This window comes from Protopterus annectens, chromosome 1.part2 (genome assembly GCF_019279795.1).
Source record: "Protopterus annectens isolate FY-2018-M chromosome 1.part2, PAN1.0, whole genome shotgun sequence".
In the NCBI taxonomy this organism is placed as follows: Eukaryota; Metazoa; Chordata; order Ceratodontiformes; family Protopteridae; genus Protopterus; species Protopterus annectens.
The window spans coordinates 792,129,998-792,274,176 of NC_056727.1; positions in this window are offsets into that span (position 1 = coordinate 792,129,998).

Consider the following 144,179-nt stretch of genomic DNA (forward strand, 5'->3'; position numbering starts at 1 on the left):
ACAACCATTGCTTAAAGGTGTATGTGCTGAGACCTGCTTAGCAGTGCTCAAATCTGCTTAGCTATGCTAAATCTTGCTTAAACTTTAAATTTCACTGACACCTCATATTTGGGGCTGCTACACTACCCTGGTTAACATATACATTATAATATTCACTATCCATTTATGTAAAATACATTTTAGTTGTGTTTCACATATGGAAATGCATGGACTGCTGTGGGGCTCAAACTGTGACTAATTACATAGCAGGCAAACACTAACTACTACACTATTCCAATGTCACTGTTTGCATTGTGTATATTTCTATTTAAAATCTTTTAATGTTTAAACCCTGATATGCATAGCTGCACAGTCCCGCTCAGCTACGGTTAAACTTTATTGGTTTAATAAAAAAAAGATTTTGAGGATTTAAATGAAATTTAACTTTTTCTCACTTTAGGAGTATGCCTGCCATAATGGGGGAGCAAGGGCACAACACTAGGGACAATTTTAGCACTTTAAAAGTGAATGGGATAACGGGTTTTGTGTTAGCATGTATTTGTGCAGTGTATGGAAACTCAGGCATGTCAGTGTTGCGTATATACTCTGTTATTTTATTTCTTCATTTAACATTTGTCAACCGGGTAAGTCTGATTAGGGCGGGAAGCCTATTTTCAGCAGATGCCCATGATGACACACTTCAGATGCATGTCTGTGGCATGCATTCTGTGGATATACTGTACAATTGTGCAGTTTATCCACAGACAACTGACTTTTTGCTTTTAAAAGTGCCATAATGGCACTTTCTGAGTGAAGGGGGCGTGTTACACTTTCGGGCACTGCTGTAACATGCCCCCTGCACTTGTTTATGGATCGTGTTCGTGTAGGTGTTATAGTGCCTTTGTGAATATGCAAGGTGTGCTGCTGTGCTGCGTGGACATGATCCATTCCGTGCAAGAATAGTTTATTCTTGCACGGAACTTTACTGAATCCTGGGGAAAAATTGAATGTGAAAAATGTTTAATTGGAAATAGATGGGTCCAAGAGACAGAAGTCCAAACCAGCTTTCCAGTGAAATAAAATGAGCACATTCTGGAGACAGTAAGTGGCCAGGAGAACAGATCAAGGCACAGTAACAGATGGGCAGATAGATAGACAGACAGACAGATCAATATAGTTCGGAATACCTGATGGGAAGGCTCAAAAGTTTTTAACTAAACAAATCCTAATTAAGTTGTCTTTACCTCATTCTCTTTTTTTCTTTGAAATAATTATGTTATATATTTTAATCAGAAGTATTATAATATCAAAACCATAATAGTGAAATGTATTCCTTACATTATAGAAATATTATAGGTACCTAGTTTCATAAGCAGCCCATGTTAAAGCAACAGCACAGCATAATAATAGAATGAGATGGGAAGTTATTTCTGAGTAATATTTTTAAATAAAGAAAGAGCATGTTGGACAGTTGTGAAACACCAAGAACACAAAATGATTAAATCTACAATTCCATTGTCAGCAAAAGTTAAAAATAATCCATTAAAGTAATGCTTTCATCTTTGATTCTACAGCCAGTCATACAAAAGTTTGAAAATAAAATATTACTTCGGATCAAATAATGGACTTGAGATTCCTGAATGGCCTTACAGGAATGACTACTGGCAGAATTTTACTGGAAAAAATAAAAATAAATGCATTTTTCACTGCAGTTCTGTATTCAAAAGCCAAACACTTCATTTCTAAAATATACTGTTTTCTTGAAGAAAGGCATGCTCGGCAAGTAATGAAAGGAAAAGGAAAAGTATTTAAAGAAGGAGAGAAGAACTTAAAGGCTACATGTCCATGAGCAGCATTAACAAACGATTCCTATTTAATGTCAGACATCACTTTTCTAAATATGTATAGTGTATTTCTTCATTAATTGTTTGATATCTAGTGTGAAGTAATGTGTTGCTGCTAACATGACAATGTACTTGTATACATCTATTATTAAAATTTGTTGTAATGTCTTCCACTAGTTCAAAACTGTTCTCACAAAGGTATTACAGAGGTATACCACTATAAAACTAACTTTGCTTCTTATATTGAAGAAGTTCATCATTTGGCATTCTAAGCTGATTGATGTTCTCCACACCACTACCTTCCTATCATTTCACTTGTGTTCATAGATAAGTTCTAGGGTAGCTTATCTTGCAGGACATGTTTTGCCTAGCTAATTTCCCTTCAAGACTGAGAACCAAACCTTGGACCCTGTGTCTGTGAGGTAAACTATTATAAGAGCCTCCAGCCCCATGTGATTAAGTACCTGCTTGTAAGTAACTTATTTTCAACTAAATACAGAGAAATGTGAAAGACTGATATATCCTATCACCACTCTTCTGTTTTGCTTATCGTCCTGAACATACTAAATGGAGCAATCAAGGATTAGTGGTTTCTTCATGTCTAGAATAATCATTGATGGTAAAAAAATTACTTACAAAGTTTTTAGCTGTCGGTGTGAAGCAAATATCAAACTTTCATTCTTGAAGAGAGAGAGAGGGGTGGGGGGGGGCGGGAATCTCCCAATGATATGTAATACATTAACGAATGATGTAGTTTTACAGTAATTTTGAAATATACAGTTTAGTGTACACAGCCATGCAGTTGTTTACCTTAGCATTCATAACAGAAAAATATGAATGAAGTGGGTGACTACATAGGGAGGAAGGAGAAATATACCTACTTCAATTCTGGAGAATGAAATTACATGCACAATTCTCATTATAAATGTACCTTCCCTATCACTGATATAAGAGCACTTCTTTGTCAGATGAGGTATTTGGCTTCTTGTTTCTTGTTTCTTGTTCCCCATTTTATTTGCCAGTAACGTGATGATAAAGCTGGATCACAATGAAGGTAATAGTTAGGCCGCAAGCAGCAGCAGACTCACATAATGTTCCTGATTCCTGGCGAAGGAGTATAATGTATCTCCTTGTTGTCACAGGGTGATGAGATATCACGACACTGCAGCACTGGAGGGACCTTCTCCGGCATACTTGCACTTTGCTGTTGGATATGGTCTAACTAAATCGAGGTAAAGTGTTGTCGCAGGGTATTGTTGGCCTATTAAGAACCACCAATATATTAAATAACTAAATACAACAAACAAAAAGACCAGAGATGTTTAACAAACTTTAACACTGTCTTTAGTGCCTTAGCTAACAAGCCTTCAAGGAGATAAAAAATGTTGCACAAAGTCACACTTTATGCATCCAGTTATTAACATACCAATAAAACAATTACATTTTCAGCAAGAAAAAACATCTAGTCAATTAATTTGTAATAACACTTTCCAATTGCATTCAAGATTTAAACCTGCAGGTGCCAAAGTATCAAACTTCAAAATATACATTGTCTCTTTATATATAATCTTTTTTCATCTCAACACCATTATAACTGTCTACCTTTTCCAAAACAGTACCCCTTAAACACCTGCCATCCCCTGCATGACATAATGCATAAAGAGCTGCTCCAGGGCTTTAAACTTTATAATTTTTAGTGTCTCTGAGGTTCTCCTATAGTCTAACTCTAAAAGACCTTTTGGTCTCTCCAATATAAAACAGTTCACAGGAGCACCTCAGGGCATAAATAACACCCTCACTACTACAATTAAAACCCTTCCTAGAGACATAACCTATATTATTAATTTAGTAAAAAGATGAGACTACATAACTACAAAATGAACATTATTATTGTTGGCCTATTGTCATGGAATAAAGAGGTGTGCAGGTAGAGGGGCAGATGGATGAACTGCATGTTGGGGCAAAAACTGATGTTTGCTGATAGAATAGATGATAAAGATGATCTGATTCTGCTGTAACAAATGATGATCATGTTGTTGGCCTGTTGCTCATTTGCTTGACTGATTGTGTTTATTAGAATTCAAACGCTAGACCTTTAGCAAAAGATCTTCCCCACCATTCCTTCAAAGACTCTGATTCTTTTCAATTGGAAACTTGAAAGTAGTTCTGTTCCTATTTATGAAGTGTGAGCATTTTGACTCATACAATTAAAAATACTAAGGGATTATCTACTTCACTAATTATTGGAACTAAGTATTTGAAATATTTAATTTTCTCATTTGGCTAATGACTAAAATATTGGGTCTCTATTATAACACTGAAGTTTCAAAACTTCAAATGTTCTAATATCGACCTCTATTCAGCGAAAGCTGAAAATATTGAAGCAACAGAAAACCAAATTTTTTCCTAGGGAAAGAATTTAGTTGTCCGTTTCTGTTGCTTCGGTATTTTCAGCCCTGTGGTGGAAAGTTACGGGTCAGGTTCAGGTAAGTGTGCATTCAAGAGACAGATTGAGTGTGGGTTAGGTTAGTTAGGGTTAGGGTGCAGGTTAGGTATGTGTGCAATTGTGTGGATGGGTGAGGGTTAGGGTGGGTTAGGGCGCGGGTTAGGTATGTGTGCAATTGTGTGGATGTGAGGGTTAGGGCAGGTTAGGTGAGTTAGGGTTAGGGTGCGGGTCAGATAAGTGTGTGATTGTGAGGGTTAGGTTGGGGTAGATGTGTTAGGGTTAGTGCACGGATGAGGCGAGTGTGCGATAGTGACGGACCTTAACGTTAGGGTTTGGGTTAAGGTAAGTGAATAGTTAGTGGCGTGTGTATAGTTCGGTGTAGGGTTAGGTGTAAGATTTTAGATGTATGTGTATGGATTGCTGTTTGTTTGGTGTGCCTGTGTTGTGTGTATGTGTTTTGGAGCAGCAAATTTTTTCCCTAGGAAAAAATTAGCTGTTCTGTATGTTTGATGTTTTCAGCTTTCGCTGAATAGGGGTCGATATTAGAACATTCAAAGTTTTGAAACTTCAATCTTCTAATATAGACCCAAAATATTATATATATATATTTTTCATTTGTTTACCTTATAAGTGGGAGGGGTTGTGTTCTAACCTTTTTGAGCTACGATCTTTTCCAAAAACATGGCAAACTAACAGCAATTGTAATCTTGTTATTCAGAGAAGTTATAAAGTAAGATGCACCACATGAAAGAACACCAATGAGAGGTGCATATTTACATGTAGTTAGAAATGCTTGCAGTTTAAAATTTATATACTTTTATGACAAAATAAGAGAGGTGTGTATGGGAAAGTGGAGAACACAAAGCTGGAATGGCTATAAATTGCTAGGTTTATAATACAATCATGATTGTAGTAAATGCCTATTTATATATTTACAGTTAAGTATTCTTGTGCTTTCTCATCTTCATAGGAATCATGGGAAGTCTGAGGCTCTCAGTCTTGGGACCATTAAGTCTTGCAAGTACCTACCCTTCCAGTTTTCATATGTATTCTAATGCTTATTTCCCAGGTACTTTGTACATGTAAAGTGAAGACAATGGCGGTGATAAAATGACCTTAACAAAAAAAAAACTGCAAACATAGCAGTAGGGTTGCCACCTTTTCAAATGGCCAAAGTGGGACATTTTCGGTACAAACATCAGATTTTACAGGCCGACGCATACGTACAAAGGATAGAACTTAACTTTGTTTGCCTAAATAAAAGCTTATTCTTGTAGCATTTTATTCTGTTCCTTAATACAGTTAGGTATTTTAGATACAGAATAACTGTTTTATGCAACTATTACATAAAATATAGGAAATAGTTTTGTCCTACAATCTCAGGACATTTGCCATTTTTAAGATTCTTTGTCAGGACACAACTGCCCAAAGAGGGACTGTCCCTCGCAAAGTGGGACAGGTGGTAACCCTACATAGCAGCAGTATTTAAAAAATATTAACCATCATTAGAATTCTGCAAAATTATGCCTACTAAAGATACATATAATGTCTTAAATATGTCCAAACTGGAGAAAATCTGCAGAATACACTATATAAAACAGTTCACAAATCTTTCCAGACCCACTCACCTGGAGTAAAGTTCAAATGAACATGCTTACAAAATTCCAAGAATACGTTAACAATAGCCAAAAAATAGATCAATATTAAAGTGAAAGTTCTCAGATAGGTTTTTTTTTTCATGTATTGAACAAGCAGACAAAATTCAGCATATCTCAAAAAGTAAAAATAGAGCCAATATGGTGTCTAGATGTTAAAGTAAAAACAGTAAAGCAAATCAAGTTATTATAGCCAAAGATATAATAAATTGTAATCATTTGTATAAACAGAATAAAATATCGGTAACAATATAGCAGACAAAAACAAACTATCAAAGCAGAATGGCAAAAATCATATGTACCAAATGCAAAATGCAAACCCCAAAGTAAAACAAAGTTCAGTGGTTTAGTGGCTTAGAAATACAAAACTACACACAATCACTCAGTGTTTCAGCAGCTCAGTGTTTAAAAACCAAGGACTACACATAAGATGCTGGCATTCTAGCACACCACCCTTAATGTCAGCAGCACCAGCGATTAAACTGGAAGCATTACAAAGCTGCAACACTTCAAAGGTGCTTGTAGTTGGCAGGTGACAATCAAGGATACTAAAAGTCCAGGAATATGTTACTTCCTCAAAAAGTAATTTCAGCAAGGCTGACTTCATTGACCCCAAATCAGTGAACTGAATTTCCATAAATTAACCCATCGAAAAAAAAAATCACCAGGAAAAGTAATCACCTGGCCAACACCACATCGGAACGCAAACCACAGTATATCAAACTCATCCAAGTGGGGGGCTTCGCCTCCCACACCCTCCTTAATATATACTACCAACTCCAAGATCACACTATGTGAAATAGTAGATGTATTGACCATTTCTTGGAAGAGTAAAGGTGGACAATAATTTAAGAACAGTGCTTTGAACATCACTGTGGTAAGTGGAAGTGCATGCAACCAGTGAGAGCTTTAAAGAAGTCTGAGATGAATTTATGTCTGTGGATAACTGAAGATTATACAATGACTGGCCATTAATGTTCTAAAATGAGCACGCTGATTGGCCAGCCCAACCAGCGTGCCAGTTGTAAATCTGCGAATATACCGAAGGAAAGAAGTCCGGTTGCCTGGACTTTTTTCTTTTGGTATATTCTGTAAGTTTTATTTTATTTTTTTTTAAGAAAAATAAAAAAAAAATCTGTAGTCCAGACTCTGGACGTACAGGAGAGACAGCATGGAGAAAATACTAGGAAAATCAGGTACGTTATTTAAAACTAAAGACACATACCTGGTTTTCTTTGTATTTCCCCCATTCTGTCTATTCCTCCATTCTATCTCCTACCCCTAAACTGTCTGAAACTTTTTTTTTTTTTTAAATAAAAAACAAAAGGAAACAATAATGAAGCAACAGAGACCTACTTTCCTCTGTTGCTTCCTTTCCAAAGCACTGATTTACTGGGAATCCATGGGAATGCAAGTCCCGTATGCATGCACAGCACATCAAAAAAAGGCACCAGGATATTACCAGCTGTGGAAGAACAGTACGGTGCCATTATACAAAGACATTATTTAAGAAAAGTAAGTATTTTTTTTCTTAAATAATGTCATTGTATAATAGCAATAATTCACTCTGTGATGTGGAATATTAACATTTACCCAAGTATGGCTTTATTTAATCAATCGAGCTTCATCCTCATGATTAAACCACACCATCCATGGGTAAATCTTAATATACCAAACCAACATCATCGGTTATTGCTCAAGTAATTTTCAGTAGAACATATTCAGGGCTAGGTGGAAGTACATCTTAGTGAGGACTTTTCTGGCTTCCATTGTTAATAAGTTTCAGACTTTATAGTAGCGCTTTAATTGGGCCAGTACCTTGCCTACTTCTGCTGCTATGTAGCAATTAAAAATAAAGTTTATTGTCAAAAAGAAGACCTAGATATATCCTGCTGAGAAATGTGGTTGATGGTGTTAAGAAGTATATACAATATGTATTATTGTAAATATTTGGATAATGTATAATGAATATATTTTACTTGACTTAATCTGGCATTGGACCAATTCAATTTTTTCCAGTTAAAACTATGTTAAATTGATATCCCACCTACTATTCCCTGCTTCACATAAAAATATAGTTATAAAGGTCCTATTTCAAAAACTAGAATCAGCCCTATATTCAGCATGAACTCATCCAGTAATTATCAAAAACTACTGTCCACTGAATTAAAGAAATGTACATTTGCATACATAGCTAAACAAAAGATGCATCATTGTGAAGTACTTTAGAAAATATACCAGCTCACAAAAACAGGTAGGGCTATTTCACTACTAGGAGCACTTATATTCAAAATTCTTATAATGCGATATTGTCCTCAACTTAACAACAACAAAAAAAACCTCCCTGAGACAGACCAAACTTATACACATAGAAGCAGCCAAGATGACATTCCAACACTTTCCAGGCACAGATTCAAACAAGTTATAGGATATAATGTCCTCTACAGAAAAGGCTTGCTGTTTGGAATCTCCTACCAAATGAAGGAAAGAGTAACCTCACTTTAGAGGCTTTCAAAAATTAATTAAAGGAAACTTTTTGAGGAAGCTAAATGCACATGTTTTATGTGATACTATCTAAGACATGGATTTTCAGAATAGAAACCTTAATCAAATTCTCTTGGTGTATAATGTGTTCCTAGAATAATGTGTATACATTTTATGAAAGTATATATTTTTTCATGGTATGTCTCTTATACATATGAGATAAATATATTATTTTGTTTGTATATAGTATACAGATTAAATTTAATAAGCATGCTTAATACTATTAATGTTTGTCACATTTAACATCTGACTATTTATATACACTGTAACTTGAAATACATACTGTCACCTATTTTCTCTTTACCCAGATTGTGGTTGAAAAAGATCAGTAGAATGGTCCACTTACCTAATAAGCAAATTGAAAAATAAAATTAAATAAATTGCAGTTGGGAATGCATTTATATTCATACTTATCTTAAATATCTATCTATCTATCTATCTATCTATCTATCTATCTATCTATCTATCTATCTGTCCATCTACACACACACACACACACACACACACACACACACACACACACACACACACACACATAGATAGATGATTTTATATATATATATATATATATATATATATATATATATATATATATATATATATATATATATATATATACATACATATATACAGTTTGCCTTTACAATATCTTGGTCCACTTGTGTGATGCTCAGTTGTGCGAAAGTCTGCTTTCAAAAGTACGTATTAGCGAACGACAAAATGCTGAACTCACAGCAGTGAATGCTAGTGTGCATTCTCTCTTGTGAATTTGGCATTTTGAGTGGATATCGCACTACAGAGGGGATCGGGACTTGCACCATTTCCCTCACTGTAGTCCGATCTTGGAGTTAGTATATATAATTAGCAGTGGATGTGGGGGTGCAGCAGGGGCTTGCCCTCCCACGCAAGGTCGTTGGAGACATCCGGAAGTGATGGCTGTTTCGCACAAAGTCGACATTCTTGAGTGTCAACTTTTTCTTAAGTACCAGGCTCGCTCTTCTGAGCATTCAACGTTGCTGTTTCCGATATTTCAAGTCAGTTAAGTAAACAGTCACACAAGTGTGTTGTGACATTTTAAAGGTAAACCTATATATCCATCTATCAATCCATCACAGACCATTTTGTGCTTTTACACATGGGGTTGAGGTGTTACTTCAACAGTGACAATCATCTATATGCATATAGATATATGTGTGTGTGTGTATATCTAGTACCTGACTAGAGTCAAGCTCAACAGGGTCTTCTTTCCCCACTGATTCTGCCAAGCCCATTTCCTTGGCTGTGGTTTCACTAGATAGTAGGTAGGTACAGTGGGAATCTCCTTCATCCATTCATGGGCATCACTAATTAGATGACGAGGCATTTGGCTACCTTTAGAGAGTTATAGTTACTCCCACCATTTGCCTGCACTTTACTGAATTTCTTCACTTTGACATTCAGAGCACCGGGCAGAAATCACATTGCGTCAACATGTGTCTTGGGCCTTCACAATGCTTTGTTTTAATTAAACAGTTGGATTCCCTCAGTCTGCGCCAGTTCTAAGTCAGCTGATAGCTTCTGGATGATGCAGGATGCCGGTTATGACTGGTGCTGCCATAGCCGGGGTGATCCACAGGAAGGGACGAGTGCACATCCAGAGTCACTGTTGCCATCCCCTCGGCTACCCCTGAGAGGGGAGTCGGAGTGAGGGGTTGATGCCTCTCCTGGCCACAACACCCACACAGCTCCGCTTCATGCCCAAGCCTGACCAACCCAGCCCTGAGATCCAGTCCTTATCACAAAGTTACGGATCTGGCTGTCTGACGTCTGATACCTACATCATTCTAACATTCAAGAGGCTGTTCACCTTGGAGATCTGATATGGATATGGGTAGGGCCTGGTGTGAGACTTATACCGTCTCCTCTGGATTCTCAAGGACCAGCGAGAGCTCACCGATGCCATCTGTTTTGGAACTGTTGTATATGACCAAACTTCCCTAATATCAAATGTAAAATAGGTTGCATCATGCACAATAAAACAAACAACAAAAAAATAAACATTAATATCTTCCATTATTAAAACTACCCCCCACAACACTAACCTCAAATTTGTCTAAATAGTGGCAGTGTTATGGGAAGGTTTTAAGGATGTTAAAGTGTAGCAGAGCCACCTACACCCTCTTTAATAATGAGTATTAACTCTAACCCTAATACTGCCCATTTCCTCAACCCTAACCCTATACCTTAACATCATTAAAACCTTCCCATAAAAGTGCCACTACACAAGACAGACTCAGACACACAAATATTCACAAACGCACACACAACATATAAGCCTTAACCTAGCCCTTACCCTTGCCCTAAAATACAGAAACTCGCACACAAACATACAACACCCATCTTTCACTCATCTGCAACCCTAACCCTAACTCACATAAAAAAACACACACATTCTCACCCCCCAGCCTCACTTAACTGTATTGACATTCCATATTTCCACCATACCGTTGACATTAAATCATATCCCTACATCTGTCAAACAAATGTACATTCAGTAAAATGCAGGGGAACCATATATATATATATATATATATATATATATATATACACACACACACACACACACACACACACACACACACACACACACACACACACACACACACACACATATAGTTTTGTCATGAAACATTGAAAACTCAAAAGAGGGATTAACAGATGGTAGAAGAAAAATCACAAAACACTGAATGACTAATAAGGGTGAATCACTAAGCACAGAATACTTCTTTCCTTCTAAAGAAAAAACTATGTCAGTAACCCACAGCTCCAAAGCTAACGTCAAGTGTTGTCTTGGTAGTGGTATTGTTAGGGATGGGGTTTTTAATATTGTAATGTGTAGTGTTAGGGTTAGGGCCAAAGGCAAGGATAGGGTTATGATTCAAGTCAGCACATATGAAAGGTGGGCAGGCAGTCATTGTCCCCTCTGAACCACCTTACTCATGTACTAGACTGAGTTGTATCCCTAACCCTACATATTACTTTACTAAAAATCTTTTCTCTAACAGTGCAGCTACATAAGACAACAAGATTGAGAACACAGACAACACTACACATGCACAATGCTGAATCTGCCCATTTATCTAACCCTTACTTTAGCTCTGACCTACAAAAACGTGCACATACACGTCATCTGCTATAAGACTTTTTTTATATCTACCCAACTAGTACCTCATCATTCAAACATTACTTACATTGTTCACTCCTACTTACCTACACTATATAAAACTAAATTCAACCACATATGATTCATCCAAATTAGCTTTCACTCATTTGTGCATTTTGTATTTTTTACACCCAAAAAACTTTTCAGCCAAATGAGTATTCAACTTTTTGAGTTATGATCATATATGAATCCAGCTTATATGCGGATTACCTGAAATTGGGTAAACTGATTACATGTGTTACAGATAAGGCATGTCTGCAAAATAACTTGACTAAATTGACCATTTGGGCACAGGAGAATAATATGCTAATTAATACATCAAAAACTAGAAATATGGTAGGCATAAATTGAAAGGTGAATATTTAATACAGCACACAGTGATTGAAACTGTAGACTCATTTAAGGATCTGGGTATATGGGTAGATTTAGCTATGAGTTTTTCTAATCATATCAACCAATTGGTTAATGATAGTTATAGAACTATAGGATGTATCAGAAGGTTTATAACGTCTAGGAAATTAAAAAAAATGAAGTCATTGTTTATTAGTTACATTAGACCCAAACTTGAGTTTGGAATAACAATATGGAAACCCTATAAGAAAACAGGCATGAGTAAACTGGAAAGAGTACAGTGGAAATATACCAAGGGTATCCATGGATGTGACAATTTATTACGAAAGACTAAAATATCTGAACTTGTACTGTGTCTCTTAAAGATATCCAAGAGATCTTATTCAGGTATATAGGGCATTTAGTGACAACTACCTCTGGAAATGTTTGGGGTTAACAAAAAGTACTAGAGAATCATCAGACAACATATGTAGGACATTCTATAAGAATGGGAAGTGTACTAATTAGTTTTCTGACAGAGCAGATGATGCATGGAATAGACTACCAAATTACATTAAAGAAAGTACTAGTTTAGATATTTTTAAGAACAGCCTGAATACTTATTATGGGAATAAGTGATGTGAAGTTGTTCTATCTCGCCCTCATTCTCACTGATGGGTGACCTCGAGGTCTTCAACCAGCTCATGGCCTACTCCCTATCCCATGATGCAATGGTGCTTCCCTCAGATCTCATTTGCCGCTGCAACAGATCGGGTGTTTCACCAGCTCTGGCCACTGAATATAAGCATTTTTTCTCAAGTTTAATATCTTGTTTCTAAATATTTCATCCATTATATAGTTGATAAAGGTTAGTTTAACCAAGTTAGTTAGTTTGGGGAATTATAGGTGGCATACCTTTCTTTCTCTCGCTTTTGTGGCCGTTTTAATTTGGCCTAGTTTAACTCCCTTTTCCCATTTATTCTAAACATTGATAATTATAGCTTTCACTTTTTATATATACATATATATATATATATATATATATATATATATATATATATATATGTGTGTATGGTGTGTTTATCGTTAGTAGTATAAAAGGCTTCAATATATATTTTTTATGAGCCCATTTTTTATTTAGGGCTATTTCTTCCTTAATATATAGCCTGTTTAAATTAGAAGGCTTTAAGGATTGTTTATAGTATTCTAGTGTGATTATTGTTTTTGTTGGATTGTTGATATGTCTCAGGAGAAATCTAAGTTGGGTTTTAACAAATGCCCTAAGTGTGGGCAGAAGATGTCTATCACTGATGGACACTTGAACTGTGTATATGGTTTAGGGGAAGTTCACCTCCAAGAAAATTGTTCCATATGCCACTCATTCAGTATTAGGATGCTGCATGAAAGAAAAAGTAAAGTGATAGCTAGAGGACTGGTTAAGTCTTCCTTTCAGGATTCATTAGATAAGGACAAGACCCAAGACAAGCATTCAAAGTCTTCCAAGTCTTCTTCTGGATCAGAGCCAAAGACAAGCTCATCAACTCCAAAAAGAAAAATCCTGGACATACCACCTAGTCACAGGGAACAAGCAATCATAAAGATTCAAAGGTTGCTAAAAAAAATAGTCATCCAACCAGTCCCAGCAGACCAGAGAGGATCCGGAACTTACTCAAGGTTCTTTTTAGTTCCAAAGAAAACAGGACTGGAGGCCAATTTTGGACCTCAGCAGACTAAACAAATCTGTCAAAAAGACAAAGTTTCAGATGGTCACACTACAGTTGTTACTTCCCTTTCTCAGGAAAGACAATTGGATGTGCTCGATAGATCTCCAGGATGCGTGCTATCACATCAAAATGGCCAGGCCATCCAGAGATCATCTGCGCTTTCGACTTGGAGCCAGTCACTACCAGTTTCTAGCTCTGCCCTTTGGTCTCACTACAGCCCCTAGAGTGTTCACCAAATGCATGGCAGTAGTCACAGCTCACCTGAGATGTTTAGGAATCCAGGTGTTTCCATACCTAGATGACTGGCTCCTCACCGTCAACACCACGCATCAATTCATACTAACAAAGGACACAACCTTAAACCTCTGCAGTCAGTTGGAGATTACCATAAACTCAGAAAAATCTGCCTTATCACCATCCAAACATACCATCTTTATAGGAGCAGATATAGATACCATTTCCATGATTGTAAAACTTCCACAGGAAAGGGTTTGTGTTTTACGAAAACAGGTCCTATTTCTTCTAGCAAAAGAAAAAGCCCCAACTTCAATGGTGCTCAAACTATTGGGAACAATGGCGGCAGCACTCATTGTGATTGCTTTAGGTTGAATACACATGCATATACTACAATGGCTTCTGTTGACACAATGGTCCTTTCAGGAACTTCCAATGTCTCATGAAATCCTAGTAACAAACTCATGCAAGAACGACCTTTGCTGGTGGCTGATATCTCATCAAGTAACAACAGTTCACCCCTTTTTTCTAGCTGCTCCCATTGCCACTGTGACCACGGACGCCTCCATGATAGGGTGGGGGGCATTATCAGGGAAGAACAGCCCATGGCACGTGGAAACAACATGAAGCTCATTTGCATATCAATCTCCTAGAGATGAGAGTGGTACTTCTAGCATTGCAGTCCTTTAAGAATCCCTTCCTCTAGGAACTATTGCAATTCAGATGGACAATATGTCAGTGGTCTGGTAAATAAACAAACAAAGAGACACCAGATCTTACCCCCTATGTCGAGAGGCCCTGAGAATATGGCAATGGACAACTTCCACCCAGCACTTTCTGACAGCAATGCACATCCCGGGGAAGTCCAATGTGATAGCAGACAAATTGAGCAGAGCAATTCTATTGCTTCACAAGTGGTCCCTGAAACAAGAAGTGGCAGAAAGGTTATTCTGCAGATGGGGCCAGCCTTGCTGCAACCTCTTTGCAACCCCAATGAACATGAAATGCAGCAGCTATTTTGCCCTAATCTTCCCTACGGGAGATTCCCCAAGGGACATGCTTGTATATAGTTGGCCCCAGGGTCTCCTTTATGCATTTCCACCTTTTCCACTGATACCCAAAGTTTTACAAAAAGCAAAGACTCCAGGAAGGACCATTATTCTAATAGCCCCTTACTGGCTTCATCATATTTGGTTTCCCTTACTTCAGCCTCATCTATTGGAAGAACCTTGGATCCTGGACCCAGTTCCATATCTTCTGACTTATTCATCAGGGGCTCTTCATCCTACACTTCACACCCTCAAGTTGACAGCTTGGTTGCTCCAGTTCCCAGAATAGCCAGGTTTCAAAATCTCTCAGCTGCAGCTCAGCACATTATAATATCCTCCTGTAAATCATCTACCAGGAAGTTATACCTTAGTATATGGAAGAAATCTTCTATATGGGCATCTCAAAACAATATTGTTCCATATCTAGCCTCAGATTCATCCATTTTAGAGTTTTTGACCAAGCTTTTTAATGAAGGACCAGCTGCTGAAACCATTAGGGTTCAGATAACGGAAATCTCTAACTTTCACCTTGGTGATCAGGGGTCTCATATCATGTCCCACAGACTCTCCAAAGCCTTTCTTAAGGGCACTTCTCATTTGAGACCCCCTATTCGATCCCCAGTTACACCATGGAATCTAAATTTTGTCCCCAGTTACACCATGGAATCTAAATTTTGTCCCCTCTCGTATCATTTTACCCCCATTCAAACTGGCCTTATCTTGTGACCTGAAATATCTATCATGGAAAACCATTTTTCTAGTAGCTATTTCATCAGTTCGGAGTGTTTCGGAGTTACACACCTTGTCCATAAAAACTCCATATTTAATATTTCATAATGACAGAGTTTCTCTTACAATAAATCCATCATTTTTACCTAAGGTATGTTCAGAGACAAATCTCAATCAGTCTACAGAATTACTTGTTTTTTTCCCTAATTATTCTAATAAGATGGAACATATGCTGGACAAGTTGGACGTCTACAGGCAGCTTTGATTCTATTTACACAGGACTAAGGACTTTAGAAAATCAGAACAGCTCTTTTTTTCATTTTCAGGCTCAATGAAAGGTGCACCAGTTGTAAAAAACACCTTGTCAAATATCAGATTGCATCTCTTTTACATACAGTTCTGGCCATTCACCATTACATAAAAAATAAAGGCCCATTCAACTAGAGCTGTTTCCACATGTTCAGCCTTTCTGCATAAACTATCAATAGATTCCATTTGTGCAGCAGCCACATGGTCTAGACCTCATACCTTTATCATTCATTACAAATTGGACAAGGCCTCCAGGGACAGGGCCTCCTTTGGTTCCATTGTTCTGAGGAATATACTCCTGTGAGCCACCCAAGAAAGATGGTGCTTTGAACACTAACTCATCAGTGAGGATGAAGACGAGCTAGAACAACTTCATACAAAGAAGTTATATACTCACCATAACATTCCATGTGAGTTGTTCATCTCGCCTTCATTCTTACGTCCCACCCTCTAACCCCCTACGAGTGTCTTGTGGACTGAGAAGTTGAAATAAGTTTGGGTTGTCTTTAGTCCTTACCTAGTGTATCCTTGGATACTAGATTTTTTTTTTGGCTGAACTTATTCAGTCTACTTAGTTGGCAGCAAACAAGATCTGAGGGAAGCACCACTGTATCATGGGATAGGAAATAGGCCACAAGCTGGTTGAAGACCTCAAGCTTTAGCATTTGGCTGAGTCGGAGCCGAAGATCGGCTCCGAACTTATCAGTGAGAATGAAGGTGAGATGAACAACTCACATGGAATGTTATAGTGAGAACATAACTTCTTTTTTTTTGATATATTGGCAAGCTAGAAGGGCATTATGTACATATGTGGGTCTACTTCATTTCACTGACAGTTCATTTCACTGACATTCATTTGGTCGACAGTTCATTTGGCTAACAAAAAGTATAGGTGGGGGGCTTCACCCCCCACACCCCCCCCCAACTATATATAACAACTCCACGGTTGCACAACAGTGGGGAGGGGGGCAAATCCCAGGTTTTTGCCTTGACTACTTTTTGTCAGCCAAATGAACTGTCGACCAAATGAATGTCAGTGAAATGAACTGTCAGTGAAATGAAGTAGACCCACATATGTATATAACTACATATGTACACATAAATATGGGCCTATTTTTAAATAATACTCAGATGATGTTGACATGCATAACTTTGCCAAAAAATGTTCTACATGCTCCTATGCATGCACTGAGCAATATGTACAAGCAGAAATAAAAAACCCACACAAATAATCATCACCCCTCGACTCCAAACCATTTGGGGGGCTGTGTCTCCACACCCCTGCTAATTATATTTACTAACACTGCAAGTGCACAATTTTTGGGAAAGGGCATATTGCCCAACTCCAAGAATCATCTGATCTCACACAGCTGCTGACAACTGTAAACCATCTGTTTCGTCAACCATATAGATATGGTAGAAATTTCAAGCAAGAGAGGCATTAACGTTTTTATAAAAACAGTATTTTTTTCTTTCATTTAAACACAACATTGGGATGAGTTTGATCAACAGGAACCAAAAGACTGACACCAGTAGGGAATAAAACCACAAATGAGTAGAAAAGTCTTATAAAAAAGAGCACTTCAGTCCATTGGCTGTCTAGGTGGTGGTTGCTTAGTAAATGTTCCTAACAAAAGTGTCAGGGCTCACAGTTGTAAATTCACCTTTTAAATCAATAATGCATCAACAAAATAACTCTCAGAATAGTACATTTCTAGAGCAGTAAAATAAGACTCTGGCATACAAATCCTTTTGACAATAGTTTAACAGAAAAATAGCTCCAGGTCTCAGGTACCAGGACTTCCACTGGCAGTACCATAATTCCAATATAGAGACCTGTCTCATACTATACCACTGTGGCCTTGGTGCATCTTATCTTTACAGAATATTCCAGACTTCTATGAACCCTTGAATTAGCTACATTTGCTATATTATAGTAGATATCTTACTTATAGCACACCACTATATGTTGCTTATATGCTTTTTACACAATACAAAGCATATTTTCCTTCCTACAGATACTCCATTTAAGTCTAACCATTGACTTACTACACACCTCTGCCTATGATTACCAACACACACGCACACACACACACACACATGCACGTATATAAATACATTTTACATATATGTATATATATATATATATATATATATATATATATATATATATATATATATATATATATATATATATATGGCTTGGAGAAGAAATACAACTGTAAGAACCTGTAGTTTATTTAGTGCTTTCATTCTTTCATCATGTAGAACTTCTTCAGAATACTATCAAAATTTAAGAAATACAAAGGTTTAAATAACACATCTAGGAACTGATTAACTTGTGTCATCCAATAAAACAAGCAGTATTCAGTGTCACAAATCATGTAATGGTAGTGAAACCTAATAGGCATATTTATATATAAATTAATTAATATATACATATTAAATGAATTAATATATATGTTCATATATATTTATATATAATTTAATTAATATATAAGTATTCCTGTCTCTCACATATCTGTTTTACCAGATCATCTTCTGCTTTCCTGCAGATGTGACTGTAACACTGCAATCTTTTCTCTGTGACCTTCTTTGCAAGTGGGGCCATGTTTGTTTCTGCTCTGATATCTTCATTTTTTCCTCTGTCCCACCAACTGCATCTTACTATTCATCTCAGGCATTCCATCTTCATCATGCTCTTGTCTTCACTGAGTGTACAGAAACATACAGAAGCATTGGTTGCATCACTGTTTTGAACACCTTACTTTTCAGTTTCTTTGGCATTCTTCTGTCACACACTACCCCTGACGCTCTGTGCCAGTTGATCTAGCTCTGAGCTCTACATTCACACTTACCTTCTGTTTAACCACGCATTCCAGATTCCTGAAGCTGCTAACCTGCTGCACTATTTCCATTTTATCTCAGTTTGCAACTTCTTATTTTCCCCCATTTGCTGACATAATCACAATCTAGTCTTTATTCAGTTTCATCCCATCATCCAATGTGCTGTTGATTTTGCATTCCCTTTCCCCGACCCTATCATTTGCTAAAATTCCTGTTCAAAGTCTGCCGCATTGTCTGCATACTGCACCTTTGCTGATGTATCCCTTCTGACTGTTTGCTAATGCAGTTCTTCACATGTATGAATAGAACTTGGCTCAGGCAAGAACCCTGATGCACAGCAGTTTTCACTGAGAACCCCACTGTGAGTCTGAATCCCACTTGGTTGTGTCTCATTTGGGTCCTTGCTCATAGCTCGTGCTAATTCTATCAGTATTCACTGGACCTCAGATCACTACAAGACTGCCAGTCAGCTTTCTTGGGTCATTATTATCTGCTTTCTTCAAGACTTGGAATGTTAAGTTGGACTCTTTCCTCATCTTCACCTTCTTCTCTACTCTCTATCACTACAAAAATCTGGTTGGTTGTACTGCATCCTGATCTGAATTCAAACTGCTCATCTCCCATCTTACTTTCTACTACTCTGCATATTCATTTACAGTTACACTTTCCATCACATTCATACAGTATGGGAGGAGACTGATACCTCTGTACTGCCAACAGCTGTGAATTACCATTTATTCTTGAACAATGGCGCCAGGATTGCTATTCTCTAGTCCCTGGGATATGCCTTTCTCTTTGTACTGCAATGATTATGCTCAACAGCCATTTATCCCCTTAACATACCCGACAACTTGAACATACCTGCCATGACAACATCCAAGACAGGCACTTTTTCTGATTTTGTTTTCCTTAGTGGTTTTTATAGATCTTCTTCTGTGTTGGTTTCTCCTTCCTCTTTCTTCATAGGTTGTGCATGGGGATGTATAACTTCTGTGCATTTTTCTTCATTCAAAGGATTCTTCAAGTACTCCTTCCAAGTTGCATATGCCTTTGATGTTCTCTGTGCTGGTGAGCATATTGTTGCTTCTTCATCTTTCTCTCTCTGCCTTGCAAATAGATAGGAGCTTTTTTGCACCATCTGCTGAACCACTTTCCAGAAGTTAGTGCAATTTCCCTGATGTCTTGTTCTTTGTCATTATGAGTGTTCTCTTAGTCATTTTGTTAGCCAACTAGTAGTTCTTATTTGCCTGGTCTTCCTTTTCTGCAGTCTTAACAAGAAACAACACTCCCTAGAAGCACTTCTCACCCTGGAAGATGCTGGTATCTGTGCAGTTGCCGAGACATCGTTCAAAGCTGCAGAAAGTACACTGGCCATTGAGGTCTACAATGCTTTCCATAAAGAACCAAAGGAGGAGGTGTATCCATATTCATTAAGGATAAGTAGACCTTGAGAATGGTCAAACAGTATGACTCTCTTGAGCTACTCTGTGCCCAAGTAACCACTGGCAAAATCCCCTACCACATCATCACCAGCTACAGGTCCAACACCATGAACCAGGAAAAGCATACCATACAACTGGAATTTCTGGAGTTACTTCCATACAGCCCAACACCTTACTCGTGGGTGATTTTAATTATCCTACCATTGACTGAGGATCCTACACAACCACTAACAGGGAGGCTCAGAGGTTCTGAGACTTTGTTATTGCAAACACCCTAGAACAGCTAGTCAGTACACCCACAAACAGCACAAATATCCTAGAAATACTGCTCACTAACATGGGGAACATTACAGCCCCCCCTCCCCTGCCACCATGTGAAGTCCTTTCTGGTACGATTGGACCATAAAACAGTCTCTTTTGGAATAATTATAAGGCCAGATACCCCATCAAGAACAAAAATCCCTAAAACTTTTTCCAAAACAAATTTCCCTTGTGAAGTGAGGCCAGAAAAAAAATTCAAAACCCCCTTGAATGCAGATAATGGAGTGGGTGACCCTCTTGCAATTTGATTTATGAATGTGTAAGATTTCCATCATGGCCAGGTCAAAGACTGCCCTGTAAGCCAGACAGACACAGATCACCTTTTAGTAAACTGTAGGAGATAGAATACAGTAATACGGCTTTCAGTCTTTCTGGACTCCTATGGAGAGGTGTAAAGCAATGCCATAAATAACCACTTAAGCAATTGTACAGAATCAACTTTACCTAAATTGATTAAAACCAGGTCTCTTTGGAAAAAGAAACCACCCTGGTGAACCCCCGGTTTAAACAGGCTATACAACAAAAGAAAGAAACTAATGGCTAAAAACAAAAGGGAATCAATTCAGCACAGCAAGAATTCCCTCACTAGCCTAAATAAACAAATTAGAGATCTAGGCAAATCATCCAAAATTAATTATAAAAAATATCCTTCCTAGCTAAACAAAGTCACAAGGCTTTTTTAACTACATCCGATATCGTAAAGGGAATGTCCACCTAAGTGCAGAGCTGGTGGTGGATACTCAGCTGGAGGAAACAGCCAACCTGTTAGCAGACAAATTTGGATCAGACTTCGCCACTCCTCCACACCACCTTATCCCACTGTAACTAGCCACCACTCCACTGCCTATTATCTCTAGAGAGCAAGTCATGGCTATGATCTCCAAGGCCAAAAACATGGCATCAGTGGGACCAGACAACATCCCAGGTTGCCTTCTAAATAACTTGAAACATGACCTAGCTGAACAACTTGGATCCTTATTTAACCACAGGCTCAAGACCAGGTACATTCTGCAAGAATGGAGGACAGCCGCAGTCATCCCTCTGCACAAGGGGTGGACTATCAACCAACCCTGAAAATTATAGACCTATGAGCCTGACTACTCTCATCTGCAAGGCCGTGGAAACAATTATTCTGGACCTAATTACCAAGGATATAGTTAACCTCCAGACTCTGGACTCAACTCAGGCAGATTTTTTAAGGGTAGATTACATCTGTTAAACCTGGTTGACGTCTTCAAGAAGGTCAACAAGGTCTGTCTACCTTGACCTGGCCAAGACATTTAACACTATCCCACTCTCAGGTATTATACAGTAATGCTAACGCACACAGCTGAGAATTAACCCCTATATCACTAGGGGGCTATCCAAATGGCTCAATGGCAAAACACATACTGCCAAAGTGGGAAAATTCACATCTAGCAAAAGTCCAGTCACCATTGGCATACCAAAAGACTCTGTGATGGGCCTGTTACTGTTTGGAATTTATTTCTCAGAAGTCCAGGCGAATGTGGATGACCTGTGGCTGACCAATTTGTAATGACTGCAAACTAGAAGCAATCATTGAGTCCCCCGGCAATACCAATATACTGCAGAAAAGATTAACACAGACAAATGATTCGTGCCAAAGACATGGATTGAGTCTAAATGCAAAAAAAAAAAAAAAAAAAAAAAAAAAACAAGAAAAAAACATAATTATTCCCTTTGGAAAGCTAACACCCAAGATAATTACAGTATAGATATAGAAATCATTCCCCCCCAGAGAAGACCTAGATGCTCTTGTTGATAGTGATCTGAACTTTGACCGACATGCATCCACAGTGTGAGGAAATCCTTCTACGTGGCACATCTCATAAGAAAAGGCATGGCATCTAGAATGAAGGGCAACATAATTCCATTGTACTTGGCACTAATCAGACCAATAATTGAATACATGCTGACTTTTATATGTACCTGACCAAGCACCTGCAACAGCTAGACAGACCCCAGAGGTTTTTCACCAAAAACATTCAGGGCACACAAAACAAATCCTACCCAGAAAGACTGAAAACCGTATTACTGTATTCTATCTCCTACAGTTTACTAAAAGGTGATCTGTGTCTGTCTTGCTTACATGGCAGTCTTTGACCTGGCCATGATGGAAATCTTACACATTCATAAATCAAATTGCAAGAGGGTCACCCACTCCATGCATCTTGACCTTGATTCTGACATGAAAAAATCAAGCTGGAACAAGCTTTGCATTCAAGTAAAATAGAGACACTCCTTGACCATCTTCAAGTACAACCTGGACCAGTGGATGGGTAATCACAAATTCACTCCAGGGGTGGCATCCATGTCCTTATGGACAGAGGCAGTTCGTATTAGTTACCCTACCATAGGCACATACCCTCATGAACTTAGCTCATCTAATTACTGATAATCAGGTAATTCAAAATAAATATGGCTAGGCATGTAAATGCCCTTGACCATTAGCCTAGTAACCTACTATGAACCTATGAAACTAACTCTGACTTCTTCCTGCAATCTTTTTTTTTTATAACTCCCTAGACTTCTACATTCTACCACTATCACTCCTTGTGCATTTCCATAGCGGGCTTAGCATCATATATGACATATATTCTTCATACATACTGGTTTGAGATACTGCTTTACTTTCTCCCCACCTATTTCCTCTTCTTCTTGAAGTACTAGAGTCCAATATCCCTTAATGCCTATGCTTTTGCACCACTCAACTACCAAGTGTCTGCTAACATTAGATCATTCAATAACCATTTATTGCAGTTGATTTTGGCTACCAGTGGCTTGTGAAGTATGCCAACTGTTTCACTGGAATGACTTTGTGATATCTTGTTTACCCCAAATCCATATTCTTGTTAGTAGGAAGTCTACCTAAGTTGCAGACTGACTACTCTTGTATGTAACTGCATGAGAGTTTCTCTTGTGAACCTTATGTTGGCCACCATTGAGTCACTAGCTAGGCAGCAGTCTAGCATTGTCTTTCCTATATTATTCTTGTTGTCCCCACCCATGTGGACCTAGGCAGTCTTAATATCCTGTTCTATCTGTCCCAGTATGAGTGTTTAGGTTGACCATTAACAAGGCCAATTAATTATTTCCCACCTGACTAAGGAGGTCTTGCAACTGTTACCTGAATACTGTCTTTCCTTCACCTCATTGCTAGCCCCTTTCCCAATGAGTAGTAGACACCAAGTGTTAGTGTGTATGTGTTTCATGAAATTCTTCTTTATTGGTCTTAGGCACATTTGCTATTACCCACGGCCTTTGTAGGACAGCAATTGGGTAGCTGGAATAGCTGATACTAACTTTATGAGACTTTATGAGTAAACCGGTCTGCTAGTCCTCTTTTAGTGATTAGTGGTAAGTGAAAGCTGCATTTAAGGAAATTAAAACATGGAATTCTTATTTAAGGGATCTAAAACTTTTCTGACCACATTGACTGCTCATATTCACTTTATTTTAATCAAGATAGCAATGAATTTGACAATCTGAAGCTTAGCAACTTCTGTTTTATGGCAACAAAAACTCAATTCAGAGTTTCTTGTATCAGGATATGTAATGCAATGTCATAGTCAAGTAATACAATCTTGCTATAATTTCATAGGTTCAAAGATACTTACGAGGCTTTTGATCTGTGAGGATCCCAAAAAGCCTAGCTTTACATTCCCTTGGCAGTTTTTTATCACTTGGGTATTGTGTATGAGTAACCGAGAGACAGGCAGAGCAAGGATATGTTGGGATATTTACTTGTTGCTCCTATCCATGAGAAACATGGGTGCTAATCTAAGGTTTCCTGTCCATTCATTAAAATTACATTTGAATACAATAAGAGACATAGTTCATTTTATGGTGAGTGGAAAACAATTTCATTGAAGCAGTATTCTCTGTGATACAAACCAATCCTTCCAACATGTTCTGTTTATCTTGCAAAAGAAATTGAGATCCCCTGAACAGGTATTCCCACTACCACTGGACTTGTGAATATATGATATGTCCAAATGAATAGGGTCTATCAAGGCTGTGTTCACAAGGCAGAGATCACCTCTTAGCCACCTGTATGATACTGAGAAGAGGGACAACGTTTTGAAAGTCTGCATTTTTTTTTTAAGATTTAGGCCCTTGATTTTTTTTTTTACTGAGATAATGTCGCTTTCTCTCCAGTTGTGGTGAGTGAGTGTTTGAGCAGAAACATATCAAAAGAGACATTATACTCCATGATCAGCCTATTGACAGCAGAGTACATTTTATCCTTTGACCGGGATGACAGACAAAGGACAGTTTATTGTCTTCATAGGATCTGAGATCCCTGACTACAGAATCAGCTGTCAGGGGTGTTTTGTTAGTGTGAATGTTATAAGGGAAATCATGATTGCCAAACATGACTATTATACTTTGATTGGCATTTAGTTTTACTACATGGTTTTGACACTAGACATTTGCTTGGGAAAGGCCTTCTTGCAGAATTTTGATGTCATCTTTGGAGTTAATGATGACATCAAGTTTACAGTTTGAGCAACCATAAACCCTTAATGTTTGCTTTGACCTCCAAGAAGTAGATGCCAAAGACGAGTGGCCCCAGGATTGAACCCGTTGGTTATACTGCTAGCGACAGGTCTTTTGAAGGATGTAGGCCCACCATTTTCATAGATATATGAGGAGAATCACTGCGGTTGTGGCAAACACATTTTGTAAATGTAATTGCTAAATGTTTCCCTAAGTCTTGAGCATGGATTTGTAGTCTCATAGTATACATTGTATACATTCTTATATTCTCATAGGTTATCTTGTAGTAAGGGTGAGGATGAACATCCCTATCACACTTCAAATGGTCACCAGAGGAAAATGCTTTTCTGCATTCATTAGGTAAATTAATGGCAACTCTATTAGACCTTATTAAAATAATATACAATGTACTGTGTAGTATGCAATAACTTTCACATCACCCTTGAAATGTGATTGCAAAATTTAAAGGTATTTTGATGCAGTTTCTTCATTTGGTGTATTAGGGTCTTTCCAACTATAATAATGGTCTGTTACTGTAGCAACAAGTAGGGTTGTCTTAGGTCAAACATATGTTGAACCAGCAAACTCAAACACATTATTAATTTGAGAATGCATGTCCTCATGGCCTTATAGACATAGTGTGACCAGGAGATGGGGGGGGGGGGTGAAGTGATCTACCTCCTGCCTCAAAAAAATAAATATTGATATAATCGTTAGCAAATTAGTGTATGTGGAGTGGTTTTCCGCTGGGTGATCATTCATAGTAGAGTATACAATAGAGTAAATTTCAGTGTCATTTCACACAGTGATAAGCCATTACCAGATATGATATTGTTTGATTTCATTACAATAGTTTTCAATTTTAGATATTTATTTCACATTAAGTGGGTGTGTGGTCTGTTATCCTGACTGTAACTGCCCTCCCTTTTCTGAGCAGTACTTTTTCCCCTCCTTATAGCTGACCATCATCTTCCATTAGCTCTTCTTATTCTCAAGGTCTATTGGGCCAGCCCTTCCCTAACTCAATCTGACCAATATCTGGGGCTGGTTAGAAGATTGAGAACATTGGTGCAATGACATATTGCAGCTCCAGAGAGCGCCCTAACTCCTACCACAGTACAGCAGCCTTACAAGCTCTGCAATTGCTGCCTTTAGTAGGTTCATGTACCCTTCTACGTATGCATAACCTCCTGACCTAGCAGAATACTGTTTGTAGTATGGAGCTCTTAATGCTGCAGTTACAGTGAGTATAATCTGCCTCCCTCTCCACAGCATGGCAAGCCAGTATTGACAACTCACTCCCATCCTTTCCCATGCAGCCCATCTAGCATTCATAGGATCATAAGGATCATAGGAGATTACTAGGCTAATGGCCCTAAGGCCCTTACAAGCCTAGCCAAGTACAATCCCTGTTCCCAAGAATATCAACATTGGTTAACGACTACTGCCCCTTTCCAAGAGGGACACAGATGAAACTCCTGGGGTGAATTTGGAGTTTCTAATTCAATCATCCAAATTACACTTAAATAGGGTCAGTGAGGGACTTTGCTTCACCTGAATTGGAAGCTTGTTCTAGAGAGGAGGTAACCCTTGTGAGACATATCTGTCTCTCTAACAAGTCCTGTTGATGTCACATACTAATTTCAGTTCCCTAGAGTGAGTGCAAGTTATACCATTTGATTTACGAATGTGCAGCATTTCCATTAGAGCAGGATCTGAGATTGCATTATATACAAGGCAGAGGTAATCTCTGAGTAGTCTGTAAGACACAGAGTATAGTGACAGTGATTTTAGTCTGTCAACATATGACATATGCTGAAGACCCTGAATTTTCTTTGTAAGAAACCTCTGAAGTCTTTCCAGTTGCTGCAGGTACCTGGTAGTATTGTACTCTATTATTGGCCTGATGAGAGAGGGGGACAGGGGGTTATAACCTCTTTTGTTCTGGATACAATGTCCTTACTTATGAGGTGGGTGACATAGAAAGCCTTTCTTACCACTGTGGAGATGTGGTGGTCAAAGGAAAGGCTGCTGTCAAACTCTGCCGAAATCTCTCACCACTGATTGCATGCTCAGGGTGTTGTTATTAATGTGGTAATCTGCAGGGAGATCACCCTTGCTGAAGAGGATGATAATAGATTTTTTTGCACTGAGTTCTAGCCCATGACTTTGAGACCAGTCATTTGTCTGTGTAAGTCCCTCTTGTAGGGTATTGACATCGTTTGGAGACTCGATGACTGCACCCAATTTGCAATCATCAGCAAACTTTGTCAGCCATAGGTGTTTTGTTTTAAGCTGTACATCCGAGAAGTAGATCCCAAACAATAGGGTCCCCAGCACAGATCCCTGTGGAATACCACTGGTTACGGGTGTGCTGATGGAGGCAGGGTTACCTATTTTGACTGTTGCATTCTTTCGATAAGCCACTTTACAACCCACCTGACAATATATGGGTTGATCTCCAGATGGGTGAGTTTATCAATGATGCCTGAGTGGGGAATAGTGTCAAGGCCCTTGGCAGGTGCAGGTAGTCCATATGCACAGATTTGCCTTAATACAGGGCTTTGGTCATTGCCTCAAAGAAGTCCACCAAGTTCAAGAGGCAGGATCTCCCTTTAACAAAGGCAAACTGGGGTGGGTTGAGCATTTGGAGGTCTCCTAGATCTTTGTAGATAAGGTCCATGACTATTCTTTCCATAGCCTTGCAGATTAAGCTGGTTAGGCTTATGGGTCTACAGTTCCCAGGGTCTGCAGAGGTGCCTCCTTTATGTAAGAGGATGATGGATGTTGTTTTCCATTCAGCAGGTACAAAACCAGTGATTACACTATGGTTAAAAGAGCAACCGGTGGTGTGGCTAGTTCCTGTTTTAATCCATTTAGAATGCAGCCTGGGAAATTATCAGGTCCCATAGAGGCTGTGTTTTTAGATTTGGAGACCTGCTTCTTCGAGATACTAGGTGGAAGGCAAGTGGTAGGGATGCTTTGGTGCATATATGGCAGGTACTGGGGGGAAATTAAGTTGTTTTTTAAGCAGAAAAACATTTTCATAGGTTCATAGGCTTATACTAGGCTAACTGCCCTTTTGGTCCATTTTAAGCCTTGCCAATTATCCCATGTCAGAATAAAACCCCACACCTTGTGTCTGTAAGGTAAACACCTTAACCATTATGTGCAATATATTCTTTCCCAAGTGGTAATCAACATGGGTGACCAAGAGCACAGTAAGGGCTTTACTGTCTGGTCCACTGGGCATTTATTTCTGAGCTAAGAATCCTAACATTTCATTTCCTCATTAAAAAAAAGCATCATGAAAATCAGCTAAATTGTAAATGCAAAAAAAAAAATATTTTATGAAGCATTCAGTTACTACCACCTCATATACAGTTCATTTTATGTTGGTTTGCACACATGTACAAGCAACACAATGCTATACTGAAGATATTTTGAGTGCATACTGTAAGATATTTGCTTAGAAGTCTGAATTATACCATCTTTGCTGCAACATCCGAGAAGACTGTGTAAAGGGGTTTCACAGAATAGCAGTACATTCAATTAGAATTTATGTTGAGCAAAGCAATTTTGCTGTCAGTGTAATATGAATGTACACTATCACAAATGCACTTATGAATCTATATTTTCCCATGTATTCTGCATTATCTCTCTTATGAAACCTTATATATTGTGCAAAGCAGTGCTACCATTAATGTGCAGTGGGCAAATGGATATTAAGGAATATCAGGGCATTCATTAATTACAGCATGTGTTGTACACAGTAATGGTAGTGACAATATAATATTAAAGCATATTGTATGTGTTGTGCAGATACTAGTGCTGCTTTCAATGTAATATAATCTTTCCCCTAATACTTCACTTGTTTCACCATTAATATGCTAAATATGTTAATGTGATCTGTGCAATCTGTACTAATGTGCTACTTAATTGACTTTTAATTAGTGCCACTTTCTGTTACTTACACAGATATTAACATACTTGTTTCATTTTTGTTACATGGTTTCAATAAAAATATAAATATTCACTATTTTGATTCATGGCAAGCTGCAGTACAGTTATTAGTGCAAACATATTGTACACTGTGTGGTGTTAATAATAGCAGTGAATGTTCTGTGTTGCCGATAGGCTATTGTACTGTGCTACTATGGCACAATTGTTGATTATGTTTTGTATTTTTCTTTTACTGACCTGCATAAATTTACAGTAGTGTTGCTTTCAAAGTTGTTGTTGATCAATTTTGGTTTATGTAATCAGTAAATGCCAGATGTCATTTAAACAAATTTTCCACAATGGTGCTGTTCTTTCAGTGATAAAAATAAGTATTTCAGTTTTGAAGAATGGTAATAGAATGCAATGCCACTATTTCCATTTGTTGCACATTATGTAGGTCTATTAAATATGCTACAGTCCTAGAACATCTTAGGAGTATTACAAAAAAAAAGAATAATATTGCACAGCTATTACAGCTCATACCGCAGAATTCATTAACATTGTATCCATCTCGAGCCAGAGCTAACACAATGGAAAGTGTTTGCATGATGGGCAGTATTGCTAATCAAATATCACACAGCCAAGACATGTAGCATGAAGAGGAGGCTTTCCTTGACCCTACAGCACAGGATTGTGGGCACACAGTGGTAAGGAACTGCACAGCCTTTAAGTAAATGATGTAAACAAATGAGTGCACACAGCAAAGCACAATCCAAAGCAATTGCAGGCATGCAAGTTTGTAGTGAGGATGTAATCAAGAGCATTAGATAAGTAAAATTAGAAACCACGAGGAGAAGAAAGCTTAACATCAGACAGAAAAGGAAATATGATGTTGAGTTCACTGACTGAAGCATGGAGACGGTGAACATTGCTAAAAAAGCTTCTGAGCCCCCCAAGCCTTTCTGTGATGGAGGGAAGCCTTCTAGCTTATCAGTGGGAGTGGTAAGCACTAGGTAGCCTATCTGCCACAAGAGGAGTGGTTTCTGGTTCAGAAATTGTAGTTTATTGGCTGTTTGGGCGGTTTTTCCATCTCTTTCAATCTTCTGGTTTAAAAGCCTATGTTTGCACTTGTTTCCCACCTTTCCTGTAACTAGTCTAGCCAGATGCAGATTTGCTGTATCCAGGACTGTTTGTAAGCTTCTGAATGGTACCAAAAAGTCTGCTCTTCAATTTTTCCTTAGATCTGTTAGTTCTCTCCTCTCCTGCACTTTTACTAGCTTATTAGTTTAGCACTTTACCAGACTTCTTGTAGCAGTTATTGTAACACACAAAAGTGCTACCAGCACTAAACATTCTACAAGGAAACAGCTCCAGTTCTTATTATTAATGCCAACCCCTCCAGGCATGTCTAAACGTCAGTTCCCTGTGCTTTCTCATATTAACCTGGTGAACTTCGACATCCTGAGGCAATGTAGCAACTGCCTCATGTACACTGACATCCCTCTTCTCTTACCTCCCAACACTCAGACTTGCAAGAGATGCATTTATATATCCAAATTGGAAGCCATGCACTCTCCAGCCAAGACCAGAATAGCTGGTCAAGAGGAGAAGGTTAACACTTGCACCATACCACATGGAACACATAGCCCTCCAGAAGACACACCAGCACTGCCTTCACATAAAAACACAAACCACACACCCACCTTTGCAGAGGCTCTCAATAAAAATCTACCCAAACAGCAGAGACCTCCAAGGCAGAAATGTACTCAACCACCACAACACAACACTAATCACAAGACACATAACTCTCATAAACAGTGTGACACTCAACCAAAGTCCCTATGGCAAAACACCATGCTCAGCACACTAGTCATAGGTGACTCGATAGTGAGGCAAACTGATGTCCCACTCACTAGACTGAATAAGGAGAATGTAACAGTCAGCTGCCTGTCAGGTGCCAGGATCTGCAACATAACGCATGCACTCAGGTTCCTCAACAACAGGTACAAATATGACTCTGTCATTGTGCATGTGGGTGTGAATGACCTAAGACATACCTCCCTGGACTACATGAAAGGAGACATGGAGAGCTCTCAGATTATGCAGCCCAGGTGGGTATGACCCTAGCCCTGAGCAGCCTCCTACCATCACCCAGAATGATACTACAGTACAAGCAGAAAATTATTGATTTCAACAACTGGCTAAGTTTCTGGTGTCATTCTAAGTGGATCCAGTATCTGTCTGCCTGGGATGACATGATTGATAGCTTTTCCAGAGATTGCCTGCATCTGTCACTGCTGGGCTTCCGGATACTGGCCAAGGCTCTTACCACCCCTATAGTGCCTTTTTTAGGCGGTGCTCCAAATACCAAATTACCACTGTAACAGCTACAAACAAATGTAATCTGAGGGTCATGCTGCTCAACATTAAAAGTCTAAATCTCAAAATGCTCTCGCTCGAAGCACTTCTTAAAATGGAGAACATCGACATTTGTGCTGTAAAAGAGAGCTGGTGCAAGGCAGCAGAAAGCACCCCTGCACTACCAGGCTATAACTCATTCCACAACTTTTGGCCCTAGAACTTGGACTGAAGCTCCAAAGGCGGTGGTGTTTCCATATTCATAAAGGATGCGCACATCTCCAGACTGGCAGCCCAACATAATGCATCAGAGACACTTCAGGTGCAGCTAACATTGGGTAAGACAGCGATTCAGGTTGTAGCCTGCTATAGGTACCCAACCATGTCTCAAGATTCACACTCCATCTTCCTAAGCACCCTGGAGAATATTAAGGTCCAACCTAACACTCTCATACTGGGCAACGTCCACTACCCCTCCATTAACTGGGAAAACTACTCATTTACCAATACACTTGCCCAACGTTTCCTGGAATTCATTAATTCCAATGCCCTGGACCAGCTTGTTCTTACCCCCACTAGAGATAGCAACATCCTTGACCTGGTTATTATTAATATGGGCAACCGTTGCTCTATACCAATAGTCAACTCCTCCCTGGTTTGATCTGACCACAAACTAATCACCTTGGAAATCCCCCCCCCCCCCCCCCGGCAAAGGTAACCACCACAAAAACTTCTCCAGAGCTAATTTTTGGCTCCTAAAAACAGAGGTGGCTAACCTCACTGTACCCATGCAAATGGAGAATTGTTGCATGACTGCTGAGTCATACACCTATGCACTGTACGGACACATACACAAATGCATGGATCTCACCATACCCAATAGAACCAAGATGCTATCCTCCTAAAAAAGGAAACAAATCTGGTGGTCCCCTACCATAAACAAACTCTACAACAGAAGGAGGAAACTGATGCAGAAGAAGGTGAAGTCCCAAGAATGGAAAAACTCCCTTATCAGCCTCAACAAAAAATTGAGATCCCTCACCAAATCCTCTAAAGCTAGCTATGAAAGCAGAATTGCAGCAGATAATAAAGTCAACCACAAGGCCTTCTATAGTTATGTAAAGAATCTCCACGGCAATACCTAGATTTGCTCTGAGCTAATGCACAATGGTACCTCCTATACCGAGCCAACAGATATTGCCAATATACTGGCTGACAGATTCAGCGTCAACTTTACTCCACTCTCCCCACCAAAGGACCAATCACAATACCAGTAGATTGCCAGGCAACCAGTATTACTGTTTCACAGGTTAAAACAGCACTGTCCAAGACCAAGAATACAGCTTCTATGGGACCTGTCAATATCCCTGGCTGTGTTCTACATGAATTACAGTGTGAACTGGCACCTCACCTGTGTGCCCTGTTCAGTCACAGCCTCACCTCAGGCTTTGTCCCTACCAAAAAGAAGGAGCGACTACAGACTCTGGAAACTATTGCCCCATTAGCCGGATGAGTCTGATATGTAAAGCTATGGAATGCATCATCATTTACCTAATAAACAAGGATATAGGGAATCTCCAAACTCTGGATCCCACACAGTTTGTTTTTTTTGAAGGGTAGATCATGCCTGCTCAATCTGGTTGACCTCTTTGAGTCAGTCACCAGAGATGTGGATGAAGGTTCATACAGCCTACATTGATCTTCCCAAGGCCTTTGATACCATTCCCCACTCAGGAATAATAGAAAAAACTCACTAAGCTAGGCATCAACCCCTATATCACTTGGTGGGTTGCAAACTGGCTCACAGATAGTACCCACAGTGTGAAAGTAGCTGACTCCAAGTCAGACTGCTGACCAGTCATGAGGAGAGTCCCACAGGGTTTGGTCCTTGGTCCTCTCCTGTTTGGTATCTACTTCGTTGACGTCCAGGCCAACACGATGAGACCCTGGTTGACAAAGTTCGCAGACAATTGCAAGTTGGGAGCTATTATTAACTCCCCAAGTGATGTTGACATCCTACATAAAGGCCTCACAGAGACCAACGACTGGTGTCAGAACCATGGCCTTAAGCTCAATGCCAAAAAATGTGTCATCATCCCCTTTGGGAAAAACCCAGTTCCCATGAGTTACCACATCGATGGTAGTCCACTAAACACAGAAGATGTTATAAGAGATCTGGGAACACAGGTTGGCAGCAACCTCTCTTTTGACCACCACATTGCCACTGTGGTCAGAAAGTCCTTCTATGTGACACATCTCATTAATAAGGGTTTTGCATCCAGGAAGAAAGAAGTCAATGTCTCCCTCTACTCTTCCCTCATTAGGCCAATCATTGAGTACAATACCCCATTTGGCATGTACCTCACTAGACACCTGCAACAACTGGAGAGACCACAAACGTACCTCACAAAGAGGATCCTAGGCCTTAAACACTTGTCCTATATGGACAAACGCAAATATCTCCAACTATTCTCTGTCTTTTATCGCCTACTTAGAGGCCATCTCTGCTTGACTTACAAAGCCATGTCTGACCCAGTTCTGTTAGAAATGCTGCATCTAAAGAAATCCCAATTCCTCCACACCACACACTCCAGAGACCTCAACCTCATTACCACAATCGACAGAACAAGGTTTAGGGACAGGTTCATAACCCAGAGACTGCCCATGCTATGGAAAAGACTTCCCATATATGTCAAATAGAGCACCTCCCTGGGCCTCTTCAAGAGCAATCTTAATGAGTGTATGGGAAATAGAAAATTGACCCCGGAGATCACTCCAGTGCCTCTACTTGACAGAGGCACTGGGAACTAAGGTCAGGTGTCATGATGCCAGGGTAATCCTATGGGCTAGGCTTATAAAGGCTCCAGAGCCATTAGCCTAGTACACACCTATGAACCTATGAACATTACTTGCAATATGATATGCATAAACAGTCAAGAATGTGTACATAATTAAAAATGTGTAGAACAATACAGCCATTTAAAACATTTTGAATTATACACTGGCATACCTCTCAACCTTCTAAAGCAAGATAGAGGCAGAAAGTGTAGGAACAAAGGCATAAAATTCAGGACAACTTGTAAATACTGCTTGTTTACATTATGAAAGTTGATAGAATAACAGATGTGGCATTTGCATGCATTTTCTGAACGGTATGCAGTCTGATACCCAATGTCTGTCATTAGTGACTACAATACCCTAGGATGTAAGGGTATGTCAGATGGAACAGCATATAACTATGATTCCAAAAATGAACAAGCCATGATACCCAGGATGGGTGAGAGGTATGTAAAGGAGAGATATAGGATATGTCAGTAAATCGGGTCTATATCAGTCCATCAAAACGGCTGACGATCGAACACCAGATGTTCGAACTATGAAGTTCAAACACTGATTATCGCAAAGCTGCGGATCACCAAATTCTTTCCCAGGGAAAGAATTTGGTGGGCTGTTTCTGTGGCTTTGTGATTATCAGGATTGTGTTGGGAAGTTACGGGTTGGGTTCAGGTAAGTGTGCGATTGTGTGGACGTTAGGGTTAGGGAGTGGGTTAGGTGAGTTAGGGTTAGGGCACGGGTGATGTGGGTGTGCGATAGTGACAGATTTTAGGGTTAGGGTGGGATAGGTGAGTTAGGGTTAGGGCATGGGTCAGATGAGTGTGCAATAGGGATGGATCTTAGGGTTAGGGTTTGGGTTAAGGTAAGTGGATAGATAGTAGTGTATGTACAGTTTAGTGTAGGGTAAGATGTAAGATTTTAAGTGTTTGTGTGTGGATTGCTGTTTTTGTGGTGTGCTTGTGTTGTGTGTGTGTTTCTTGGAACAGCGATTTTTTTCCCTGGGAAAAAAATCACTGTTCTAAGACTTCGATGTTTTTGTACTTCGTGGTTAGAAGTTTGAACATATGGTGTTGGAACTTCAGCCATTTCAATGAACTGATATAGACCCAATAAATCAATAATGTGATGAAGCTTATACATACCTCACAATATTGGAGTGTGAGTCATGTACCCATAATATTTCATAAAGGTGGATTAAAAATGGGTTAATGATTTGTCTTGAAGTGGGTCACTGCATCACTGCAGTCCACACACACACAAGTATATTCACAATGTAATTTTAATGTGAGATAACCACACAAGTTTGCAGTGAGGATATAATCAACAGCAGCAGATAAGCAAAATTAAAAGCCAATAGGAGGGGAAAAGCCTACCACAAGACAGAAAAGGAAAGGTGGTTTGGAGTTCAGTGACTGAATCAGGGAGATGTTGAAAAATTAGTTGCAATGTGCTATGCATAAACAGTCGAGAAAGTGTGCATAATTAAAAATTATTTACACTTTAAAAAAAATGCTCATCCATTTTTTTTATGAAGAAAAACTTTCCTAGAATTCAGATAATTAGAGCTTCTAGTATGACCACTGATTATACTAAATCTGATAAAGAATTAAGATTTATTATTAAGATGTTTGTAGATAGGGGTTATAGTAAGACCCCCGGATTCTCTAAAGCTTGCACAGCATGCAAGATCGGTGTAGGAGCTCAAGCAGGCAATATGTCTGCTATGCGATCCAGGAACAGAGTGCAGGGGCACGCACGAGTGCTCCTGCACTAATCCTGCATGTATGAAGCCCTTGTATGCAAGTCACCCCATTTGCAGGAGAAATCTATGCAAATGAGGTGATTTTGCAATCCAAGAAGCTTGCAACCGTCCGTGCAGGACTAGTGCTATCTGCAGAAATTAACTCTGTTAGTAACTGAGTACATTTCTGCAAAATACAAAATGGAGCTGTGACAGCGCCAGATAAAGGCTGCATATCATGTAGTAAGCATGCCAATAGCCAAGTATAAGGTCATTGGCATTGCAAACATAAAAACAAAATACAGAAATCAACTTTTATTTTTTTAGCCAATCTCAGCTGTTTAAGAGTAGGGCAGAGGCGCACAAACTGGATTGGGGGGGATAACAAATTTAACTTAAATTAAGCATCCTAACTAAAATCAGTATTTTGCCATGCAAGTTAATGACAGGCAGAAGACAACATGGTCAGTGAGTAGTGGTTGCAAAGGGGAGAGGCTCAGTGTGAGACATGTAACTATGCATTAGCAGGCAATCCTATACAAATGAGGGGAAGGATAGTGAATCCCAGTTTTCCCCAGCATGTGAGCCAGGTCCCAACAGTGTAAGAGTAGGAATAGCTTGGTGCAAGCCTAGGAGTTAGGTGACATCATGGGGGGGGGGTGTCAGGCATACTGTAAGTGGATTGGAGCCCAGTGGCTCAGGTTTGCTCCTAACATAGTGCAGCTAAGCTAGGGTGTGTGTCTAAACCTGCCTAGCACTCTTTACAAAGCCTAAGCGGGTGTGACGCCGCACACTTGGTTTTACAGGAAGAAAAACAAGTTAAGCCAGGAAATAGCAGCACTGTGAACATTTGAGCACTGTGTTTGTGTGGCGCGCCCCTGAGCTTAAACAGGAAGGCAATGAGAAAGCAGCAGCTGGTAGGTAATCAAGGAGAACTAATTTAGCTGGCAGGTGAAATGTATCAGAATCAGCCAATTACACAGGCAGCAGACCAGCCCAGCCCAGAACACTACTATAAACTATGCAAACACCTTCCCCTCTGTTTTTTCCCACACTCTACACCACTGGTGTAAACAAGCAGGGAACATTTAACACTCACAACAGCAAAACGATAGGGGCTGCAATAGCTATCATACAACAGCTGAGGGTGATGAGGATGTGAATGCTATCGACCAACCCACAGTGAGGAGATGGAAAAGAGTGTACAGACCCAGAGTAACCTACCAGGGGCTACATGAGCTGGAGATAGTGAAGCGCTATAGGGTGGACAGGGACCTCCTACAGGAAATTGTTGAGCTGTGCCGGTCACGCCTCACACACAAAATTAACAGAGGGGAACCCATCCAAATGGATACCAAGGTATATGTAGGCCTATGAATACTAGCTGCAGGTACCTTCCACAGGCCAAGTGGGGATATGATGGGTATTTCACAGGCATCAGCATCCAGGGTACTCCACCAGTTCCTGGATGCCATGTCAGCACATGTCGGTGAGCACATATATTTCCCCAAAACCCGTGAGGCATTGGCCAGCAATATGCAACTGTTTCACCAAATAGCAGAATACCCTGAGGTAGTGGGTGCTACAGACTGCATGCACATATGCATCAAAGCACCCCCTGGTGAGCAGGGTAGGGTCTACATCAACTGCAAGGGCTTCCCCTCCATAAACTGCCAGGTCATGTGCGATGCCCAGGGTATAATAATGAATGTGTGTGCTGGCTGCACTGGAAGCTATCACAATTCCCACATCTGGCATCTGACATAGCTGTACCAGAGATTTGCCAGTGGGGATATCCCTAACAGGCAACTAGTTGGGATGCTGGATACGCTCTGGATGACATCCATCAGAAATGCACACACCCAAACAAGAACTCCATAATGAGGCACATGCACAGACCAGAATTATAGCATAGCATGTGTTTGGGATGCTCAAGTCATGGTTACAGTGCCCGGACACATCCGGTGGAGCCTTGCAGTACTCACCAGCTACAGGTAACCAAATTGTCCTTGTATGTGCTATGCTACATAATATGATCCTGTGGAAACAGCTGCAGCAGGAACAGCACGGGGCAGGGCCACACAGCCCCCAACCATTGTCAAGGCCTGCAGAAGTACAGAGTGACTTGGAGGAGGAACAACCTGAGCCTGCCCTAGTAGGCAGAAGGAGGTGTGCCCAGTATGCCCTGGTCTTGGCAAAGAGGGAATGCGTAGCACATACACTGACACAGGAGGGACCCAGAGAATAACACCTATCTCTGACTCTCACATACAGTAAAAGGGATGCCAAACATTACACTACCTGTGCTTAACCATGTGTAAGGAGTGTACTATGTGCATCCAACATAGGCAGCCCTGCAGCACCACCCTCAATACTGGGACACCCACAAGGGAAGTGACTCACACATGCCAGTCAGGGGGGTTCACATGAACAACAACAGTCACAGCCAGCAGGACACACATGCATGTCAGTACTAGCACCCTGTGTGTCTGTGTGTGGGTTGTATGATGCGTATGATCACATCCACACTCACTACAACCCCCATTGGCATACTAAAGCATGCTGTCTAATGTCAGACATCTCCCCATACCCGTTGCCTATATAACCTCCATATGGCCCGTGTGGTGCATGTGATACCTGGACAGTGATGTGTTGTGGCAATCTCACTAGTGATGAGCTGTAATCCTGGCCCTGCCAAGTGTGTCAATGTGTGTGCATCCCAGTGAGAGTGTGGCTGTGTTGATGCTGGCACCTATTCATGCAGACAGGCACGTGTACTTCACCTACTGTATAGCTACCATATCCCTGTTGCAGATGTCACTCAACATCACATATGTGTTCTGAGGGCTCTACAACAGGTAACCTATGTAGTGCATTCAATAACTGCATAGAACTGTGAAAACATTACATAGTCGTCAGGGGTTTGATACCCTGTGCTGGTGGGTGTGTGATACAAACATGCTTATGTTTTACGCTCCCACCTCTCCCTGACTTGTCTTTGCTTCTGTCTGCATCTCTCACTCCCTCACTGGTGGATGTGCAGACCTATACCTGCTTTGCTTAGGCAGTAGCATGTGTATTTTAAGTAATGCTCATGATCAGCTGATGGCCTCTGCATGAATTGCAGACCTCCCCTAGCTGATTGCATGTGGAACAGCTGTGGTAACATTTCCATAGCCAATTGCATGGAAACACACTCCAGTATCTAGGAACATCATGTTGGTATTGGGCCTTTTCATTCACTGTGAGCAGGAACTCAATCTGTTGTTTGGCAAACAGCATCTCAGATGGATTGGGGATTTACCTTTGACAACATACAGTGTGGAGACAGGCCAACACACAGAAGAGGGATGTGCCTGACCTAACTACAGAGTGTAAGTGCTGCTATACTGCATTTGAAGTAATGTTGGCTTAATAGGGTGCATGCAGATATGACTGTCCTACATGTATTAATACCTGCCATGCAGTTCTATGTTTATGAGGACTCCCCATCTGTAGGGTCATCTGCAGACTGGGCAGTGTGTGGTGCCTTTAGTTTCATGTGTTACCCACAGAGCATGTATCTGTGAACTGCAGAAGGTAGTGTGAGTATTGCAGTCTGTAGATGGTGAAAGCCGTGACAGTTACTGATTTCATATCCCTCATAGGACATATGTTGTGACAAACCCTGTTACAACAGTAAATGCATGATGTTATCACAGCAACATGTCAATATTGGCCCTGTGTATGTGCTTCCAGCCACAACTCAGTCAACCTATGTACATATGTTATGCATTAAGAGGTGCATATGTGCTGTACACCATAATTAGTGTCATCATATCTGATAACAAGCCAGTGAGATATCAGACTGCTACACATGTTATGTACAGTAGGGGTTACATTTGATGACATAACCTGGACATTCTGTGGTTGTTTGTACAGTACTGAGGTCTGTGTACTTATGGTGAATGTCGACAGTGCATGTATTGTTAATATGTACCTTGGCCTGTGTACTGACTTGTAGATGTCATTGTCCTAGGTCCCGTCCTATCTGATGTTACATGCTGCTTCACTGTATGTTACCGTATTGGCTTACATGTTTGTAAGGCCATACACATACATGTCCCATACCACAGAAAGGCATCAGACCACACTTTGTAGTGGCCCAGTATATGTGGGGTTAGTGTAGTGTGTGAATGGCACATATGGGAATGGTGTTGAACAGATAGTCCATGTACTGTAATATTATGCTAGCTTACCATATGTGGCTGTGGCTGTGTTCACCCTGGTTGTGGTTATGCACTTTCGCACAGGTGTATCTTACCCTGTGCTGTGACATGCCTGTAGAGCCTGCTATACATGCAGGTACATGTGCATTCCCCCATAGAAGATGTAGGCCAATGTTGAGCCAGTCAGCCTGTAGCCTGCACAGTGCTTTATTACATGCCTAGCAGCTTAGTGTACTTACCTAGTTTGGTGTCATGTCCAGATACTTGCCAGATGTACTGCTGCCGGGCCTCCCTTAACAGTCATGTATGTCAGATGGAGCGATGGGGTGCTGTACAGATGTATGTCAATATCTAGTGAGTAGTATGTGTCCTTGGCACCTCTGTACCAGCAGTTATTATGTGTCAGGACAGACAGGGGTGTGCGAATGCATAAAGTATGGGGGCAACTGTATACCAGTCGTTATGTGTTATACCCATCTACATGACTGTTAACATCCATATTGTCAGGCATGGTCCACATGTTCTGCACTAAGGGGGTCTGTGTATACCTCTGGACTATACAGAGTGTGTCAGAATGTCCACATCTATTGGCCAATATATCTACTGTAGTCCACAGGAGCATTAGGTGCTTGCAGCAGTACTGTACTATGATGTCCATAGGATGTCTGCCAGTAGCCAATGGCCCACATGTGAAAAGCAGATGTGACCTCCCACACACACCATGTCTGTGAAGACAATTCCTATCACAGTAGTAATAGTCTGCTAATATACCTGCTATACATGCCTGACATCCCCTTGCACTATGCAGGTGGGACTATAGGGGATGAAATAGGGCTACACCCCATGTTCAGGACATATGGCGAGTATATATGTGCATATGATTATCCAGATATCTATATAGATAATTACACATGTACATGTCGACATATATAGATGGGTATGTATATGTGCATAGATATGCATATATACACCCACATATATATATATATATATATATATATATATATATATATATATATATATATATATACAGAGCAGTATATGTCTACACGTATGCACATTTACGTATACCATGCTGCCATGCCTGCCAGCAGTCCACTGCTGTTGTATCCCCCACACATACGGTGGGGATGGGGCCATATAGGTGCGGGCTTCACCTACACAATACACGTGTGCCCATATGCACTCCAGAGGCCAGTGTATGTAACAGTGGTATATGGGCCTGTATTATTGAGTCTAGGAGGGGGAATGCACCATACATAACCTAGGCTGTTACAAAATGTGGGGGGTATCAGGGGTGAGCTGCCTTAAGGTATCTGGATGTACAGTACCATACATGTCACCTATCTTGACATTACTTACATGAAGTGGGTTACTGCAGGCCTCCTGTCTCCTGTCATACAGACTGTTCTGTTTGCCAGTGTGCCTGTCATGGCGTCAGTTATGCCTTGTTATGTAACAGTTACATCCCATTTGGTCATCTGAAGTCTTTACCACCTAGTGATTGTGTACAGAGGGTAGACAGAGGCTGCTGGACTATACAACTGCATCACTTACTGTAGATTGTGTGGTGTCCTATGGCCCAGTCTGTCTTTACTATTGTACGATTTTAATGGTTTGGCCTGGACAGCAACAGTTGTGGACCTTTCTAGACTACTGTATTAGTATAACTGTTTCATAGCTGCATTACTCTGTTGATATGGATGTCAGTGTCTGAACAGCTATATGACATGGCATATAAATCTGTAATAGTACACAATAAAGGTATTCCATTTCTGCAAACCTGTGTGTGGTGTTTATCCTATGACCTCTCTGTGGGTATATGTTGCAGGCAACGAATGTCATTTGTATGGGGGGCTCATCCAGTGTCCAGTTGTTAGGCTGTTAACTGTAGGCATAGTGGCTGTACCATATTGTGTGCGCCTACTTCATAAGTATCTTATTGTACATATCTCTGTGTGTGTATGTGCAGTCATATGTATATCTATATATATGTATATATGTATATATACATACATATATATATATATATATATATATATATATATATATATATATGTCTGTATCTGCATATATGTGTCTGTGTATATGTATCCTGGGGATGTTGAAAGCTTCCACATTTTACATTTCCTATGGAAGCCAGACTGTACTGCATGATATGTTATTAATTCCAGCCTGACATCATACAGGTGGGATGTAGTACTGTTAACATCTTGTGCACATGTCGTGTCAGGTCCTGGTTATGGGATCTGTATTGCAGGATGGACATGTTTGGCTGTGGAGGGGGGGGTATGCCAATTCATACAAGACGTCTATTGTTTGGGGCCTCTCAACCCCATTAACGGTGCATGTGGATATATATGTTTCTGTTTATCTACCATTGCTATCTACAGATGTATGGCCATATATATATATATATATATATATATATATATATATATATATATATATATATACATTCATATATATCTATATCTATATATATATATATATATATATATATATATATATATATATATATCTGCTTACATATATATAACTATGTCCATATATACCTACAGATATATATCTGTGTACATATATATAACTTGCTGTGTATATGCATGCATATAGGTGTAGACATATATATGTGTCGATGTAGGCATTTGCATGCACATATGCTCTATAGATATATATTTATATACATGTATATATTTATATATATATATATATATATATATATATATATATATACTTATATAGATATGTTGTATCTGTTTAGATATTAATATATTTACACACACATATACATCTAAATGTTGGTATACATTCTCTGTACTGTTGCATGACTGGGCTGGATGATATATTTCTGAAAACATCAGGTTTATTTATATCTGGCATGGCTTTGTGGTAAATCTCTTTGTCTATGTTGTACAGGGTCCTGGCTTTGATCCCTGCAGAGGCTGTTTATTTTGTTGCCGGGCAGAACTCGGGCCATTGGATACCGAGTGATTAAGGCAGTTTAAAGCAGTTGTAATGTTTGCATGGAAGTAAGCACTGCTAGCTTCCGGTTACAGTTTCTTATACTCAGTTAGCTTCTAAATTGTTTAATGTGTGTAGGCATTGCTTGCCCTTGTGCAAACAGGTTTAAACCCACTTACTTCTGCTTAAAAGTGCTTACTCCCATGCTAATTTCTTTAAAAGAAAAGAAAAAAGGTTTGAATAGAAAAATGGTGAAAAAATGGGCACAAAGAGGGAAAGACAGTAGGGGAAAATAGCTAGGGTTGTGCAGGAAGGGTGTAGGGAAGGTCCATAGCTGCCCATTTCGTCTACAGCAACAGCTGTGCATATACACTGAATTTGGAGATAGATTTCGACACTCAAACCCCTGGGAGAGGGGTGAAGACAACAATAATAACTTGTGATCCAATTAGACCGGATTACATGTGTCCAGTTTACATGTGTGTGAAATGGACAGCTATGTATGGGGCATGATTTTTTTTGGAATAGATTGCCCTTTTTCTTTTTTTTTTCAGGTGAGAGTGGGATGTTGGGAAGCGGTAGTAGGTATATTTGGGGAGGTAGGATGGGTAGGTGAACAGACAAGACACACAAGACACATATAAGGGCAGCATATGACACATCAGAGGGGTAAACACCTTGATGGGGAGGGGTGTTGGGATATTGGAAGCCCACAAACCCCCCAAATGGTAACAGTGGGACTGAGGTCCCCACCCATAGGCAGTCATCACTGCACCTTCACAGTTCCAAAGGTGGCTGTGTTTGGGGCTGAGCTGCAGAGCCAGGCTGTCTCTCTAATCCCAACATGCGACCTTCGAGCTGGCATAGAAGATCACCGAACTGCTCATTGATTGATCTATGCACCATGACTCCGACTTGGTGATGGGTGACAGGTGCCTGTCTGCGCCCACTCCCAGGGGGGGGGGGTGAGTGCAGTTCCACCCAAAGTTGGTGCAGGACCAACAGACAGGGAGGTCCAGCGCTGGGCCCCAGACATGCTGGTGCCCAGTGCCTCGGCCAGCTGAGGTGGGACAGGTGGTTCTGCTGGAAGTGGCCTTCCCAAGCGTGCTATAGTGTTTAGATTTCAACATCATATATGGGTTAGTAATAGTCAACACATTCCATGGTTAGGTATAACAGCATGCATAGATATTCCCATTAACCCAGACACCAGATACGGAACAGATGCATAGCAAACAAAACACATACATATATGGGACCCCAGTGGTAATAAGAACAGCATGCAGGTACGTTGATGGCACCATGCCAACAATGTTGGAATAATTCAATATTGCACATGCATGGGAACCATTAAAATGCTTATCAAGCAATTGGACATTATCAGAGTCAGTACATACCAGTTGGGGTGGGTATTTTGAATATTGTTGAAGATAAGGTGGGGGGGGAGAATGTCAATTAACAAGTAGTATATTCCTGTATTCCACATTACTTTCCTAGTCAGTGCTATCTGTACCTTACAAGTCTTACTACACTACCTTATACACTTATATTGGACACTGATATGGCTGTCAACATCATTACACATGAACCGGTTTTACCTGCAGTATACACCTCTTACCTGGTATACCTGTGGAGGGAATGTTTTTAACACTGACTAACTGTACACATATGCTCAGATTCCAGGTTGATATTTTGCACTATGCTATCCAACTCTTTCTGCACAGACTCTGGCCATTTGTTGAACACATGCTGATGTGCCTGGACATATCTATAATATTGCCCTCTTCCACCTTTAGTGACCTGACCCATACATATACATGCTTTCCTGCACAGTTATATTATGTAGCACAGTGTGGGCAACAGTGACCAGTGATACTTTATTATTCAGAGAAACTGCAACACTCACGATCCCCTACAATACCAGGGTGGATGGTGCCAGTACAGGTTACATCGGTCTGTATTTCTCAGCACAGATTTCATATCCAACGTACCTGTGGGAGCAATGTTTGTTAATACTACCTGACTGTTGCCACACAAGGTTCCAGATTACACATTAGTATTATGCACATTCATCTCACTCTGTTACTGTGCGAATGCATAAAGTATGGGGGCAAATGTATACCAGTCGTTATGTGTTATACCCATCTACATGACTGTTAACATCCATATTGTCAGGCACAGTCCACATGTTCTGCACTAAGGGGGTCTGTGTATACCTCTGGACTGTACAGAGTGTGTCAGAATGTCCACATCTATTGGCTAATATATCTACTGTAGTCCACAGGAGCATTAGGTGCTTGCAGCAGTACTGTCACAGCTTGACAACATGGGAGTGTAGATAGGACATACTTGAAATGTTACTCTCCTAACAGACAGTTTCGGGGGTTGCTATAGTGACAGGTGTGGTCTCATGATGGTTGACAATCACTTGTATTCCCTGTTTGCTGGCTACACATCTGGGATCATCCCACATACTTACCAGGGGGACAGGCAGCATATATGGGCACATATATTGGACATTCTGGCCTCAATGTGTACAGTTGTGGGATGTGAATCTGTATGCAGTCTAATTCCATTCCCTGGATTTACAGCATTGCTGTGTCTGCTATAACTTAAACACTATCCATCACAGTTGTGTCTGCTATATTGATATTGCTGTATATCTCCAATCTGCTTTCTGTCTTATTAATCCCCTGTGCTTATGCATTCTGACCATGTATAACAACACTCTTATATAGATTTCCTAGACAGTTATATGTTGTAGGACAGTGTGGGTGACAGTGATGTGTAATACCTCATTATTCAGAGCAACTGCATATCATTGTGGTATTTCTGGGTACAGTGTTGGTATCTGACAGACCTGTGGGAGGAATGTTTATTAGCACTACTTGAATGTTCCCACACACAGTACCACGTTCCACATTACTATTATGCACATACATCTCACTCTGTTACTGTACACACTCTGACCACAGCTTAACAAGTTGGGGTGTAAATGGGACATACGTGGCTTCTTAGTCACATAAGATATTGGGGAGTTGCTAGTGTGCCAAGTTTATTGTCATAGATGTGTGTCAATCAGTTGTATTTCCTGTTTGCTGCCTATACGTTTGGGATCATCCCCCTGATTTCCCAGGGGGACAGGTTGATAGGCAATGGATATGGGCCACCTTAATAGACATTCTGGACATATCTGTACAGTTGTGGGGTATGATTCTATATGCAGACTACTACCACTGGCAGGATTCGAACTGTGGCTGAGTGTGCTAAAAAAACAACAGTTCACATTTCAGTTGCATGTGCTATTCGGTTTTTGTTGTCTGCAATTTTCCCTGTTTACTGTCTGTGTGTCTCTCAGTTGTACTAAATAGCCTCTGGGGATTACACCTGTCATATACAGACATTTCTACACATTCAATTTATGGTGCATGGTGTGGGTAACAGTGCTTAATACCACAGTAGCATTACATGATTGCAAATCTACATTACCATATGATACCAGAATATACACATGCAGTCCAGCAGTTAGACTTATATTGTCAGGATATTACACTTGTATTGCCATACAAGCAATATGAGACTCTTCCTGCCATATTCTCTAGTGTATGCAGTACTTGCCTTGAACAATACAGGTTTTATACTAGCAATTAATTTACTACTACTTTTATTTTTATTTCTTATGACAGTAAAAGCATGAGTATCGTTGACCTGTCTCGCATCGCAACTGCGTCAGGCAGCAGATGTGGGCATCCTGGTTTGCAGCCCACTCCATTGCAGCTGTGAGGGACATAAGTGGAATATTTAGCAATATCTATCCATGATATACCTCAGCTGGCACTTATTACACACATACTGGGGTGATACTTACACAAGTCTGGTACATCCCCTGATGCTCTATCCTCTTGGAGCCACTCCTCCAAGAGGCCCCCCTTCCACCGCTTCAGGTCAGCATAGTGGTGCCTGACCTGCTCACCAGTTTGGGGTATGCCAGTGGCACTGGTGAGGTCGCGGGCGAGATGGTCCCAGGCCTCTATCTTATATTGGGAGCCCTGGTACTGCCCCTGCAGTAGTCTCTGTGCATGGTCTTTAACTAGGAGTCCTGCCACGACCTTGGAATCCTGGATGAACCAGCGCTGCGCGCGGAAGTGCACACCTTCTCCCCTTACTGCCATAGTGCCTGCAAGGGGAAGCTACAACCAGTTATGAGATGTATTCCCATGTCTTAGGGGTAAGTAGGGCCGATTTCCCACACTTTTCCTTGATTGGCCAGTTTTGAAAAGGCTAAGCTATGGGCAAACCTGCTTACCTAAGGTTGGCATTGTTTAAAGGGGTATACCACTGGGCACAAAGAGTTAGCTGGTCTACACATTGCTCACACCTCCTAAGGTGGCTTGTGCAATGCTTAGCATTGCTTACATTAGACCTTCATTATAATGCCCTTTTGGCATTGTCTTATTATTCATTACACCTTATATGTATGCCTGGTATCCCTGATTGATGTGTACGTACACTCTGTGGGGTCCTTCTGTTTTATTGGGAACTTAATTACACCTCACTTCTGGGCTTACTGCTGTACTCCAGTTCACATATTTATGTTATGTAGTAGTTTATGGCACATATGACTGTATACTGATGCCTTTCACAGGTTCAGCTTGGTTATACTATGGTGGGGACATGTTTACTACTACCTCATTCTTTTGTACTTCTGTGATGGCTTGGTGGATAACTACTGGGGCTATGGTGTTTAGGGTTCTGTGTTCAATACCTGCATGGCTGTTTATTTTGTTGGTGGGCAGAACAACGGCCATTGGATACAGAGTGAGTAAGGCAGTTTTGAGCAGTTGTAAGCAGGTTTGTGCGACAGTAAGCACTGCTAACCTGCAGTTACATCTGCTTACAGAGAGTTAGCCTTAGAATTGCTTAGCCAGTGTAGGCATTGCTTACCACCATGCAAATGGGCTTACACCCGCTAACTAGTGCTTAATTATGCTTACTACTGCTTATTTGTGCTTAGACATGCTTACTAGTGCCTTATTCATTATGATACTGATACCTCACATGTGCATTTACTGCAGTACTCCAGTTCACAAATTTATGTTATTTAGTGGGTTATGCACAAAAATATTGGTCATAACATGATTTGCCATGTAAAATAGAATGTGCTGCAGTGGGACTCGACCTGGGAATGCCTGCTCGGTAGCCGAATGCTCTACCCACTACACTATTGCTGTGCTACTTCATTTGCATATATCCTCCTTGTTATCCTCTTCAGCCTTTTAAGCTGCTTTAACCGTAGCTAAGCAATGGGCACACCCACACACCTACGGTTAGCTTCAATCGGATTTTAAATAAAAAATTAGGGTTTCCTCATTTTATTACTGCATTCTGTTGCTGTTATACACATGGGGGACTGTTGGTCGGGATGTGCGGACACCTGTGAGTGAGCTCACTCATTGCATACCCCTTTCTACTGTTCTACATTGCAGGGACATGTTTATTTGAAACCTCTGCGCTGCCGTCCTGCTCCCAAATGGTTGCTTCCATGCAGGACTATGCTAGTCCTGCACGGACGTTTAGTAAATCTGGGGGACAGTCTATGTTAAATGAGGAAGCCCACTCAGTTTAGTTCTATTGTAGATCACTTATGTTCTAAAAGAAGAGTCAGACATAAAAAAGCTTTAACCTTGCAGATATCAGTGGACTGAAAATATTACAAATGTTGTAATTAGTAATTGGAACTTTTTAAAAGGCAATCAAGATATCTGGCATTTTACAATCTCTGAAATTACAAATTTTCTGTGAGACTTATGTGATTGTTTATAAATTTGTTTTATTTAAAATCAATAAAAGTGTTTTCAAAAAAAAAATTCTGAGAAAAAATATTTGGCGTTTAGTAGGATATAACCCTAATTTTGTTTTTAAAAAGAAATGTTCACTAAAATTTCTTTTAGAGAAATGTCCTTCTAGGATTGAATATTCTTTCACTACCAAAAGTAGGGGTACTTTTAAATGTGGGGAATGCAATATGTACCATTTTAGTTATGAAGGTCCTCATTTAGTTCTGATGAATTTTAATGAAGCTTAATAAAGTTATTTCTGGCAGAAGACATTATAGCTTTAAATCTAAAGGTATTGTTTATATTGCATTATGTTCTGCTTGTGACTCATTTTATATTAGTACGACTACTAGAACTTTAGCTGAACACATTTAGGAGCACGTTTATGCTATAAAGACAAACAATGAGAAGAATTCTCTTTATAAGCACTCTATCATTTGTGAGGGTTTTAAAAAAAACTTTTTTTGCTGTTGATCGTGAGGATGATGATATATGTGAAGGCTATTTTTTAAGCAGGTTAGAAAGAAACAAATCTAAATGGCAGCTAAATCTCCTGGTGTAAATGCTAATATAAACATCAAATATATTTGGAAGTATCGCAGGACCAATGTCTATTATATGAACTAGTAACTTATAAATATATGGTCACTTTAAGAGAAGTTATCAGTGACATATGGTAGAGCTTATTTGAGGTGGTGATTTTTTTCATTTTGTGTTATTCTGATGAAGTTTGTAACATCTTACGGATGAAAGTGCTCAACAAATTATAACTCAGTTTTCTGAAGCCTTGAACAATTTCTTTCATTATTATTATTTTTTACTTTTTGAATGAGTTCCATGTGGTTTGTGGTTATAGTTAAAAATCTTTAGGAAAATACAACCATTTACAACATTTTTTGAATTATACATGAGCATACATCACAACCTTCTAATGCAAGTTAGATACACAAAATGTGGGGACAAAAGTGCAAAATTAGGGACAAATTGTAAATACTGCTTGTTTACATTATGAAAGTGGATAGAATGGCAGGCGTGGCATTAGCATGCATTTTCTTAAGGATATACAGCATGAAACCCAATGTCTGTCACTAGTGACTACAGTCCCCTAGGATATATGAAATGATAACAAATGTCAGGTGGAACAGCATATAACTATGATTCCAAAAATGGACAAGCTATGAAACTCAGGATGGGTAAGAGGTATGTACAGGGGAGTTGTGATGCAACATGTACATACCTCACAATATTGAAGTGTGAGACATGCATATACCATAAAGGTGGGTTAAAAATGGGAGAATGGTTTGTCCTGAAGTGGGTCACTGTAACACTGCATCCCCCACACAAGTATATTCATGTTATAATTTTAATGTGAGCTGCCCCAGATGTCAAAGTGCAAGGGGTCATAAAAACACATACCCATGAAATGTTCCACACGTGCATGCTAATTACAATTATATAGAGCAATTTACAGACCTCAAGGGAAGTGAATGCAACAATACTACATGACAAACATATAATACAGATGTCTTAACTGAGGTGGGAGACTTTAAAAGAATCCCAACAGAGTGCTCTGTCAGAAATGTTGGGTGAGAAAATGGGTATAACTGAGGAAATAATTGTTTTGAGGTGGGATACTGGGTCTGAACTGCCTAGCCAGAGTAAGACCTTGTTAAGTTTAATTTTGGTGACTGCCAAAAAACTGGCTATCACAACATTGGCATAATAACTCTGATAAATGAATTATATTAATATAATGCCAATGTAAACCTCATATGGCACCAGCATGTTCCAGATCAGTGGAGCAGAAAGGCATTCAAAAGAAGCACTGTTAGCAGATGTGAGTGAAATAACACATCTAGGGTACGGAACATTTGCTGACAGGCAAAGAATATGTTCACATCTAGTGTCAAAATCATCACCTTTGACATTCATAATGGAAGGTCATGGACACTGCTATCATATATCATAACAGACGTTATTCAGAAGAGGTGTGGATACATAATAGACATATATATTTATACATAATTCTGCAGAATGAGAAATACACTGAGAAAATTTCTATAACACAGCTTGGGAATGAAAGCCAACAGTTGATGTACAATTCTATGTATGATGTCATTGAGGCATGGAATATGTCAGATGGACATATCGCGCTAACATAGCTTTGGGCTTGTGTAGCATTATTACCATATGATAATTACAGTCATCAGTATTCCACAGGTGAGATCAGCATAGATTTGAACCTTACCTGCCTAACTCACATTCCCTTGAGCTGAGCTGTAAATAAAGTAAAACCACTCAAAAGCAGCAAATAGATGAAAGAAGCATGCAGAGCAGACCACCAGTAAAAATCCAGGTTTATTTAAGCGCTTTTCGTCAAGTTTCAGACTTCATCAGAATAAAAATCACACGATCATGACAAACATATATACACCACCCCACCTAGCCATTGGTCAATGTAATTACATAATTTCCTCTAAAACAGACATTATACAAAGTTAATAAAAATATTATTAATTGTTATTAAAAATTGTTAAAACTTGATATTCTTGCAAGTAATACAACTAATAAACTTATAAAAAGTACATCAATTTTAATTTTAAAACAGAACACAAGGAAATTCTGTCATTAAGACCTGGTACTTGGCAGGCATTAGTTTTAATCTGCCTTGTCAATTCCTTAAATTCTAGCCATTCATCCATTGGTCCCCCTCTTGCTCCAAGGTCAATGTGGTCTATGGCCCCAAACTTTAAAGTATGTGTGGGGCATGCACAAATGTGCTTGTACAAAGCACTGTTTATGTTTTTATTCCTGATGTCATACAGGTGTGGATACACCCTTTGCCTCAGTGCTCTTTTGGTCCTACCAATATAGAAACTGTCACATAGGTCACACACTGCGACATACACCATCCCCTTTGAGTAACAGGAGTATCTCTTCCTAGGTTTTACCATACCATAACCAGTGATTTTGATAGCCTCACCTTGAAACATGGCTGGACACTGATTACATTTCCTGCATTTGTAGCAACCACCCAAAAAAAAAAAAAATAAAAATGTACACATGCACATAACAGATGTCAGTATAATGATCCGTTGGTCAACAGTATCTGCACAGAAATGTGTCTGTGCGTGCATTGTCATTTGCTGGACTTTCCACGAGCTTCTATGAGAATCTGGGTTTGCGTTCACAGTCATGTTTTTCTAAATACTAAATGGGTGTGTTTATGACTACAACTCAGTGAGTTTTTGTGAAGCTGTATTACTTATTTGCTTATTTTTTTGTCATTACTTGTTATCCATCGATTATCTTTTTAAATAATAAAGTATAATAAACTATTCAGACACAGTGATGCAAGCAACAGTAGATAATTTCCAGCGGATTTTTTGTGTGGCAACTGCATATACAGTAACATGACAATGCAGTCCAAGGTTACTTGTTCACAAATGTATTTTAATAATTCAGTAAAGGGCAGTGATTCAGATCTATAAATATATCTGCTACAATTAACTGCTTTTAAATTAGTACACATGTTGTACTTCGTAATTGTAGATTAAAATCTGACATCTGGCTGTGTATCAGAAACTGGTCTCAATGCCATTGAGGCACTTTTGCTGGGGCTGGATAGGTGTACTGAAGCGTGCTTTCATAGCCTCAGCCCTAACACTTGCTTCCTTTGCTTTATCCTGTGGGAGATGGGGTGGAGAATACCACCTGATGAGCCACTGCTGTTGTTAACTGTAATAATTTTTTTACATGAAAGACCAGGCTGGTGCAGTAGAGGTAACAGTACACAGAAAAAAAGATGATCAGCAGGAATGTTCCCCTTCTCTCTCCAAGTCCTACATACCTTACAGCTGTCTAGGTTTTGCTTCATATTTGTACTGTGTTACTCATAACATTTGTGGAATTTTGCCACATCATTGAGAACTGGGGTCATTAAATAATCATAAGACATTTAAGTTTCAGAGTTCATTCTATCACGTTTTACATTTATAAGAATAATATTTAAAATATATTCCTGATTTTGGGACTTTGTCCTCCCATTATTTTCAGCTTTGTCCAAGATTCTTGCAGTAAGAGGTTTGTGTGTTACAGCATGGGAATTAGGTGATTCCTTGTAAATTCTGTATTGCAAACTTGTTTTTGCCATGACCATCTATTATTTTTTTATTTATTTCCAAAAGTAAATATTGTTATATTCCCATCCTAAAAGGAGAAAAAAGCTTTGGGGATGTGAAGACTCCCAGCGTAGCCAGATATAATTTGGTACATAATTCTATCATTTGTAAATATGAATGGAAACTACAAGTTTGTTTTCTTAAATTAAAGAATATGCTGTGAAATGTTGAACTTAAACAATGTAGCAACATTGCCTTCTACTGTAAAAAAAGCTAAGTCAAGCATGTCTTGTCTGTCCCTTTGAAATTAAAATTTGGAGTCGATGAGTCTGGAGTGAAGCATCCTGCCTATTGTTTTAACTTAAGGAACAATTACTAAAGTTTACATGTGGAATGTCTTTTATAGCTGTAGTTTCCTGCAGGTGCAAGATAACAAGAATGCGGTTTCTGTTAGCCTGGGAACCCCAGGAAAGTGTGAAAAAATGATGTAATGGGAACAAGGACTGCAATTTCCATTTAAACAGAGAAAATCAGAAAGCATTCAGCATTTTTGTTTTGACCATCCAACTCATCTGCCTTCTGCCTGTTTTCTATATATAAGTTATCTTAGACTTGTGTTTTCTTTTAGAAATAGCTAGGAACTAGAAATATTAGACTAAGTGTTTTTTCTGTGATGTCAGAACTGTACTACTGAATTATTTTAAGTATTTCTCTGTGATCTCTGAACTCTTGACTAGCACTGTGTAGTAAGAAGTATTGTTTTGTGTTTTTATTATTTATTATTAAATATTTTAAAACCTTTCCACTGTGGCTGTTTTGTCTATAGACAATTTAAGCTCTAGAGTACATTGCATATGTATAGTGATTACTGTACCAAGTCACTCTAATAAGCCTTGACTGTTTAGTTATACTACCAATTGGATAATAATATTGCACAGTAATAAGTGAATACCCTTTTAAGGGCCTTGACTAGCTGATAAATATTAGTGGGTGGTGGCAAGTGGTACTACTGTATAGTCTGGGTAAAGGGGCACAGCTGGAGAACCTGTGCCAGCCTTTCTCAGGAGTGTCTGTGTGGTTGTATAAACTCTTCTCAAAGTGTGTGTGTGTGTGTGTGTTTGTGTGTGTGTGTGTGTGTGTGTGTGTGTGTGTGTGTGTGTGTGTGTGTGTGTGTGTGTGTGTGTATGTGTGTGTGTGTGTGTGTGTGTGTGTGTGTGTGTGTGTGTGTGTGTGTGTCAGCTACTTGGGCAGGGACACAAATCACTGATTGTACAGAGAGGGTGCTGGAGGTTTTAGTTTGCCCACTAGGCTAAGATCTGGACCCTATAGCTGTGCCAGTGGGGAGTCTTATTGGGGACCTGGAGAGCAAGAGAGCAACCAGCCCTGCACTGATTGTGATCTCTGCATGCTCTTAAGGGAAATTGCACTTTACTGTGTGTGTTTGTTATCCTTTCCTCACATATTAGATGCCCTCTCTGGTGTTATTAGTGAGGATTGAGGCTCCTTGATTGCTGGGCCAGGGCACGGGCATCACATATTAATTGGTGGTAGTGGTGAGATTGAGGGTCCTTGATTGCTGGGCCAGGGCATAGGTGTCACATATTAATTGGTAGCAAATACTAATTGGCTGGTAGTGGTGTGGGTAGAGTGAATTCCTGTAGCTCGTGTACAGTGACCTTTGAAGGTGTTTTGTACTCTAAATCAGTCAAGCAGTGAATACTCAGAGTTCAGATCACAATTGTTTTATTTCTTTTGTTAGCTTAGTTAGTGAGGGTGAGCAGACAGCATGTCAGCAGAGGAGTATGGAAAGCTGACAAGGAGCCAGCTGGTGGAGATGCGCCAGGCTAGGAGACTGGTGCATGGAAACCTGAAAAAAGGCAAACATGATTGCAACCTTGGTTACAACTGCATCAGAAAACAGCAACCGGGAGGACAATCAGACTGGCAGTGCAGATATGATACCCTCGAAGAATGGACAGCTCAACCTTTCTGCAGAGAAATTAAAAATCCATCGGGAGCTAAAGAGACTTGAGTTGGATGCCAGGCGTTTGGAGATAGAAGCCGAGGAAAAGGAGAGGCAGAGGAAGCATGAGAGAAATGCTGACTCTTCGCCAGAGTCATAGAGGTAATGGGGAAGGGAGTAACTGGACTCCAGAAGCACAACAGGTCAGTAAATCTCTTCTGCAGTTTAAAGAGGGGGATAATTTTAATAGTTCCATTTATATGTTTGAGAGGGTATGCAAAAAGTATAGTGTTGACCAAAGGCACTGGGTACGGTTCCCGACCCCCTTACTCCATGGTAAAGCTGTAACTGTATTGTCTAAAATGTCTGACATTGCATGTTTTGATTATACTGCTGTAAAAAATGTCTATTAGATTTTTTTAAACTAACACCTGAAACATATAGGAAAAAGTTTCGTGATCAGCATACATGTAAGGCAGATGAAAATGTGTGTGACTATGTTGCTGAACTGAGCACTTATTTCCACAGGTGGGTGAGTGGATGTCAGGTCATCACTTTTGAATGGCTGCAGACCTTTTGGTGAGAGAGCAAGCCCTTAGCATTTTGCCTGAGGACATGAGGATCTGGTTAGCTGATAGACAATGTGCTACTTCAGATGAGTTGGGGAAGAAAGAGACCTATACCTGGCAAGCAGGGCAGCCCTGCACAGGAGGGGGACCTCCAGTACTGCTCATGGTTCTAAAGGAACGCATGGTGGGCAGCACAGACTGCCCCAACAGAATCTGCCAGTAGCAGGGGAAGCCACTAGTCCAGGTACACATCCAGGAGCTGGGGTTAAATGTTCTGAATGCAACCAGTGGGGCCATGTGGCATACAGTTGTCCATAGAGGCAAGGTGGGGAACAAAAAAATGAGGGAGCCAGTAAGTGGGAAAGACAAAATGCCAATAGTAGGTTGTCTTGAGACAACAGGGGTACCAAACTATCATCCTGCAGATGTCCTGATAGGGAAGGATTTGGATGAGGTAGTACCATGTACTTATGCAGTTACTTGCGGTCAGGCTAGGAGACAAGCATGTGGGTCTGGTAGCCTGGGGGAGACCCAGACAGACTGCATACTTGCAGCCAGGATTGGTGAGGTGGTTACTTCAGGGAGGGAGCTACTATGTAGCAGTGAAACTAAATGTGAGCAACAGCTGCTTGGTGGTACAGATGGCAGCTTGGACAGAGTGAATGCAAAGGTTGAGATGAGTAGTAGTACACAGGCTGACAGTGAAGCATCATTGTCAGAGGATGCCAGACTTCCTGTGGAAGGGGAGCTGAGAATGGTTACAAGGAGAGAGTTGAGACAGGCTCATCTCTCAGACCCTACATTGCAAGGCCTGAGGCAGGTAGCTAGGGAGGCACCTGATTCTCAAGGAAAGAGGGAATCTGTATACTGGGACAAACGGTTACTATACAGAGAGTGGACCCTTGAGGGATGGCTAGAAGGTGAGAGAGAACAGCAGTTGATAGTACTTAGAGCCTACCATCTGGTGCTCCTAGCCATAGCCGATGATATTCCCTTTGCAGGTCATATGGGCATAAAATGCACAAAGAGGCATATTATGTAGAACTACTATTGACCTGAAATTTCAAGAGATGTAACAGGGTACTGCAGGACCTGTGAGCAGTGCCAAAGGTAGGTAAGGCAGGAGACAAGGTGAGAGCCCCTTCAATGCCTTTGCCTGTGATTGAGGAGCCATTTCAGGGGGTAGCTATGTATATTGTGGGTCCTCTGATACCTCAAGTACCACAGGGAAAATGTATATCCTAGTGGTAGTGGATTATGCTACATGATACCCTGAGGCAGCGGCTTTGTCATCCATTGAGGCAGAGAAGGTGGCAAATGCTTTGCTAGAGATTTTCAGCAGGGTAGGTTTCCCAAAAGAAATACTGACTGACAGAGGTGCCAATTTCATGTAAGACCTGCTGGCTTGTCTGTGGAAATCCTGTGGGGTGAAGAACATGAACGCCACCCCCTACCATCCCTAGACGAATGGTCTTGTTGAGAGGTTAAACTCTATAATCAAGTCCATGCTATGGGCATTTGAAGATCAGTGTAAGAAGGAGTGGGACAAATATTTGCCCCATCTGGTGTTTGCTTACAGAGATGTTCCCCAGGAATCCACAGGTTTTTCACCCTTTGAGTTGCTGAATGGGCATAGGGTGAGGGGACCACTAGATTTAATTCAAGATGAGTGGGAAGGTGAGTGCAAGTCTCACAAGGAGTCTGTTGTGGCATACATCCTAAACCTCAGGACAAGGCTTAGGGAAATCATGGGTTTGGCCCAGGAGAACATGGCAGAAGCCCAACAACAGAAAAAGGTGTGGTATGACAGGAATGCTCGAGCTAGAGAGTATGCTGTGGGGCAGCACTTAATGGTTCTCATTCCTGCCAGACACAACAAGCTGCAAGCAGCTTGGAGGGGGGGACCCTACAAGGTGGTAAGAAAGGTAAGTGATGTTAACTACATGGTGGAACTGCTAGGCAGAAGGCAGGGGCACAAATTGTACCATGTTAACATGAAGAAACTTTACCATGATAGGGAGGCCCTTGTGCTGAGCACTTGCAGTGGATTGCAGGAGGAGTCTGAGGGAGATCTGGGGACTGATATCCTCACTGTGCGTCAGGCTGACACCTCAGTGGAAGGGGTAGCAATGCCCCAGCAGCTATCTCCTACCCACGTTTGAGAAATCCTAGCAGTGTGTTTCAGGAATTTGGGGACATGCTCACGGGGAAACCAGGGTGCACCAATCTGGGGCAGCACCAGGTTACTACAGGACCCCAAAAATCTATTAGATAGGCCCCTTATAGAGTGCCTGAGAGAGTCAAACAGACTCTGAGGGGGGGGGGGGAGTACAGGAGATATTGGAACTAGGGGTGATTCAAGAGTCCAACCGTCCCTGGCCCTCCCCAGTAGTGCTGGTGCCAAAGAAGGATGGCAGCACCAGGTTCTGTGTGAACTACAAGAAATTAAATAGTCACACAGAGTTGGATGCTTACCCTATGCCTAGGACAGATGATGCCCTAAAGCAGCTAGGTGGGGCTAAGTATGTTACAACCATCAATCTTACCAAGGGTTACTGGCAGGTGCCCTTTACTCCCAGTCCTAGAGAGAAGTCAGCCCTTGTGACTCCTTTTGGCTTGTATGAGTTCACAAATATGCCCTTTGGGATGAAGAATGCCCCAGCGACTTTCCAGAGACTGGTAGATCATTTACTAGTAGAAGCAGGAGGGTTTGCCCTTGCTTACCTTGATGATATTGCCATCTACAGCCATTCCTAGCCAGAGAACCTTCAGCATGTCAGGGAGGTGCTGGGCAGACTACAGAGGGCAGGGTTGACCATTAAGCCAAGGAAATGTCAGGTGGGTATGGCAGAGGTCTCCTACCTAGGACATAGAGTGGGGAGTGGTAAGATAAGGCCAGAACCTTCCAAAGTGGAAGCCATTCAGGCATGGCCTGCACCTGTTACTAAAAAGCAGGTGAGGGCATTTTTATGGACAGCAGGGTACTACAGAAAGTTTGTCCCCAATTATAGTACCATAGCTGTTCCCCTCACAAATCTGACAAGGAAGAACAGGCCAGATAAGGTAGTGTGAACCCCATATTTTGAGCAGGCATTCCAGAAGCTTAAAGAAGCTTTGGGAGGACTCCCCGTGTTAGCCAGTCCAGATTACAGCAACAATTTTTTTGTGCAGATGGATGCTTTGAATCATGGGGTGGGGGCTATACTTAGCCACATTTCTTCAGTGGGAGAAGAGCACCTAGTGGTTTATTTCAGTCATAGACTCCAACCCAGGGAGGAATGCTATGCAGCTGTAGAAAAGGAATGTCTAGCCATAATGTGGGCACTGCAGAAACTTCAGCGTTCTCTGTATGGAAGGAAATTCACTGTTATGACAGATAACAACCCCCTAACATGGTTAAACAGGGCCAGCCAGTAAAATGCCAAGTTGCTAAGATGGTGCCTGGGGTTGCAAGCATATGATATGCCAGTGCAGCACTGCAGTGAGAGTAGCAATGCCAATGCAGATGGGTTTTCAAAACAGGGAATGGGGTGAGGTACACTCAGATAGACCTAACCCTCTCAAGCAGTGTTTCTCAAGGGTTACTTGAAAAACTAGCTTGAGTTCTCCGGAAGTGGGGGGGGGGGTGGATGTGAAGGCCGCCAGCCTAGCCAGATAGAATTTGGTACATAATTCTGTCATTTGTAAATATGAATGGAAACTACAAGCTTGTTTTCTTAAATGAAAGAATATGCTGTAAAATGTTGAATTTAAAACAATGTAGCAACATAGCCCTCTGATGTAAAGAAAGCTAAGTCAAGCATTTCTTGTCTGTTCCTTTGAAGTTAAAATTTGGAGTCGATGAGTCTGGAGTAAAGCATCCTGCCTATTGTTTTAACTTAAGGAATACTTATTAGAGTTTACTTGTGGAATGTCTTTTATGGCTGTAATTCCTGCAGGTGCAAGATAATAATAATGCAGTTTTTGTTAGCCTGGGAACCCCAGGAAAGTGTGAAAAATGATGTAACGGGAACAAGGACTGCAATTTCCATTTAAACAGAGAAAATCAGAAAGCATTAAGCATTTTTGTCTTGACCATCCAATTTATCAGCACTCTGCCTGTTTTCTATATGTAAGTTATCTTAGACTTGTGTTTTCGTTTAGAAATAGCTTAGGAACTAGAAAGATTAGACTAAGTGTTTTTCTGTGAAGTCAGAACTGTACTACTGAATTATTTTAAGTATTTCTCTGAGATCTCTGAACTCTCTACTAGCACTGTGTATTAAGAAGTATAGTTTTGCATTTTTATTATTTATTATTAAATATTTTAAAACCTTTCCACTGTGGCTGTTTTGTCTAGAGATAATTTAAGCTCTATAGTACATTGCATATTTATAGTGATTACTGTACCAAGTCACTCTAATAAGCCTTGACTGTTTAGTTATACTACGAACTGGATAATAATATTGCACAGTAATAATTGCACACCCTTTTAAAGGTCTTGATTAGCTGATAAATATTAGTGGGTGGTGGCAAGTGGTACTACCATATATTCTGGGTAAAGGGGCACAGCTGGAGAACCTGTGCCAGCCTTTCCCAGGAGTGTCTGCATGGTTGTATAAACTCTTCTCAAAGTATGTGCAGGTGTGTCAGCTACTTGGGTAGGGACACGAAGCACTGGTTGGACTTAAAGAGTGCTGGAGGTTTTAGCTTGCCCAATAGGCTGAGATCTGGACACTATAGCTGTGCCAGTGGGGAGTCTTATTGGGGACCTGGAGAGCAAGTGAGCGACCAGCCCCAGACTGACTGTGATCTCTGTGTGCTCTTAAGAGAAATTGCAATTTACCATGTGTATTTGTGATCCTTTCCTCATATATGTGACTCTGGTGTTAGTGGTGAGGATTGAGGCTCCTTGATTGCTGGGCCAGGGCATGGGTGTCACATATTAATTGAAGAGGGGGGCGACCATCCCTGGACTGACTGTGATCTCTGTGTGCTCTTAAGGGAAATTGCACTTTACTGTGTGCATTGGTTATCCTTTCTTCATATATGTGACTCTAGTGTTAGTGGTGAGGATTGAGGTTCCCTGATTGCTGGGCCAGGGCACGGGCGTCACAGGGGATTATGTGCTTTGTATATGATGTCACTGATTTTCTTTTAATGTGAAATTCTTCTTTAATAAGCAAAATTCTTCTTTAGTGCCTTCCTTAGAGACACTGTCACTGCATATTGTCTTGGCAGACAGACAAAACAGTTCCTCAATTTTGTGTGTGTGTGTGTGTGTGTGTGTGTGTGTGTGTGTGTGTGTGTGTGTGTGTGTGTGTGTGTGTGTGTGTGTGTGTGTGTGTGTGTGTGTGTGTGTGTGTGTGTGTGTGTGTGTGTGTGTGTGTGTGTGTGTGTGTGTGTGTGTGTGTGTGTGTGTGTGTGTGTGTGTGTGTGTGTGTGTGTGTGTGTGTGTGTGTGTGTATGTGTGTGTGTGTGTGTGTGTGTGTGTGTGTGTGTGTGTGTGTGTGTGTGTGTGTGTGTGTGTGTGTGTGTGTGTGTGTGTGTCTGTGTGTATGCGGGCAGGGTCAATGGGGCCATTAAACATTTCAGGCTGTTGTATGTCTACTGCTGCCCTCACTCTATGCCTCTCAATCTCTCAGAGCAAGAAATCTGGACAAACCCAAAATTAATGGTTGGACAAAGGCCCAACAAATGGACAGATTTTAAATATTGCTCCTATAAACTCAGATCGAGACTAGAATAACAGGTTCTGCATTCTTATGTATTTTCTGAGAGATATTAACTCTGAAATTCAAATGTCTGCCATTATTCATTATTATTCAGTGACTTCAATCTTCATTTTGGTATCCTGCAATTCCACTGGAGTGGGTGAGGTTGCGTGTGTATGTATGCAAATTTTATGTTAATCAGTGTACCCAGTTTTGGCCAGCTGTACCTACTTTTTATGGACATGTCTCCAGATTTTTGATGTTTCCACGTAGAGGTATGATGAATAGTCATAAGGAGGTTAGGGAGGTCAGACGGCAGTTTGCTAATAAAGACTGAAAAAACAGGGGAGTGAGTATGGATCTCTGGTAAGGGGTTCTAGAGGTGATAAAGAAGAGCCTATTTTGACTCTGAAATACCTGCTTGTTAAGAAATGTTGGAAACAGATGACAATGTTGGGGTAAACCCCAATTTTTTGGAGGGAGTGAAGGAGCAGGAAGTGGTCAATAAGAGCAAGAGCTTGGGTAAGGTTAATGAAGAGAATTCCTGAAAGGATTCCTTTATTTTTGTTCAGAAGAATCTTATCTGTAAGTGACCATAGTGGCTCCTGCCAGCCCAGAATCCATGCTGTTTAACAGTGTGGTGAGGAGCTGAGCAGGTGGGACTGTTGGATGCAAGCAGACAGCTGTTGCAGATTAGTTTTTCAAGTATTTTCCAAGTGTTGAGAGGATGTAGATAAGGCAGATGTGAGAGGCATTCTCTGGCTTTGAATATTGGAAAGGGGTTGAGTAGCAACAATTTTACATATGCCTTTCATAATATTTTGAGTTAAGCAGAGGTTACAAATATGAAGAAGTGGTGCAGTAAAGAAGTTGAGTTAGATAAGTAGGTGTCAGAAAGACTGACAAAGTACACATTTGATATGTGTATGACAACATTATGAAAGACTGTCAAATGAACTGTGCATTGTACAACAGACACCATTAATCAGGGTATCCCAAGCATCGACATACATTACAAACAATTTGAACAGCGCATCAGGGTTGCAATGAACTGCAGAAACTATCATAGTTGACATAATGAATGTCATCACATGCCTACATCACTGTTGTTTTCCTCCACGCATCAAATCTAAGCTCCATAGCACAATGGTCAATATAACCACACAGCTGAAAGCAAATTCTCAGCAGTTTTTGCCAAAGGATGAGACATGAGAATTTACCATTTGCAGACATTGAACAATCATGCTACTTTGTGATAACAGTCACACAAGGGAAGATACAAAATGTCTACTGTTAGCTTGGGCATGCTTACAAGGAAGATTACCATGTAGGGGATCAGAATCCTGCACCCATCCAAAAACAGTATAATCTGTTGATTAAGCCACTTCCGCCTTTTACTAGCTGCTTTTGTACACACTCATAGAAATACAAACTGTTGGACTCAGACACCTACCTTTCTAACTCAGCATTCTCTAAATGTGTCCATTAGCTGCTGATGCCACAAAAGAAGCCAGCACATAGCTAGTGAAAAGCACACAGTGGAAGGGAATGTGACAAATGTATGGAAGAATGATCAATGTGCTTTGTGATACATGTAGCCACAATATGTAAATCAGAATCCACAACACACTGTACTGATAATTCCAACATCACATAACACCATGAGGTCTTTAAACCAATAAGCTTGTTATACTTGTAACAATAACTGCCTTCTCATATTGATATCACTATTGCTTTCTGTTGTGCAGGAAAGTTAAGCATATTAGGATGAGGAGCAGAATATAAATGTGGCTGAAGTTAAATTCTGCTCAGTTTTTGCTCTATGATATGAAGTATCGATACTATTACTTAACTTTGGTTAGCGATGGTGCTCTCTGTCAAGCATCACACAACAGAGAAAATAGGAAGAGTAATTTGTTGTGGTATTAAAACAGTGGAGAACCACTCATACTGTCCTGATTATTATACTCCAAATCACTGCATTATGCATTGCTGCCATAAAGTCTTGTGTTTATGTATGCATCAGTGATGATTCTGTGTTCCAAGTATATGATGTGCAGGATAATAACAAGGCATACATGCAATGATACTAATATTATACTCCTCAATATCAGTTTGCAAATATGCTTGCAATTGTTCATAGGTGAATATTAGACTATCAGTCCAGAGATTATTACAGGAGTAGCCAATAACCAGGTCAGAATCAAGCCATGTTCCTTGCATCTTTGTATCTGTGAGGTAAAGACCTTAACCATTATGTCAGCCATGCCTCTCTTATGTCAATGCTGTCCTGTCCCATACCAATTCAGTGGCACACATTGTGACACTGGGAATGAAAATGTGAGACCGTCTCACCCTCACTTACATACAGCAGTGCACTGAGTGCATTAGAATGCAATCCTCATATCAGGTATACAAAAGCAATGTCTTTTGGCTTTTTCCAGTTAGGGATCACCACAGCAGATCACCGGTCCGCAGATTGATTGGCAGTGAAGTTTCTACAGTCTCACATTGCCAGCCAGGCACCCAACCTTCACAGAAGGCATCCACACACACACCTACCTGCATGCATTTAAAACTTACTGGATCACAGGGAGGACATGCAGACTCCACACAGAAGGCACTCCAACTGAAAATTGAACCGGAGAACCTCTTTCGGTGAGGTGACAATGCTAAGCGCTGTACCACCAGAGCCCATGCCAGGTATGCACTAAGCTGATAAAACATATACAATTAATAGAGAGCACTGACATTATTGACATTCTCTCAGAATTGCTTACTGAAGTCTGATGCTGCAAAGCTTAGTCATACAACCTATGACAAAGTGATAGTGCATAATTATTTATTTAGTGTTGCCATAGGAAGTCAACTAACAGTAGCCTGTCATGCTTGATGCCATGCACCATGTAAGTGCTGAGTCCAGAAACAGAGATTTCTGTGTATAAGTCATTTATGGCTGTGTGATGTGTGCATCTACTTTTTACCAGATTACAGTGTGAAATGGGATAACATGACAGAGATGAAAATGGGGATCCAGAAGAGAGTCGGACACAAGGTGAGTCATTTAGGAATGAGCATGATGGTAGTGGGATATGACCACATCTATTCACTTCTTCACAGTGTAAGAATGTCTATGTACAAAGAATTTTGGAAATTTGGATACTCACACCATAAATGATATGTGAGAACAACTTAATAATATTGCATTACCATTTAGACCAAATCAGGTGTGTAATACACAGATAGATTAAATGGGGCATTTTTCTGAGTGACAAGTACCATTTTTTTAAAGAGAGAGAGAGGGAGAGAGAGAGAGAGAGAGAGAGAGAGAGAGAGGAACTTTGGGAAAGGCAGTTAGAAATAACAGAGGTAGATATATAGAGTAGGTTAGGTAGCAGTGGAAGACATTCAGGTGACAAACAAGGATGTTGATGAACACAAGAGAAAGAATGAAACACAATGGGGTGGGGTGATTGGTAACTTGACTTATGCACTGACTCATCTTATCCTACCACCTGTTTGGTATGGGTTGTTGGTAGCAGATCACCATCCTGTGTAAGCACAGAGGCAATTTAGTTCTCACCTTCTTCTGTTAAGTAAAAACTGCAAGGAAAAACTCAGCCAATCCAGCGCCTTAAGTGCCTAATACCGTAAACCTCCTCTAGTGGAGGACAGTATGGGATATATGCAAATGACCATGAAGATACATATATATATATATATATATATATATATATATATATATATATATATATGTATGCCCTACAGCAAATTCAGCTTATGCTCTACTGGTGATATCACAGTTAAATTTCAATTGATATTTTCCTACCTCTGGGTAAGTGCTCAGGCATGCTTTATAACATTCTTAAGAGTTGTTGTTGTTGTTGTGTCTTTTGGCTTTTCACGGTTAGGGGTCGCCACAGCGGAACTCCGGTCCGCTAATGATTGGCAGTAGATTTTTACATGCTGAGTTGCCAGCCCTGACGCACAACCTTCAATGACGGTACGACCATTCATGCATGTCTCCACACAGAAGACGCTCTAGCTGAGAATCGAACAGGACAACGTCTTACTGTGAGGTGACAATGCTACCACAGCACCACCACCGCAGTACATTCTTAAGAGTCTAACACATCAATATGTAATCGTGCACAATATTGGTGTTCCTCTGTATTGCTCTTATGGACATTTTTTATTTCAGAATGCGTTGCTGTGATGTAAAAATTATTTTGTGGTTGATTATGTATAGCACATTAGAATGGATCTCATGGAAAAATATGGCATGGGCTGTTGAACTCTGTGTATTAACTAGTAACATCAGAGAGGAACTTACATTCCAAGTGTATAAGTGAGGACTACAAATGTGCATTTGACTGGGACTATACCTATATAACATAGCCTATATCTTTATGTGCATCAGGAAATACAGACTATATATTGTATTAATGTGCATATGTCATCTTGTCTTTCATGTCTTTATGCTTGATATTCTCATGTATGGAATGTTATTCTGTGTTAATGTAGTACATCTGCAGACTGACATGGTCATGGTCATAGTCATAGTCTACATATTGCAACCCTGTCACTGTTGCACTATACTATGTTCCTTCATTACATAAATAATTTGAGGCATAAAATCTTTTTTATGCAGTACTTTCGATTTGCATTAATATTTTAGGGGAGGCTTAATACAGAAGACGGGGGTGTATAAACTGCACATGTGGGGTTGTGAACCCAAACATATTTAGGCATACTTAGACATAACCATCATCCAGATATACGAAAGAAGCTATGTGAGTATGTTTCAAGGTTGTTTTGATGTGCTTTACATATTCAACTACCTGTGTACTCTGCACTTATGTTTTATCATTTCTTTACAGATGGATTTTTTATTATAATGTATGCACACTGACACGAGGTAGCATTATTATTATTGAGGTTACCACTCTGGGAGACACATAAGGTCACTTTAGCATGGATAGTATCCATGGTTAGGAATGATAAATTCACCACTGTGTAATGAATGAATGTGAGAGTAACTATAATGTTTTGAAGCTTGAATTATACATTGTTGATTAAAATTCCTTTGTTGATATTTATCAGTTCAGTTTATTTTATTTGAGCACACCTCTTTTCTTTATTATGCATGTCCATATCACTGTATTCCAAACTGTAAACATAACTCTCAACTGTCCAGATTTTTACATCATATTTTTGGTCTGTTCCTCATCAAATGTGTGGTTTCCTTTTAAATCGAGGATTGAAGGCACTAAGTAATGACAGTCATTAGAGTTGCAGACTTGATATCCTTCAGAAAATGTACACTAATGCAATTTCTTTTATTCTAGTAACTTTCTAAGTTTATAAGAGCAATTTTTAAAATGTGTCCAATTTGGGCCACAAACCACCAAAAAAGGTTAATTATACCCCCTAAGCGAAATCTTAACCTACAAATGGAGTCAAGGAGTGGACGATTGCGAAGTGTATGTCTTAATTAAAATTCCACAAAACAAGATTAAGCACTTTCATCTCACTCAGGGGACTTCATCAGAATACAAACCAATGCCTTCTATCCCATTTTATAACACCAAGATAGGCTTAATTAAATTCAGTTAAAACCTTTTTTTTAAATTTTAAAGAAACAAGCATGTTCCTTGTATGCACATTACTACTTTTCACAAAGTAATAAAACTGTTTCCACCAGAGGGCAATCATAAAAAGGAAAAATGTTAACCTATACATTAGATAAAATAATACAATTTCTAAAACGTTTCTAAATAAATCATTACAAAGCCCTAAAGACTTTACAAATGTTGATGGTGTAAAAATTGTATATTTTCTAGTGTATTTTTTACACTCTTAAATATAAAACTAATGGTACAAAGAAATTTTTTTTAGAAAACTGAGAGAGGAGTGTAGGGAAAACAAACATCCAGATAAATCTTACGAAATATTAAAGAAAAGGACACATCATTTCTTCTAATTTTTTAATGCACTTAAATGAAGTTCTGGTTGTATGGTTATACTATCACTTAAATCTGGGGGGCAAGCATTCAACCTTATCTGTAAAATTACCTCCATATATTCCAAAAATAGTAATATTCATAAAAAAGAATGTGCTTGTTTCTTTAAATTTTTACATAAGAGTTTAATTGATTTTAATTAAGCATATTTTAGTGTTATAAAATAGGTTGAAAGGCATTTGTTTGTATTCTGATGAAGTTTCCCAGGTGGGACAAAAACACTTAATCTTGTTTTGTGGAATTTTAATAAAGGCATATACTTTGCAATCACCCATTCCTTCACTCCAGATTTTTGGGCCTTTGCCACCACCACCACTTTATTTTTGACTTGTCCAGATGTTTCTTGTGTTAAGGGTTTGAGAGGTATGACTGTACATAATGAAGTGTTTATACAGTAATCATTGTTTATATATGTATCCTGTAATTCAAGTCAAACTCTAACCCCTGAAGTCCACAATCAACATTTTGACTGGTGTATTTACTTGAAATACCAACAAGACACCTGTATCATGTCTGTCTGGAAGCAGCTATGTAAACTGACTGTAGGCTGGTTGCTTAAGAATGGCACAGCACATTTCTACGAAGTAATGCTAATAATGAGACTTGCAAGGTATTACTAATAGGTAAACACAACATTTTTCATGGAAGGCATTTGTTTACCAGTTGGGTACCTTATAATGTAAAACTGAAATTATCACATGTATGATGCCACAAAACAGAATGGAGCTATGCCATAGCTTTTGTAGGAATTATCCTTCCCTAAGGGGATTGATGATCAGCATTGATGTACAAATGCAAACTTTTTGCAGAAGATGAAGATGATATGGATGAATTAAATTTTAGGGAAGAGTCAGTTTTTGGGGGTTTCAGCAATTAAATGCATACACATTATCACAATTTGAAATAATGAACACCTTCATGTGATTTGAACACTGCACTTATGGCATTCTAATGCAATACTGGCATCATAAACATGTAGCACCACATGAGCACCTAAATGAAAAGGAGAAAGTCGAGAACTAGTTGAACTCATTCCATTTCTGCAAGGGGCAATTAGGTGGCACTACACTTATGCCGTCTGGCTTTTATTACTATTTTCTTACATAGTACAATTGTGATACTGGTGGCATAGACCAGATATGGGGCTGAAAAGAAAGATGAGGGTACAGACAATTTCCACAGGACAGATTTACTCCTAAAATGTTTGTGAAGTATTAATTGTAATACCTTTGTTCCTGGAAAACCTTAAAGCATGGGATATATATATATATACTCCATTGTTTTTAATGTGTATATATGTTTAGTGCTTAATCCATGTTCACATTGTTGAGGACATTATTCATAGTCTTAATTATCTTCACTCCATGTTTGAAATGTGTTCATAGCCACCTCACATAAAACTTAAATGATATGGTTAATATCTGGATTTAGGTTCATTCATATTTCCCAGTGAGAAGAACTCAAATTTATTTATAAGGGTGACCTTCTGACACAGCCTTTCAAAGTGTAACTTTGATGAGCTTGGCTCCCTAACACATCGCTGACTGACTAGTGCTGCTAATGAGTAGCACTTCGAAGGCATTAGCAAGCCGAAGTCTTAGTTCCCAAACCTGTGCTGCTTAGGCATGTGCACATCACCACATAGAAACCAACAAGATTTTTACCTCCATTGCACGTCACGTAGACTGAGTGATTCAGAAAGTGCAATTGAATTAAGAGCTAACTAGTATATTCAAAGTGAACAGACAGTTTTATGTACAACTTATAAGTGCAAAATGAGGTATGGATATGGAGTACGGCTATTGCATCATGCTACAGAAAATAGCTTTCTTCCCAAAGTGCTGCAAAGTGGCAAGATGGAAGGGTGCATGTTGTCAGTTAGAGATGCAGGCAGCTCATTAGAGTTTCACAGTGTGCAGCTGGATGTTAACACAGTGATAAACAGGCTCCAAAGGATTTCTGTTAGTGATGGCCCAGGTATACTATTCAGATATTTTTATATCCCTCTTTGCAAATGATAGTTCCATGTATGTTTACACTACCTGTCTCACCTATTTCTTTCAGGTGCACCTGGCTCTGAAGTGCACATGGTGCAGGCATACTTACATGTATTAGTTCTGTTTAGTAGACAATGAAATTAAAGCACTTGCGTATGCAGTTGTGGTATTTGGACATAAGCATTATGGAAATTTTTATTGTTTTTTTTTTTTGGTGTATTCTGTCAAAGGAAAGGCCATGTAACAACAATCTGCTATTTGTACCCCTTGTGTTTACCAATTACCTTTCTGTTACTTCCAGAGCACAGTGCATTAAACATACTTTTGAATAGTTCACAGATTCCATTAGCCCTTTTCAGTCTAATTTACCCCATTTTGCTTTCTCTTTTCCTTGATTTTAGTCTCGGAGTTCTTTTGACATGCAGTTATGACTAATCGCCTGCATATATAATTTACTACTATGTTAACTCATTTTCTTCTCTTGCATTCTCTTAGTTCTTAATTTTTCTCTCGCCTTATGACTAAGCTATTCAGCTGTTGATGACTTCCTTCCTCTTGGCCTCCAGTTACCTGACACTCTTCCATGTTGCCTTTCTTCTCTCTACCTTTCACTGCTCCTACCTCCTCAGGCCCTCTGGGGTCCAGCACTTGGTGTCTGAATCTCCTGAGGCTTCAGTTGCATTTTCTCCTCTTTGAATTAGCAAGGGACTTAGTTGTTTCGTAGTTGTTCGACTGCATCCAGGGCTATCCAATCTATGATAAGACTATTTTCTTGATTTACTGCACTTGTACCTTACTCATGCAGTAGCAAGACTGGATCGCCCATCTTGTGGCGAAAGATGTTTACCTGCTGTCTCTGAGTTGGGAAGCACTTCAGGGGAGCTCAAAGTGTGGTCATATACTGGATACATTCCATAGGAGTCAGTTTTCGAGATGTTTCCTCTACTGTAAATCAGGCAAGTTTACAAGGCTCTGTATTCACTTACAGAGAACTTTGCAATGCTTTTCAAGTGTTTCAACTGTATCCAGAGCCAAATACAGGTATTTGAATTAACATAAAATGAATAGTGGACATACATCAGACCAAGACGAAAATGGCAGAAGAAGAGGGAAGAAGCAGAAACCCATGAAAAGAAGAGAAGAGAAGAGAAGAGAAAAGGGAGCCCCATGAGGGGAAATGGGAAAGAGGGGACAGTAAAAGAGATCGTCAACATGGCCTCATGTACACTGCAACCCACTTCTTCTAGAACACACAAATTCATTATGTGAGAGATGCATCTATATCAAGAACATAGAATCCAGGCTCTGTCACTCACCAGTCATTTTCTCTGATACTAAGCAGGTTGTCAGCATGCACACCTCATCTGCTGCACCTATGAAACCAACCACACATGAAGCTACATATGCGGAGGTCCTTACAAGAAGCTTACCTAAACATCAGAGACCTCCTAACACAAACACAAGCAATCTTCACATAATACATCCTGTGCAGAACATAGTACACATAATATATCACACACCAGTGTCTCACCAGTCAAGCTCCTAAGGCATAACATAAAAACAGACATCTTAGTCATAGGCGACTCAGTTGTGAGACACACAGATGTCCATCTCACCAAGTTGGATATGGAAAAGGTCATGGTCAGCTGTCTGTCAGGTGTCAGGATCCACCACATGACACACACACTCAACTCTCAACAACAGGCACTCTTATGACTCTGTCATAGTCCATGTTGGTGTGAATGAATTGAGATGTACCTCACTGGACTATATAAAGAAAGGTATGACTGAGCTATTGGATTATGTGTCTCAGGCAGGTATGTCCCTTGCCTTAAGCAGCATTTTACCTTCACCTAAGATGATACCTCAATACAAACAAAAAAACAATTGACTACAACAATTGGTTTAGTTTCTGGTGTCAGTCAAAGAAGATCCAGTATCTGTCAACCTGGGATGACATAATCGACAGACCTCGATGCGTTGCCATAGATGGTCTTCATCTGTCACCCCTGGGATTTTGTTTACTGGCTAAGGCTCTTCCCATCCCCATAGTGCCTTTTCTAGGCAATGTCACAAGAACAAAATTCCCGATGTAAAAATACCCTCTAAAAACAGCCTCAAGGTTATGTTGCTAAATGCTAGAAGTCTAAATCAGAAACTGCATTCACTGGAAGACGTCCTCATCTTTGAAGATGCAGACATTTGTACAGTAACTGAGACCTGGTTTAAGGCTGCGGAGAGCATCCCAGGTATACCAGGTTACATTTCCTTCCACACATTCAGACCACAAACTGAAGACATGAGAACTAAAGGATGTAGTATATCAATATTCATTAAAGATAAATACACCTCTAGATTGGTTAAACAACATGATTCCCTTGAATTACTTCAGCTGTAATTGATTGTAGGTAAGAACCCTCTTCAGTCATTGCCAGCTATAGGACCCCCTCCATGAATCAGGACATCTACTCAGCCTACTTGGATCTACTTCAGTCAATCAAGATACAACCAACTGCCCTGATTTTGGGTGACTTTAATTACCTGTCCATAGACTGAGTAAATTATACATGCTCTAACTCACTTGCCCAAAGGTTCCTGGACTTTGTTAACTCCAGTGCCCTGGATCAGCTGGTTGACACAACCACAAGGGGCTCAAACATCCTGGACCTGGTGCTCACCAATATGGGAGACCGCTGTACTACTCCTAGTGTGTGGCCATCCCTGGTGAGATCTGACCACAAATCAGTCTTGCTAGAAGTAACTATAACACAAGATCCACCCTTAGCAACAACTAAACTAAAAAACTTGTCAAAGACCAATTACAATCTCTTACATGATGGCATAAAGAGCTTCCTAGCCCCTCTCCCCACTGGTGGAACAGACACCTATGCTGAGTTATACACCAATGCTTTATACAAGCATCTGTATGACTGTATTGACTATGCTGTACCTGATAAAACCAAAGCAAGATCTTCAAGGAAAAACAAACCTGCCTGGTGGACAACTGTCATTAATAGGCTATACAACAGGAGAAAGAAATTGCTGTCTAAGAGTAGGAAAGAACAGTCTCAAAACTGGAAACACTCCATTCTGAACTTAAATAAGCAAATAAGACTCCTAGTGAAGTCATCCAAAGCTAACTGCAAATCCAAATTATCTTTCCTAACTAAAGATAACCAAAAGGCATTCTTTACTTATGTCCATAACGTCAAAGGTAAGGCCCAGATTTGTGCTGAACTTGTAGTTAATCATACTACATATACAGAACCTGTGAACATAGCAAACCTACTGGCTGACAGGTTTGTTGAAAACTTCACTCCCCTGTCCCTGTAACATATACCCCAAAGCATCCCAAACACCTGTCCCTTGCCTAGCATCTCAGAGGTGCAGGTCTTAAATGCACTCCTCAAGGCCAAAAACGCAGCCTTTATATGACCAGACAACATCCTGGGCTGTGTTCTACATAGTTTAAAATGGAAATTAGCATCACAATTGAGCATGCTTTTCAACCACAGCTTAAGCACTGGAATGGAAAACAGCTACCATCATCCCTTTGCACAAAGGGGGTGCATCCATGGACCTCCAGGAACTATATACCCATTAGCCTAACCAGCCTTATCTGCAAGGCCATGGAACGAGTCATCATGGACCTTATTAACAAAGATATAGGACATTTCTAAATGCTTGACCTCACCTAATTTGGCTTTATCAAGGGGAGATTGTGCCTGTTAAACTTGCTGGACTTTTTCAAGACAGTCACCAAAACCATGGATAAGGGCAAATTTGTGCATACGGTCTACCTAGACTTAGTCAAGGCTTTTGACACAATCCCCCACTCAGGCATTATTGATAAACTCACCCAGCTGGGTAACAATCCATATATTGTCAAGAGGGTTGCAAACTGGCTCACTGATATCACTCATACAGTCAAAATAGGGTCTATATTATATCCTGGAATGCTTAAAAAAGTGAACGCTGATTGATCAAACGTATTTTTGTGAAACTGCAAAATATCGAAGCAGCAGAAACTCGATTTTTTTCCTAGGGAAAGAATTTGGCTGTCCGTTTCTGTTGCTTCAGTATTTTCAGTGTTATGGTGGAAAGTTACCGGTCGGATTCAGGTAAGTGTGCGATTGTGTGGATGTGAGTGGTAGGGTGATTTAGGTGAGTTAGGGTTAGGGCTCGGGTTAGGTGTGTGTGCGATTGAGTGGACATGAGGGTTAGGGTGGAGGGAGCGAGTGAGGTGAGTGTGCGATAGTGACGGACCTTAGGGTTAGGGTTTGGGTTAAGGTAAGTGGGTAGTTAGTGGTGTGTGCATAGTTTAGTGTAGGGTTAGGTATCAGATTTTAGGTACATGTGTGTGGATTTCTGTTTGTTTGGTGTGCTTGTGTTGTGCGTATGTGTTTTGGATCAGCGATTTCTTTCCCTGGGAAAAAAATCGCTGATCTGACAATTTGAGATTGTAAGCTTTCGCTTAAATCGGGTCGATCAATCAGCGTTCTCTTTTTTAAGTGTTCGATGATATAATATAGACCCTCAAAATAGGGGTCTCCACCTCCTCCAGCAGACTGTAACCAGTGGTGTACCACAGGGATCAGATCTGAGACCCCTACTGTTCAGAATCTACTTCTCCAAAGTACAGGCTAAAAGTAATGGACTGTGACTGACGAGGTTTGCTGATGACTGCAAACTGAGAGCTATCACTGAAACCTCTAGCAATGTCAACATCCCGCAAGAAGGTCTTATACAGACTAATGACTGGTGCCAAAGTCATGGTCTTAAACATAATGCAAAAAAATGCATTATCATCCCCTTCAGCAAGGATGATGTTCCTGTAAACTATCACATCAATAGCAATACCCTAAGCACACAGTCAGTGGTGTGAGATCTGGGCACACTGGTTGACAACAACCTTAACTTCGATCATCATGTCTCCACAGTGGTAAAAAGGGCATTTTATATTGATCATCTCATATGAAAGAGCATTGCCTCCAGAAAAAAAGAGGTTAGAACCCCCCCATACTCTTTCCTCATCAGGCTAATAATAGAGTACAATACTCCCTTTGGCATGTTCTATTCCAAACACTTGCAGCAATTGAAGAGACCACAAAGGTTCCTTATGAAGAAAATTCAGGGTCTTCAAGATCTGTCTTATGTGGACTGAATGAAATCATTGCCACTTTACTCTGAGTCATACAGATTGCTCAGAGGTGACCTCAGTCTTGCATATGGAGCAATCTCTGACCCAGCTTTGATGGAAATACTGCACATTCACAAGTCAAATGGCACATTGGTCACTCACTCAGAGGACTTTAAACTGGTATGTGACATCAACAGAACTTGCAGGAGGAACAGATTTGCCTCACAGAGGTTGCCCTATCTTTGAAACAAGCTTCCTCTTCATGTTAAACAAAGTCCCTTCTTAGCTCTATTTGAGCGCAATTTGGACTATTGGATGGGTACCCAAAAATTCACCCCACCTGTGTTCTTCTTGGACAGGGGCAATAGGTGCTGATTTTAGTGTCTGCTTGAACCAGTCACCCTTGGGAACATGGGTTGAACTTGGCTAGGCCCTGGGGCCATTAGCCTAGTAACCTACTATGATCTTATGATCCTATGATCCTGTGAAGACTTGAGGGTGAAGATGGGGGAAGCCACAATGAAAGAGATAAGGAACGGATGAGAGAAGGAAGAAGGGCAGGAGACAAGGAAGCTGATTGGTAAGATATCCTCAAACTATCATCACAGATGCAGAAAATACACAATGTGGGAGATCAGTTAGTGTTGCACAGATGGTGTCTCAAACTGAAAAGATTATGTAAGGGAAGGAAAACACATACAACATGCTGGAGATGCACAACAGAAGAGATAGGCATGAAGCATATGTTCTGCAAGTATACCTGGACAGACAAGATCTGGACAGAGGCTCTGGAATTTTGGAAAAGGATATATGGAAAATACAGAAAAAACAACTCCTGGGAATTTTGCATGTGGGATATAGAGAAAAAAGCAGGAGTTTGTTAGAAAAAAAAATGGAAACAAGAAAACGAACATCAATAGAGATGAAGAGTATAATAATCCAAAACTGCAAGACAAAGGGTGAGTGCCAGAAGGAGGAGTTGGACCAGAGATTTCTAGGTACTGTAGGAAATATAAAGAAAAAGAAAATGAGAGAGATAAGAGAAAAACGGGAAGAATGCAAGGAGGAGATGAGTTAATGCTAGTCAGAGGGGGAAGCAGTACACCACTGATGCGAAATAAAAACAATGTGCACCACTATGAGGATTGCTAAGTGTATAATGGGGAAGGGATATGAAGAATAAAGAAATCTTTCTTAAAAAAAAAAAAAAAAAAAAAAAAAAAAACTATATATATATATATATATATATATATATATATATATATATATATATGTATAGGTTTACTTTTAAAATGTCATAAAACACATTTTCAACTGTTCACTTACCCAAACCAAAATGCCAAAAATAACACCTTGCAAACACTCACATGCAAACTGGTCACTTTAACACAGTCGACACTCAGAATGCTGACTTTCACTAAAACTACTTGCACTTCCAGATTTGTCCTATGAATGTTTTGCAGGGGGGCAAGACCCCCTGCACCCTCCACACCCTCTGCTACCTATATATACAAATTCTGAGATAGCACTACAGTGAGGGAAAGGGTACATTTCCCAATCCGCACTATAGTGCAATCTCCACTCAAAATGCTAAATTCACAACAGCGAGTGCTAGTCTGCATTTGCTGTTGTGATTTCAACATTTTTTTTTTTTTTTTTTTTGCTAAAACATACTTTTGAAAAGTTACTTTTCCACGTGTGCATCGAGCATGGAAGCAACAACATTTTAAAGGTAAACCATACATATGTGTATATATATATATATATATATATATATATATATATATATATATATAGGGTTCCTATTGGAACATCGAAAATGCAATTGTTCGAATCGCTAAAGGTCGACCTTTAATGATCGAACAATTACATTTTCAAATGCTCAGAAAAATGTATTAAAAAAAAAAAGGTAAAATAAAGGGTGTAGGCAGGGGTGCAATCCCCCCTTAACTCTCCACACCCCCCGCTACTTAAATATACCAACTCCGAGATCGTGCTACAGCATAGGAAAGGGAAACCTTCCCTTTCCTGTGCTTATCTCCATTAAAGTGCAATCTCGGAGTTGGTATATTTAAGTAGGGGGGGTGTGGGGGGTGCAGTGGGGCTTGCCCCCCTACTCACAACAGTTACTTTTGTTTCTTTTGTTTTTGTTTTTATTACATTTTTGAAGTTTTAGTACTTCGATTATATGGTATTGACCATATGGTATTCAAAGAACTGAAATTTGATAATGTAATAGGTAACCATATATATATATATATATATATATATATATATATATCTGTGTGTATGTGTACTTTGTTCTACAATAAAGTCATTAATACATTAACACTTCCTGCTTTTTCCTATTTTCTCTGTTTTTTTTTAATATAAGTTTCATTTATGGGAAGAACATTCAAACTCCGAACGCGCTTAACATTACAAAATTCCAGACAATCACAGTCAGACATTTTTGACAAAGAAAACATTGCCTTACCCGTGATCAAATAAGTTAAAACAACTCTGGGCTAGTTTGATTCTAATCATATGCATGTTCAAAAGCCTGAACAACTAACACTGGGTAAGATGGCGATACAAGTCATAGCCTGCTACAGAACCCCAAACATAACTCCAAGTTCCTAAGCATCCTGGAATCTATCAAGGTCCAACCCAATATTCTCATACTGGGTGACTTCAACTATCCTTCGATTAACTGGGAAAACTATTCAAGTACCAATGTACAGGACCACCGCTTTCTGGAATTTATCAGTTCCAATGCCCTGGACCAACTCATTCTGACTCCCACTAGAGGAAGTAACATCCTCCACCAACATGAGAGACTGTTCCTCTACACCTATAGTCAATTTCTCCCTGGTTAAATCTGACCACAAACTGATCACCATGGAAATCTCCATCTTACGTACACCCTCACTAAGGTGACCACCCTGAAAAACTTCTCTAAAGCCGACTTTGGGCTCCTAAAACAGAGGTGCCTAACTTCTCAGCACCCATGCAATGGAAAATAGCACTGTATGAGCATGTACACAAATGCATGGACCTTGCCATACCAAATAGAAATAAGACGCTCTCCTCCAAAAAAAGGAAACTAATCTGGTGGTCCCCAGCCATCAATAAACTCTACAACAGAAGGAAGAAACTGTTGCAGAAAAAAATGAAGTTGCAAGACTGGAAAATCTCCTTATCAGTCTCAATGAAAAGCAGAGATCCCTTATCAGATCTTCTAAAGCCAGCTATGAAGCAGAACTGTGGCTGACACCAAAAACAACCACAAAGCCTTTTATAACTATATCAAAAACCTCAAAGTCAATACCCAGATTTGCTCTGAGTTATTGCACAATGGCAACTCCTATACTGAGCCAACAGATATAGCCAACATACTGGTTGACAGGTTCAGTGCCAACTTTACCCCCTCTCCCCCCCAAGGGCCCTATCACAATACCAGAAGGAAGCCTGGTACTCACCATTTCTGTGGCACAGGTAGATGCTGCATTGTCCAAAGTCAAGAATACAACATCTGTGGGACCTGATAATATCACTGGCTGCTTTCTACATGATCTACAAAATGAACTGGCACAACATCTGTGTGCGCTGTTCAATCACAGCCTTACCTCAGGCTATGTCCCTAATGAATGGTGCATTGATACAGTCATCCATCTCCATAAAGGGGGGAGCAACTACAGACCCTGGGAACTATTGCCCCATTAGCCTGATGAGTCTCGTATGCAAAGCTATGGAGAACATCATCATGGATCTGCTTAAAAAAGATATAGGCAATCTCCAAAGTGTTGACTCCACACAGTTTGGCTTTGTCAAGGGGAGATCCTGCCTGCTGAACCTGGTTGACTTCATCGTGGCAGTCATCAAGGCTGTGGATGAGATGCAGACAGATGATTACACCAATAAAGGCAGTTCCTATACACAAATAATGAAATGGCAAAAGAATACGGACTGCCAGCAAAGCTAAAGACAAAATCACCTTTAATAAAACTTTTTTTAAAAACTTCTTTAAGGACTCAAAGATAAATTCTGTGATAAAACAGTTCTGGCTGTAAGACAGATACGCGTTTTCAGTTAAAAACTTTTTCAAATCTTGAATGCCAGCTTACTTCACTCTTACTAAATGATACATTCAATCTTCACTCCGCACTGTGACCCAATGCTCATTAGCCAATCATAATCTGAAGTGCAAACACACCCTCATACTACATCATTATTTCTTCTTTGGGGCTTTCCCTTTTAGAATTGGTTTTAAAGGGATAATACCATTCAGTCCAGGAACTGAATTAGCTCGCTGATTCATTATCCATTTAGTCTCTTCTATTTCTGTTAAATTCACTATGTCTCCACCTTGTGACAATTCATACAGTCTAGCTAGAGCCATAAACTTAAAGGAATGCCGTTTATATTTACTGATATGGCCATAAAGTGCATTGGTCTCTACTTGATTCCTGACATCCAAATTATGTCTCAGAATGCACTCCTTAAACATCCTGTTAGTTTTGCCTACATAGTAGGCTGTATAGGACGAACATACAGCTACATACACAACATTCCTGCTTTTGCAATTCTCATATCCTTGAAAAATATACTGTTTCCTTGTCACTGGATGCTGAAATAAATTAGAAATTTTAATAAATGGGCATGCCTTGCAAAATCCACATTTGAAGGTACTATTTTTGTTGCAAGATGGGGCTCACTCTCATCTTTATTATTGGAGTTATAGCTTAGAAGTCTTTTCAAGTTCTTCCTATTCTTAAAAGAGAAGCTAGGGATATATCCCACCATCTCTCTGATCCTAGAATCAGAGGTCAGAACTGGCCAATATTTCTTAATTATATCAGATATAGCAGAGTTATCACTACTATAAGTAGTATAAAATGGATGGCCATGTGTTTTCAGCTGACTGCATTGTTTAGATTTTCTGTCTGAATCACACACACACTGGATGTAGTCACTCATCGATCTAATCTGCTAAGTGCAAAAAAAGTGAATGCTTATGAATTTTGCCTCATATTTATGTAAATAATCACACATGAATGTATTCAAGTTACAGGAGAGCCTCAAGGTTAATGAAATTACAGCTCACTGATAGTACAGAGGGAGTCTCTATTGCTAAGTCTGAACGAGTGGCTGAAAGGAGGATTAGCTGGTAATTTTAATGTTATATGTATTAAATTATACCAGCAAAAACAGCTTCTAGTCAGAATTCACATTTCACTGAAATACTAATTAATGTGACAATTGGGGAACTACATATCTCAAAAATAATTAGCAAAAAAAAAAATCACTGAGGACAAAAGCAACAGTAAAGTACAAGAATTCAGAGGAAATTTATAAAGTGAGACTAAATAATGTGCTTAAAAGTTAAAAATTCTGCAGCAATAATTCAGTTTCACCATGTGCAATTAGAAAATGCAAGCATTTCCACTATGCATGATGCAACCAACCCCAGGGGAAGTTTATATTTAATGTGGCTAAAGGAACATGCAAGGACTATTGCCACCATGGCAGCTTGGCTGTGTTCGACTGTGACTATGTGTATGAGCTTAACAAAGCACATATTGTTATTCTACCAGCTTAGTAAACTTAACCAAAACAGTTTTGTTGTCATGTGGGAAAGCTGTACTCAAAGACTGAAAAAATTACATTCAGAGAAAGTAGGCAGACAAAGGGTGCATGAGGTGTGACATTATGTATTCTCTGCATGAAAGAAGGGTGGGTAAGGGACAGTAACAAATATAGGAACTATAAATCCTTGGGTAACAAAACAAAGCCATCTGAGAAATTGCTGCAAAACTCAAATGTTGAGAACCAGTGCAGTACAGCTATGAAGTTCAGGACATTTTCAACGCACAGTACAAAAATGACTGTTATTTTGCAATCACAAAACATGTTACATGAATGCAGCTCTATAGTACATGCAACCGTTTGCAATGTAATGTAAGAATGAAGAAGCCATACAACACTGAGTTAGGTCTGAAATTATATAATATAATGCATTGTCTGTATTAAGCCATTTAGTTAATTTAAAACATAAGTATTTCAAGTCTAATGCAGAAAAAAGAAAAGTGTTTTTATAACATGGATTACAACATGCGACTGTTACGACATAACTGACTTTTGTTTGTAACTGTTGATTAGAGAAAGCATGCCGAGCATCGGAGAGTGACTTTATGTTTGTGTTATGTGGCAAGTAAAAGGGATCCAACTGACAAGAACATTATTGGCAGAATCACTAAAAATGTATTCTTCCATAACTTAATAGCCTTCTGAACCCTGACTAATACAGAGCAAAACAAAAGTCATGCAATGTTTTATGTGTGGTACAGTAATCAGGCAGTGCACCATTTGTACAATTTTACTGCACTGTAATTTAAAGCATTATAAACTAGTAAGTTCTGAAATTGTGATCTATAGGCCCAAGATGTAAATTTGATAGAAACCGGATAGAGTCATTTAGTTTTCTATAAATATTGAAATTATTTTAGTTGATCAAGTTTCCCAGAGTATTCCCTTTGATTGTTAAATATGAGGACATTTTCTCTGCTACTATTGCTCAGAGAAATTCATGCTATCACACATTAGGCAATAATATGAAGACCTAATGTTTGCTTATGAGTTGCTTGCAGTCAGTACAGTATTTATAACTCTGTGCCATGACCTACAGCTTCCATTCTCTACAGTGAAGGGCAGTGCTTTAAATGTAATTCCCCTTTCACGGAGGCAAACACATCACTTGTTGGCGGAACTGCACAAAGTAGATTGCAGTGAAAGAGGGTTATTATTCCTTGTGATTGCAGAAAATGTATGAAAGACCTACTATTCAACATTTGGCTCTTCAGAGATGCCTTATGAGTCATAGTACCAGCCCAGCAATTACACTGCTGTATGCTTTAATAATGGCTGATTTATTCTAGAAAATGAATGACTGCAGAAGTGCTTCAACACCCGTCTTCCTACAGGGAATGCCAGTCTTTGTATGACTGTAAATCAATGTTAAGCACATCATTTCAAAATATTTTCTTTCTGAAATCCTTTTTCTGCTGGAATTGCGTGGTAGGAAATATAAAGATTTATTTAACAAGTGTCTAGCATACAATTTATGTTATTTTGTGTATTACTGACTTTCATTTTTATGCACAAATAATTGAGTTTGATGGTTACTACTTGCACAATATGCTAATCTATAAATAATAATAATAATAATAATAATAATAATAATAATAACAATAATGCTTTATGGTTTGAACTCCACACTTCCAATTTTATCCGAATGATGTATGAAGTGAATATAGATTTTCTTTATGAATTAACATTGAAACACAAACTACAAAATGAAAGAACCACCAATAGCTGACACAATAATAGTGGATTGGCAAGGCACAAGAGGTAGCAGACAACACAATAACTTTCATTTACAAAACCTCAGAATACTTTAAAAGAAACAACAGTTAAAATGTTGACATAAACAAAACAACAAAGTAATGTTTTCACAGAGAGGCAAGACCCTCCCCCCACCTCATCACTGCATTTACTTAAATGTATTAATTTCATGACTATACAAATATTTGGAATCAATGCAGACTCCACAAACTAACAAATGTCATTTGCATTTCAGTACCATGTTAATCCACTTCATGGTCTCAACAAAAACTGGGACACTGAATTCACTCAAAGTTATATATGGCTAGGCCACTTATGGTCCCTGTGATACCATGTGTGTTGTTCTTATGTTCGTATGTTGTTATATTCATTTTAAAGGCATTTTCTGATTGGTTGAAACATCAGGCTCTGTAGAATTGCATAAATTCTGACCCACATTTCTTTCAAATTATAATTGACTGTGTGTGTGTGTGTGTGTGTGTGTGTGTGTGTGTGTGTGTGTGTGTGTGTGTGTGTGTGTGTGTGTGTGTGTGTGTGTGTGTGTGTGTGTGTCTGTATGTGTGTGTGTGTGTGTGTGTGTGTGTGTGTGTGTGTGTGTGTGTGTGTGTGTGTGTGTGTGTGTGTGTGCGTGCGTGTGTGCGAGCGCGCACTCGTTTGTGTATGATAATAAATCATCAGCATAGAGTTCTTCATAATAATTTTATACTACAGTAAATGAGCTAAGATACTAGCATTACTTCACAATAAAACTGCATCCTGCCCAGATCGTGTCCTAAATGCTGTAATTTTATCTAAATGGACCACTACATTTTGGACAGTCATGAAGAGCAGCACTGAGAAAACATGTCTGCCTCCTTTGGAGTTAGCATCTAGTGTGACCCTAATGCAGCATTGACCATCTTGTGGACTTTTATCCCTCAAACTCCAGCGATTATGATGTTAATGAGTCAAAGCAGACGTCACCTGTGAGATCCAAATGAGGTATTCAGTTGAGAAGTAATGTATCTGTACTATAGAAGACTTTTTTGTTAAGCCAGATGCCGAAGATTGATGAATAGTCTAATGTGCAATATAACACATGGAAAATATCTCTCACCTGCTTAGCTCAAGAATACAAAGCTGATAGACATAGTCATGGTACTATTAGGAGTGGTATTTGGCCACAGCACAGATATTTTTACTCTCTGTATATATAATTGTCTAGCCCTTGATGCCTCTGTGAATTTGCCTTATAGAGCTATTGCTCTTTGTGAAGATGGCACCATATTCTTACCTGGTGCAAGAAACTCTCATGAGCTGACAAATTAGAACCCATAACAAAGTAATTGTAAAGTGAATGAACTCCCTTGATTCGTTTACCTGGCCACCCATTATGAATATTGGTGATTATTGTCTACAGTTCTATGCGTTGCCTCTCTGAAGATATTTGTAATGTGGGATGTCACTAGTCTGCTAAGTGTTATAACTTGTGTATATGCACTTACATCCTCTTTAATAACCCATTGTATTACCTAAATTTGGATGGTGCAGTGGTGCAGTGGTTGTGTTGTCAACTCCCAGCAAGAGGTTCACCAGTTTGGTTCTCAGCTGGGGTGCCTTCTGTGCAGAGTCTGCATGTGTGGATTTCCTCTGGCTGCTCCAGTTTCCTCCCACATTAGAAAGACATACATCTGGAGTATTTCTCCCCAGGCGTCTGCTGAAAATTGGCTTTGTTCCAAGTCAGACTTTCCCAGTAAATAAATGTTAAATAAATCATTTCACTTCTGGATAGGATATCTGCCATTATAAACTGTTTCCCTGAGACACAAACTGCTTTTTCATTAAATCAGCTAAGCCTCATCAACATCTGCTCACATCTTGTAGGTAATGTATCCAAGTCATAAAGAGTTTATCAATAGTGTTGAGAGCTTATGATCTATTTTTATCTGAAAAATGTCCAGGCCCAATAAGTAACATGAAAAGCACTTATAAGTCTATATTACTACAAGGCATGAATTTTCAGTGTGAGAATACCTCCTCTCCGTCTTGATTAATATTCTACGGAAAAAAAAAGCCTTCAAGTTTGTCATTAGTCTGTTGCAATAATGCTGTTCTAGCACCATAACTGTTAGCATCTCATCAACCACAACTGGTTCACAGACACTGTAATAGATAATAAGTACTTGTGTGGATACTAAGCTGGAACTAAGATTTGGAAAGCCTGCTCTTTGATGTCACACCATATTCTTGCTACCTTTTCTTCATCAGATTGTTTAGAGAATGAAGTACCATTGAAAGCTCTGGCAGGAATTTGCCCAGACAGTTTACCATGTCAAGCACTGGTTTGCACTCTTTTACATTATCTGGACTTAGAACCTCAGTCACAGCTTTTACTTACCTTGGATCTGGTCTATTGCCATCTTTTCCAATGCAAATGGCTGCTCTGCCTTCTAAGAAAGGCATGATAAACATTTCAATCTTGACTTCATAATTTAGGCATTTTAAGTTGGCAGCATTTCTTACTTTGTCAATTTTTGTTATTATTGGCACATCAGACTGTAGGTTCAGTAACCTTTTCGATAACATTGTATTAATTTTATCTTGGCCTTTACCTATGGGTGGTGGTGGGGTGATGGCACACTTTAGGGTCTGGGGAGGGCATAAGGAACTGCATCTGGTTTCTGGCAAATCTTTACTGGCTTACATTTAAGGAGTCCAACATATCCAAACACAACAAAAGTTATTTATTCAATTCTGGCAAATAAATTGAAGTTACATAGGTGACTCCTTATAGCAGACTTATTTGCATAAGGACTCAGCAACACATTCCAGAATTAATTTTATACCTTGCCTCTTAGTTGTGGCTAGAAATCTTTCATATGAGCTCCCCATCTAGACTGCATGCTTTCAATATGCTTTTATTAATAGCATGTGCTATTGTAGTCATATCTACTCTATTCTCCATCTTAAATTCTACAGGAGTACTATGAATTCTAAATCTGAAAAGCCATTTTTTGAATGGGTGTTACTGCCCAATCACAGAACCCATAAAGAAGATTCCTTTGCATTTTCCTCAGTTTTAGCTTTTATTGCTAACTCTGTGATCCCCTTTGTCTTAAACACAACCTTTTTAATATTTCATGTCAAGTACAGCTGTGACACACTTTGTATACAACTGCATCTAGGATGCTCCTCTTGCTCACATTCATTTTTTATCACTTGTACATTTGTACTTGCCTCCTTATGCTTCTCCTTCTGCTTATTGCACAACTTTTATTTAATTTGCCTCCCTTAGTCCCCATTTGCCTTACCGTCTGACTCTAAAAAAGTCACTTAACCAGACAGCCCTCATGGGATGAGTCTGAAGGAGTTCCACGTGGAATAAAATAAAAAAAAAGAAGTAAAATAAAGTAACAATAACACTTCACTCGCATCCCCTTGCTACTCTAATATCTGTACTTTACCTTTTAATTTACTCAGATTAACAAGCAATTCTTTTTTTCTGACGATACATGTGGCAACTGCTGCAGCTTTTGTGAAAGTTCACAGTTCACAAAGCCCATTACAATTCTGTCACTTGCTTGCTTATGTTTAATGTATTTTTCCAGTTCATACAAGTATCTCACACACTCTTCAACAGATCCCTTCTTCATTTCTGTGTATGCTTATGGAATCATGCTCTTTCATGTCTTATATTTCTTTTAGGTAAAACATCTCATCTAGCCTTGCTATCACTGCGTTAAGCATTAAAGCTTGCTATTTAGTAACGTGATCACCAAAAAATAGATTCAGAACTCTACCCCTAGCATAAAGTCAGAATTGTTTACTTGAACCTCATGGTCTTTTTTGCCATCTTTGCTGCAGATCTATAGTGTGTAAGCATCTGTTTCCATATTGGCCACAATGATGGCTGTGTAAAGTAAAATGGCTTTGGTGGACTGAGTTCTGTTGTTTTTAATGCTCTTTTAAGCTTTACATTCATTCACACCTGTTACTCCCTCACCTCAGTCAATCCCATATCAAAATGTTGTTAAAATTATTTCTGGGGCCTTTCGTTGCACTATTAAACAGGTTCTCAAAAACCTGAATGTTTTCCATTTGATCAGTCACATTGTTGGTGTTTTGTCTTAATCTGTTTTCAGAATGATCCCACTTCTGACACATTATCATGAACTGCGTAGCTTTAACACATCAGATATTCAGGAGACCAGAATTATTGTGTACCACTTCACTGCTTTTATTTTCCAAACCAGTTGCAAACACAACTGTAACACAGAAGCATGTGCATTGTGTTAAGTTCAGAGCCAACTTAACACTGTCAAATACATAATGGGAAACAACTTAGGGTTTGCGCAGAGATGATCAGTTTAGTACAAATTATAACAATCATCTCAGTGATCAGACATCACCATATTAATTAAAATATTATTGCACCCTCTCAGTACATTTGCTTCACTTTATATATATTCAGTTCACCAGCATGATTCAAAACCCCTACACTACTGTACAATTTAGTTCATTCACAAGTGTGACTCAAAATTCACATGTAAGCAAGATGCAAAATGTTTGTGCTGCTAAACTGGAAATGGGGAAATGCAACATAAGTAATGTTCATGCTGCTTAGAAAATCAGCTGTTTGGCCTTGAGAAAAATCAGCTGTTGGGCTGAATGGCCCACAAGAAACATCCATTCTGCTTAAAAATTATTTGTTGTGCGAGGTTTTGAAAAGAAATATAGCTGCTGGGGCTGAGTTTACTGGGATACTGAGTGAGCACACTGTTTAATGGCGGGGGGGGGGGGTACATGCCTCCTCTCCAGTGCCGCAAAGGGTAGCACCATGTGCTGTAATACCTTCCAATCCAAAATCAGTTTGAGACACATGGGGGAAATTTTAGGTAGTCCATTCTCACTTGCAGAAATATGTATTAGCTGGAGTCCCCAAGCAAAAATGCATATATTCTCTTTGCTAAATGTATGTTTTGAAGTGTCTTTAGTTTCACTTTTTCACATTAAGCAGAGCAGCAAAGACGGTTCATATACTTTCTCCACTTAGCTGTTGACATCAGAATGAGGAACTGAGAACTTCACACCCCAGCTTCTGTGGATATCAAACTCAGTTAATATTCTAGCAACACATAGTCACCATTGTGCAATACTTATGTGGATTGAATGTTTAGATATCAAGAAGGCTATCAATGTACATGTTCACCACATGTGGTTCTGTATCAAGATTAGAATAAAAAATGCAGTGTTATTTTTAACCATTGATCAGAAGGCTCTGACTTGCTATTGCAAATTTCTACCCTCTGACCTTTCACCAGTAGCTTTAATAATATCATAAACCGTTACTTCACAAATCAGAAATAGTCAATAATCAACTATCAACATTTGAATGCAAACTATTATGGTTCAGATTTAGGACTGTGATAGGAAAACATCATGCATAAAACTGAAGACATCTATAATACCTCCTCACCTTCTACCCTTTTGAGGTGAAAGACATTTACAAGCTCTGAGTCTTGTTATGTTATTGAGGTGCACTAAATTTTAGATGGCAGCAAATTTAAGCCCTCTTTGTGGTCTGTTGTCCCATTAACATTTATACAACATAATATGTGGCTGTTGTAAATAGTTTTATGTTACAGTATCTATTTTATTTTGTTTTGTTTTATTTTATTTTATTTTATTTTAATTTAGGGTTTTGACTGCCAGTTAATGCAGCGAATTAATGCTCTAATCTGTTATTAAGCTACTTTCCTATGTTCCAATATTTGAGTCTCACCACCTCCATTTGCCTATTGTGTGACTCTGAGCAAGTAATTTAACCAAATAGTGCTCCTTGGCTGAAAAAGAAAAAGGTCCATATGGATCACTGCACTAGCCTTGTTAACAAATAAACACACAACAAGAAATGCATAAAAATGTAATGTGCATACTTACTGTATGTGCAATGAATGCAGACAAGTTAGACTTATGCACCAATTATGATGAAAGAGTTAACTTTCATACAAACATGTCAAAAATACAGAATGTGAAAATAGGACACATTCTACTTTAATTTAGATTAAAAAGAATTTATGGTAGCCTTGTAAGTCATGTGTATTCTTACAAGAACATATGTTACTGCAACATAAGTGGGATCCCTTTCCCTTCCATAGCCACTGCTGTTCCTTTGCTTTCTTTACTGCCTTGATTTTTTTTAATTTTGTAAAACGAGTAAAAACTTTGCACAGAAAAGAATAAAGACAAAAATGTATTCAAAGATGCAAGTTAAGCAAATAACAATGTAGGAAGAGACTCCAGCAATACTATGAAGCAAACAATAAGTAAAAGGTATGAATCCTGCTATAAAATTAATCGTTAGACAAAGAACAGTATGATTTTTGGCTCAAGGTAAACAGTGTTATTTACTTCATCATGGTGACAGGAATGGATTTGCTATGTGAAACAGAAGGTGTGCTTACTGCTTATGCCTGTTGCCTCTCACTGCTCTGACCATTGATTTATTTATTTTTAATACTGAGGTCATTTAGTAAAGTGTAACACTCAGTATGATCTCTTGCTGTTTACTGAATGCTGGGAAGTAAGTGAAAGCATGAACTATCTGACAGCATGAAATATTTTGCTTATCTAAAACACCATTGAAAGATATCTCTTGTTACTAGAAAGGTACACCCATAATATGATGTGTAATATTTTAAAATCACGGCTTCAAAGAAATATATTAGAGAAGTCCCTGTATCAAAGCCAGATGTAGGTTTTACTGGTCTGCAGTCAATGATTCCATTTCACCCTAAAACTCTCTCCATACATTTTTTATTTTAAGGTATGTAACAAATAATGTGATAAATAACATCTTTTGTGTGCAGAAAACATTGAATGGTGAAAAACCTTGGAGGTTAGAGATTGGAAAGGAAAAATTTTCATGGGAATACACATACACACACACACACACACACACACACACACACACACACACACACACATATGTGTATATATATATATATATATATATATATATATATATATATATATATCTGGGTCTACTTTTGTAGACCGACATTTCACGTACCCGACTTTTACAACGCTGAGACTAAAGGACCGACAAACCCAGAAGACCAGCATCTGGAACACCATCCTTCCACTCCAGGTAAACAACTGCTTGGCCATCCTGTAGAACTTTGCCCCTTACCTCCACGGAAGTGCGATCTAGTAGTTGGTATATTTAATTAGGGGGTGTGAGGGGCAAACCCCCCCCACATACGAGGGTGTGCGGGGTTAAATCCCCCACATGGGTGGATTTAGTTCTGTTAGGTTAATTTTTTTTTTTCGAAATGGCCAAGCAGTTACTTACCTGGAGTGGTAAATCGGTGTTCCGGAGGTTGATCTTCTGGGTTTGTCGGTCCTTTCGTCTCAGGGGATGTGAGAGTCGGGTAAGTGGAATATCGGTGTAGTGCAAAAGATCTATATATATATACATATATATGATTCTATCATGAACTATCAGATGCTCGAAAGACAAAATGTAAAAAGTGTTATCTTTTCAGAAGGAATCTAAAAAGACTGAAAACAAAAACATTTTTTTCTTGCAGGGGCTCAAGCTCCTCATCCCACACCCCCACCACCCCACTGCTAATTAAATGTACCAAATCCAGCATCACACAGCACTACAGGAAAGGGCAAATTCCCAATCTCAGCTGTATCGTGATCTTATGGAAAGCAGCTGGCTGGCTGAAACACAAGGAAAAAAGAAGGCTTGCACTTACAGAATACAACTATATGTACATATGTGTATGTATGTGTATATATATATATATATATATATATATATATATATATATATATATATTTTTTTTTTTTTTATATAACATTTTATTTTACTCCTGTTTCTGAGAATCAGCACACTCTCAAATAAATTTTCAGCCTGTTCATTTGTCCATCATACTAGATGCTACAGAGGGTAATAAGGGGACTGGCAGTGGGTCACCATCTCTGCAGGTGGGTCATTTTATTCTTTATTAGCTAAGCTTTTTATTGACATCAGACACACAACTTTCTGCAACTCTGGCTCCCATTTCTAAATATGCTTTTTCATGCATGCTGCACCCCCAGATAATAAGTGCAGCTGACATTGGTCTTTCTTCTTTGGCTGTGCCACATATCTTTCAGCTGGAGGTACCTGTACCTCCATGACCCAGGAAGCATAAACTGATGTCAGCCTTGCATTCGAATCCCTTCCTGATGACTGTTCAGGACACTAGTTGAATCCAGTTAGGCTGAGGAACAGTCCAGACTGTGCAGCACAGTGCCTAATTAAAAATACATTCATGTTAATTTATTTATTATTTGATGATCAGTTTAGTTCCACTAAGCTAGTGGCCTCTTTTCACAGGATACTCAAGGTGGTATTTCTACTACTAGGGAAAATTTGGGCATGAGGTAACTAACTTCCCCTATTCTTTTTGATTGGAGTCATGAGATCTTTTATAAGGCGGTAGAACTTCAGTTTACCATCAGTTCTAAAGGATGATATTCTCTGGAGTGCAACAGTCCAATCACCTGGAGGGGAAATAGAATGCACAGCCTTCTGGTCTTCCAGCAACAAAGTCAGGTGTGTCATCTGTTGAACCATTGACTCTGAATTGTTAAAATATTAAGAAGAAAATAACTGATAGAGTGGTAACTGCTCAGATTCAACTTCTGTAAAAATAATTTATTAACATTGTTTTCAGCTGAAACTGCTTCACTTTGTGAGCAATTTATTTGCAAATAGTCTCAGAGCTGAAAATAGCAACAGTATGACCCTGGGTTAAGAGGTTGGATGCATTGCCTTGTCCATAACTCCTTAATGAATTAAGTGCTTTCTTAGCTGTATCAAGTGAGCTTAATACAGCTGCACTTAATGGAAACAATTGTAAACAAAGCGTTCCGAGGTTTCTGCAGCCAGGCACATTTTTTTCTGATTAGATTTAATAAAACCTGTTGTTTAGAAAACTGATCTTAAAAGATTGACACACTGGCATTTATTGCTCTATTATATATCTTCTCTTCACATAATCCTTCTTAGCTGTATTCTATCAAGATAAATATTCCATTTTCATCAGGTCCAACAACTATTTTTTTATATTAGTGATCTGCTTTAAAGTCTTGTGCTATTTAACTTAGCTCTGATAAAAAAAAAAAACATGTACAAATGAATGCTGTTTTGCTGACTTTGAATTCTTTTCACCTGTCTTTCTAAAATAGTCATATGGCCCTGTTGCATTCTTCAGAGTCAACAGCCTTACCTGAATGACATGTTTTTATTACAAATAAATATTCATCTTGCAAGGAAATTAATATACAATACAATTATCACTGCCATAATTAAAAACATGCTTCATTATTACTCAGGCACTTTGTGGTGCTTCCAGTATTACAGTTAATCAAGATACATGCATTTTTACCTAATTTATATGAGCATTAACTTTCTCAGAATCATTTTTTTCCTGGGAGTGGGGTTATTTATGATATAATGCTGCAGGGGAAATATAAGTAAAACTGGAACTTGTATCATGTGGCCTAAATGTTCTATGTATATACATATAACTGCAGCATTAAAACTGTTACAGTTTGTTATTTAAGCACAATCAGAAAATAATTAATCATATTAGCAACTATTTTAGCATACATACATGAGCTTGCATGCTTAGGTGCCTGTGTGAGGGGAGAGTACAGTCAAGAGGACTGCACACTCAAGTTTCTGACATATGTGTGTATATATATATATATATATATATATATATATATATATATATATATATCAAGTAGCTCAATTGACTTTAATACCAGGAAAACCATAATGCTAGCCTCTGTCCCACTACCCAGTAGCTGCATTAATTTCCATTAATGCCACTGCAGAGCAATATCAGGGGTACTGCACCCCTGAGGTACCCAGTGGGTGAAATGTTCAACTATGTTGCTATCTTGCTAAACTCTTGATATCTCAAGCAGGAATAAAACATAAATATTTATGGAGTCTGGTCAAAGTTCTATGTGTCCTATCTCATATCGTTTAAGAAATGGAATGAGGGCTCAGTGTGGAATCTACATTAGCAGCAAAATTAAACCAGCAGTATAATTACTTAGATTACTCAAATTCCTATCTCAGATTAAGAAATCCCATACTCCTTGACCATATGTGAAAGGCCCTTTAATAAGCTGGTCTCACCCACCTGGAACTAATTGCCCAAAGAAATCATTACTCTGAATAATATCAGGCATTTCAAAAGAAATCTGAAAATTTTGGAGGAGAAGCTCATAGGTTCATAGTTTCATAGGTGTGTACTAGGCTAATGACCTTCGAGCCTTTACAAGCCTAGCCCATAAGATTATCCTGGCATAATGCCACCCGACCTTAGTTCCCAGTGCCTCTGTCGAGTAGAGCCACTGGAGTGATACCCAGGGTGAATTTTCTATTTCCCATCTACTCATCAAGATTTCTCTTGAATAGGGCCAGTGAGGTGCTCTGTTTGACATGTATGGGAAGTCTACTCCATAGCATGGGCAGTCTCTGGGTTATGAACCTGTCCCTCCAGCATGTTCTGTTGATTGTGGCAATGAGGTTGAGGTCTCTGGAGTGTGTGGTGTGGAGGGATTGGGATTTCTTTAGATGTAGCATTTCTAACAAAGCTGGGTCAGACATGGCTTTGTAAGTCAAGCATAGATCACTTCTAACATAGGCGATATGCGACAGAGAATAGTTGGAGTTTTTTGAGCCTGTTCATAGAGGACAAGTGTTTAAGTCCTAGGATCCTCTTTGTGAGGTGCGTTTGCGGCATCTCCAGTTGTTGCAGGTGTCTAGTGAGGTACATGCCGAATGGGGCATTGTACTTGATGATTGGCCTAATGAGGGAAGAGTAGAGGGAGACAATGACCTCTTTCTTCCTTGATGCAAAACCATTAGTAATGAGATGTGCCATATAGGAGGACTTTCTGACCACAGTGGCAATGTGTTGGTCAAAAGAGATGTTGCTGTCAACCTGTGTTTCCAGATCTCTTATAACGCATTTTGTTTTCAGTGGACTACCATAGATGTGGCAATTCATGGGAACTGGGTTTTTCCCAAGGGGGATGAGGATAGAAGGGAGGTATTATTTGGTTTGGTTATCAGCTTGTAGAGTCCTGTTCTTATTGTGAATTGTTCTGCAAAAAGAATTTAAGTTAAGAAGGCTGAATAAAAGCTAGATTTGCTCTCTGATGAATTAGGAGCCATTTTTGTGGGGGGGGGGGGTTAGGTTACTGGTGTTCTCCTCTCAAAGTTAGGGAGATAAAATGACAAATTTTATTGAATGTTAATTATAATGTGACACAACTTTTATTTGAGGCTGAGACAATTAATAGGACAGCATATTTGAGTTTGCCCTTCCCTGTGACTTATCTACCTGATGGAGGAACCGGTATAGTCCTACATCAAAACTCCTCTAACATCACATTAACAAAACTAAAACTAATATAACATCAAACCTTTTTCTGGACATAGAAGATCTCTCATTTCTAACTGACCTTTACTCATGACTTATTTTTCTTATAGATCACTGGAGCTATTAGTCACCGTAGTTTACCGTTAGTGAATAATGCCACTCATTAGAGTTTCATAGTTTCAATTGTTCTGAAAATGCATGTTGATGCAAAACCTGTTGTGTTAACTTTTTAAGTAAATTAGAGTGGTCTGTCTCTTATCTGTCTCCAAGTTTTTAGAACATCTATGATTTTGCCTAATATCTATGCCCTGTCATGCCTTAACTTTTTAATGGTAAATTAATGAGTATTACATTCAGGTAGTAATGCCAGCCATTATAGTTTCACAGTTTCTCCTGTTCACAAAATACACATCAATGCAACACTTATTGTTCTGTTAATGCTTTATTTGGAGTTGCACGGCACTTAAGGTTGTACATTATCAATTCCCTGCTTCCCTCATTCTAAAGTACAAGGTTTGAATTCTTTCACATCCATCCTTCTAATATGTGACTTAGTTTGGTTAGTCGAGGTTAACCAGGCAATGTTCCTCAGTTGTGCAAGAAAATAGAAACTTTGTCCAGTGGGTTTACCTAGTTGGTAAATGCATACAATAATATTAAAAATTTGTCCTCCATTATTTTTGGCATTATCCAGAATTAATAAGCAACGAAATTCAATGGTATTTTGTTCTGTTTCATGTAAAATGTGTGGCTTTCTGGAAAACTGTTGTGGATTGGGGTCGCTAAATAATGAGAGGCATGTGAGGTTCATATTTGTATTCCTGAAAAATGCTTGCTAATGCTAAGTCTGGTATTCTAGCAACTTTCCATGTATATAAGAGAAATATTTAAAATGTATTCCTGATTTTACGTATTTGATTTTGATTCTTGAGAATTAGAAGTTGAAAGGCGGGGGGTATGCTCTATGGTTTTGGCATGAATGTATGCATTCACTTAAATTCAGGCAAAGTGGTACTACTTTTGTTGTTAAATAAGGTTTTAAGATATATAGCTATCAAAACATCTATTTGTATTTCTACATTCCTAACTACAAGTTGTTGTTATGTCTTTCGGCTTTTCCCAGTTAGGGGTCGCCACAGTGGAACTCAGGTCCGCTAATAATTGGTAGTTGATTTTTACATGCTGAGTTACCAGCTCTGAAGCACAACCTTCAATGAAGGTATGCCCATTCACGCATGTCTCCACGCAGAAGATGCTCTAGATGAGAATCGAACCGGACAGCATCTTACTGTGAGGCGACAATGCTACCGCAGCACCACCACCGTAGGAATACATTCCTAACTACAAGTAAAATGTAGAATTGTAGTGAAATCTGTTTATTCTCTCTCTATTTATATATATATATATATATATATATATATATGTATAAATGAAATGAAAATAATAGCTTATTAATGAATGATTTAGGTATAATGAAGCATGTTGCCTTGAGTAGAAATATTTATTCTTCTAGTAAGAAACTTAGGGTAATTGTGAAATATACCAATGACAATGAAATTGTTATTAGAATTCTAAAACGAAACTGGCATATATTAACTATAGATCCCTCCACAGAAGAACTAATAGGAAGGACACCCAGTTTTGTTTATAAAAACAGTTTTAATTTAAAACAAATTTTATGTAAAGATAAGAAACAGTGGATAAGATCGAATATCTCCATGAATTTTGGTACGTTTCCATGTGGTTCATGTAACATGTGTAAAGTGATAGATAATGCTAAAGTCTTTTGTCATCCCACCTTAAATTTTGAGTTTTTGCCAAAATTCCATGCTACTTGTAACAATAGTAACCTTATATATTTGGCTACTTGCACATGCTGTAGCTGTTTTTACCTGGGAAAAACTTCTTGGAGGCTCAGAGACAGAAGTTATAATCATTTATATGATATTAAAAAGGCCAACATGCAAAATGCTTTGGCAAAACATATCTCTGAGTTTGTGCTCATGCTTTTAGGTTCAGAGTACTACAATTAGTGTTTGTCAGTGAGAGAGGAGGTAATACTAATAATAATCTGGAATGTATAGAACTAGGCTGGATTTTTAAGTTACGAGCACATGTTTCTCCTGGTTTAAATTCTTTTATTAGTATTAAACCAGCTTTGGAAGCACAATTTAAATGAATGAATTCGGTATTTGTGTTTATTTCCAAGCTGTTTTTTTAAAACATTTTAAAAGTAGGTTAAAAAACAGTTTTAAAAACAGTCTTACTTTAATTAATTGATTAGTTAAGCATTAATTACTATAGTGATGTGTTTTTAAGTCGCTTAATTGATGTATATGTGATTATTGTTTGATTGTTTAAATTGATTAATTATGGAGTATGCTATTTAAACTGTAGGTTTCATTCTGTAACCTAGATCTGAAGAAGCATGGTTTCCACGTGAAAGCACTCATCTGTTGTTTCATTAAATTATCGTTTTTACTTGGATATATTTTCTCATGGTGGTCCTTCTTTGTCTGTTTGCTGATATCATTTTTATCTTGGATCGGACCTTCAGGCAGCTTGATGCATTGGTTTTGCAGTTGTTGTTGCATCTTTCAGCTTTTCCCAGTTAGGGGTCACCACAGCAGAACTCCGGTTCACTAATGATTGGCAGTAGATTTTTACGTGCCGAGTTGCCGGCCCTGACGCACAACCTTCAACAAAGGTACGCCCATTCATGCATGTCTCCACACAGAAGACGCTCTAGCTGAGAATCGAACAGGACAACGTCTTACTGTGAGGCAGCAAAAGGTATGATGTGTAATGAGTGATAAATCCATAGAGTGTCCAAATTCACCACCTTCCCAAGAACCATTTTACATTTCTGTCTAAATTAGTGCGGTGGTAAGGGGCAGTAAGGACAATTAGGCAGTAGTAAGTGGGAGTAAGCATATTTACATAGTAGTAAGTGGGTTTAAGCCATTTTGCATGGGGGTAAGCAATGCACGCACAGGTTAGGCAATATTGAATCTAACTCTCTGTAAACATATTTAACCGGAAGTTAGCATTGCGTACTATCACTCAAACCCACGCAAACCCGCTTACTATTGCTTAAAAGTGACTTATTCACTCTGTATGCAACAGCCACTGCTCTGCCCAGCAACAAAATAAACAGCCCTTGCAGGTCTTTAACCCAGGACCCTGTACACTATAGTCACAGTACTTAATCAGTAAGCCATCACAGTAGTACATAAAATTGAGGTATCACCAAACAGATCCTCACTATAGGAATATTAAATTTAACATGTGAAAGAAATCTATATACAGTTTTATGTTGTATAACCTACTACATAACATAAATATGTGAACTGGAGTACTGCATTAAGTCCAGATGTGAGGTGTCATTGTAATAAAGTGTTGAAATCCCCTAATAAACACAAGGACGCCAGACAGTGTATGTACACATGAATCACGGATATCAAACACATATACAACATGTAATGAATAATAAATCAATGCCAAATAGCAAATAATATGCAAATTAAAAATTAAGCAATGCTAAGCCTTGCACAGCCTTGCTTACTAGGTGTAAGCAATGTGTAGGCCAGCTAAATCAGTTTGCCCATTGGTATACCCCTTTAAGCAATGCCAACCTTAGTTAAGCAGGTTTGGCCATAGCTTAGCATTTTCAAAACTGTCCAATTACAGCAAAGTGTGGTAAATCAGCCCTATTTAAACCCAACAGGTGGGAATACATCTCATAACTGATTGCAGCTTCCTCCTGTAGGCACTATGACTGGTGTGGGAGAGGGAGTGTGCTTTCCGGTGCAGTGCTGGGGCATCCAAGAGTCCAAAGTCATGGCAGGACTCCTTGTTAAAGAGGATGACCAGATACTGCTGCAGGGCCAGTACCAGGGTTCACAATATAAAGCAGAAGCCTGCGACTGTCTCGCCCATGACCTCACCAGTGCCACTGGCATACCTCGAACTGGTAAGCAGGTCAGGCATCACTATGCTGACCTGAAGCGGAGAAAGACGGAGCTCTTGGATCAGTGGATCCAAGAGGCTAGGAGGGTGGGGGATGTCCCAGCCGTGTGTACGTATCAGTCCACTACCTGTTTAATAATTGCCAGCTCATGTATATTATGGATCGGTATGGCTAAATATTCCTCTTATGTCTGTGACAGTGGCAGATGAGTGGGCTCTGAACTGGGAAGCCCATGCCTGTAGACTGCAGAGGTTGCATCGCAAAGTAGAGTAGTAATACTCTTGCATGTACTGTCATATGAAATAAATCTAAGGTAGTAGAAAGTTAATTGCCAGTATAAACCCTGTATTGTTTCAGGCATGTACTGAATACACCAGCCAATATGGCAGAAAGAGTATCATATAGGTTGTATGTAAATAAAAGGTTAACAGCCTGACAATACAGGTCTATCTGTTGGACTGCATGTGTTTACTCTGGTATCATATGGTAATGTAGTGTTGCAATCTCTTAATAGTACTGTTGGATTAGGCACTGTTATCCACACTGTGCTACATAAAAACAATGTGTAGGAATGTCTGTATATGACTGTTGTATTCACAAGATGTCATATTGTACAACTGAAAGAGAATTAGACAGAAAACAGTGAAAAGATAGACAACATAATTCAAATAGCACACTCAACTTAGACGTGAATCATTATATTTTTAGCACACACAGCCATGGTTCGAATCCTGGGAGGGGTAGTAAGCTGTATGCAGAATCATACCCCACAAATGTACAGATATGTCCAGAATGTCCAGTTAAGTGGCCCATATCCGCTGCCTATCACCCTGTCCCCCTGGCAAATCAGTGGGATGATCCCAGATCTTTAGGTAGCAAATAATGACATGCAACTGATTGTCAGACATCTATAAGAACAAACCTGTCACTCTAGCAACTCCCCAAAATGTTATGAAAATAATAAACCAATTATGTTGCATCTCCACCCCCATGTTGTGAAGCTATGACCAGAGTGTGTGCAGTAACAGAGTGAGACATATGTGCATAATACTAATTTGGAATCTGGTAATATGTATGGCAAAATTCAGGTAGTGGTAACAAACGTTCCCCCTACAGGTCTGTCAGATACGAAAACTGTGCCTAGAAATAAAAGATTGAAATCCTGGACTGGTACTATCTACTCTGGTAATGAATGGCATTGTTAGTGTTGCAGTTGCTCTGAATAATAGGGCATTACTCATCACTGTCATCCACACTGTGCTACATAATAAAACTTTCTAGGAAACTCCGTATAAGAGTGTTGTAATTACAAGGTCAGATTGTAAAACCAGGGGAGACTTATAGACAGAAAGCAGAGAAATGATACACAACAATATCTATACAGCACACTCAACTGTGATGGACACTGTTTTATTTTTAGCAGACACAGCCATGGTTCAAATCCCGACAGTGGTAGTATGCTGTATGCATAATCATACCCCACAAGTGTACAGAATTTTCCAGAATGTCCAGTTAATTGGACCATATCTGCTGGCTGTTACCATGTCCCCCTGGCATATCAGCGTGCTAATCTCTGACATGTAGGCAGCATTTAATGTCATAAACCTGACTGTCAGGCCTATACATATTTGGAAAATGTCTATGAAAACAAAGCTGTCGTTGTACAACTCACCAAAGGTTTATTAGGGCAATAGTCAAAATATGTTCTGGTTTCAGCTGCATGTGGTCAAGACATGCCCAGAGAGTGTGCAATAAGAGATGGACAGGTATGTGCATAACATCAACCTGGAATCTGGGAATATGTGTAGAAACAGTCGAGTAGTGTTAACAAACAATACCTCCACGGGTATACCAGGTAAGAGGTATATACTGCAGGTAAAACTCAGTTCATGTATTTAGTTGTCTACATCCATACCACTGTCCAAACTAAGGCCATAGGATAGTGTAATAATACCTGTAAGGTACAGATCACAGCACTGACTAGGAAAGTAATGAGAACTACAGGGATATACAAGTTGTTAATTGACATCTTTCTCTCCCCTCACCATATCTGCAACAAAAAATTAAATGCACAACTCAAATGGTATGTGCTCTATTAAATCTACTGTTGGGACATATGTCCTATTGTTTGATAAATATTGAAATGTGTTTCTATGCATGTGCCATGTTGACATGCTCCCATATTGGTGGCATGCAGCCATCAATGTACCTGCATGCTGTTGTAATGGCCACTGTGGTTCCATATATGCATGTGTTCTGTTTGCTATGCAACTGTTCCATATCTGGTGCTTTGGGTTAATGGGAATATCTATGCATGCTGTTATACCTAATCCTGGAATGTGTTGACTATTACTAACCCACATATGTTGTAAAATTGAAACACCATAGCACTTTGGGAAGGCCGGTCCCAGCGGACCCACCTCTTCCACCTCATCTGGCCATGGCACCAGTCACCAGCATGTCTGGGGCCCACCCTGTGACCTCCTTGTCCACTGGTCCTGCGCCACCTTCTGAAGGAACCACCTCAGGGGATGGGGCATGCCCCCCCCTGGGAGCTGGCATGGACTTCACCCTTTGCCAGGTCCAGGACGTGGTGCATAGCAAGCTTTGCAGGGAGTTTGGAGATCTGCTACACCAGCTTGAGGGCTGCATGGTGGAACTAGAGGATTAGCCTGGCCTTCCTACTCGGCCCCCAGTACAGCCAATGTTGGGGCCATGAAGGTGCAGTAGTGACCACCCATGGGTGGGGACCTCAGGCCCACTGTTTCCACTAAGGGGGTCATCGGCTTCCGACTTCCAAACACCACTCCCCATCCAAGGTGTTTACCCCCCACATGTGTCATACACCACCCCTGTATGCTGTCTTGTCTGTCTTGTCTGTTATCCTACCCAACCTACTTCCACGAATATACCTACTATCCCTCCCCAACATCCCACTCTCACCTTTAAAAAAAAAGGGCAATTTGTTCCCCAAAAAAATCTTGTCCCATACATAGCTGTCCATTTTACACACGTGTCTATTGGACACATATAATCTGGTCTAATTGGCTTCACAACATATTATTGTTGTCCTCACCCCTCTCTCAGGGGTATGAGTGTCCAAATCTACCTCCAAATCAGTGTATATGCACATCTGTTGCTGTAGAAGAAATGGGAAGCTATGGACCTTTCCTACACTCGTCCTGCACAATCCTAGCTATTTTCCCTACTGTCTTTCCCTCTTTGTGCCCCTTTTTCACCACTTTCCTATCAACCCTTTTTTTCATTTCTTTTAAAGAAATTAGCATGGGAGTAAGTGGGAGTAAAAACTTTAAAGCAGCAGTAAGTGGGTTTAAGCTTGTTTGCATGGGGGTAAGTAATGCCTACACAGGTTAAGCAATTGAGAAGCTAAATCAGTATAAGAAACTGTAACTGGAAGTTAGCAGTGCTGACCTCTGCAGAAACCTGCACAAACCCGCTTACAACTGCTTGAAAGTGCCTTAACCACTCTGTATCCAACAGCCCTTGTTCTGCCCAGCAACAAAATAAACAGCCTTTGCAAGGCTCAAATGCGGGACCCTACACACTATAGCGGTTTACCACTAACCCATGTCAGATATACATGACCATGATGTTTTCACAAACATATCATCCAGCACAATCATTTAACAGCTCAGGAAATGTATTTATACATGTATATGTGATGCCTGTGCCTTGGCCCAGCAATCAAGAAGCCTCAATCCTCACCACTAATATCAGAGAGAGTGTCTCATATATGAAGAAAGAATAACAAATACACACAGTAAAGTGCAATTTCCCTTAAGAGCACAAAGAGATCACAGTCAGTCTGGGGTTGGTTGCTTCCTTGCTCTCCTGGTCCCAATAATACTCCCCACTGGCACAGCTATAGGGTCCAGATCTCAGCCTAATGGGCAAGCTAAAACCTCCAGCACCCTCTATGTCCAACCAGTGCTTCGTGTCCCTGCCCAAGTAGCTGACACACACATACACACACACACACACACACACACACACACACACACACACACACACACACACACACACACACACACACACACACACACACACACAAACTTTGAGAAGAGTTTATACAATCACACAGACACTCCTGGGGAAGGCTAGCACAGGTTCTTCAGCTGTGCCTCTTTTACCCAGACTATATGGTATAAATCACTGCCAACACCCAACTAATGTTTATCAGCAACTCAAAGACCCTTAAAAGGGTGTATAATTATTACTGTGCAATATTATTATCCAATTGGTAGTATCACTAAACAGTCAAGGCTTATTAGAGTGACTTGGTACAGTAATCACTATAAATATGAAATGCACTCTAGAGCTTAAATGATCTCTACACAAAACAGCCACAGTTGAAAGGTTTTAAAATATTTAATAATAAATAAAAACACCAGACAATACTTCTTACTACACGGTGCTAGTCAAGAGTTCAGAGATCACAGAGAAATACTTAAAATAATCCAGTAGTACAGGTCTGACATTACAGAAAAACACTTAGTCTAATATTTCTAGTTCCTAGCTATTTCCAAAAGAAAACATAAGTCTAAGATAACTTACATAAGAAAACAGGCAGAGTGCTGATGAGTTGGATGGTCAAGACAAAAATGCTTAATAATCTCTGTTTCTCTCTGTTTAAATTGGATTTGCACTTCTGATTCACATTACATCATTCTTCAGACTTTCCTGGTGTTCCCAGGCTACACATTACATCATTCTTCATACAGGCTAACAGAAACTGCATTTACATTCTTAACATCTCCTTTTGTTATCTTGCAGCTGATCAGGAAGCAGAGCAATAAAATACATTTGCATGTTTAAATCTAGCAATTTAACTCTTGGTTAAAACAGTAGCAGGAATTCCTTCATCTAGACCCTTCGGCACCACTGCCTACATCAAAGGGTCACAACATGCTTTACTTTAGTCAGTAGAATGCACTGTTGTCACATTTTTTTTTCAATTCCATAGGTAACACTATTTCTTTACATTTAAAATAACAAGTCTGTAGTTTACATTCATATTTACAAATGACAGAATTATCTGCAAAATTCTATCTGCCTAGGCTGGAAGCCTTCATCTATCTTTACCCACTCTTCACATATCATCCCCCCTAGGGAACTCAAGCTAGTTTTTCAAGTGACCCTTGAGAAATGCTGCTTGAGAGGGTCAGGTCTAGATGAGTATACCTACCCCTTTCTCTGTCTTGATAGCCCATCTGCATTGGCATTGCTACTCCCACTGCAGTGCTGCACTGGCATATCATATGCTTGCAGCTCTACGCTCCATCTTAGAAACTTGGCATTTGTTGGCTGGCTGGCTCTGTTTAACCATATTAAGGGGTTCTGATCTGTCATAAAAGTGAATTTCCTTCCATACAGATAAAGCTGATGTTTCTGCAGTGCCCATGCTATGGCTAGGCATTCCTTTTCTACAACTGCATAGCATTCCTCCCTGGGTTGGAGCCTACGACTGAGATAAACCACTGGGAGCTCTTCTCCCTCTGAAGAAATCTGGCTAAGTAAAGCCCCCACCCCATATTTCTAAGCATCCACCTGCACAACAAATTCTTTGCTGTAATCTGGACTGGCTAACACAGGGGGTCCTACCAATGCTTCTTTAACCATTTGGAATGCCTGCTCACATGCTGGGGTCCACACTACCATATCTGGCCTGTTCTTCCTTGTCAGGTCTGTGAGGGGGGCAGCTATGGTACTATAATTGGGGACGAACTTTCTGTAGTATGCTGCTGTCCCTAAGAATGGCCTCACCTGCTTTTTAGTAACAAGTGCAAACATGGCTGAATGGCTTCCACTTTGGCAGGTTCTGGCCTTACCTTACCACTCCCCACTCTATGTCCTAGGTAGGAGACCTCTGCCATACCCACCTGACATTTGCTTGGCTTAATGGTCAACCCTGCCCTCTGTAGTCTGCCCTGCAACTCCCTGACATGCTGAAGGTGCTCTGGACAGGAATGGCAAGCAAGGGCAAACTTTCCTGCTCCTGCTAGGATATGATCTACCAGCCTCTGGAAAGTTGCTGGGGCATTCTTCATCCCAAATGGCATCTTTGTGAACTCATACAAGCCAAAAGGAGTCACAAAGGCTGACTTCTCTCTAGCACTGGGAGTCAAGGGCACCTGCCAGTAACCCTTGGTAAGATCAATGGTTGTAAGATACTTAGCTCCACCCAGCTGCTCTAGGGCCTCTGTCCTAGGCATGGGGTAAGCATCTGACTCTGTGTGACTATTTAATTTCCTGTAGTCAACACAAACCTTGGTGCTGCCATCCTTCTTTGGTACCAACACCATTGGGGAGGCCCAGGGACTGTTGGACTCTTGAATCACCCCTATTTCCATCATCCCTTGTACCTCCTCCCTCAGCGTCTGCTTGAATCTCTCAGGCACTCTATAAGGGGCCTGCCTAACAGACCTTTGGGTTCCTGTGTCCACCTGGTGCTGCCCCAGGTGGGTGCACCCTGGTTTCCCAGTGAACATGTTCCCAAATTCCTGCAACACTGCTCAAATTTCTCAAAGCTAGGTAGGAGATAGCTGCTGGGAAATTGATACCCATTCCACTGAGGTGTCAGCCTGAGTTTCACTGAGGAGATCAGTCACCAGATTTTCCTCAGACTCCTGCAATTCACTGTAAATGCTCAGCACAAGGGCCTCCCTATCATGGTAAAGTTTCATCATGTTAACATGGTACAATTTGTGCCCCTGCCTTCTGCCTAGCAGTTCCACCATGTAGTTAACATCACTTACCTTTCTTACCACCTTCTAGGGTCCCTCCCAAGCTGCTTGCAACTTGTTGTGTTGAAAGGAATGAGAACCCATTACCTGCTGCCCCTCAGCATACTCTCTAGCTCGAGCATTCCTGTCATACCAAACATTTTTCTGTTGTTGGGATTCTGTCAGGTTCACCTAGGCCAAGCCCATGTGTTCCCTGAGATTTATCTTGAGGTTTAGGATGTATGCCACAGCAGACTCCTTGTGAGACCAGCACTCATCTCAAATTAAATCTAGAGGTCCCCACACCCTATGCCCATACACCAACTCAAAGGGTAAAAAACCTGTGGATTCCTGGGGAACTTCTCTGTTAGCAAACAATAGATGGGGCAAATATCTGTCCCACTCCCTCTTAAACTGATCTGCAAATACCTGTAGCATGGACTTGATTGTAGAGTTTAACCTCTCAACAAGACCATTAGTCTGGGGATGGTAGGGGTCGCCTTCATGTGCTTCACCCCACAGGACTTCCACAGACAAGCCAGCAGGTCTGACATGAAATTGGCACCTCTGTCAGTCAATATTTCTTTTGGGAAACCTACCTTGCTGAAAATCTCTAGCAAAGCATTTGCCACCTTTTCTGCCTCAATGGAGTATAAAGCCACTGCCTCAGGGCATTGTGTAGAATAATCTACCACTACTAGGATCTTCTTTTTCCCTGTGGAACTCGCGGTGCTCAGAGGACCCACAATATCCATAGCCATCCTCTGAAATGGCTCCTCAATCACAGGCAAAGGCATCAAAGGAGCTCTCACCTTGTCTGCTGCCTTGCCTACCTTTTGGCACTTCTCACAGGTCAGCAGTACCTTGTTACATCTCTGGAAATTCCAGGCAAATAGAAGTTCTGAATAATATGCCTCTTTGTACATTTTATGCCCATATGACCTGCAAAGGGAATATCATGGGCTATGGCTAGAAGCTCCAGATGGTAGGCTCTAGGCACTACCAACTGTTGTGCTCTCTCATCTTCTAGCCCTCCCTCAGGGGTCTACTCTCTGTATAGTAACCCTTTGTCCCAGTATACAGATTCCCCCTTTCCTTTAGAATCAGGTGCCTCCCTAGCTACCTGCCTCAGGCCTTGTAATGTAGGGTCTGATAGCTGAGCCTGTCTCATCTCTCTCCTTGTAACTCTTCCTAGCTCCACCTTCCACAGGAAGTCTGGCATCCTCTGACAGTGGTGCCTCACTGTCAGCCTGGGTACTACTCTTCACCTCTACCTTTGCAGTCACTCTGTCCAAGGGACCATCCGTACCCCCAAGCAGCTGTGGCTCACCTTCAGTCTCACTGCTTCAGAGTAGCTCTCTCCATGAAGTAACCACATCACCAGTCCTGGCTGCAAGTATGCAGTCTTCCTGGGCCTCCCCCATGCTACCAAATCCACATGCTTGTTCTCTTAGCCTGACTGCATGTAACTGCACAAGCACAGGGTACTGCATTATCAAAATAATTCCCTATCAGGACATCTGCAGGTATATCCCCAAACACACCTTTTTGCTGGCTTCCTTTTCCACCCTACCAGTCAAGGTAAACTTTAGCCAAAGATATTTGGAATGGGATCCCTCCTAAAGCCCTGAATGGAGTAGACTGCCCAGGCAAGTAGTGTTTCTCTGTAACCATTTCAGGCTTTACAATGGTTATATCAGTGGCTGTGTCTCTCTTGGAAATGGCCTCTTTGCCATTCACTACAATAGGATATAACCTCTGGTGGTAGTTTGATACCCTTGTTGTACCAGCACAACCTACTATTGGTATTTTGTCTTTCCCACATACTGGCTCCTTCACCTTTTGTTCCCCATCTTGCCTCCATGGACACCTGTATACCACATGCCCCCACTGGTTGCATTCAAAACATTTAACCTTAGCTCCTGGATGTGTACCTGGCTTAGTGGCTTCCCCTGCTAGTGGCAGATTCTATTGGGGCAGTCTTTGCTGCCCACCATGGGTTCCTCTAGAACCGTGAGTAGTACTGGGGGTCCCTCTCCTGTGCAGGGCTGCTCTGCTTGCCAGGAATAGGTCTCCATTCTTCCCCAACTCATCTGAAATAGCACATTGTCTATCAGCTAACCAGATCCTCATGTCCTCAGGAAAAGTGCTAAGGGCTTGTTCCCTCAGCAAAAGGTCTGCCAGCCCTTCAAAAGCGATGACATGACATCCACTCACCCACCTATGAAAATAAGTTCTCAGTTCAGCAACATATTCACACACACTTTCATCTGCCTTGCATCTATGCTCACGAAACGTTTTCCTATATGTTTCAGATGTTAGCTTAAACAATTCTAACAAATGTTTTTTAACAACAGTATAATCAAAACATACAATGTCAGACATTTTTGACAAAACAGTTACAGCTTTACCATGGAGTAAGGGGGTCAGGAACCATATCCAGAGCCTTTGGTCAACACTATACTGTTTGCATGCCCTCTCAAATATATGAATGAAACTATCAAAAGTATCCCCCTCTTTAAACTGCGGAAGAACCTGTTGTGCTTCTGGGGTCCACTTACTCCCTTCCCTATTATCTCCATGACTCTGATGAAGAGTCAGCATCTCCTTCTTATGCTGCCTCTGCCTCTCCTTTTCCTCAGCATCTAGGTGTAGCAGTTTCTCATTCTCCTCAGCCTGCAAATGTTGCAGTCTTTCATTGTCCTCACTCTTAAGATGCCTCAGTCTCTCAGTTGCTTCTATTTCCATACGCCTAGCCTCCAACTCAGGTCTTTTTAGCTCCCAATGGATTTTTATGTCCTCTGGAGAAAAGTTGAGCTGTTCACTCTCCGAGGGTATTATATCTCTACTGCCAGTCTGATTGTCCTCCTGGTTCTGTTTTGTGATGCAGCTGTAACCAAGGCTGCAATCAGGTCTGCCTTAGTCAAGTTTCCATGCACCAGTCCCCTAGCCTGGAACATCTCAGCCAGCTGGCTCATTGTCAGCTTTCCATACTCCTCTGCTGACATGCTGCCTGTTCACCCTGACTAACTAAGCTAACAAAAAAAAATAAAACAATTGTGATCTGAACTCAGAGTATTCACTGCGTGGCTGTTTTAGAGTACAAAACACCTTCAAAGCTCACTGTACCCAAGCTACAGGAATTCACTATACCCACACCACTACAAACCAATTAGTATTTGCCACCAATTAATATGTGATGTGGATAACCCACCACTGCCAAAAATTAATATATGATGCCCATGCCCTGACCCAGCCTTCAAGGAGCCTCAATCCTCACCACTAACACCAGAGAGGGGCATCTCATATAGGAGTAAAGGATAACAAATATACACAGTAAAGTGCAATTTCCCTTAAGGGATCACAGTCAGTCCAGGGATGGTCGCTCCCTTGCTCTCCAGGTCCCCAATAAGACTCCCCACTGGCACAGCTATAGGGTCCAGATCTCAGCCTAGAGGGCACGCTAAAACCTCCAGTACCCTCTCTGTCCAATCAGTGCTTCATGTCCCTGCCCAAGTAGCTGACACACACACACACACACACACACACACACACACACACACACACACACACTTTGAGAAGAGTTGATACAACCACACAGACACTCCTGGGGAAAGCTGGCAGAGGTTCTCCAGCTGTGCCCCTTTTAACCAGACTATATGGTAGAAATCACTGCCACCACCTAGCTAATATTTATCAGCTACTCAAAGGCCCTTAAAAGGGTGTCCAATTATTACTGTGCAATATTATTATCCAGTTGGTGTATCACTAAACAGTCAAGGCTTACTAGAGTGACTTGGTACAGTAATCACAATAAATATGCAATGTACTCTACAGCTTAAATTTTCTCTACACAAAACAGCCGCAGTTGAATGGTTTTAAAATATTTAATAATAAATAATAAAAACACCAGAAAATACTTCTTACTACACAGTGCTAGTCAAGAGTTCAGAGATCACAGAGAAATACTTAAAATAATTCAGTAGTACAGTTCTGACATCACAGAAAAACACTTAGTCTAATCTTTCTAGTTCCTAGCTATTTCTAAAAGAAAACACAAGTCTAACATAACTTACATAAGAAAACAGGCAGAGTGCTGATGAGTTGGATGGTCAAGACAAAAATGCTTAATAATTTCTGGTTCATAGGTTCATAGGTTCATACTAGGCTATCTGCCCTAGGGCATTTATAAGCCTAGCCAGAATGTGTTTGGCTTTCGCCACCCATTTTAAATTTATTTTGCTATGCCCTTTTTCGAGGTTAGTATACTGTTCCTCTGTCTAACAGTGACACAGAAGTGATACCCAGGGTAAACCTACGAACTCCCATCCACTCATCAAGATTCCTCTTGAAGAGAGTCAATGAGGGACTCTGTCTAACCTGGACTGTGATTTTATTCCAGAGTGAAGGGAGCCTCTGGGTTATGAATCGGTCCCTCCAGCATGTCCTATTTATTTCAGTGCTGAGGTTCAAGTCTCTCTAGCGCGTAGCTCGATGGGATTTGGATTTTCTGAGGTGCAGCATGTCCATTAATTCTGGGTAGGATATGGCTTTATATGTCAGGCACAGATCGCCTCTGAACAGGCGGTATGCCACTGAGTAGAGGTGGAGTTTCTTTAACCGGGCAGCATATGGCATCTGTTTGAGCCCTTTGATCCTCTTGGTGAGGTACTTTTGGGGTCTTTCCAGTTGCTGCAGGTGTCTGGTAAGGTACATCCCAAAAGGGGCATTGTACTCAATTATGGGCCTGATGAGGGATGAGTAAAGAGACACGATTGCCTCCCCTGATCTAGATGTGAATCCCTTCATGATTAGGTGGGCTATATAAAATGTTTTTCTAACCACTTTGGCCACGTGGTTGTCAAATGAGAGATTGCTATCAACTTGGGTCCCCAGGTCCCTAATTACTTCTTCTGTACTTAATGGATTTCCACCTATGTGGTAATTTGTGGGCGCTTTGTTTTTGCCAAAGGCGATGACTATACACTTTTTGGCATTTAGCTTGAGGCCATGGCTCTGGCACCAGTTGTCTGTTTCTATGAGGCCCTTTTAGAGGATGCTTGTGTCAGCTGGAGAGTCGATTATGGCGCCCAGTTTGCAGTCATCTGTGAACTTGGTCGGCCACAGTCCTTCCGTGTTGGCCTGTCACTCTGAGAATTATATACCGAACAAGAGAGGCCCCAGGACTGAGCCTTGTGGGACACCACTTGTAACTGGTTTGGAGTATGACATGGCTCCAGCAATTCTAACCATGTGGGTTCTGTCCTTGAGCCAGTTTGCAATCCATCTAGTGATATAGGGGTTTATATTTAAGCTGGTGAGCTTATCTATAATGCAGGAGTGGGGTATTGTATCAAAGGCTTTTGCGAGGTCCAGGTAGGCTGTGTGGACCACCTTCCCCTCATCAATGGCCTTGGTGACTGTTTCAAAGAAATCAACCAGGTTTAAGAGGCAGGATCTGCCCTTAACAAAGCCGAACTGGGTAGGATCCAGTGTCTGTAGGTCCCCAATATCTTTATCTATGAGGTCCATGATGATCCTTTCCATAGCTTTGCAGACCAAGCTAGTCAGGCTTATGGGGTGATAGTTTCCAGGATCCGTTGAGGCACCACCTTTATGGAGAGGGACCACTGTTGCTGTACGCCACTCTTTGGGCACATATCCTGTAGTAAGGCTGAGACTGAACAGTAGTTTTATGTTTGGGTTTAGCTCTTCTTGGAGTTCATGTAGGACGCAGCCCGGGACACCGTCTGGTCCCATTGATGCTGTGTTTTTTGCTTTGGAGAGGGCAGCTCTTACCTGAGCATCTGAAATGTCAGGGGGGCAGCACTCTGCTGGGATAGATATTTGCCCTTTTGGTGGGGAGGGGGGGGAGTTTGCACTGAACCTGTCAGCTAGGATGTTGGCAATGTCTGTGGGTTCGGTGTATTTTTTGTCATTTTGGACTAATTCTGAGCATATCTGGGAATTACCACCCAGGTTCCTAACATAACTAAAGAAAGCCTTGTGATTATCCTTAGTGTCCTGTGCAATTTTTCTCTCAAAGCTGGCCTTAAACAGTTTTATGAGTGCCAGTAGTTTTTTGCTAATACTGATCAGTGATGCCTTCCCTTTTTGGGACTTTGCTCTATCATTTAGTAGCTTCCTCCTTCTATTGTATAGTTTGTTTATGGCTGGGGTCCACCAGACAGGATGTCTGCCTTTGGAGGATTGGGTCTTGGTTTTATTTGGGATCGCATGATCCATGCATTCCTGAAGGTGTTCATAGAATGCATTTATAAAGGATTCTGCGGTCTGGGCCGTATTTTCCACAGGCCCGGGGGCTTTGAAGGATTCCACCTTGGTTTTGAGGAGTGTGAAATTTGCTTTAGAGAAGTTTTTCACTGTGGTTTTCTGGGCAGGGGGGTCGGGATGTGAATATCCAGTGAGATTAGTTTATGGTCTGATCTTACCAGTGAGGGATACACTTCTGGTCTGGAGCATAGAGTCCCCATGTTGGTGATGATCAGGTCCAGTATGTTTTCCCCTCTTGTGGGAGTGGTAACAAGTTGTTCCATAGCATTTGAGTTTATAAATTCTAGGAACCTTTGGGCTAGGGTGTTGGAGCTAGAGTAATGCTCCCAGTCTATGTTTGGGTAGTTGAAGTCGCCCAATATAATGGTGTTTGGATAGACCTTCATATTTTCCAGTGTTCTCAGGAAGGCCGAGTGGGGTTCCTGGGTTTGGGAGGGTGGTCTGTAGTAGGCTATAAACTGGAAGGCAGTTTTACCCACTGTTAGTTGCACATGGATAGTCTCTGATGCTTCGTGCTTTCCCACCAACCTGGAGGTGTGGGTATCTTTGATGAATATCGATACTCCCCCTCCTTTTGTGGTTCAGTCCAAGTTTTGGGGCCAAAAAGCATGGTATGAGGTATAACCTGGTAGTGCTGGGGTGCTCTCTGGAGCCCTGAACCAGGTTTCTGTTACTGCACAGATATCGATGTTCTCCATGCTTAGGAGAGTTTCGAGTGCATGCATCTTGAGGTTTAGACTTCTGGCATTGAGTAGCATTACTCTTAGTTTCTTATCCCTTGTGATACCTATGGAGGTGGGTTTGTCTTTTGAGCCTTGCCTAAAAAAGGCACTATGGGGGTAGCAAGAGCCTTTGCCAATATCCAAAAGCCCAGGGGTGACAGGTGCAAGCCGTCCCTAGCGAAGCATCGTGGCTTGTCGAGCATATCATCCCAAGCTGACAGGCACTGGATCCCCTTTGAATGACACCAGTACTTAAGGCAATTGTTGAAATTGATCGTCCTGTCTTCATATTGTGGCATAATTCTTGGTGAGGGTAAGATGCTACTCAAGGTCAGGGTCATACCAGCCTGGGCTACATGCTCAGAGAGCTCCTCTATGTCTCTTGTCATGTAGTCCAGGGAGGTACGTCTCAGGTCATTCACACCAGCATGGACAATGACTGAGTCATATTTGTACTTGCCTTGGAGTGACCTGAGTGCTTGTGTTATGTGGCGGATCCTAGCGCCCGACAGGTTGCTCACTGTGACCCTCTCCTTGTTCAGCCTGGTGAGTGGGAATTCAGTGTGCCTGACAATAGAGTCACCTATTACAAGTGTATCAGGCATGTTGTTTAGTCTTAAGGGCTGTGACTGTTCAGCACACTGGCTTTTTGAGATATGTGTTGCACATGTTTTGTTTTGGGGTAGCAGTTGCTTGCGTGTCTGCTTTGGAGGTCTCTGCTGCTTAGGCAGATCTTTATTTACAGCCTCTGAGTATGTTTTTGTGTGATTATGTGTTTGGTTTGCTGTCGTGGTAGGTCTATGTGAGACTGGAATTGTAGTGAGTGTGGTTTCCTTCTCCTCCTGACTGGTTATGCCAGTACTGAGTTGAGAGAGCTTAGCATCCAGTTTGTCTATATGGTTGCATCTCTCACATGTGTTGGAATTTGCTGGGAGGAGGAGAGGGTTGTCTGTGTACATGAGGCAGTTGTAACATTGCCTCAAGATTCCCAGATTCACCAGCTGGACCGGAGAGGAGATTGACAACTGACCTTTGGACATGCTAGAATAATATTGGGAATTCCTTTATAATTGAAAACAAGGGCCAGTGGGGAGTGAGGGTGTAGTGCTTTTAATTTTTAGTGCTGACTTATATAATTGCTTTAGTGAGCAAGTGCCAGGTAACTTAAGTGCAATGTGTTACAGGTAACTTAAATGCAAAAACGACAAACAGTAACTTTCTTTCAAGTGAAACAAGGAAATAAGTACAGTAAGCAATGCAGATATCACTAGTGATCCACAGAAGCGCTGAGAAGCCATGTATTAGGTGGAATTAGCATTCCAGGGAAATAACAAGCAAACAAACAACAAGCATATAAACAAAGCAAGATTCAACAGGCCTGGATCTAGTCTATGCTACAGCAAACAAGGTGTACCAATTACAGTAAGATACAGTTCAAATATTCAGGCACTATAAACCTTTAACCAGAAATTCCCAGCTCAGAAGGGCAGAGTCCAGCCTCTTCTCCCACAAGAGTGCAGACCACAAAACTTCTTAATGTAAAATAACTGGCCTGAAGCCCAAGTGCTTAAACCAGAACTAATACACTTTAAGAATAACAGACACTGGGCTCTCATTCAGAAGTTCCCAACTTAGAAGGATGAAAGCTACCTGTCTTGCCACCACAGTGCATGCCACAAACCTTCCTAATGTAAAACAACTGGTCTGAAGCCCAAGTGCTTAATCCAAAAGACTTAGAATGATAGCTACACTTTAATCAAGTTACTACCAAGCAGTAATAAATACAATTGAATACTTTGGAGAATGCCTGGATTAGTGTTCAAGTTACACAAACAAAGCTAGATCCAGCAGGCCTGAATCCAGTCTATGCCACAGCAAACAAGGCGCACCAACTTCAGTAAGAAACAGTTCAGATATGCATGCACTATAAGCCTTTAACCAGAAATTCCCATCTCAGAAGGGCAGAGTCCAGCCTCTCCTCCCACAAGAGTGCAGACCACGAACCATCTTAATATAAAATAACTGGCCTGAAAGCCCGAGTGCTTAAACCAGAATTAATACACTTTTAGAATAACAGACACTGAGCCCTCAATCAGCAGTTCCCAACCTAGAAGGATGTAAGCTACCTGTTCTGCCACTACAGTGCAGACCACAAACCCTCTCAGTGCAAAACAACTGGTCTGAAGCCCAAGTGTGTAAACCAAAAGACTTAGAATGAGTTACACCAAGCAGTAATAAATACAATTGAGTACTTTTAAGATTATGCAAAAGTAAAATAAAGTAGGTAGAAACACAAGTACAGTAAAAGCAGATGATTTTTTTTTCCTGAACAAGTGCTGAGATCAAAGAAACAGATTTGAGTGCTGAAACTAGAAAACTGGCTAGTTATAAGAAAAAAACTAAGCTAGAAGGCTTCCCTCCAACAGAGAAGGGCTTGGGGGCTCAGAAGCCTACAAATAGTCTATACCACTTAACAGGAAAGGCAGGAAACAAGCTTAATTTTTTTTTCTGTTTCCCAGATGCTGTCTTTATGCACAGTAGGAGTGACTGAAATCAGAATATGATCTCACTGCACTCAGTTGAGTGAACAAATGAGATGGGCCCGGAAGGAGTATCCAAACACAAATTTACAAGAGGGGTGGGCAGTTTCAAGGCCACTAAGATTAACACCAAAACAAAAACAGGGAGGGTGGGTGGGACTAACTGAAGAGCAGAGTCAAAACTTCCAGTTCAGTTAATATTCCTGCAACACAGTTAAAATCAATTTAAATACTGTATTTTTGGAAAAAAAAGTGCAGATAAAGGCACTTAAATTCTCTTATACATCCAGTTGAATACAGCTAGTTCTTAGTTGGCCAAAGCTGAGGTTTTTAAGCAGAAAATATTTCACACTGTACCACTTAAATAGGCAAGGACAGGAAATCAAAGAATGTGGCTACCCCCACACCTGTAATTACTAGCAAATAACAAAATTCAGCAAACACTGACAAACTTCCAGTTCAGCTAATATTCCTGCAACACAGTTAAAATCAATTTAAATACTGTATTTTTTGAAAAAAAAAGTGCAGATAAAGGTACTTAAATTTTCTTATACGTCCAGTTGAATACAGCTAGTTCTTAATCGGCCAAAGCTGAGGTTTTTAAGCAGAAAATATTTCACACTGTACAACTTAAATAGGCAAGGACAGGAAATCAACGAATGTGGTTACCCCCACACCAGTAATTACTAGCAAATAACAAAATTCAGCAAACACTGACTAACTTCCAGTTCAGTTAATATTCCTGCAACACAGTTAAAATCAATTTAAATACTGTATTTTTGGAAAAAAAAAAGTGCAGATAAAGGTACTTAAATTCTCTTATACGTCTAGTTGAATACAGTTAGTTCTTAGCCGGCCAAAGCTAAGGTTTTTAAGCAGAAAATATTTCACACTGTACCACTTAAATAGGCAAGGACAGGAAATCAAAGAATGTGGCTACCCCACACCTGTAATTACTAGCAAATAACAAAATTCAGCAAACACTGACTAACTTCCATTTCAGTTAATATTCCTGCAACACAGTTAAAATCAATTTAAATACTGTATTTTTGAAAAAAAAGTGCAGATAAAGGTACTTAAATTCTCTTATATGTCCAGTTGAATACAGCTAGTTCTTAGCCGGCCAAAGCTGAGGTTTTTAAGCAGAAAATATTTCACACTGTACCACTTAAATAGGCAAGGACAGGAAATCAAAGAATGTGGCTTGCCCCACACCTGTAATTACTAGCAAATAACAAAATTCAGCAAACACTGACTAACTTCCATTTCAGTTAATATTCCTGCAACACAGTTAAAATCAATTTAAATACTGTATTTTTGAAAAAAAAAGTGCAGATAAAGGTACTTAAATTCTCTTATACGTCCAGCTGAATACAACTAGTTCTTATCCGGCCAAAGATGAGGTTTTTAACCAGAAAATATTTCACACTGTACCACTTAAATAGGCAAGGACAGGAAATCAAAGAATGTGGATACCCCCACACCTGTAATTACTAGCAAATAACACAATTCAGCAAACACTGACTAACTTCCAGTTCAGTTAATATTCCTGCAACACAGTTAAAATCAATTTAAATACTGTATTTTTTTGAAAAAAAAAGTGCAGATAAATGTACTTAAATTCTCTTATACCCCAGTTGAATACAGCTAGTGATTAGCAGGCCAAAGCTGAGGTTTTTATGCAGAAAATATTTCACACTTTACCACTTAAATAGGCAAGGACAGGAAATCAAACAATGTGGCTACCCCCACACCTGTAATTACTAGCAAATAACAAAATTCAGCAAACACTGACTAACTTCCATTTCAGTTAATATTCCTGCAACACAGTTAAAATCAATTTAAATACTGTATTTTTGGAAAAAAAAGTGCAGATAAAGGTACTTAAATTCTCTTATACGTCCAGTTGAATACAGCTAGTTCTTAGCCGGCCAAAGCTGAGGGTTTTAAGCAGAAAATATTTCACACTGTACCACTTAAATAGGCAAGGACAGGAAATCAAAGAATGTGGCTACCCCCAAACCTGTAATTACTAGCAAATAACAAAATTCAGCAAACACTGACTAACTTCCAGTACAATTAATATTCCTGCAACACAGTTAAAATCAATTTAAATGCTGTATTTTTGGGAAAAAAAGTGCAGATAAAAGTTCTTAAATTCTCTAATACGTCCAGTTGAATACAGCTAGTTCTTATCCGGCCAAAGCTGAGTTTTTTAAGCAGAAAATATTTCACACTGTACCACTTAAATAGGCAAGGACAGGAAATCAAAGAATGTGGCTACCCCCACACCTGTAATTACTAGCAAATAACAAAATTTGGCAAACACTGACTAACTTCCAGTTCAGTTAATATTCCTGCAACACAGTTATAATCAATTTAAATACTGTATTTTTGGGAAAAAAAGTGCAGATAAAGGTACTTCAATTCTCTTATACGTCCAGTTGAATACAGCTAGTTCTTAGCCAGCCAAAGCTGAGGTTTTTAAGCAGAAAATATTTCACACTGTACCACTTAAATAGGCAAGGACAGGAAATCAAAGAATGTGGCTACCCCACACCTGTAATTACTAGCAAATAACAAAATTCAGCAAACACTGACTAACTTCCAGTTCAGTTAATATTCCTGCAACACAGTTAAAATCAATTTAAATACTGTATTTTTTGAAAAGAAAAGTGCAGATAAAGGTACTTAAATTCTCTTATACGTCCAGTTGAATATAGCTAGTTCTTAGCCGGCCAAAGCTGAGGTTTTTAAGCAGAAAATATTTCACACTGTACCACTTAAATAGGCAAGGGGCAAGGACAGGAAATCAAAGAATGTGGCTACCCCCACACCTGTAATTACTAGCAAATAACAAAATTCAGCAAACACTGACTAACTTCCAGTTCAGTTAATATTCCTGCAACATAGTTAAAATCAATTTAAATACTGTATTTTTTTAAAAAAAAAGTGCAGATAAATGTACTTAAATTCTCTTATACGTCCAGTTGAATACAGCTAGTTCTTAGCCGGCCAAAGCTGAGGTTTTTAAGCAGAAAATATTTCACACTGTACCACTTAAATAGGCAAGGACAGGAAATCAAAGAATGTGGCTACCCCCACACCTGTAATTACTAGCAAATAACAAAATTCGGCAAACACTGACTAACTTCCAGTTCAGTTAATATACCTGCAACACAGTTAAAATCAATTTAAATACTGTATTTTTGAAAAAAAGTGCAGATAAAGGTACTTAAATTCTCTTATATGTCCAGTTGAATACAGCTAGTTCTTAGCTGGCCAAAGCTAAGGTTTTTAAGCAGAAAATATTTCACACTGTACCACTTAAATAGGCAAGGGCAGGAAATCAAAGAATGTGGCTACCCCCACACCTGTAATTACTAGCAAATAACAAAATTCAGCAAACACTGACTAACTTTCAGTTCAGTTAATATTCCTGCAACACAGTTAAATTCAATTTAAATACTGTATTTTTGGAACAAAAAGTGCAGATAAAGGTACTTAAATTCTCTTATACGTCCAGTTGAATACAGCTAGTTCTTAGCCGGCCAAAGCTGAGGGTTTTAAGCAGAAAATATTTCACACTGTACCACTTAAATAGGCAAGGGACAAGGACAGGAAATCAAAGAATGTGGCTACCCCCACACCTGTAATTACTAGCAAATAACAAAATTCAGCAAACACTGACTAACTTCCAGTTCAGTTAATATTCCTGCAACACAGTTAAAATCAATTTAAATACTGTATTTTTTGAAAAAAAGTGCAGATAAAGGTACTTAAATTCTCTTATACGTCCAGTTGAATACAGCTAGTTCTTAGCCGGCCAAAGCTGAGGTTTTTAAGCAGAAAATATTTCACACTCTACAACTTAAATAGGCAAGGACAGGAAATCAAAGAATGTGGCTACCCCCACACCTGTAATTACTAGCAAATAACAAAATTTGGCAAACACTGACTAACTTCCAGTTCAGTTAATATTCCTGCAACACAGTTAAAATCAATTTAAATACTGTATTTTTTGAAAATAAAGTGCAGATAAAGGTACTTAAATTCTATTATACGTCCAGTTGAATATAGCTAGTTCTTAGCCGGCCAAAGCTGAGGTTTTGCAGTTATGATTCACATTACATCATTCTTCAGACTTTCCTGAGGTACCCAGGCTACACATTACATCATGCTTCACATTTCCCTGGGTTTGCAGGCTAACAGAAACTACATTTTCATTCTTAACATCTCCTTTTGTTATCTTGCAGCTGGTCAGGAAGCAGAGCAATAAAATACATTTGCATGTTTAAATTTAGCAGTTTAACTCTTGTTTGAAACAATAGCAATAATTCCTTCATCTACACCCTTCGGCACCACTGTCTACATCAAAGGGTCACAAAATGCTTTACTTTGGTCAGTAGTGTGCACTGTTGTCATTTTTTTTTAGTTCTGCAGGTAACACTATTTCTTTTCGTTTAAGACAACAAGCCTGTAGTTTACATTCATATTTACAAATGACAGAATTATCTGCAAAATTCTATCTGGCTAGGCTACATCTTTACCCACTCTTCACAGATGTAGTGTGTGTGTGTGTGTGTGTGTGTGTGTGTGTGTGTGTGTGTGTGTGTGTGTGTGTGTGTGTGTGTGTGTGTGTGTGTGTGTGTGTGTGTGTGTGTGTGTGTGTGTGTATATATATATATATATATATATATATATATATATATATATATATATATATATATATATATATATATATATATATATATATATATATATATATATGTATATATATGTATATGTATATATATATATATATATATATATATATATATATATATACATATATATATATATATATATATATATATATATATATATATATATATATATATGTGTGTGTGTAAGCAGATATATATATATATATATATATATATATATATATATATATATATAGCTATATATCTATAGATATAAAAAAGAACATGACAAATACACATATGACAAAAGGCACCGTTAATGGGGGTGAGGGGGCCCAAGCTAAATATGTCTTCTAAGTATTGATATCACCCCCTCCCACACAGCGAAACAGATCTGCCCTGCAACACAATACCAACTGTTTCAAGTCCCATACCCAGGACCCTACACAATATGGCCACAAGATGTTAACAGTAATCCATCCCACCTGTATGATGTCAGGATGGTATCAATAACATATCATGTAGTATAGTCTGGCTACCGTTGAGAATGTACAATGTGCAAGCAATAAATATTCCAAAGATACATATGTACACACACACACACACACACACACACACACACATACATGCCGATACATATATAGATATATATATATATATATATATATATATATATATATATATATATATATATATATATATATATATATATATATATATATATACACACACACACACACATACATATAGATATATATGTAACTACACACAAACACCCACACACACACACACACACACACACACACACACACACACACACACACACACACACACACACACACACACACACACACACAGATATGTATAGGAAGATACATATTTAGAGGGTGCACAGCATATTGAACAGCCAGCATCCCTACAGTTCATACCTTTTCAAATGGACAGTGCATGAGTCACTCTTACAAAAGAAAATTGTTGTCTGAAACATATACCCACAGAGAAGCCAAAGGATATGACACCACACACAGGTTTGCATACATAAGAAAGTTTTGTGTATTATTACAGTTGCATATGCCATGTCATATAGCTTTCAAGACTTTGAAATACATTCTAACTGTTTAATGCAACTCTCAAGCAAATCATTGTATACAGTAATCCGAAAGTATAACATATGTTGCTATCCAGGCCAATGCCTTCAAGTAGTACAACAGTAAAGACAGACTCGGCCATAGGATGACAATCAATCAACAGTAAGTAATGCAGATGTATAGTCTAGCAGCCTCTAATTATACTCTGTACTCAATTCCTAGGGTGAAAAGACTTAAGCTGACACAATGGGATGAATTTGTTACATAACAATGCATAACTGAAAACATCACAATCACACTGACAAACAGGATAAGCACTAGGCCACCAATGTTCCTAAGGTGAAATGTATGGTAATGTACAGCCATGTACCTTAAGGCAGCTTACTACTGATATCCCTCACATGTAACAGCCTAGGTTATATATGGTGCATACCTCCCCATAGACTGACTTACAGGGACATATAACACTGTTACATACACTGACCTCTGGACTGCAGAAGGTCACACATGTTTTGTGCAGCAAAAGTCCACATATATATGGACCCTACCCCACAATATGTGTGGGGGCCACAACATCACTGGAATGCAGGCAGGAATGGCAGCACAACATAATCACAGGACAGCACATAACAACCCCTTACTGCATGTCATATGGACAAAGCCTGGTATGTCAGTGGAGGGCAGAGGTCAGAACACAGGCCCATATGTGAAATAGTGTTGTCATACACTGAGTAAGTTGCTAGTGTTACAGGATAGTCTGCAGCATACCCTTAGTCATGAATTTGAAGCCAGAAAAACAAATGGATGTAGCCATGTTTTGATAGCACTCAACACACACAATGCCAGTGATATATCTGCCACAAGACCTGTGTGGTGGACAGACAAAACATAACAGGCACACCTCTGGCCAGCATGTGGATTGGCCCACAGTTGTGAGCTATGCAAAAAGACTGCATTATATGTTAAACTACTATGTACACACAAACCCTGTAACACTGGTGCGATACAATGCATATAACAACACTACTCACACTCTGTCTGTAGTTCTGGAACCTTATACAAATATGTAGCTGGCCTTAGTCTGCAAGTCCTCTTGAAAGGGGTATTGATACCTGCTGTCTGTAACACTGCTGCCTACACACAGGAAGGATGTCCACCACACAGGAAAGGTAAAGCGACCACATCCACATGATGTAGGGATTTATAGTAGTGGATTGCCATGACAGTAGTAAATGGATGTACTACACAGCGTGCTGCATGTAGGTAGCAAGTGGAGGACACTGACTGGTGCAGAGGCCATCACCTGATCATGCACATCACCTAAAAAATCCATGCTGAAATCTTTTCAAATCAGCTCAATTCACTTACTGGAGAGAGAGGTGGGGGTGGGAGAGTGAAAGGCAAAGCCAAATCCAAAACAAAAAAAAAAAAAAAAGAAAAACAACAAAAAGAAAAAAATAACATCCATCGAGCAAACTATCCAGAACATACATCATTCCCATAACATGTATGTGAAGTATATATGCATGTAATTGAATGTACTACTTTGTCCATAATAATGGGATAGATGATGTGGAATGATGTATATGTGCCATCAGGTGTTGTTGTAATGATGCTGAACAACTGCTATGGACAATAGTGTCTGTCCCTGTGGCTAATGGGCCATACCTGTCAACAGCGTAGATCAGCACTGACTGACAAGATGTAAGCTATCATAATGTATGTTGTGCACTGCAAAACATGTATATTAGTGCGACCAATGGATGGTGGTGGAATTAATGCCATTATGATGGACACATGGGTTCCAGAGACCACCACTTGCAGAACAGACAAGTTAACATGTAATGTAGCATGCAGAAATGCCACAGGTGTGTAATAGGCTTACCTGAAATCTGTCCCAATATATACCCCCCTAATCTTAGGCTGTGTCCACATGTGGCACATGTCTGTGTTTTAGCAAGGCAGAACAATGCAGCTGTGCAGGAAGGAGAGTTAGAGAGTGTGGAACTGATTATAGGTTCATAGGTTCATAGGTTCATAGATTAGTACTAGGCTAACTGCCCTTACAAGCCATTTTTAAGCCCAGCCAATTATCCCTTGTGAGAATCAAACCCTGTACCTTGTGTTTGTAAGGCAAATACCTTAACCATTAGGCCACCCTCCCAACCCTGATGACTGAATGCACCCCATATATATATATATATATATATATATATATATATATATATATATATATATATATATATATATATATATATATATATATATATATATATATATATATATATATATATATATATATATATATAGGTATACATATATATATATATATATATATATATATGTTTATGTCTACATATATACAAACACACACACACACACACACATGTACATAAATACATTTTCCCTATATATACAGCAGTACGTGTGTGCAACATGGACGGTTAGATCACATGTGAACCCCTTGCTGGGATCACATTGTTTGTGAAGGTGGGATTGGGAATTTCAGGAAGGATAGCAGGTATATTTGTGGGGATGAGTTGTGTTGGAAGATAGAGAAGGCAGCCTACAGGGGAGGTATATGACACATGTAGTGGGTAAACACTCTGGATGGGGAGTGTCAGCTGTGATGTGGAAGCCCCATGAGCCCCCATATGGAAATAATTGGAACAAGGTCCCCACCCATTGCCAGTCGCAATATCAGCTTCATGGCCCTGAAGGTGCCTGGCTGGAGGCTGAGCAGGAGGAGCATGTGGACCCTATAAGTGTGTACCGAGAGCCTCAAGGTGCTGTAGCACATCCCCCAAGTCTCTCTGGAGCTCCCTATGCACCAGACCCTGGACCTGACCTTGGTTAACAGGATCATGTCTGTGTGAGCTTCCTGGGGCAGGAACACCATCCCTGAGGTGGTTTCACCTGAAGGTAGTGCTGAACCAGTAGATGAGGAGGCCCCAGGGTGGGTCCCACATGTGATCTGGCTTGGTAAATGACCAGATAAGGTGGAAAAGGTGGTTCTGCTGGCAACTGTTCCTTAAACATGCTATTGTGTCACTGTTATAGAACATATGTGGGTAGTAATAGTCCAAACATTCTCGGATCATATCCAACAGTATGCATAGATATCCCCAATAACACAAAACAACAGATGTGCAGCAATCACATAACAGACCACATGTATATATGGAACCATAGTGCCCCTTACAATGGCATGCAGGTGACATTGTCCATAACAGGCCAGCAATGATAGTGCCCCTACAGGGAACATGGCTAAAAACACATAACACAAAGTCTGGTACAATACCATATATGTCCCAATGGTAGGTATTCTGTAGCCATACGTATTGAGTTGTGTGATCAGATTGTTGTTGCAGATATGGTGTGGGAGGAGTCAGAGATTTGTATTAAGAGCTATGGTAATCTTGCTGTATGAGTTGCTCATACCTTTTTCCATCTTTATGTCTTTGAGGCAAGATGTCCCATGAGAGACTCCTTGTTTATACACTGGATGAAAATGAGGTCATCATCACACACCTGGTGCAGCTTTACCAGGTGTTGTTTGGCAAAACATTCCATGAGCATCAGGAGTGGACCACCCTGTGGGATGATCTTGTCCACAGGGTAAATGATGACAGCCTGCACAACCGCAGTTATGAGCAGGTCCAGCATCATTGCACTGACCTACTTTGCAATGCCTGTCGGCGTTCTGCTGCAGTCGGGGGGGGGATCACCTTGCAACAAGGGGGTCATGCCATCCATCCCCCCTCACACATGTTGAGAAGCTCCTTGACAGCCTTGGGGCACTTGCCTGTCCACACACGCACAAAAAATGGTGGAGAGTATAGTGGAGGTGGGTGGTACCCACACACTGGCAGAGGAGCATGCAGGTAAGGCCACAGGGCACATCAGTAGACCACTGTTTTGTTTCCATCCACATCTGTACAGGTAGATCATGCATATGTGAGATGACACACACACACACACACACACACACACACATATATATATATATATATATATATATATATATATATATATATATATATATATATATATATATATAGTCTGTTGCTGCGTAGTAGTAATAAACAGATGTACATAAGCTGTTGTATTGTGGGCTTGTACTGTTGATGTACTGTAATGCTGCACCCACCATGTACCAATGCCACAGCTGTGGCTACTGACATCACATCTCTCACACACTTATGTAGGCCCCTCTGGTATACCTCCAAGGCAGCAGCCTGTAGCTGGTTAGTATAGTTTTTGTTCAGGTTTGCCAATACACTGGTCATGTTATGGCTATGGTATATTCCATGCACACATTTAACACACCTACCCATAAAGCAAGCCATACATGTTCACATATTGCTGCTGTTAACTGCACTGCATCACAGTGGTCACCATGATGGTGTATCTGAAGGGTATCTTGGACTCTTGCAATATAACTAACATCCTGTCATTGCAAAATGTGTGCACAGAGATGAATATAATGGTGGGAGAAATAGCCTACCGTAGGGACATGTGTGAAACATCACCCTTATACAGTGGCACAACAGTGTATATACCAGTATTACAATGGCAACTATTAGAGATCTACACTATGGCATATCATAATACTGCAGTCCACAACCCTTACAACCTGCAATGTGGTCCCAACATGAGCAATGAGTGTGTAATCTGGAATCATAGGTTAGGGCAGCAAATATGGGGAATACATACCTTCACAATCACTGGAAGCATATATGTGCACACACTCCAGATAAAATATAGTGGAAGCAGCTGTTGAGGTACTGACTGCATGCATTTGTCATGGAAATGCACCTTCCAGAAAGTACACGTCCCCAATGTCACACCAAGTATTGGTCTGCTGTCCAAGACATTTTGCCATCAAATGTGCGCACTTACCTGCAACAAAGGCAGCCATGGCTTGCACACATCTTACATGACATGGCATGGGCCCCATACCCAACAGGTAGCACCCATGAGCTGGACATGTAGCCATACCTCACCATTGCATATACCATGGCAAACAATGCAGTCAAGCATGTGACAAGAATGTATGGGACAGGAATGATGTAAGAAATAAACAGATGGCCATCCAAGACAGATGATGTCACATGTAGTAAACCATTCATACAGGCTGTCTAGTAACATGACACAACACTGAGGGGGTTGCAGGAATGTCTAGTAAGTACTGGCTGTGCAGTACCTGTGTCAGCAATTGCCCGGACTCTGCAAACATTTGGCCTATGGGTTAGGGTATTCAGATGTGACAGCTGTACCACAGGAAACATCAGCTAGGCCTCTCTATAGATAGTGTATGCATAACAGAAGAGGTCCCCAAAAGGCATGCATTGCTATGTGTACTGGTGTACCAAGACCACATTGGAAACGTACAGACAGTATCATGTAAGATACATGTGCTGCACAACCAATGCCTCACCCCACCCCAGGCCCACCATCCCCATCTGTACCATGCCAGTGTCAGTGTACACCTGTATGTTTGCCATTCATTAACTGGGACTAGGCTTTTACATGTGGTGTTCAGTGTTTGGGACACTGCAAACTGACACACATGTGTAAACCATAGTTGTCAAGCATCTGCAAAAAAGCTGAAGGTGTGGAAGGGGTATCATCATGACACAACAGTGCACTGCAAGAGGGATCCAAAGGATGCTATGAATGACTGTATCTGCACACAGCCAATGTCAGAAACTGTGGCAGATGTAACCCTGACTCCACAGCAATAGTGATGGCAATGTATGAACTCCAAGGGATGTGCACATGAGTTGACCTTGCAATCATGCAGAGTTGGGGGACATGTGTAGGGTAGACTGGCCATATACTGGCAAATGCAGATGGCCCATGCTAGTATACCCCTGCTAGGAATAGTGACTGCTGTAGTACACATAACAGTCGGTGCAACAAACCATCATGATAAGGGCGTGCACACATATGCACCCACAAAGTGTATGCATCTCCATCAGCATCAGAACAACTAACATTTGTTTAACACTGCATTTGATTGTACAGGACAAATGTCACATATCAGGCTCATGTAATGTTAACATATGCAGTAATGTGGTCCCATGGCATATCAAGGAAGAGGGCATCATATCAATAAGGGTGTGTACACTCCCCATAGCCATGGTAAGGTTTGACGGTTGTCAGTGTAATGCATGCTCCGCTGATGATGACATCTGCAAATCATACATCAGGCATTCACAAATGACATCTGTCCACATATCATCCCAGGTATGTGTCGGAAAAACACATAGAGGGGCTGTGAGCAGCAGAGCAGACATAACTGACACAGTAATACACATTCAGCAATGGTGTGTACACCTGTGAGGTATGGTGCACAGTACATGGCAGGGTGCTGAATAGGTGCACAGCAATACTGTGTACATGGATGTAGTGTTTTCCAGGGGAAGGGGTATCACCTACTAACACAGCCCATGCATCGCATACATGTATACTGTCGCTAGCATGGATTGACTATAGCTGCAATGCATGCTGTTGAGTACCATATGTTATGCATGATGCAGATGGGTAATGGGAAGTCTGTGTGCAATATTTTCATGCAACCTCACCTGTAAGTGTGTGTGAGTGTGTGTTTTTTTGGGGGGGAATTTTCTGTATGTGAATTCTGGTGGAGTGGAGGGGGTTGATGCATGTAAGATGTGTGTGTGTATGTGTTTGTGTGGGTGTCTATGTATCCACATGTGTGATTGTGGGGTTGTTCATATGTCACTACTTCCCTTTGGAATTGTGCAGTACATGGACATGGACTGACACATGAGACACCAGGCATACTTCTCTGATATGTAATCTCAGGACAGTTGATGGTATGAAAAGGTCTTTAGCATGGAACATGCATTGGGAAGGAAACTAGACACCTGGTATACTGTTAAAATTGCAATCAGCAGAAAGGTGAAAGACTACCCATGTATGCAGCACTACAGATGCATTGGGGAATTACTAGACAACACCAGTGAGTGTATCCAAATATTACTGTTGTCCACATAATAAGTTGATTGAGCAACAGATCTTGCATCTACTGAACAATAGTTATGTATGACACTCCAGTGCGTGACATTATTGAGTGACCGTAGTAGCCCATAATATATGGGGGCCATGCTCACAATGTCCGGACATACCCAGGGTGAACACTGGATGACAGCGGTGAGTCCTTGTAAAACTGACTCCAATCAAGTCAAAGAGGTAATGGAGTAACAGGTCATGTTTTGTGATCACTTGTCTAGGCAATTAGAAGAATGATAGGTTAATGATTTGTTTGAATGAGTGTAAGATTACAAGTGTGATGCAGGATGGGGAACTTACGTGAATAAACTTGGGACAGTCTGTAAATTCAGGGACAGGTAGGTATTATGGTGGAATGTCAGGGTGTGTGTATGTGTGTGTGTGTGTGTGTGTGTGTGTGTGTGTGTGTGTGTGTGTGTGTGTGTGTGTATGTATATGTGTGTACTGCTAAGCAATGATATACAGGTCTTAAAGTGCATTTCTTGTTTTCCCCTCACATGTGGTGAGGTGGGTCAGGGTCCCTCCTGCATGCAATCTGATGCTGGTGTCCATACAGACACTGAAAATGATGATAGGTGTGTTAAGGCACAAGCGGGATTGTCAGAGGTCAAAACTGCGCCATCGTTTGACATCCCTCTGTTATCTACCCCATCCCCACACACAGTCACACTGCCTATAGATACCCCATCATCAGTGGCTATAGCAGCAGGACAGTTGGCGGTTGGTGGAAGTGCACAGGACAGTGTGGTATCTATGGCTGCTGTGTCTGGACACAGCATCCATAGCCAGATGTCCGGTGGGGTACCACATAAGCAGATGTACCAGGGTGCTCGTGCAAGGGCCTCTTGTTATCATGCTTCTGGCAGAAATGCCACATCTGGTACCACCAGATGCATGTTTCAGGCTGTCATGGAGGTGCAGGCACATATGGAACGGTACACCAGACAGGGTCTGAGGCTGCAGAGGGCTGCTTTTTCATCTGTAAATGACAACATCCATGAACTTGCAGGTGCCCTCCGTGATTATACAGAGGTCATGGATAGACAGTTGGGTGCGATGGTGGGCCTCATCGACCTTGGATTGTCTGTGCTAGAGCATGTGGTGGGAATGGTTAAATAGCCAAGTGGACGCAGGCCAGCAACACCAACATCTGCCGGTCAACATGGACATGCAAGGACACCAGGCCACTCCCATAGTGACAGTAACAGCCCCAGCACTGCAGGGGGGTGCTTTCCACACCACACCACAGCAGACCATGTGCACATGGCCCTGGCCAGTCTCAGGAGGGACCTGACTCCAGCGGACATATATCATCTTCGGGGAGAGTAGCATATCGAGGCTTGCACCTGGATGTGCCCATGGAACTCCTGGCAGGCACAGTTCTCTTGTCCATGGAGGGAGGCGGTGAACTGCACACCCTGCCAGATATGCTCTGCAGCTGTCCAAGAAACACCTGTATAGGGCAGCCACATGGCAGAACTGTGTGCATGCATACCCACACATAATACAAACACACCTAGGGTAACCCCATACCTACACACACATCACCATGCCCATATCAGTAACTTTCACCCCTCACTCACACACATGGTGTCAAAAGTATAGCCTACCCAGGTCTCTGGCAAACCAACAACACACCCTGTGCATATGATGATACCTGTACCACATCCCTGTCATCCATAACATCGATGCAGGGACAGGCTAATATGGTTCTGATGCACACGGTGACTGTACTACAGTGTACCAATGTACGGCTGTGTAACCATGATGTCAGCAGTAATGTTTAATGTTTACATGTCAGGTAGTGTAGCTGTCCAGCCATGATGCATTACAGCTGTTAGTAAAACTGAGTGAGTGTGGTCTCCATAATGTTATCCATTTGTGTTGTAGGTGTACATGTGTCAGCAGGAGAATGGTCTGCTACCATATCTGACAAGGGGTATGGCACTGTGGTGACACCATGGCTGTGCCATATATCCTTGGTACAGTTAAACACATCTCCCAGGTCTGTATAACAGTTACTGACTGTGCCACATGGACGGATGACCCCCTGGGACATGTATATTCAGCAACCTGATGTAGATCCCTCCACATGCATGCACACTCTTACTTGGCAACACTGGGACTAGACCCCGACCTAGGTATGTAGCTCTTCTGATGTGTGTGGCTTTAACCGCACACACCACAGAGTGTTTAGGATGAGGTGTGTTCCAGGTTACATGTTACATGCAGAACATCCCCAGGCATGTACAGTATGGTAATGGGGGATCTAATTGTTGTATATTGACAATACGTAGTGTGACATGCCATCATATGCACATTAACAAACACATAACAGTCAGACACACATCCAAGAGACCTGGGCCTATCAGTGCTAACTAACTTGTCAGTGTGTCCAATGTGTTACAGGTAGGCTGCACACAGCACATGCATAACTGGGCTGGCTAATGTTATCAGTTACCTGTATGGTTGTTGGTGACAGTGGTCACCATACAGTGGTATGTGGGACATGCACCAGGGGTACCATGGTGTAATGACAGCATACCTATCACCCACACCCCACTGTGGATATTGTACACACTGGAATCGATGATGACACTCTGACATACCCACATCACACATTGACCAGGACTGCAATACAACCCCTTGTCCATCCTAAGAGTGCTACTACAGGGATATGCATCTAATGCACATGCCACAGGCATAGTAGGGTGATGCATTTTCATGCCTCTCCTATGGCCAGCAACATCACTATCTCTAATACTGCGGGGCAATCTGTATTGTAATAGGAGTATGTGGCCTCGAAATGCTGTGCTCTACATATATACACACATGCACACATACACACACTTGCCAGAGCTCAGTGGGTATCCCATGCCTATCAACCCATTTGTACAACAGTGCTGTGCTGGTACTGCAAGGGCCAGGTAGCCATTAGGGAGAGGAGTTTAACAAGGTACATGTAATGTCCGGTACAGCAGTAGCCACATCTAATTATGGCAATGGGTGTTGCTGTGAGTGTGAAGGATCTCAGGGTATTCCCAACTACAGGTGTACTAACACACAGACACTGATATCCTATGTAATGCACAAATACACATTTGTCAGTACTGGGGTGCATCGGTGCAGGTGTTCATAGGTGTGTACCTGGCTATTGTCCATGGAGAAATGGGAAGTGTAGGGGATGTGTGTACAATGGTATCATGAAACCTGCCATGTGCCAGCAGGAAATCTATCTACATACACCACTGTGGTGATCCATAGGGTGAGAGTGACATGCATCAGCCAATCCTCTGGGTGCCTCCTGCAAATGGGCAGTGAGGTTGACATGTATGCATTATGTATTACATAACATGGATAGTGTCCTTCCTGGAGACCTGTACCCAAGCATGTTCTGTTGACTGTGATAGTGTAGTGGAGGTATCTGTGCATGTGGTGCATACAGGTTGTTGTGTCCTATCTGTGCCAGTTATATCACAGCACAGCTGGGCAGGCATGTCAGTGTCAGTCAAGCATAGGTTCCCTGTACGTATCCAAGCTGGATGCCTGGCATCTGCATATCTGTACAGGGACTGACAGACATCAGCTCACCAACTAGCAATGCAGTAGGATGAATGAGTTGACAGATAGACATCTGACACCGATAGGTATGCCATTACTACATGATGGCAGCCCTCACTGACATGTGTTATACAGACAGCAGTTTACAGTTAATTTCCACATGTCAAATCGGTATCCAGTAGGAAATATATAATGTGACATAGCTTACACACCAGGAACACAACAGTGAGGACTCAGAGTCCATCTATGCATGCAGGGGTGTTTGTTGCCAGTGCTACAATTAGCCATATACTCTTGCTTGGGAAAGCACTTTGAACAGTAGTAACGTCATGATACACTACATGCCAGTGTGACTGCACATAACGTAGGATACAACCCTTGTATGTAACACATTCACATGGATAAGAGTGTTTTACAGGTCATATATACTCAAGTGTCCCAGACAGAAGACTCACACCCCTTGCTACTGTAATGACTGCACATAGATGCATGTTATGTCCATGGCATTACATACACCTATTACAGATGTCATTACCCGGCTATGTAATCAGACTGGGAGGTGAGCACTGGTTACTAGGGCTTAGCCATGCTTAGCAGGTGTCAGCATTGCAGCAATATAACAGCAGAGCACATTTGCACACAGGTAAGTGAAGCCTACATGGTGTAAGCACCTGTACATTTAACTGTACCTTACCACCTCTTATCTTCACACTTAAAGCTGCTCAAAACTGCTTTAACCACTCTGTATCCAACTGCCCTTCTTCTGCTCAGCCACAAAATAAACAGCCCTTGCAGGTCTTGTACCCAGGACACTGTACACTATAGTTACAACAGTTAACCACTACACCATGACAGCTGTGAAGACAGCTGTTGTTTTTCCAATACGTATGTCAGTAGACATATTGAATAGTATTGAACAGTTGCTGTGCCTTCTACAATTGTATAGTACTTGTTAGTGATATTGCTGTTGCATCACATATGTTGTTATAAATAAATATACACATATCAGATACATACTGTGTGATACATCTGAGAAGATATACACAACAGTAATATTTACACATGATAAGGATATGGATATATACATATATAGATATATGTCTACATGTACATACACATATATATTCATATATATGTATTTATACACATCTGTATAGTGCATCATATATATGGCTATTTATAGATTTCTGTTTGTGTATGTGTGTGTATATATATATATATATATATATATATATATATATATATATGTGTGTGTGTGTGTGTGTGTGTGTGTGTGTGTGTGTGTATGTACATCATATATGTTCATATATATCTATGTATGTCAATATATATTTAGATATCTATAAATGTATGTGCAATTATATCTATATCTGTATATGTGTAGACATATATATGTATATTATATATATCCATATATGTATATGTGTATATATATCTATTTAGATATATATATATATATATATATATATATATATATATATATATATATAGACATAGACATACATATGTGTTTACCATATGTCCAGAACATGGAGTGGAGTCATACCTCAGCACCAATAGTCTCAACCTCTGTGCAAGGGGATGTCATGTATGTATAGTATGCAGACTGTTGCTACTGTTACAGGGGTTGTCTTAACAGACATGTATGGACATGTATGGAGACATGTATGCCATCAATTACTGATAGACATCCCAAGGACATCATAGTACAGTACCACTGATAGCACAGTAATGATCCTATGGACTACAGCAGAGATATGACCAATATATATGGACAGTCTGGCACACTCTGGTCAGTCCAGAGGTATACACAGATCCCCTTAGTTAGAGACATGTAGACCAGGCCTGACAATGTGGTTGTTAAAAGCCATGTACATGGGTATATCATGTAATTAATGTACTACATATGCCCACGCAGTTTATGCATTCACATATTCCTGTCTGTCCTAACACATAATAACTGGTGGTGCAGAGCTCACATGGCCACATACTACCCAGTAGTGAGTGACATAAATCTGTTCAGCATCCCACAGCTTTGTCAGATATACACACCAGTTATGGTGGCCTGGCAGCAGTACATCTTGTGAATATCTGGACATAACTTTACACTGGGTATTTACCCTAAGCTGCTAGGCATGTAACACAGCACTGTGCAAACTACAGGCAGACTGTCCCAACACTAGCCTACATTTCATATGGGGGAATGCACATGTACCTGAAAATATAGCAGGCTCTGCAGGCATGTCACAGCACAGAGTAACAGACACCTGTGTGAAAGTGCATACCTACAACCAATGTGAACACAGCCACATATGGTATGCAAGCTTAATGCTACACTATATGGACTGTCTGATCAACACCATCCTCATATGTGCCACTCACACTCTAACCCTACATATACTGAGTCACAACACAGTGTGGTCCAATGCCTGTCAATGGTATGGGACACATGTGTGTTTGGCCCTAGAAACATGTGTGCCAATAGGGTACCATTCACTGTAGCAGCATGTAACATCAGCTAGAACAGGAACAAGAACAATGACATCAACCACAGTCTGTACACAGGCCAAGGTACATATTCACAATACACATACTGTCGGCAATCACCATAAGTACGCAGACCCAACTACTGTACACACAACCACAGAATTCCCAGGTTATGTCCTCAGAAATAACCCCTACTATACATAACATGTCTAATAGTCTGATATCTGACTGGCTTGTTATCAGGTATGATGTCAACACATAATGGTATATAGAACATATGCACTTCTTACTGCAAGGCAAATGTACAAAGGTTGGAGCCACAAATACTTGGCCAATATTGGCATGTTGCTGTGATACCCTCATACATTTACTTTTGTAACGGGGTTTATTGTGATGTATGTCCTATGAGGGATATTAAGTCAGTAACTCTCATGGCTGTCACCATGTACTGACTGCAATCCTCAGACTATGCCTCTGCAGTTCTAAGATAGGTGAACTGTGAGTAACACAAGATACATAAGACTCCAATCACTGGCCAGTCTGCAGATAACCCTACAGGTGGGTGTTTCCTCAAACACATAACACTGTCATGACAGTTATTAAATCATGTAGACCAGCCAAATCCACACAAACCCTGTCAAACCAACATTACTCCAAATGCAGAAGAGCAACACTTACATTCTGTAGTCATGCCTGGAACATTCCCCTCCTGTTTGTTAGCCTGTCTCCAGAGTGTATGTTGTTAGAGGTATATCCCACTACCATCTGTGATGTTGTTTGCCAAACACCGACATGAAGTCCTGCTCACAGTGAATGAAAAGGGCCAACACCCACATGATGTTCCTAGTTATAGGAGTTTGTTTCCATGCAATTGGCTATGTGAATGTTACCACAGCTGTCCCACAAGCAATTAGATAGTGAGGGACTGCAAGTTGTGCAGAGGCCATCAGCTGATCATGAGCATCCCTTACAAAACACAAGCTGCTACCTAAGCAAAGCAGGTGTACTTCTCCACATCCACCAGAGAGGGAGTGAAAGAGACAGACAGGGACAAAGTAAGACAGGGAGGGAGTGGGAGAGTAAAACCTAAGCATGTTTGTGTCACACACTTACCAGTAAGGGATTTCAAACCCCTGCCTGACTAGGTATTGCTATCACATGTCTATGCAATTATTGCATGTGCCACAGAGATAATATGTTGGGGAGCTATCCACAGGTATATTCGATGGTGAGTGACATCTGCAACAGTGATAAAGAAGGGATAAGGTAGGTATAGTACACATGCCTGTCCACATGAACAGGTGTCAAGGTCGACACAGCCACACTCTCTCAGGGACTCACACACATTATTGCAATTGGTAGGGTCAGGATTAAACTTCCTAACTAGCTAGTTTGCTACAATACAGTAAAATGCAGGTATCACATGCACCACAGGGGTTATCAGGATGATATATGGGCAAAGGGTATGCCAGGGTGTCTGACATCAGAAGGCATGCTTCAGTAGGCCAATGGAAGGTGTAGTGAGTGTGACTGGTGTCCAAAACATTATACTCCACACACACACACACACACACACACACACACACACACACACACACACACACACACACACACACACACACACACACGTTGCCAGTACTGACATGCATGGGTGCATTGCTTCACAGGTGTGTAGTGGTTGACAGTGCCATAAGGCTGTACAAGGCTAGGTAAAGGGTATACCTTGGCATCAGGCCACATGACAATGGTCTGCTGTGTGGCTCAGGGGTGTAGTGTCTGGTTTGGCCCACACAGGTGGGTATTGTATTCACTATTCAGTCATCTGGGTTACTATTGTGGGTGGCAAATGCTATGCAATGCTTGCCATGTATGTGTTCTATAGTCCATGACACGGATGGTGTCTGGGATGTGCACACATCCCACATGCATGTTTTGTGATATATGGAAGTGTACCTGGGCTGTCTGGAGCATGTTGTGTACACAGATTGTTATCAACAGATGTCCCATTCTTGGCCTCATGTGGGGAGAATTGGCAATGAACACCAGGTTGACCCTGCACCTACAGTGACAGCATTATACAGGTATTCCCTGGTGTCAGTGGCATCTGCCCATACAGGGCATGTGTATAAGGCATGGTATGTCCTTTGTGGGTTACATTTGCTGGCTTTACAGTTGTTGCAGGCGTCCAGAGTGGAACATAGTGAAGGAGCACTGTATGCAGTTATGTCCCTATTGTAGGGACGGGACAGCCTGCCAAGCCCTCTGTAGTCCACTGCAATCACACCATGGTTACTATTTGTGGGCAATATGCAGGTAACTGCCAACATAGTGGTTGTTGCCTAGGCAAGTGTGTTTGTGTATGAGACATGGGTTGAGAGTGTTGTCTGGGTAACACAGGGTTTGCCTATATTGTTCACCAGGCTTTGATGTCACATGTATGGGTATGGATTGTCTACCCCAGCCTCTCTGTTGTTTGACATCTGTTATCCTTGTAAGGTGGACATTGTGACATATAATAGGCGCACCATATAAGAAATTTGAAAAACCCATGCCACAATGAGTCCAGTTGTTACACACTCACAGCTGCCTCCACACAGGATATGAATGACAAACACACACACACACACACACACACACACACACACACACACACACACACACACACACACACACACACCAAGTCTCACAGTTGCCATGTCTGGGGTTAGAACTCCTACTTAACTTGTATATTACACTACAGCATTACGCAGTTATAGGATGTGCGCCATGGAGATTATTAGGCTACTCCTTCCCCAAAGATGTATTTCAAAGTGAATGACTACATCATGCTTGCTAAAGTAGGGCAATGGATGTTGTAGTGATTGTGAATGGCATCAAAAACATTGCTCCCTACACAGACAATCAATCACACACATACACAAACCTTTACACTTGCCATGTCTGGAAATGGAACTCCTACATAACTAGTATATCACACTACAGCATTATGCAGTTATAGGATGCAGCATGCAGATTACTTGGCTACACCTTCCCCAAAGGTGTATTTCAAAGTGAATGACATCAGCAACCTTGCCAAGGTTGGGCAATAGAAAGTGCAGTTCATAGGTTCATAGGTTGATACTAGGCTATCGGCCCTAGGGCCTATACATGCTCAGACATGACAATTCCCTGGCTATGTCTTCCCACAATATTTACTTCCCTGGACCCCTATCTAGCAGGGCAGCTGACATGACCCCTGGGGTCAATTTCCTATCTCCCATCCAATTTCCAGGTTCCTTCTGAAGAGGGCCAAAGAGGCAATCTGCTTGACATGTATGGCCAGTCTATTCTAGAGTCTGGGGAGTCTCTGGCTCAGGAACACATCCCTCCAGCATGTATTTTTCATTGTGATGACAAGATTTGGATCCCTGGAGCATGTGGCTGTGAGGGTTTAAAATTCTTTAAGAGTAAGATGTCCAACAGCGGTGGGTTTGACATGACATGATATGTTAAGCAGAGATCACCTCTAAGAACACAATATGTGGCAGAGTATAGCTGGATGATTTTCAGATGGTCAGCATAGAGCATCTGGATTAGGCCTGTGATTCATTTTGTGAGGTATGTCTGCAGCATCTCTAGTCATTGCAGATGTCTTGTGAGGTACATATGTAATGGGCCATTGTAGTCTGTACTGTGTATACTGAGGGATGGCTACAGTGGAATAATGGTTTCCTTTTCCTGGATGTAAAGCCCTTTGTGGGAGGTGTGCCACATAGGTGATTTTCCCTGACTGTTGTGGCGATGTGGTTATCAAAGGTGAGACCACTGTCCACCTGTGTTCTTAAGTCTGTTATCCAACTTTAGGTGTTTAGTGTACTGCCACCAATGTGGTACTTAACAGGTACATGTCCCTTCCCAAAGGGGATGACTATATATTTCTTGGCACTGATCTTGAGGCCATGGCTCAGGCACCAAGCATGTCTTTCTGTAAAGCCCTTCTGTAGAGTATACACATCATGTGGGGATTCAGTACTGGCTCCCAGTGTGCAGTCATCTGCGACCTTTGTTTGCCAGAGTCCCTTACTGTTGGACTGTATTTCAGATCAGTAGATGCCAAACAAGGGAGGTGCCAGGACTGAAACCTAAGGTACTACAGCTGTCACTTGTCTGGGGCCGGGGTTGGTGTCACCTACATTTACAGTGTGTGTTCTGTCAGTACAGCAGTTGGCAGCCCATCGGGTGACATAAGGATTAATGGCCAGCTTGATACATTTATCTGTGATTAAAGACTGGGGGATGCTGTTGAAGGCCTTGCTAAGGTCTGGATAGGCTGCGTGAACCACCTTACCCTCGTCCATAGCTCTGAAAACAGATTCACAGTTGTCAGTCAGATTGAGGTGACATGATTGGCCCTTCACAAATGCAACCTGGTTAGGGTCCAGTGTTTGCAGGTTGCCAATGTCTTTGTTTTAATTTCCATGATAATACATTCCATGGCCTTGCAGATCAGGCACTTCATACTGCTGGGGGTGTAGTTCCCAGGATCCAAGGTGGATCGCCCCTTGTGGACTTGGATAACTGTAGCTGTGTAGTAAAGAAATACACAGTGGGCATGAAGCCTGAAGCATGGCTATGATTAGACATGGCACGTAGGTGAGGTGCCACTTCAGATTGTAGCTCATATAGTACACAGCCAGGGATGTTGACTGGTCCCATGGTTGCTGTTGTCATAGGTCTGGAGAGTGTGGTTTTTACCTATGTGGCCATTATTACTGGAATCTGGCAATCTTTCAGTGTTGAGATGGACCTTTTGGGGGTTGGGAGGGGGGTGCAGTTGGCACTGAATCAATCTGCAAGGATATTGGAAATATCCCAGGGAGCAGTATATTTAATATCATCCTCTTGTAGCTTAGAGCAGTTCTGAGCATTGCCATTTAGATTCCTCACATAGCTATGGAACGGCTTGCAGTTGTCTTTGACATCTTTGACTATATTATGTTCATAACTAGATTTGGTGGATGTTATGAGGGATCTCTGCTTCTTACTGTAGCTGGTAGGGGAGTATTTTGCATCCTGGAAAGTCCCCCATTTATGCAACAGTTTCCTCCTTTTTTGTACAGTATGTTTATGGCAGGGGGCCACCACATTTGGCTTCCTTTTCTTGGTGGGGAGCATCTTGGTTCTATATTGGATGGCACAATTCATGCATGAGTGGATGTGCTCGTACAGTGCCTTAGTGCATGATTCAGCAGTTGTCCGTTCAGTTCCCATCTGCATGGGTGTCATGACATTAGTCACATCTGACATGTGTATCATGACATTGGCTTGGGAGATGTGTGTTACGGAGGTTTCCTTACTGGGGTGTGGGAGAGGGATGTTGATGATAAGGACAATTAGCTCATGGGCAGACCTGACCACCAATGGGGTGACCATAGGTGTGGAGCATTCATTTTCCATGTTGGTAATGACCAGGTCTAAGATATTTGAGCCCCTGGTGGGACTATGGGTTACTTGATCCAGGGCATTGGGAATTATGACTTTCAGGAACCATTGGGCACACGTGTTGGTGCACGAGTAGTTTCCCAGTTAATGGCAGGGTAGTGTAAGCCACCCAGTATTAGTGTGTTTGCTTGTATCATAATATTTCACAGTATGTTTCAAAAGCTGTAGTGGGTATCATGGGGCAAGGTGGGGGATCTGTAGCAAGCTATACAATTTGTAATGCAGTGTAACCTACTGTTAGTTGCACTGGGGGTATTTCGGACACATTCTGTTGGGCAAGTATCCTAGTGGTGTGAATATCCTTGGTGAATATGGACATTCCTCCACCTTTATTGTTTGGTCCTGGATTGTTGGCCAACAGGTGTGGTGACAGCTGTACCTGGTATTGCAGGGCTGCTCTCTGGAGCCTTGGATCAGGTCTCTGTTACTGCACAGTTATCGATGTTGTCCACTTTTAGGTGTGTGTAGTGACTGTGAATGGCCAAAAATACTGATCCGTACACACACACATGCACACACACGCACACACACACACACACACACACACACACACACACACACACACACACAGAATTTCACAGTTGCCATGTCGGGGAATAGAACTCCTATCTAACCAATATATCACACGCCATAGAGAATACTGGCTGCTCTTTCCCCAGAGGTGTATTTTAAAGTGAATGACATCAGCAGGCTTGCCAAAGTAGGGAAAGGGAAGTTGTAGTGATGGTGAATGGCCTCAGGAGCATTGATCCCTACACAGACAAACACACACACAAATCTTTACACTTGCCATGTCTGGGATTAGAACTTCTACCTAACTAGTATATCACACTACAGCATTACACAGTTATAGCATGTGCCATGGAGAATACCGGGCTACTTTTTTGCCAAAGGTGTATTTCCAAGGGGATGACATCAGTAGCCTTGCCAAAGTAGGGCATTTGAAATAGTAGTGAGTGTGACTGGCCTAAAAAGCATTGATCCCTACAGAGACAAATGCACACACTTGGCACATCTGGGAATGAAACACCTACCTAACAAGTACATTGCACTACAACATTACCCAGTTACAGGACACACCACAGAGATTACTGGGCTATTACTTCCCCAAAGGTGTATTTCAAAGTGGATGACATCAGCAGCCCTACCAAAGTAGGGAATTTGAAATTGTAGTGAGTGTGACTGGCCTAAAAAGCATTTATCTCTACACAGACATACACACACACACACACACACACACACACACACACACACACACAGACACACACACACACACACACACACACACACACACACACACACACACACACACACACACACACACACACACACACACACTTGCCATGTCTGGGATTAGAACTCCTACCTAACTAGTACATCACACTACAGTATTACACAGTTATAGAACACACCATAGAGATGACTGGGTTACTACTTCCCCAAAGGTGTATTTCAAGGTAAAGACATCAGCAGGCTTGCCATAGTAGGGCAATGGGGAGTGCGGTGTATGTGCATGGGCCATAACCAATTCATCTAGAGACAGACACACAACACTCAGGCACACACAGGTTTATATTCCACAGGTATATATATGCAACTGCTAGATGGCTACTGACTTGTACAGTCATGTTTCAAAGTTAGCACAAACACCACAGACACTATAGTGCTGAGCGATACCAGAGGCAAATGTCTACGGTGATTGACATTTGCACATCATGTGGTTTTAGCCAATTGGATGTGTGCTGGGTGGGACAGACCTCATGATGGGAGGCTCTTTGTCACTGTCACTCTCTTGCACACATCTATGTATGTGTATTTGTGGCCTATTATAGTGCATTGTCCTTGAATATATGTGCGTATTCCTATTCAATGTGTGTGCAAAGCATGACTGGTGTGTACTGCGTAGAGTATGCACTAACATCTGCAACTGTCGGATATGTATGGTCCACTGTTGTTGTCAGACATGGGCTTCATTTCTGTGAGTGTGTGAGCATGCCAAGTATGGCGTTTCTGTATTTTGTTGACTGACATGGCCTTCATTTCTCTAAGTGTGGGAGCATGCCAGGTATGATCTTCTGTACTAAATGTATGAATCCATTCCAGGAAGATTGTACTCCAGTGTGGACTTCTGTGTTCTACACCTACAGCTAGCAACCTGTTTCTGTGGGATATCTGTAGATCGGTTGACAATATTGGGTCAAAATGGGCAAAGGATAGTGGGTTACTGTAGATAATTGTGTCTGTGCTGCTTCTGCTACATGGTCTTGGTGTTAGCAGAGATATTCAGACATATGTACTGTGTTGTACGGTGATGTTTTATGTCATCAAGTACTGTCAGGTATACATATTTGCTTGCAGTGATGTCCTGGGGAACACAGGGTGAATGCAACTGTGTCCAGTATTGTGGTCAGCAGCCTACATATTCTTGTAAAATCATGCCATTCTGGAGGGGAAGCTGCAGACACTTGATGCTGGGTCTGTGTAAATGGTTCAACACCTTGGTACAGTGGTGGCTGAGGATCCCATGCTTGTACATCCATTGACGTGACAGTATGGCCATATCTTGCTGTGGTCATACCTCACAGCTGTACAGATTCATGCAGGTTATCCAGAGGCAGGGGTCATAATTCTGGACATTACCCCTTCACACTGTGGTTTATGAGCAGGTTTGTAGCCATCCATTCTTGTGTTTGCAGCCAGGGATAGTATGTGCACATGGCTGAGTTTCGGACTTCACACACTCTATGCCACCCATGGGTTTACCCTCCCTCTGTTATTCTATCCTCTTCCAAACATTATGCACACATTATCTGATATATTCCCTATAGTTATCACCTCATCACAGCAGTAATTTGGTGTTGGTCCACAGCTCAAGCAATAGGACATGGTGGACATGTTACTGAGATTTATCCACATGGCCTTGCATATGGGTTCTGTGGACTGTGTTATGTTGTTATTTGGCAGTCTATGACATAACATACATTGGTAGTGCAGGTGAGACACAGGCCTTTGGCAGAGGACTGTAGGCTATTTGGTAAAGATGCAGGCCAGCTGTAGCAGGCCGTTGCATTCTGTCACTCCTACAGCCCCAGACTGCAATACACTATATTCCCCTGGGGTGGCAGGGTAGGTGCACAAGGTGTTCATGACAATACTGTCTGTTATTATTGATCCAATAGTTTCTGTTATTATTGATCCAGTGATGTTGATGTTGGCAGGGTACTGCTTATAGCTAGGGACACACCTGCATGGGACACCTGTTCTGCATGCTGCATTCGTTAGCTATTGCCATACAGAGGTGGGGGTCATATTGTATTCATTCCCAACAGCAGCAATAAGACAGGAGAGGTACCCGTGGGTGATGGTGGGGTGAGCTTGGTGCATGTGTGCTATGGACACTAATTGCATCTAACTCACAGATATGCCAGGGGCATTCAACTTATGCTGGCTTGTGCAGGGACATCAGCTGTTTCTCAATACTTCATACCTATGACCTTTGTGGTCTGCCAGTGTTTGGCCAGACGACATTGGTATTCCCTACTACAAGCCCAAATAATGTGCTGCTAACCTGTATGTACAATTCCAAGGGTGTGTCCATTTGTGAGTTACATATTATAAACTGTCTGTCTGGGGTACTTCCCCTTGTGTATGTCTGGGCCCACATTCATGCCATGTCCATCTATCAGATGGTGACACATATTACTTCCAAACATTTACTATGGCTTACTGCTGGAATGTGTTTTGCTGGGAAGCATTGTTTTTGGCACTGCAATTGTGAGAACTTGGCCCTGTCATCGGCAGTACTGACCAATAGCCACCAGGACAAACCTCACCATGCATACATACTGACCACTCTCACACAATATACGACACACACAAACTTAACACACACAGCCCTGCAAACTGTACACATGCTACAATCTATCCTGCTACCTTGGCCAGCTCAGGTAATCTGTGCTCCACAGTTATTATACCTACACATACATTTTTTTTATTTTATTTATTTTTATTTTACATTTGTTAACAGGGAGTGTCTGACTGAGTACATGTCCATTTTCAGTGGAGGCCTGAGGAGAAAAGCTCCTCATGTACAAAAAATGACAGTCAATATTCATGGTTACATTAAAATATGTAAAATCTTAAAATTTCAATAGGAGGTTATATGGATACACTAGACAATCTCGACGTACTGAAATGTCGAAATTCAGTACGTCGAGACCGAATAGTGGAAAGTGCAGTTAACCGAAACTACACTATGCCGAATCCACAAATGTCATATCTGCTGCTATCGTGGTGTTGCATTTGTAACGTGTGGTGCGGTTTGTGGAATTATCTAGGGTTTCAGGTAAGTGTTGTGTGTTTGAGGATAATGATAGGGATTTTAGTGTGTCTGAGTGTGTGCAGTGGTGTTTGTTGTGTGTTTGTGTGTTTAGTGCGACCTCAGAGTTAGAATATACGATATATGTAGGGGGGGTGTGGGGGGTGCAGGGGGGCTTGCCCCCCTGCTTATAGGTAGGTTAAGTGTGTTTGTGTGTGTTGTTATGTTTGTTTAGTTAGGTATGTATATGTGTGTGTGTGATTATGTCCTGGTTTGTGTGTGTGTGTGAATGGTCGTGATTGTAGTGTTTGTTATTGTGGGTTTTCGTGTATATGGTTTTTCGACTATTCAGTCTCGAAATACTGAAATTCGACATTTCAGTATTTCAAGATTGTATAGTGAATCCGGTTTTATATATATATATATATATATATATATGTATATATATATATATATATATATATATATATATATATATATATATATATATACATGGTTACAATGAAGTTTAAGATCATTGTAAGCTTATATGTACAGCAATCATAGCAAAGCATTTGAGTGTATAGAATGGCATGATACTTCGATTGATGTCATGAGTGACTATCCGGAGAAAAAGGTGATTAGTGAGAAAAAGGTGTTTAGTTAAGAGGAGAGTTCTTGGAAATTGGATGTAGAAGGGTTTAAGACATATTTGTAGAAAAGCTAGGATAATAGGATACAAAAGAGGAGGTAAAGAGCAGGGATTTAAATAGTTAGCGTAGGGAGTTAGAAACACAGCATTCTAAAGTTGAGCATAGGAAGTTAGGTTAGATTTAGTGAATGTTGTTCTGAAGGTTATAGAGAAGTAGATATAATTAGGGTGGTTTAGGTAGAAGGTTTATTCCAGATTGCATCATTTACCTTCAAGAGTTGCATGTAAGTCGAGTTAGCCTGGGTCTAGACATGGACATAGCCAATGCTTGTTTAGGTGACTCTTTAGGGATGTTTTGAATTGGTGTAAGGAGGCTATAGTGGTAAGTACCTGAAATACCAGTGCAGTCATAGCAAATGTGTACAAGTGTCAGTTGTGCCCCCCCCCAATCCTCTGTATAAATGTAGTAACAGTCAGGTGTGCCCACCCAATCCTATGTAGAAATGTAGTAACAGTCAGGTGTGCCCACCCAATCCTATGTAGAAATGTAGTTACTACATGTTACTACATTTCTAAATAGGATTGGGGGGGGGGCACACCTGACTGTTACTACATTTCTACATAGGATTGGGGGGGGCACACCTGACTGTTACTACATTTCTACATAGGACTGGGGGGGCATACCTGACTGTTACTACATTTCTACATAGGATTGGGGGACACACCTGACTGTTACTACATTTCTACATAGGACTGAGGGGGGCACACCTGACACTTGTACACATTTGCTATGACTGCACTGGTATTTCAGGTACTCCATTTCATATTTTGACCTATCATGCTAACTAGAGGCATATCAGTGTACTACAGGTCTTAGGTTTGATTGACCTACAATTCAGTTTCTGACTTCGTATCCTTCAGAACTAACATCCCACTGCCTGACCTGTCTATCTGTGAAGGTCTGGGGGGGATGTTCTCCATAGCGATCACTCAGTGACCTTAGCACAACCTTTGTTTGTGTTTGTCTACACATGTCCTGCTGGCTGAGACTGTTGTTGGGTATGTGATCCTCCCTGACTGGCATGTGTGTGTCTTATGGACACACATGTGTCTCACCACATTTTCTGCAGTGATTTTTGTCACCTTGTCTAGTACTCGCTACTATGGTGACACCAGTATTTGTTACATATCTCATGCTGCCACAATAGGTGTCTACTATCTTCTAGCATC